Source organism: Rosa chinensis, chromosome 5, assembly GCF_002994745.2.
Source record: "Rosa chinensis cultivar Old Blush chromosome 5, RchiOBHm-V2, whole genome shotgun sequence".
NCBI classification, from domain to species: domain Eukaryota; kingdom Viridiplantae; phylum Streptophyta; class Magnoliopsida; order Rosales; family Rosaceae; genus Rosa; species Rosa chinensis.
Window position 1 is genome coordinate 15,159,777 of NC_037092.1, and position 112,231 is coordinate 15,272,007.

The following is a 112,231-nucleotide window of genomic DNA, read 5'->3' on the forward strand; positions in this document are numbered from 1 at the left end:
CTAGTAACTTTCCTTCATTCATAATGATCCCAAAAATACAGTGCTTGCAGCATTATCCAGCCCTAAAACAACGCTCTAATTTATCCAAAAAAAATAAAATTAGAGCATTACATCCTCAATCATTGTTCAGAAAACTAACATATCTCTTATCATCTTATCAAAAGATTAAAGATAGCAACCAAGTGACACAACACAAGGTTGCCCCAAACAAGAGGATGTCTAATTCATTTGCTGGGCAGGCTATCTAAATTTCCATTTCAACAACTAATTTCCACTTTCTTTACCTGAATTGTTCTTGATCCTTTGTGAAGACCTTGTTGGTGTTGCAGCCTTGTCTCTTGATGCCCTGGAAGGCTGTACAGGCCTTGAACTGATGCTGGTAGATGTAGCTTGTACAGGCCTTGGTCCTGTACTTGTAGTACTAGACTTTGGAGGCCTTCCTTTTGCAGGTTTGTTTGCATCAAGCCTTGCTGCCCTCAAGTTATCCATCTTTTTCTGGACACACATTCATTTAGAGGCATATGAGTCAAGATAGCCCAATACAGCAAAGATATACAAAACAATTACTCAATAAAGTGGAGTATTACCTTTTGATACTCAAACCTCTCCTTGACTTTTTGCCTCAGCTCATTTGCAGTCATGGGTGCTTTATTCCCTTTCTTTGACTACAACAAGCAACAATCATATAAATGACATAAATTTGATCAGCATAAATGTCAAAACACATTACAAAGCAGAATCTTAAATCTTACCATATTTTGGGAACTTTCTTCTCCATTAGTGTTAAGCCTCCTCTTCTTATCACTAGCAGCAGCAGTCTTCTTTCCCTTACTTGGCAAGTGCCTCTGGTAGGTTATCATATTGTGACATTCTTGGCCACAATTGCTACACTTAAGGGATCTTTGTATCCTTCTAATTTTGTTACCACCATTGATGACCACCTCTAAAGCATCCTTAATCCTTTTCGTCTTCGGCCTACCGGGCTACCTTGTATATTGTGGAGGTAGGATACTTGGACCTTCTCACTTGGACTACATGTCCATGCTATTAGCAGGCTGTATAGGGTTGCTGTAAATTCTCATAAATGTCTTCTTCAGATAGCAAGGTGCAACAAAGTCATCTGGTTCCTGCCTCATGCCATTATTGCACAAATGGGATGCTTGCATTGGATTCCAATTAGGTCCCATCTTCGGCAACTGCATGTCCTCAAACCAATGTCGACAACATTCTTCATGCCTTCTATATTCTCAACCTCAGCTTGGCTGACACCATTGAATATTGGGATGCAGTCCTCTGCTGCCTTCACTTTATTCTTCTCAATGATGTTCCTTATTTTGGGGCATAAATTTCCATGGTATGCCTCCATTTTATCCCTTCTCTTATGAATCCTCCTCATTAGCTTCAGCCTTATCTCTTTCAACATAGTCACAGGTGGCTTACACCTTGCATCTCAGATCAATCCATTGAAACTCTCACAACCATTGTTTATGAGCATGTCACAATCATAACCAGCAGGGAAATATGCCCTGGACCAATGTTTCGAGGGCCTCTCGGGCTCTGCAAAACAAAACAAAAATTCATATATTAAAAGTAAGAACCATGTAGTGAAAAAGTGAGAACCATTTAGTGAAAAAGTATTGTAAATGATTTACCTTTCAACCACTTATAAGCATCCTCATCAAGGGACTTCAGCTCCTCCATCTCCTTCTCAAAATAAGGCAAAGTTGTTGCCTTTGCACACTTCCATATCTGATCCTTCATGACTTTTCCAGGAAACTTCTTGGTGAAGTTAGTCCACAAATGCCTTGCACAAAACCTGATTTGTGCAGATGGAACAACCTCTTCTAATGCAGGTTTCAAACCTTTTTGCTTATCACTTATGAATATCTAGCCTCTACCATTATTCTCACAGCTCAAATCCTTGCACAAAAACTCCAAAAACCATATCCAAGAGTCCTTTGTCTCCAGCTCAACCATTGCATAAGCCACTATCCATGAAGTGTTATTAGCATCAATACCTACAACAGTTAGGAGTTGGCCACCAAAACAAGTCTTCAAATGAGCTCCATCCAATCCAATCAATGATCTACAGCCAGCCTTAAAACTATTCTTCAGAGCTCCCAAACAAATGTATAGCCTCTTGAAAACAGGTGCCTTGTCTGAGTTGTTGAACTCACATTTCATGTCAATAGTGGTTGCTGGATCAGCCCTTTGAAGTTCTCTTCCATAATCAGCCAGCCTTGCATATTGATCCTTCAACCTCTAACAAGGCAACTGTCTTTGCTCTATAGGCCATACTCTTTGAAACTCCTGCCCTAATGCTTGCCGACATCGTCTTAGCTAAATTCTCTACACAATCAAACAAGAAGAATCAGTTAAAAATGTGAAACATAAACAACACTTAAGAGGAAAAATAACTTCAGAATATATACTTGGTCTTACGTCTTCATTTAGGGCAATTTGATCCTTGAACTTGGCTGTTAAGTATCTCTGCCTCACCATGGCATTGTTAAACTTCCTTGTGCACTTATGCATGGGATTATACTTCTTTATCATCAAAGTGTCTTCATGTTGCATCTTCGAAGCAAACAACTCAAACGGACTGCTGTCTTCCTCGCAAACAACCCTCAACCTCGTCTTATCATTCTTGATGAAAAAAATACTCCCACCCTCCTTAGATTGCCTTCTCCCTCAATGCATCTCTCAAAATTTAGACATTTGCAAACTGCATCTTTAAACAGAAATTTGGCTGCTTCATATCTATGTTGGCGTTGAATTCTATACCAACATCTTCTAATTCCCTATATGAATTAATTGTATATTGCATCCTCTCTTCATCTGATTCATGATCCTTAAACATATCCTCATCATCATCATCACCCCCCATATCAGGTGCAGCTGACCCTAAATTGCTAGTTCCTACCCCTGAACCTTTTGCCTTTGTAGCTTCATCCAAATCAGCTTCCTCGAACCAGTCATCCTCATCAGTACCATAATGCTCATATTCTTCATCATCTAACTCCGGATCATAATCACCATCATCACTTGTATCCCCATCCTCACTCAACTTAGATCTGTGATCCCCAAATGTTTGAAGATAGTCCATCAAGTCTATCTCTTTCTCATAGTCTAATCCTTGCACACCACTAGCCTACACACCGTCCTCATGTTTCTCATAGTCTTCATCTACCACACCACTGCTAGGCCTTGAACCACTAGTGCCTACACCACTCCCAACTACTCCACTTGAACTACAGCCTACACCAAAACCAGGTTACTCCAACAACAACTATTTAAAACCTGAATCTTCTTCCAACAGTTTACTTTTGCCCTTCTCTTTTGCATCTCCTCTACCAGCACAGCTTCCTTGAGTAGCACACACATCCTCAATCTCTCTAATAATTATTCCCTTGCTTCTGCTTGGTATAGGCTCATCAGTCAATGCCTTGATGACACAAGTTGGCTGCTCTCTTTGCTCATCAGGGAGTTCCTCTATCACCACGCTACTGCTACCACCTTGACTGAACAAAAAATCTTGTAAATCTTCATACATGTAGATGTCGCCATCGTCTTCCTCAAAAACTGCTTTAACCTCCATATGGTCCAAGTATAGTGTAATAATCCTGAATTGGGGCACAGCTTTACACATTGTCATCACATCACGGTCTGTTTCCAGTTTGGTGAACCCATTCTGGTCATCACCCACCCTATACCAGTAGTCAATTCGCTGCTCTGCATAGCTTGGATTAAGCTGCATAACCATGTTATCCACTTCTACCAAGGACATCTTGTCCTTATCTACGTTATCGTAGAAATCAGTCTTCCCTCCCACATACTCTTTGTTCCTTATGCACCCTCCATGAACCACTTTCATGGTGAAATAATCTGGGTGTGCTGCACAAAAAGTAAATGATAATTATTAGTCGACCATGGTTAGAACCAGTAAACAGTAAACTTCTAAAGCATGCAACCAACCAACTTAGGATTCCAACTACTTATTTTACTTGCCCATAAAGAGGAAACTACCAAACAGACCCCTTTACAACCATATAATGATCACTAGCAAACAACTTAGGACCACAACAAACAATACCACTGTGAATGCATTATTAAAAGCCAAACAACAATCAACTTTCAACATTGACAACACTCACAATATTAAAATCCAACCAACCATATTGAAACCATAGTTATTCATTCTACATCTAAACTCCTTCGTACATACTCAATTTTCATACTTTAAATCACGAAACCACATACTCCGTAACCAATAAAGATATAAACCCCATTTCTTAAATCCAACCAACCCATTTCAATAACTATGGTTACACTTTTTGAAGCTAAAGTCATGGTTACAAAAAAAATTTTCAAACCCAAAAACCTAAACTCGAAACCCAGAAACCAATAAAAAAATAAACCCCAATTTTAAAATCGGCAAACCCTATAACTCGAAACCATAATCGACAGACCCTATAGCTCAAAACCCTAAAACTAATACCAAATCCTTTATCAAGAGCTCAGAGAAAAACCTAGAAACCCCGAAAAGTTTAAAAGCCCAAAAATTTTACCAAACCATAGAACTAGAAACAATCAAAAACTCGAAAATAGGAAGTAAACTAGTTCGAATCGAAATTATATGGTTCAAAACATAATTACAACTCACAATATTGTGGGATTTCATCCTTGCGGCCTTCTGTAACTCAAGGAACCCACAAATCATCGTCCACCATCCCAGCCACCGCCACCTCTATCTATTGGCCCCAACAACCTTCGATTAGACTCAAATTTTCACTATCGAACTCGATGATGATTGATTCAAGATACGAGGTATGAGATTATGGTAGTTGATTATCGGGATTAAGATGCAGCAGTGCTTTAGGACTGATTTTGAATTTTTAGGGTTTTTTTGGGAGGAAATGGTTTACGGGGTCGGGCAAAACGGGGTTGAATTCGAGTTGGGGCATTTTAGACATTTTACCGTCCAATTGGTTTACGTGGAGCTGAGGCCTGTCAAAACGTTTGCCATGTCTGCCAACAAATGGATCCGTCAGACGAAATGGACCTAAACTGTTTTTCATGTCAAAGTATGAGGAATAACAAGTATGTTCAGGTTTTGGAGTTGGGAATTATTGTCCATTCAGTGATTATTGGGGTATCCCTTGGTGCTTGTCAAAATCTACACACAATCAAGCCATTGGTGACAGCAGTGAGTTTCCATCAATTTTTTGAGGGCATAGGACTTGGTGGATGTATCTATCAGGTACTTGATTGATTAGTTTCTAACCAGCATTATCTGTTTGTAAAGCAGAGACAAAAAGACTATAGCAAAGAGTTATTTTCCTAACCCAACTCAATTCAATAGTCAAATTATTGGAAGTACCTAACAGTCAACTGGTATGCTACTTCTATAAATTTCGGCCAAATCTAATGGTTAATAGGTGAAGCGAACCAATATCAATGTTTCAGAGCATTATAGTTTCTACCTAGCTAGCTGTTCAAATTTCCAAATCTTTATAATAATGTTGGTATTGATTTGAAAAGACATTCGAACTTATTGATAATTTTTCTTTCACATAACGAAAATCTAATCACTTCTTTATTTTCTTACCTCTATACTAATTAGTAAATGCAAGGCTCTTTTGTTGTTAACAAGCTTCAATTATGTTAGTGCATGATTGCCGCTCTTTCGTAGCAATAGCTTTGACTGTCCTTGTTATACATCCTTTTGTTTGGGTGTACGTTGTTCTCTTTATCTTTATTATTGTTATTGTTCTTGTTCTTGTTTTCTACCAGAAGGTTTTGGTTTGGTCCCTCTTCTTGTGTTTGTATTTTCAATCTGTTATATCTATATACTTAAATGGAGAAACCGGTGATGGATTTTTCCCTTTCAGGGTTATAGTGTGCACTTGCGCCTCAAATTGGTCTTCACAGAGGAGTTAATATAGCCTAATTATTTATTTTCTTAAAAAAAGTTAAACCAATCTTATTATATCATAAGGTAGTTCTTCATGAGTCGAATTTAGGATATGAAACTTGACTCATGCCACTAAACAAGATGATTGCAGGCCTGAAACTAATTAAGCTAAGATATCTATAACTTGTGCATGCAGGCAAAGTTCAGCCATAAAACAATGGCAGTAATGGTGGGATTCTTTTCCATGACCAGCCCCTGTGGAATAGGTGTGGGCATAGCAATCTCCAACACATACAATGAGAACAGCCCCACTTCACTAGTTGTTGAAGGACTGCTCTTATCAGCATCTGCAGGGATTCTTATTTACATGGTACTTGTTGATCTTCTTGCTGCTGATTTCATAAACAATGCCAAATTGATAAGCAATCCCAAGCTCCAACTTGGGGCTAATTTTACTCTTCTTCTAGGAGCAGGGTTTATGTCACTCTTGGCCAAGTTGGGAGATTAGTCCTAATTCAGTATATAGTAAGTTTTGTACAATGACATGATTAGAATCAATGAATCAGTACTTCACTGGTTCATTCAATACATGGCCCATTTTCAAAGAGAGCTTCAAAGACAAACATTATATGAAATTTCTATTATACACACATGTATGACATACACATATGATCTGACGATGTGTAAGCCATAAGTTGACGGTGTGTAAGTCATAAGTAAATGAGAGAGAAATGCTACTTATGCCTCCTACACCATCAAATTGTGTGTGTCACGCAAACATGTATAAAAACCTTCCGACATTATATATCTATTGGATGATATGTGAACTAAATCGAAACAATTTTTTTCAGTTTTTTTTTTATGACATTTTTTTTTTCAGCTTTTGGGGTCGTAAGGGATCCTTATCTTCTCTTTTATCTTCATAGTATTGATTTAAATAGTTTAATTCTAATATGTCGTTTTACCATAAACAAAAGATCAAGACCAAACGTTTTAGCATATGATTTGTCGTTCGGAATTCTAATTACCACATCTTTATTAGATGACCAACCAAATCGGAGACTTTCTGTTTATATATTTCTTTGACTCCTTGTTTCATCGATATGTTTTGAATCTTTAGGCCCAAAAGAAATTCTCGATCCATTAATCGAGAATTATGGTCCTTGAAGAGTAACGTTTTGTAACATGTAGGACCACCAAGCAACCAATATTAGGAGAGTATTAGGGTCTCTTATTGTCTTTAATCTTTGATCAAAATGAAAAGAAAAAAAATTGTATTTAATCTGATTAACATTACTTTTTCAGGAGCTAGCATACCCCGTTCACCATAGTTGGCGCAACTGCACAATGCAAAAAGGTATACTTTTTAGCAACATTGATAGACAAAGGGTCCTGAATGGAAAACACTACTCCTTTACTTGTCATCGTAATTTCTATATATACCAGTCACAATCTATGTGGTTTTATGTTTCAATATCTATTTTCGGACACTGTCTAAGAACATAAAAAAATTTGATTTAAATATATGAAATGTTATTTGAAATTGGAAATCATGTGACAATTCATTGTATATTGGTGGTAAAAGTATTTACATTTCTAATTTAATTTTGAAAAATCAAAAGTAGAAGCAAAAGAGGAAGTTGCAGAGAAATTGGAAAATAAAAAAAAAATTTGAAGAGGCAAAAAGATTGTTCTATATTTCCTCCATCTTTCCCGATTAAATTTTCTTCTTCATAATTAGTGTATATCCCACGTATGACGGCACTTGACTCCTGAATCAATGGTCATAGGTTCCTTCTTAGAGCAAGTTCACCCGTTGAGTCACCAGGTCATCTACTATTCATTTCTTTTTAGTGTTTATTTCCATTCTCTAGGTTACGGACACAGTTTCCAATAAAACCTAGGTCACCGGCGTGACCCAGGGTGACACATGGAGACCCAGGACACGAAATATACTGTACTCATAACCCAAAGAATAAAAATACACATAAAAAATAGTGAATAGTAGATGACCTGATGACTCACAAGTGAACTTGCTCTTAGAAATTAAAGGATCCCCAAGCTTTGCACCGAGTTTCAGTTGCGTGTGGCTTGCCTCTCTAAACTGGGTTTTAGGCAGCCATGGCAGTTGCTACACGTGTCTCCCAGAGAACCCATTCCGCCATTAGTCCCACCTCCTTTTTGGCTCTGGCTTGCCATTTCTTGCTTCTGGTCTCTTCAGCCATCACTCCCTGTTTTGGGTTTTCTGGTAATTAATCAATGGCTCTTGCATGTAGATTTTGTAAAGGTTTTATCTTTTTTTGGTCTGAGTAAAATAAAGGTTCAATCTGTACATGGCATTGATTTGTTGTTGATGATGATGTGAATAGGTGTTGGTGGAGAAGATGAGGGAAACAGAGAAGGGGATTTGTATCCTGAAATTTTGAGGGATGAAGCTGTGTCAAGACTTCATCAGCTTGGAAAGGTCCCATTTTTTATTTCTGTATACAAATATTTCAGCTGTTGTCTATTTTCTGTATCAGCAATCCTTAGTAGCTCAAACTTTTATTGAAAAAAAAAGTAATTTATCTCCAATCTGCAAGACTGAATCCGATTTCTGAAAAGTATCAAGTATTGGATTTTAAATTAGTGATCATTTGGTTAGAAATATACTTCTAACTGGAGATTAGTCAAAGGAGTAATCTCTAGAAAACCGTTCTAGTCTAACTTGATTTGACTAATCTCCAGAAAACCGTTTTAGTCTAACTTGAATTCAAGTTAATACTGTATTGACACATTACTGTATGCTATTGTTATCATAGTTATTGTCTTGAATTTTGCTTCTTGTCTGAATCAATAGGTCAGTGATGGTGATGGTTATCTTGAGAGGATATTCATGAGCCCAGCAGCTGTGAGGGCTGGAAATCTTATCCGCGAATGGATGGAGGATGCTGGTTTGCGAACGTGAGCTTCAATCCTAATTTGTTTGCATCCAAACAGTAGTGTTTGAGGAATACTTGGCTCATGCTTGGTCTTGATTTCCAGGTGGGTTGATTGCTTGGGAAATGTACATGGTCGAGTTGAGGGTAGGAATGCTACTGCTCAGGCTCTAATACTTGGTTCTCATTTGGTACCGTTCTTTTCCCCTAAATTTCCTAACTGAATTTGTACTCTGGTACTACAAACAACAGGAGTAATTAACAGTTCCATCCCCTTATCTATATGTTATAACAGGATACTGTTGTTGACGCCGGGATATTTGATGGGTCTTTAGGCATCATTTCTGTGGTATCTGCATTGAAGGTTTTGAGTATCAATGGAAAATTGGGAGAACTAAAGCGGCATGTTGAGGTCAGTGTAAAATTGAGGTTTTGTGGAAATATGTCATTGGCTCATTGAAAAATGTCATAGACTACTTCACAAGAAACATTTCAGTAAATCTCTTCCAAAACTGTACGCAGAAATTACTCTTTGGTGGCGCTGCTAGAATTCTAACTACTAATATCATGTTGCTTTTGCTCAACATCTCTAGGTAATAGCATTTAGTGATGAAGAAGGAGTAAGGTTTCAGTCTACATTCATAGGAAGTGCTGCTATAGCTGGAATTTTACCAGTTTCAGCACTGCAAATAACTGATAAAAGGTTTCCTTGAATAAATCCCAATTTATATCTATTTGTAACACTATTTAGTATGTTTTTTATTTCAATTTTATTATTTTCCATCTTTATCAATAAATTTATGAGTATAGTCCTTGTTCAGTGGTGTGACAATTCAAGATGCTCTTAAGAGAAACTCCATAGAAGTTACAGAGGAGCACTTGCAGCAGCTCAGATATGACCCAAAGTCAGTTTGGGGTTATGTTGAGGTATAATGCCCTACGCTGGTTATGTTGATAATCTGTATTAGAATATGTGGAAACGGCAATAAAATGGATGCATGTTATAAGTTCTTCTAGTGTTCTGACTGCAAACTCTGCTGATTGTTTCATGTTGTAGATTCACATTGAACAAGGGCCTGTACTGGAATGGGTTGGTTTTCCTCTAGGAGTTGTTAAAGGCATAGCTGGACAGACAAGACTAAAGGTATCAAAAGTGTTTCAGCTTTTCATAGGTGCATGTGTAAATTATGTTTCATTTAATCATACAAACAAGAAAAATTTCAATAGTTGAGAATTGTACTATGCAACTACACATATATGTCTGGAACTCATGAGGATTCAAAAAGAGTCTAATATTTATTTTTAGGTCTGGAAAAAGTGGAACAATATCTTTATGAGAAACTACGCACGTCTCATTAGCTCCCTATAGGGGAAAATTGCTTTATAATTTCATGAGAGAACCAAGAATTTGAATACAAAAGCTCCTTATGTGTAATTATAGATTGTATTTCATCATACAGATGTTGATGTATAAAGCAGTAAACTAGAATAGCATTATATTAAACTTTTATTTTGGCTGAGCATCCAATATACATAAACATTGTAGGTTACAATGAGAGGTTCCCAGGGGCATGCTGGAACAGTTCCAATGTCCATGCGTCATGACCCTATGGCTGCTGCTGCGGAAGCCATTGTATTATTAGAAAGCCTATGTAAGCATCCTCAAGATTTTCTGTCTTTTGATGGTCAATGCAAAAGTTACTCATTAGAATCACTTTCAACTTCACTCGTTTGTACTGTTGGTGAGATATCGACTTGGCCAAGTGCAAGTAATGTTATTCCAGGACAGGCAAGAAGTTTATCTCTTGACATCGCTAAATTTGATATTAAATGCTAAATCTGGTAATAAAAATGATCTTCTTGATTTCAGGTAACATTCACGGTAGATTTACGCGCAATTGATGACATGGGACGTGAAGCTGTTGTATATGAATTATCTAGCCGATTGTATCAAATATGTGATAGGCGTTCAGTTTCATGCACAATTGATCGTAAGGTATGGAACTTTCATATCCTATTCAATCATTTGCAGGTAGCTTAGCAAGTAAGACAGTAACCTTACATGCTTTGAACCTTTTCAGCATGATGCAAATGCAGTCATTTGTGATTCTGAGCTGACCTCGAAGCTGAAGTCTGCAGCTTATCTTGGGCTCAAGAGAATGACAGGTTCTGTTCAGGATGAAGTATCTGTATTAATGAGTGGAGCAGGACATGATGCAATGGCTCTGTCTCATTTAACCAAGGTTTGTTATCTTTAATTTGCAAGATGAATCATGAACCATATGTTACTGTTTGTGTTATTTCCTCTGGTGTATAATTCTGCTCTCCAAAAATAAGAACAGGTGGCCATGCTTTTTGTCCGCTGTCGAGGAGGCATAAGTCACTCCCCTGAAGAACATGTATTGGATGATGATGTTTGGGCATCTGGTTTGGCAATCCTAGCATTCATAGAGACTCAGCTCTAGATTGGAACATTTGTTTCGACATTACTGTATATATAGGAGAAATCTCAATAATCTAGCATGTGACAATTGTACATAATCATGATTAATGTGACAATTCTTTTGTCAAGTACAAACCTAAATTAAGGGATCATATTTACTCTGCAATGTGAAGCCCCTGCATTACTGATTTGCAGTCACCATTTTGACTAGCCATACGAGTAATTTTTTTTTTTTTTTGAAAAATAAAAAAACATAATGTTTCTCATTTTACTAGTACTGTGACGTTTTCTATTCTTTATTCATATGAAACAGAAAAATTTACAAAACAAGAGAAGGACATTAGAACCTTACCTCTTCAAGGAAATTTCACAACTGTCTACCAAAAACAAAAGCTAAACTTGATAATACGGACTCCCTGACTGACCTTACAAGTGAAAAAAGAAAAGCATAGCAGCTAAATCATTGCTGCCGTTACCAAAATAACAACAGCAACATCTAATTAAACAACAAGGTTCATAAGGAAATGCACATCGTACATTACTGCATAGATAGAATAGATAAAAATCAGCAAGCATATTATATAATTACTACTTTCTTTTTGTTTTGTTTCCGATCACTGCCTTGCTTTCAAACGAGCTACTTTCAATGCAATCGCTAGTGCAGCAGTTCTACTTTCTCTCTGATGTGGTCAAAAAATTGAAAATAAGCATACCTCCATGACTTCTTCAATATCAATGTGCCACAAACACCCCAAAAGCCTATGATAAAGCCAAGCACTACGCTGGTATATAAACCAAGCTTTTCATCATCTGCTTCATGATCATTATTGTCTTCTGCATGAGGCTCATGCATCTTGTCTCTGTCTTCTGGGCATTTTGAAAGAGGAAATCCACAGAGTGAAGGATTGCCCTCATAAATAGATGAATCATCGAGCGTCTGAAGTTGGTTGCCTGAAGGAATTCTTCCGGTCAAGTTGTTGCGTGACAAGTTCAAGTGAGATAAGAAGGTCAGAGAAGCGAGACTATTTGGTATCTGTCCTGAAAGTTGGTTCTGAGAGAGGTCAAGTGTTTCGAGCAACTTCAAGTTTCCAATTTTTGAGGGGATATTTCCACTTAATCGATTTATGGACAGGTTTAATGTGCCTAATCCAACAAGACTGCTGATTTCTTCAGGAATTTCACCTTCTAAATCATTACTTGAAAAATCAATAATGGTTAGAAGTTCTGCATTGGATAAGAAGTATTCACTTGCTCTTCCTTTTATAGTCACAGTTGTCACCTCAGACTCACTACCGCCGCTCCAGCCACTATAATTACGATAGACTAAGGAAGTCAACTTATTCAAACACTTGGGAATAGTCCCTGAAAATCTGTTGTGACTAAGATCTAGGATCTGAAGGAAAGGAAGACTGCACAAATGATGAGGAATATGTCCACTTAAAGAGTTCGATTGCAATTGCAGCACTATGAATCCGGATACATTTGAATTTGATCCTATCCAAGAAGGTATGCTTCCAGTAAATTTGTTGCCTCCAAGATAAAGTCTCTCCAAACCAGAGCAATTTTGCAAGGCAGAAGGAATTTCTCCACTAAAATGATTGTTGTCTATCTTCAGTATTGAAAGAGAACTTGGAATGCCCATTAAGCTTGGAATATTACCAGACATATTGTTGTTTGAGACATCCAGAGTGTATATGCCGCTCCACAAACTCCATTCTTTAGGGAATTCTCCGGATAACTGGTTGTTGTTCAGAGCAAGGTAATACAGAGATTGAATGCTACAAATAGATGATGGAATAGTGTCATCAAATTGATTATGGCTCAAATCTATGGTATGCAGAATCGGAAAAGAGTTGAATCGGAACGGAAGCTTTCCACTTATTTGATTGTAAGATAAATCCAAAAATTTGATTTGGGAAGATATCTTAAAGAGCCATTCCTCTGGTATTGGACCCGAGATTCCAGCATTCGTAAGTAAGACATGAACGAGCTCAGTTTGAGATTGAAGCCATAGAGGGAAGCCAGCACCTACTCGGCAATTGTCCATGTAAATATCACGGAGCTTGAAAGGAGGAACCCATTCATAATCAGTCAAATTGAAAATGATGGGCACAAGTCGATCAGTGCTTACACTAAAAGACTTTAATCTTGTGAGATTTATGAGATGGGCTTCCGTTAAGCTGCCTTCCCATAAATTATCAAACAGATTAAGGCTAACCAGCTGAGTGAGTTTTCCCAAACTTTCGGGTATGGACCCATTCAAGGAATTGTCACTGAGTGAGAGATATTGCAGGCTTTTCAACATTCGCAGCGAACTAGGGAATTTGCCTACCAGCCCACAGCTAGATAAATCTAGTGACTCCATTCTATTAAATGAACAATTTGAAAAACCACTCAAAAACTGTTCAATCCCCCCATCAAAGTCGTTGGCTGGAAGATCTAATGACTTTAGCTTGCACAAATTTCCAAAGAATTTGGGAAATAATTGACCTTTGAGTCCAATACTCGATAAGTCAAGGTGTTCTAGAGATTTTAGTCTTACAAATTCATCAAGAGAGGGGCGAATGAAAGGATTACCCCCAAGATCAAGTTTTGTAAGACTAGTAAGATTAAACATCCATTTAGGAAACGAAGAATTAATATCGTTAAATGACATATCAAGGACCAAAAGTGATGTGAAGTTAATTGTGGGCAGCGAGAGTGGAAGCTGGTTTCCACTAATTTGGCAAGAAGACAAATGCAACTCCAAGAGTGAAGGAAGCATGTTGACATCATGTAGCCAACTTACTCCTATGCTGCTAAGGTCCACACCTCTAAGATTGAGGTAGTTTAGGGAAGAGAGATGAGAAAGCCAATTCAAGTTTTTGGAAGAGGGGCGAATGAAAGGATTATCCCCAAGATCAAGTTTTGTAAGACTAGTAAGATTAAACATCCATTTAGGAAACGAAGAATTAATATCGTTAAATGACATATCGAGGACCAAAAGTGATGTGAAGTTAATTGTGGGCAGCGAGAGTGGAAGCTGGTTTCCACTAATTTGGCAAGAAGACAAATGCAACTCCAAGAGTGAAGGAATCATGTTGACATCATGTAGCCAACTTACTCCTGTGCTGCTAAGGTCCACACCTCTAAGATTGAGGTACTTTAGGGAAGAGAGATGAGAAAGCCAATTCGAGTTTTTGGAAGAAGGATAAATAGAACTGAGGTCAAGATAGTTCAGGTTTGAGAGGTTACCAAGAGATGGGGGAACCTCTCCCCAAAATGAATTGTGCGAGAGATTGAGATACCTCAAACTTGTAAGCTGGCCAATGAAGTTGGGAATGTGAATCCCTTTGAAGTAATTGTTGCTCAAGTCTAAGTAACTCAAATGTTTCAAGTCAAGCAAAGAATGATTCAACTTACCCCCCAAACAACAAGATTCTTCAAATTTAGTGCTGTTCCAGTACCATGCGGAGGTCCACAGATCGATATACTCAATGCATGGATATGGATTTCGGAGGTCAATGATTGCAACATGACCAGTGCGGTTGTTGCATGAAATGCCTCTCCATCGACAACATTGATGACCCACCCAGGAAGAAAGCCTACCAGACGGATCAGTGAGATCTTGTTTGAAGCTGAGAAGCGCTTGTCTCTCTTCCTTCATGCATGATTTCACAATGCTGCTCGTGTTCAGGCATGACGATGCCAAAAACAACAGGAGCAGCAAGTGGAGAATGAGGCGAGAAATAGGGTTGAAGTAAACATAGATATCCATAATTAATTTGAGGCTTTGTTTGTTGCAGATGCATGAAATACGATGCTGAGCACAAGTGAATTTATAGCAAGGGGAGACTGCTATGCTACAACCGCGTGGTGAGGTGTCTAGTGTCTAGATACTTTCAAGTTGTCATTCTCAACCCATTTTACAGGCTTGGCTCGCAAGTCCTCACTCATTCGTCAGCTAAGATAGATTGGTATGACCGTATGAGTTGTGTTCGAGATTGGTATTCCAAGAAGTAAAGACTTTGAAGGGTCTCCAACCACGAGTGTCACTACGGATCCTTTCTTGGACTTTTCTCTAGTAGACTGACGACTAATTATAGTTGATATTTTCCAGCAATTACTGATCCTGAAATGAGTGCTTCTAGCCTTCTGCCTTGGGCTCGATAAAAAAAAGGACCTACTAATAGTCTGGAACGTATGTCACAATTTTCCAGCAGTTACTTATGTTACCATTTTTTTTTCCTTTTTTTGTTTCTGGTTCTCTGGTAGAGAGACGTCTACATGCAGCTAATTTCATATTTAATTTCTTTCAAGTACTTGCTCCCTTGGCATGATAAAGGTCTTCGGTCTAATACGGTACTATAAACAACAATAGGGGTTTCTTGATATCAGTAGGATTGGGTTGATTCGAGATCCTTATGTGCTTCTTCATTGCTATTCATGTTGTTCGAAAGTGTTAAAAGGCGTCTTTGAATTGGATAACTAAGCCAAAGTCTACTCTAGGACCAGCGCTGTTGTTCAGGCATCAAGTTGATTTTGAATCTTCACTAATCCGTGAGCAAGGACAAGATCCGTTCCCTACCATTGAGGTAATTTCTTTTTCTGTTCCCTATTATGTTTGCAAATTTATTGGCTTATTAATTAGCATTTTCTGTTACATGGTTGTGAAACCCTTGTTGATTTGAAACCTTGGCGCGTAATTACTTGGGAATCAATGAACCCAAACCTTTGTTTGATGAGATTGGAAATGCAGAATACAGAGGTCAATTCTCCACAAGATGCCCCGGAGCTACTGCAGAGGTCATTCCTGACGATGGAAAATCTCTAACTAGCTAAACAGCTGCATGATCTGCTCAAAATTTTTAAGCCAAAGATGTTATAAAAAATATGCACTACTAGAAAATTGGCTACTAGCCACCCCCTTATTAGACACACTTTTGTAACAGTATCATTTGACAGAGCAAATGACACCCTTTGTTATTTTCTGTTTCATTTGTCTAATGGATACACGTAACCGTAACAAATCAAAATATTGGGACTTATTAGATACTAAATATCAGTATGTATCTAAGAAAAGATAATAGTAAATGAAATAAAAATATATAAAATTAATAGACCACACCCTTATCTGTATGTTTTGTTTGCACACTGTTATTATAACGGTGACTTTCAATTTCTCCCACTGAAATCCGTATCAATATTTTTATCTAATATACATTTTTTTATTAGAAACATATTTATTATGCTGTTATTTACTTTAAATAGGTAAATATATTTTATTTGACCAAAAAAAGAAGAAGATAAATATATTCTATCTAAATCCAAAAGATATATATCAGAGACATTTTTGATCGTGTAAGTCCTTTGGTTGGCCCTTATACACTTTAAAAGCAGGGCATATATTGTTTACTTCGAAATGGTTTCAATCAACGGATGGTGTTCCCCTCTTTTAAGAATTTCAAATAATAGTTAGTTTTCCCTGATAAGTTTGGTACGAAAGTTTCCTGGCTTCATGGAGAGGAGCAACTACAGATTAATTTTTAGGTCTGATGAATTCTGGGCAATTGCCTCCTAAAAATCAATTCAGTTATGTTGTATATGTGGGCCATAGAAAGATATATGAAAGAATGAGCCGCATCTCATGCAATCATATATATATATATATATATAAGAAATATTTATCAAAGATATTTTCTGTATAAATGAAAAAAAGAAGAAGAGAGAGATGTATAATTGTTTTAGGTTTCTTACTCTAGATAAGGATAGTGGGTTTTTGGTTTCTCAACTCGAGATAAGGATATTGGGTTATTTAATCTCTTTCTTTTGCACGAATTTTCTCTCTACAATTAGGGTTCTTCTCTCAAGCACTCAATGAGCTATCTGTGATTACTCTTGAAGTTGAATTGGAAAGTCTAATTTGCTGCAATCTTCTTCATCACCAGGTATTAGAACCATTTTAATCCAATCTTGATTCTTTTGAGATATAAGCAATACTCCTAATTGATCTTGACCGAATTATTTTCTACAGATTAGACTGAGCTTTAGCAGCATCAGATCGGCATGTGTGGTCATCCATGGTTGATTGGCTTCTTTGTGATTATGATTTCCTACTTTCTTTTCTATTTCATACTTTGTGACCTTATGAGTTGGTCGACTTCTTTCTCATTTTGATCTTTTTCTATAGGCCATGACAATGGGTGGATAGTTGAGCAAGAAAATGGCTGGAAAAAGAGAAAGAGAGATGCAAACATAAATGGAGAAAGAAAGAATTGCCGGAAAAAGAGAGGATTTTGTCGCCGGAATCGGGCAGTTGAATATGACCATAATTAAGTAAAAAAGAAATAATTGACTTAAAAAAATAATAATAACATTAAGTAAAAAAGAAATAATTGACTTCGAAAGAAAGAAAAAAGAAATAAAAATTAATACTGTATAAATGAAAATATATAGATAATAAAAAAATATTTTATATTTTGATAAATATACAAATAAAAAAATAAAAACATTAAAAAAAAAAGTACAAATGAGGAGTGAAAAAAAAATTAACGCAAAATAATAAAATAGAAAAAAAAAGAGATACTGAAGTCCTAAGCGTGACTTTTGGTTAGTGGAACCTGCTATAGAGAATACTCATTTTCATTCCGTGGCTGCACCGTATCTAATGAGTTTTAGATACCCTTATTCGTATTATTTAAAGCAAAAGATACAGAAAAAATTCTGTATTCTATGAGGCCTTTTCTAGTAGTGATGAGACGGAATTTCTGTAAAATTAAAACACAAATAATATCATAATATCTTGGAAAATAAGAATAACACACAGAATTTCTATGAATCAGTGGAGTAGGGGATGATGCAATGACTCTGTTTTTTTTTTTTGGAAACCTTTGCAGAGGAATTTATTCAGGTTTGTTATCTTTAATTTGCAAGATGAATCATGAATCATGAACTATGTTATTGTCTTCATTAGTTCCTTGCAGTGGCGGATCCAGAAAAATTTCTCACATAGGGCAAGACTATTAAGTAGTAAGATCATTTTTCCTTTTTGAAGCAAAAAATTCTTAACTTTTAACTGATGTCAATTAAATTATCTCAAACATGTTTGTTTTTGTTTTTTCTTCTTCTTTTTGAAATTGAGATTTAGAACCCAACAAGTATAAATAAGTAGGAGCTGAACACTAAAACTGAAAATAGAATAGTGAAACTAGAATTAATACAACTTTAAATTGAATTTCAAAAAAGAAAAATATTTCATGAAATGATTAGAGGAGGCGTACTGTTGATAAGAGAGGCATGTAGTAGAGTTTGTGCTCTAGAGAAACTCTTAAGCTTTTAAATAAAATAAAATAAAAAGATAAACATCTTCTCTCAAATAAAATTTAAAGAAGAAAAGATAGAGGTATATGCCACTATCAATACTATGTCGTTTTGATAAGTTCAAGGAGACCAAGAATCAAGAGCAGTATCTCGTCATCTTCAACCTCTTGCCTCTCTTTCATAAAATTTTTTCTGTAAAACCTTCAAAGCACAAGAGCTTCCATGGCTTGGTAAAAGAATCGAGGTTGGGCAGCTGCCAAACCTCGCCACCCCCTGGATCCACCCCTGGTTCCTTGCCTCTAATTCTGGTCTCCAAAAATTTCAAGGGGAGGCATAAGTCGCTCCCCTATAGATTGGAACGTACACATTTTTATTGAGATTGTTGTACATATAGCAGAACATCAGGTGTGTCTTGCATGTAGCAATTTACTGTCAAGTAGAAACTTAAAGGATTAAATTCAATTTTCTCCTTCAAACTTTGGAGCAAACATCAGTTCGAACTCTCAAATTGAAGATTTCTTTTTCAATCCCTCAAACTTTGGATTGGAAAAGAAATATTCAGTTGCATGTAGTGGCGGATCTAGGTATAAGGGTGGGAGGACTCAAGCCCTCCCCAGACTTTTGGGTTGAAAAAAAACGCATATATATGATATATAATTTCTTGTTTGTATGTTTATTTGTTTGACGAAGCCCACTCGAACTCCCGAATTATCGAAGTCAAACTCCTCTCTGGCTCTCCCATTCTCTCCGTCCATCACAAACTCTCATTCTTCGTCTTCTTCTCACTACTACAAAAATTGAATCAGACGACGGCTAAAAACCGTCGTCTGATATGGAGGCAAACCGTCGTATATCGAGGCGCCGTCTGATGAAGGTCTATTATAAAGAACCGTCGTGTGAAGGGCTCGGCAGCATAGCGGCAGCATATCGGTAGCCTATCGACAGCATTAGCTATTGCGTGCCTATTCTTCAGATGACGGGCGACTTTAGAAACTGTTGTGTGATTGCAATTCAGATGTCGCTTTATTTTATGTCTGTTGTGTGATTTTCATTCAGACGACAGTTTTTCAAAATATCCATTATCTATTTTAAATTCAGACGACAGTTTTTATATTTGGGTCATTGTGAATATTGTGCACATACGACAGTTTTTTTGTGGTTATTGTTGTCATAATAGAATGATTCAATGCATTGTATATGCTGAAACTGAAATAAAAAATGATCAAATTAACAGTAGCTGATCAATATATAGAAGAAATTGTTATAATCCACATCATGCACCAAAATAGATTGTGCAAAGGTAATCTTTCATCTACAAAAGGAGTACATCTAATACTACTCTCCTAGCAATATACATCCAGAAATTTTCTTAACGAGTCTAGCTTTGCAAGCTTTGCTGCTTTCATGGCCTCATTGGAGTCTAGTTTTAGAAGCTTCTGTAGGAGCTTTTTGCTCTTTTTCTGTAGTTCCAGCTGCATATGGATCAATAGTTCACTGAGGGGTACACATGCCAAAACAGAAACACTGCAATTCAAGTATACCCTTTCTCACCAGTCAATGCTAGGATCATGTACCTGGGATTAGAAAAAAGGAAACAACATACTTACTCACATATGTGGTCAATGAAATACTGAATTTATACATGTTCTCATCATTTAGGAAAGGAAACAACAAAATGGACTATATCTAAAGCTTCTTTAAGTGCTCTATGTTTCACCAAATTCAAGGGAACAAATAGCCGTAATGCATGCATGTGGAAGCTAATATATGCAAAGCAACTGCTTTATCAAAAAGGGAGTCTAGTTTATTGTGTCAATAAAATCTTTGAAGTTTCAATATCTTTTCTTATGTGCATGCAAGTCACTGTCATTGAAATTTAAACTGCTACACAAATTTGCCTCCTTATAATGATAAATAGAAGCAGCCAACTTATTATTAAGGCTAATAGGTTTCAGAATGCATACCACATCAACAGGAGAACCAATAGAAACTGCAAAGACACCAGCACCCAGACCAGCTAGGAGATGAGTGAAAATATTGTTAGTGAACCCTGGGGTGAGGGGAGAGAGGGGGGTGGCTTAAGTTCTACATGAAAAGATCACATGAAACTATTTAAATAGAAAATCTTGTAATTTGGTGACTTTGACTACTCATAAAAAAATATCATTGCAGCATAATCCTATAAGAAATGGAGAAAGAATGTTACGCTATTTCAATGAGGCTGAAAACACGAGGATCTGTTGGAGACTGCAATTCTGACATGGAAACTTTACATAAGGACTTCACAAAAGCAACTATGGCTTCACTGTTCAAGCTTTGGCTATGAGCAAATACATGGTTCAACTCAAAATTCCCAATCTGATCCAGCAAATTCAAATTCGAAATAAAATTATTAATCTGTTCTGGAGATACCTTATATTTAGGTAAAGCTGATATATAAGGACAATCCAGTGAGTCTAACTGAGAGCCATACATTTAACATGAACAGAAAGTAATAAATAAAATTTAATGATATATTCCACCTGGAACGATCTAAGCACTCATAATCTCTTCAATATTATCAATACAAATACAATGAACATATTTTCCAAGAAAATCCATATATGCAAAAGATTTTGGAAAATACAAGTACAACATGATATACTAAATAACATACCTTCACAGCATCAACATTCTTTTGCCTCATATCTGCAGCATTATGTAGATAAGTAAACATTGCCATTGATGTGACAAAAGCATCTCTCTGGGTCTGCATTCCCATCAGAGTAGTAACATGAATCGCATGTCGGAAACCCAGTAAGCATTGAGCAGTAGCAAGCCTGTCATCACTTTGGTTCAGAGTCACACTGAATGCGGCCAACATAGGACCCTAGCAGGCCTCCACCATGAACCTCAATATGGCCACATCTGTCACAGAATGATAAACAGACCTGCAGTACCAAGCAATAATGAATTCCCAAATATTACAAGACTCGAGTAGGCAGACAATTGTTGTCCCAATTGATCTCTGATCTCAGGTCTCAAACCAAATCAACAAAGCCATAGGCTTGACTGGGATCAATTACTTCAATTTCCATCAAATTAGAAGCTCAGGCATTCAATTTAGCGTTTTCTTGAAGCTATTTTAGTTCATGATAGACTGTGCTTCTGCAATTTTACTTCATGTTTTCAAGGACAGACCAATATTCTACATAAGTTTTAGGCCTTACATACAAACCTTTTCTTCATCAGACAATGATTTGAGAAAGCTAAATTTCCAAGAATTTGGAAAGCTACTGCAGGAAAAGAAATTGTAGAGCAACAATGACAAATACTCATGTTGGCAAGATCAAAGTAAGGGATGTAGAAGCATGTATTTGTATATAGTGTAAGTTTCTACAGCAGGAAAACTCCAAAGTAAACACAACATTCCAAGCTAACTCCATAGTTCTACAACATAATCAAGAAGAAACTATTATTGATGCACAGCAAGTATGCAGCCAAATAGTTCAAAGGAAAACATACAAAGATGTATCTAGAGTGATGGTCTAGAATCTAGACCATCAAAAAATACCTTGATGTAAACATTTTCTGCAGCTCTTTCCTCTTCGCTCAGTATCTTTCCACTGCTTGACATCCTCTGAGAGAAAAACCTTGCAGCCAACCTTGATGCCATTGAAATCAATTATCCTACCTGGAAAGGATATTGTGGATTAGAAAAATTCTAAAGAAAACATATATATTGTAATTTGTTATATCAATTTTTTAACATAAATACAGCAACAGACCAAAAAACAGGGAAAAAGACTGTATTCGGAAAGCATAACAATCAACAATTCAACATAGAACCTCTTATTTAACCGAAACTTCCGTATTTCTTTTAACTAGTTGATTAATCAACAACAAATTCCAACGAAAGACCTTAAATCTATTGATAATAGCTTTTGTTTAATCATATTCAACATGCAACAATTTAATGCTTTTCTTGAAATGGTTGGTCCTGCACTGCCAAAACATCAGTGTCATAACGCAGTCTGAGCACGCTCAACCCCCAATAAAAAAAATCATAATAACTGCATTAATAATAATGCAGTGCAAAAGGAACAAAATGCCATGGCCTGCTTGATGCATAACAATTGGATTCGAATCTTGAAAATACACAGAAACCAGGATCAAAGTAGCTTAACAAGTATAAACTCTAACTCATAAAACAAGCAAGCTCACGAACTTTCACTACCTATAAATAGATTCACTTCACAGCCTCATCGTTCCAAGAAAATTTACAAATAAATTAAACACAAAAACTAAAATAAAATTGCAGAAGCATAGTCTATCATGAACTAAAATAGCTTCAAGAAAAAGCTAAATTGAATGCCTGAGCTTCTAATTTCATGCACATCGAAAGCCTGAACTAAAAGACAGATTTACGAGCAGTGAGCGTTTAGTACTGACTTTCAACCTACCACTCTCATGTTCCTTTGTATGAGACAAAGTATATACAAAACGGAGTTGAATTGCAACCCGACTCATATGAACAAAACAAGAAGCTGTCTCACATTATTGTATAATATTAAACTGAATCCAAGAAAGTATGATACTTGCCAAGAAAAGAAATTAGAAAGTAAGATACAAATTCAGCAAAAACAAACATCATTAGATATTATCATATAGCTAAACCAGTACTGCATTTTCTCACTTTTGCATGCTTGATCAGTCTACTAGTCTAGTAATAAGTCAAACACCCTGAGTAACAACTTAGAATCCATGAATATGGTTAAAACAGTTATCTCTAATAGTATTCATCTTAACTTACTCTGATTTCCCTGACTTCGCCTTAAATTGCTCTTGGATGTCCTTTATAAGAAGCCCATTTGCACCCAACGCTTTTTCTTCACTCTGCCTCCCAGTTACTAGAATCAGGATACCATCCAGGCCCAATAATTTGTTAAAGCTGTTTTCCTGCTTGCTCTGTGCCTCTGTGGTACAGAAGAGTCAGCCTCATCTTAATTTCATTTTTAATAATCTGATCATATAGTGCACCAAGATATTCCTCAGGTAGATCCTTGCCATCATCTATTCCTCAGTTGTTACGTATGAAATCAGCCTTGGTCATTTGGATAATCAGCCAATGCAGTATTAGCACACAGATTCGTTTTCTATTTAGGAATTTGAATTCTTTAAGAGAGAACAGAATGTACAAAGCAGGGTTAATGAATCAACTGAACTTCAAATATTTTAGCTGAAAAACCAAACAACAGCTCCCCTAACAAGAAACAAAGAAGGAAACAACATCTCCCCAATTTAAATTAGCAAAAATAAAAAAGTCTGCAAGCAGTGAAGGCACCGCACAAGAAGGTTTGCAAGAATGAGATCTCAGACCTGGGGCTGAGATCCGCCATGTTGGAAACTGAAAAGTTCTAGCAAGATTCAAGCCCTTGCGATACTCATAAAACTCAACAAGATGATCAGCCTAAAAAACAACAAAGCATAAAGGAATTACCTCAACACCAGTGACCCGGCCGTTGAATCGGGTTCAACGAGAGAGGAGACTGAATTGAGATACCAAAAAAAAAATCCCTGAACCCTCTGCACTTGCTTTCAAAGTTGTAACCACCGACGAAAGCAACAACCACCATCGCTGAAAGATCTGAAGAACCCTAGAGGCAACCCATTAGGTTTTCTTCCCTTTGCTATTTCCCAGATCGAATAATCTAGCTAGAGGGAGAGATGGTTTTGATCGGGGTTTGTCAAAGAGAAAGAGCTTTGGTTGAGGTTTGTCAAAGAAGAGAGAGGATTTGGGAGAGTGAGGTTTTGGCTGTAGGGAAAGAGGAGAGAGGTCTAGGTTTTGATCTGATAGATTTCTGATTTCAACACCTTGTAGAACAGAGATATGGTTGAAGTGAAGAGGCACTGATAGTTGTCGAGAGAGAGAGTGAGGCGCTGTTGAGAGATTGAGGAGCTGTGGGTATTTTTGTTATTCTTTGCTCAAGTGTTAGGGCTTCAAGCCCGGCTATATTAATTTGGACAAAGACTCACACAACAAAATTTTATAAAAATGTGGTCTGAATGCAGCCATTTTAAATTTGGGATTTGTCTTCAATCAATTTGACTTCCCTCTTTGGGGAGGAAGAGAAAAATAGTGGTGGGAAATCTCCCTCCTTCAGCCAAACATATTGATCAGACCACAGTTTTATTATTTTTCGTCGTATGATTAATAGATGTTGGGGGAAAAATTTGGGGTTTGAGATAGGGTTTGGCACCACTTACATGGTGGGAAACTTGCCGCTCAATTTTTTATGCATCACACAATGGTTTTGTCCTTAAACGCCTTCTGAACTAATTCATAAGCCGATATCAGACGACATATTTTATAAAAACGACGTCCGAAAAAATAAAAATTAATCAGACGACGGAAAAGTATGATGCGTCGTGTGAGAGGCGTCGTCTGATTCAATTTTTGTAGTAGTGTCTTCTTCCCAAAAAGGCCTACATTTTAGACTAAATTCAATTGTTGAACACTTGAACTCTCAGGTTCTTATCTCTCCGCTTCTGCATTCCCACACTTGTGCATAATTGTATTAAAAAAAAATTTTGGGCTTCACCTAAAGAGACACATGAATACGTAGCTCACCCCATTTTCGGATCTTAGATCCGCCACTGGTTGCATGGAAAAAAGGCTAGAAAATATGTGGGAATTAAGATGTCATTCATAGAAATTCCTTGTGACAAGAGACTTTAGGCTGTGGCCTTGTGCTTTTGGTCCCCTATTGTCGCCTAGTTTGATATTTCTCAAATCTCAACCCATTTTACAAGTTGGATCGCGAGTATTAATCATTTGAGAAAGTTGGGATATTGCATGGATAGAAGTCATCTTTATAATTGGGCGGTGAATAGGTGATGGATGAGTGAGTAAAGGAGGTGCCCTGCGTCTTAGATTTCTCAATCACATCACTAAAGACTTTGAAGAGTCCGTCTCTCAAACAAAACAAAAGAAGACTTTGAATAGTCATTTCGCGTATTAGCAACCATATTATGATGTTAGTGTGTTTATTATTTTTTTATTCAAAAAATAAAGGATTAATTTGAGTTTACCCCTCTGAAGTTTGGAGGTGTCATCATGTCACCCCCTCTATTTTCAATTTTGAATTTTTACCCCCCAAACTTTCCAAATTCAGTCAGCCGTGCCCAATTTATCAGATTCTGTCTAAATTGGTCGTTAACTTCGATAATGGGGCCCACTTTGAGGGCTAAAATGGTCATTTCAAGACAAAAAAAATCAAAACAAAAAAAACCCTCTTTAAGGGCTAATCCGACGTCGTGTCATCATGTCACCCTCTCTCTCTCTCTCTCTCTCTCTCTCTCTCCTTCTCTCTCTCTCCCCCTCTCTCTCCCCCCCTCTCTCTCTCCCCCCCTAACCATTTCCTCCTCTATTCTCTCTCTTTCTCACCACCACCATGCTCCCGACCAAGACGACGCCATGCTCCCCAAAGGCGACATCTCCTCCTCCTCCCAAGTCGACGTCGTTGACGAGGACGACGATAAATGTCATCTACTCCGCCTCTCCTTTCTCCATCTCCAATTCCCTCCCCATCGCCATAGTCACCGCTTCTTCCACCGTCACTATCGCGGTCCCTACTCCGCTCATCACCACTGCGCGGGCGACGACCACGACGGCGACAGTGGTTACTGTTATTCCTCCGCCAAAAAATGTTGCATCTCGAGGGCCAGCTCTTTTGGATCAGATCAGTTCAGAGCCTAGTTTGAGGGCTTTGTGATTCGTTACCGCTTTTTTGATTTCCAAGTTGGGGTGTTTTGTGTTTGGATTGGGAATCATGGATTCGAGTCGGAGAGCTATGGATTCGAGTGAGATGGTCGATGCAGCTGCGTCGGATGAAGACAATGTCGCTCCCATTTACGAATTGGAGGAGATTTGAGGCATTTGCCAGCTGCTCAGGTCCTTTCATGGCAGTATCGTCAAGGAGATGTCTGAGTTTGTATTGAAGCCTCTTTAAAAGCCCAATCGTTAAACAGAAAGTATCCAATTTCTTTGTGATGACCTGGATTTTCGTTATTTAATTTTGGTAATTAATAATGGACCAGTTGTACGAATAATTGTTATTGTGCTTTATTCGTAAGTTGTATGTGAAGTGGAATGGTTTTCGTAAGTATAATTATTCGAATTTCACAGTTTAGGGGGTCGTGTGAAGTTTGACTTTTTATACGTTGGGATTATCCAAAAACTTCCTTCACGAAAGTTGTAGAACGAGTTGATACGAGTTCGTGAACATGCGGAACGCATCAATCGGAGTTCGTATGAGGAAGTTATGGCTTTCGGAAAAAGTTTCCGTTTTAGTATAAATAGAGAAAATCAAAAAATATCTTCATAATTTTCATTTCCTTTTCCGGAAAGCATTTCTTCTCTCTCTCTCTTGTCTTTCGGCTGCACCTTCAGTGCCTAAGTTTTACGTCTGACCCGACCCGAATCCGGCTGACTCGACTCGGCTTTTCCGGCGAACTCCGGCGGTTTTCGGGGGTGAAACGCTTCAGATCAGATCGTCTCCTTACTCTGGTCGTCCCTCTGCCATCCTCTAGCGGCGATTCTCACCCACGGCGGTGCTAGAAGGCGGCGAACCTTGAGGTATTCGGACCCGACAGAAAAACGTAGCTCCGGTGACGGCACGGCTTCAAGTTTCCTTCTTTGGCTTCGTGGGAACCTTTTGGATCAATCTATGGTGTTTGTTTGGATCGATTTATATGGAAATCGGTTCAACTTGGATTAAGCAAATTCAAAACTTGTGAGGTAGTTTTCGATCCTTTATGCTTGTTTTCTTACTTCGAGCTAGTTATGAAAATTCACAAGCATGCTTAGATGAACAGCTTTAATGTTGGGAGTTTTGTGAAATATTGAGTTTTGACCGGCGGTGTTGTGCCACCGCCTGTGGTGGTAGTCTTGTGGCTTTCCGGCCATGTAGGGAACTGTTTTTGATATTATATATGTTCTACTCGTTGATACGAGCATTTTGATATATATTATGCAAATTTTGGAGTTCGTATGGATTTGTTATGATTTTTACCGTTTCATACCGCTGGATTTATTCAATCTTTGAGGATTCGAGTTTCCGATCGACTTGTGGTTTGGACATATCGATCGTGGAAGTATTCTGGAGACTTTGGGAGGTCTCGGATGTGGTTTTGTCTAGATTGGCGCCACTTTGGGGATTTTAGTTCAAAACAGGGGTTTCGGACTTAAATCAAATGTGAATCATTACTAAGTTGAACCGTATGTGATTAAATAATGGACGAAGTATTTTGGATGTTTATTTTGTGGATTGGCTGCTTTGTTCAATATTGAAGACGCAACGGGAGTTTTGAGGTGAGTAATCTCACAAGGTTCATTATGAACGGAATTACTATTATTGTTTTGGCGTTAATTATTTAACTGCAAACTATAGTTGATATGAGTAGGCATTCCTGAGCGAATGACTACGTTTATAAATATTTACATGAAATATATATATTCTTGTGGATGATGTGTGATGAATAATATGCATGATGGTGTTCATATTATTGTTGAATGCGACTTTTCATGGAAACAATATTGTGGAAAAAGATGTTTTCTATTGTTTGAAAAGTATTGAGTTTGATGTTACATTTTTTAGTCAAGCATGACTCATTTTAAATGTATTGGTCCTTGTACCAAGGGTCACAGATGGTGAGTAGAGATAGGAAAAGCCGAAACTAGATGTTTGTAACGTTTTTAGGTCAGGTGCGACTTACTTAACGTTTGATTTTGAGACCAGAATGGGTCTAAAGGTCATATGTCATAGATGGTGACCTTGATGTTTGATTTTATGACCAGATGGGGTCTGAAATCATATGTCACAGATGGTGAGCAAGGCAGGAAATAGGTAATCACGTCCTTGGCCGGACGAGCGGTTACGATTTCAGTAGAGCTCTAGTCTGTCTGCCATTATAGCTTATGGGGGTAACGGTCGAGGTTGCTGGAGACTCATAAGTATGTAGTTCAAAGGAGAGTTCCGAGAGTATTCTTCTTTTATTGTCTAGATGAGACTTGAATTGCTTCTTGATGGTTAAGTTAGCAAATAGAACATTGTCACAGCGGTGACTTATGTTGTTCTTTCGGTGGAAAGGATATGGAAGGTTAGAAGGAATCATGGTTGCATGGTTTCCTTAAGCTGATGTGTGTGAGTTGTTGATTGATGTTCATGAGTTACTCATACGAGCTTTCATAAGCTTACCAGGTTTGTTGTGTGGCAACCCGGTGCACTGTTCAATGGTGTAGGGGTTAATCCTGCAGGTCAGGGTAATCGTGGCTGAAGCTGAGGTAGCTTGTTGGTAGCAGAACAGGTATGAAGCAAATTTTGTTGGCTTTGTCATTGTTATGACTTCCGCTATGTAGTAAGCTCTGATGAGCATTTACGTTTTATTTTGTGATGACAATTTAATTCGTAAGTTTTGTGTAATATGTGACTCTGTGGAGCGAGTCAATATTGGAATTGTGGTTTCAGGGCATCAATATGTACTTGGTTTAAAGGGAAAATGTCTCCATGTATTTTGTATTGATGATTGAACGATCGCGCATGTATAATTATGAGATTATATATCGATTCTTATTGTGTTGAAAATCAGGGGCGTGACATTCTTCTTCTTGCTTTGCATGGCCTGATTATTATTTTGAGGTAGATTTTCAGGTCTGTGCTGGATTGATGGAAGCTGAGACAATTTTCACTGAGACAATTTTCACATTGGGTTTTTGTTTCACACAAACTAGGAATTTCATGTTTGAGTAATTGGCATTTGTGGGTTACTGGGATTAATCTAATGGGTCCATATGATGTGAAATCATGTTAAGGATTGAAAATTAGATGATACAAAAAATTTAGGCTGGTTGCATGTGACGTTTTAGCTGGATTTTTTTGTTGTGGCTTTAGAGAGAGAGAGAGAGAGAGAGAGAGTGAGAGAGAGAAGGAGCTGAGATGAGGATAATGGGGATGGTGGAGCAGAGGCCAAGAGGCCAAAACGACGTCAGATTAGCCCTTAAAGAGGTTTTTTTTTTTTGGTTTTTTTTGGTCTTGAAATGACCATTTTAGCCCTCAAAGTGAGCCCCATTATCAGAGTTAACGACCAATTTAGATGGAATCTGAGAAATTGGGCACGGCTGACCGAATTTGGAAAGTTTAGGGGTAAAAATTGAAAATTGAAAATTGAAAATAGAGGGGGTGACATGATAACACCCCCAAACTTTAAGGGGGTAAACTGAAAATAAATAATGCATACTAACATGTTAATGTGGATTATTTCCTTATATATAATTCTGAATGTACAGAATTTGGAACAGCTGGGTATGCTTTTTGGCCGTTGCAATAAGTAACTCCCCTGTTGATCATCTGGGCATCTGGTTTGGTAATCCTGGCAGGGTTTTTTGCACCAACAGTGTCTGAAGACTTGGGTGACTGACAATATGATACCCGAACTTACAAAGTTATCAAAGTAATACCCAGACTTAATTTTTCTTATCAACATAGTACCTACGGTCAATTTCCGTCTCATCGCCGTTAATCCTGACTACGTGTGATGCACGTGAGTAGCAAAATGAGGGCAAAAAAGACTTTTTCACTCCATCAAACCCTGAATAAATAAATTCAAAATTAAAAATAACTTGTTTTTCTCTCTCCTCCCGAAACTCCATGTTCATCATTTTTTTTTTTATCAACCATGTTCATCATCTTAAATGCAGCAAAAAAGCAACCAAAAAAAACAAAAAAAAATCCCAGCAAATGTTGATGTTCTTAAATGTTGGATCATAATTCATATACATATTTGTGCCCTAAAACATGGAAATTACTTATTCTAAAGTCCAATTTAATGTTGACTAATCTAATTCCATTATTTCCCTAATCTTGTACTTTTACTTAACCTTTGTGTTTATTTATATATATTTATATTGTTTTCCTTATCATGATAGAGAAGTATAGAAATGAACTAAAAAGTCAACCTCAACATATTTTCTTACTCCAACTAGGAGAAAGCAAGCACTATGCCAATAACCTCATCAGACGACAGAGCTCAGATGACAGACAGGTTGGTTTCTGTCATCTGATATAATTTAACGACAGACAATGTAAAAACTGTCGTCTGAATATAGCAACATACCATGATAAGTTAGTTTTGAGAATTAAGTTTATTTTCAAACAACAGTTATTTGTCGTCTCGTCAAAGGAGATAAATTGATTTTGTTTTGGGTCGTAGCTTCTTTTTTTTGTTTGTATTCAGACAACATATATCTGTCGTCTTCTCAAAGGAGTAAATTAGCTTTGGATTTTGTTGGAACTATTTTTTTTTGGCACAACATGAAGGAATTTAGTTCCAAACTTTTAATGATTTCTCTCTCCCCGACAAATTTATCAAACCAAAAAGAATGGTTTCGCGCTGCACATTTTTCAGATTCTCTCCTCACCCAATTTTCAGATTCCCTCCTCACCCATATCAAACTCCCTCTTAGCTTGCTTATTACAACAGAACAAAAAAAACAAATTGGTTTCCTCTCCTTTAACCCAAGCCCACTCAGATCTCGCCTCCTAATCTCACAGCTATGTCTAAAGCTCGCGTCTCCGTCAACATCAATGTCCTCCACCGCAAGGATTTTCGGGACTACCGAGTCCTTCATCATCCTATGGGGGTAAGTAAACCCTAATTCTCTAAACCCTAATCTAATATGATTCCTTGATTTTTTCAATCTGATTTTGGTTGTTTTGGTTTTCTAATCAAGGGATAAGGGTGAGTTGTTGTCAACTGGGGATGAAGGGGATTAGATGAGAAAGGAAAAAAGAAGAAGAAGAAGGAACAAGGACAACGAACAGAGGAGGAGAAAGGGAGAGAAGAAAAGAAGAAGAAGAAGATGGGAAGGGAGAAAGAGATAGAGATTTTGGGCTCGATGATGAGTCGGTCTTATGGAGAGTTTCTGTTCTAAAATAGGATTTTGGTCTAGGAGTTTCGGGTACTGCAACTAGGAAGATCTAGATGTGAGAATTTGATCTTATGATCATGGAATTTCACCATCCAAATTCCAGATGTTGAAGAATTGAAAGAAGTTGGTTGGGCAGAACTTCTAGAGCCTTGTTTTCATTCTAGTTCTGGTCCTGTTTAGGATTTGAGGTGAGTGACTTCTTTACTTTACAATTTTACTTGATTTCTATATTGCTCTATTGGTTTATGCTTTGATTTCTATAATGTTGGGTATTTATTGTCATGTGAAGAAAGCTTGTCAAAAATTCATACAGATTGAAACTTTCACATGAGGGTTTCTATACTAGTGTAGCTGCTAAAGTCTCCAGCTCCAATGGTGCTCAACCAAGCAAAGTAAAGCTCTTGAATTTTTAACCCTTGTTTTATTTTTCTTGTGGAAAATGCACTTGGTATTTTGTTTCATGGATTTTTAGCTATCGATTATGCTGAACTAGAAGTTAGTATTCTGTGACAGGGCACAGATTTTTGGATGGCCACAGAAGAATTTAGTTGCTTCGATTCCTCTAAGAAAGGATGATGATGTAGAAAGCCAGATTGGAGCAGGGTGTCTTAATGTGAAGGTCATATCAATGGTTCACCACACCCGAGGAGAGTTGAAATGATCTCCAACCTATTGTAGCTATGTGTAACTATTGTTGGCTTTGAAAAAAAATGTTCAGCCTCGTTATGATGGGTAATTTCTCTTCTAACTCACCGTTGTTCTTTCAACGTACAACCATAATTCTTTCCAATCTGTCTATCTCTTTACTATTTCTGGCATGATATTACTTTTTGGGATTGGAATCATGCATGTCAAAGAAGTAAAGGATAAGTGCTTAAGAAAAGAAGTTTTGCAAAGATATTTACCTCAACAATAAATTGTTAGCACATTAGTTTAATTTGAATATCGGAACTGGAAAGGAATGAAAAGAGTTGGGAGTTGCTTGTTGTCTTAGGACATTAGGGATCCAGGAATTTGAATCTGAGTAGCGTACGAAATATTAGGTTAGGATTAATCCAAACTTCCAACATTAATTTGATCTTTCTAGAGATGTCTTTGGTTCAAAAATGAGGAAAGACAATGACTAGACATGACAGTGACTGGGTACAAAGTTGCAAGTTCATTTGGTTGCAAAGTGCATTTAAGGTAAATTGTAAATCTTATATTTTCTGTAGTTATATTATCCTTAGATTATTGTGAATTGTTATTACACAAGTATTTTCTATTACTCACAGACTAATAATTATAATCATAGGCAACCAAATTCATCAAATGGGGCTACAAATATCAGGTACAAACTTTTCAATCCATACAGTTCAAGAGACCAGGTACCAATTCTTACTGTTTCTCATTCCAGCAAATACAGCATATTATGCTTGAACAAACAACCATAAAAAATGAACCCTACTAAATCTAAGCCAAGCCAATAGAGACTAGAGAAAGACAACATAGAATTGAATTCAAGAAAAAACAATAACTATATTGACAAAAATTTCAGCAATCCCTGTTCTTTCAATCTGTGTTTTTGTGTATTGATATATTGAATTCATTGTCAATAACCAACAACAATCTTCTGTTACTAAAGCTTTACTAAAAGCTTGGCCACTCAGTACTTTTGTTTACGAAAGTTTGATGTGAAGCTATCATAGTTTACTTAAGAGTTTTCTATTCGAATCTAATCACTTTTTAGTCTTTTTCACCTTGATTTCTTTTAAAAAATTTGATCTCAAACAGATAAAATTCCATTTGTTTCCACCCAAAATTTGTTTATAGGTCAGTTTGTGTTCGACCTTTCTTATTTCCAATTAAAGTAAATGAATTGCATAGAAGAGTTTGCATATTTAGTAAAGCTTCACTAAAATGTTTAGGAAGCTATCATAGTTTCCTTACAGTTTTGTTCTGCAACTACATTCACGTTAGTCATCAATCATCTGATATAATCTCATCGTTTTTACAGTTCCTTGTTTTAGTCTCATCATCTTCTCTTCCCTTTTCAAATCTCATCTCCTATATTTGATATAGAACTTGAAATTTTACTTCTTTCGTTTGTCCTAACATTAGCAAATGATTGATCAGATAATGATGGTTTGTACTTTAATGTGATCGACAATTGTTTGGTAGCTACTTTCCACCTAAATAACCTAAATATTTGTTTATCATTCTCCTATTGCTTCATTTGGTTTTTGCATAACGTGTTGAATTATATCAGATTTGCTATTCTTTCAATTGGAAAATGCTTTTTTCCCAATTGCTACTTCTCACAGCTTCTGTTTGTTCTGGTGTACACATACAGAGAGACTGAAAGCGAAAAAGAAGTGATTGCTCTGCATCTGAGTTTGAGTTTTTTTTGGTTTGGTTGGTGAAATTTGAAGTTTAGTGATCTTGTTGGAAAGCGGTCTGCAAGCAGAAGAGGTAATTGTTTGTAGTCACTGATTGCTACACATAAAATTCTTCTTCTTTCTTAATCTGCTGTTTGAGTTGGAATGTCGTAACTTCAAAATCATTAGCATTATCTATATTTCACTTATAGACTAAACATTAGTTTCTTAGTTACATCAATCATACATATTCACTCACTAATTCATCAACTTTGATTACTTTCTTCTCTTTTTTATGCTGATATTAATCATAGTACCTGCTTTCAGAAACAATTAATTCTTGGCATTTTCAGCCAGAACATATCAAACTCCAGTCCTGGGGGAAGATACGAAGTGCTTCTCTACAGAAGGTCCGAATGGTTTTGCATCCAATTTTGTTTTCATTGACTTCCAACATCCATTTCTTTTTGTCTTTGCCTCAAAATAAGGCTGAGGTATAGAGTACAGAAAGTTGTGACAAAAGGCTTTTGATGTGCCATGAAGTGAAGATCCAATCTAAGTCCCACAAGCAGAATTTGCAGAAACAATACAAGAAGCTTGCAACGAAGTTTAAGCAAAGGTAAACCACAATCCAGTGCAACATAAATCATATATCAACTCATGTAACGCATCACACTTTACGAAGTACTCTTTACGCCTGTAACTAATATGTATGTCAATCATGATATCTTTTCCTTCATATCATTCTTTAGATGAACATTACTTTCCTAAAGTCAACAGCGAATCCATCCAAATCACCCTATGATTGTCAAAACAGAAAATACTAACATTCATCGAGAGAATGATACGGAGGAAAAGATACAGCAATTGATGCATCTATGTTACATTCAGTAAATAAATCTAAGAAAACTCATTACTGTTTGCTTCCTTCTTCTTGTTTCCTGTTTCTCTTTTGCTCTCTTTTTCCTGTTTCTTTCTGCTTTCTTTTTCCTTTTTCCTGTTTCTTTTTTGCTTTCTTTTTCCTTTATTGAATCTATCTTCCTCATTAATTCTTTCTTTCGTTGCTTTACATCTGATCCTGAGGTGGACCAACTGAGCGCAACTCTATATTCTACAACTCCACCACCACGAAGAAACTGGTAACTATACATGACTTTTTCTTTCTTCATCCTCTGGTCCTCAAACGATCACTCATTAATTCTTTCTTTTGTTATTTTATATGTTATCCCGAGGTCAACCAACTGAAACCAACTCTCTCTTATCATCTTCAAAATTAATATCAACAAAAAGGTAAATATAAAATTGCTCTTATTCTGATTTACTTTCTTATTATCTTCTCCAATCATACTGATTCAATTACATTTTATGCTAGCACCAATCAACGGTTAGAAAAGAATGACAGCCTGTAATTCAGAAACACTTCTCAGGTATATCTATACCATGAACACAATTTAAGATAATTTTCCACTATTTTCAACTGTTAACTGTCTTTCAATTAAATCATTAGAAATATTCATGTATAATATAAACAATAATTGATACATTGCTGAGAATAATGATAACATTGATTTCTACCATGGTTTTTTGTTTTTAATGAGCACTAAGAACATCGGCTTTCAATCATTTTGCTCAATGCCTTTGCCAAAAAAAATTTGTGCCCTGTGACTTGTATTTCATGTGTTTAGCCCAATGGTAACTGAACTAATGTTGGTTGATGTTGTCATAGAAAAGTAATCCTCACTTAGGAAGCAGAGATCTAGCAGGGCAGAAATGGTTAGGAAGCAGAGACGATATATAGAGTTTGCAGAAGGCAAGCAGAAAACAAATAGTGAAGTCTTTGACCATTGCACAATAGATACACTACTGATTTCTCATGGGACAAGTACACTCTTCATGAAGGACCTTTTGAGGAGGTTGGAGCAACGAGCTGAAACTTTTATCAATGGGGTAGATTAGTTTATGCTACTGTTAACAAACCGTATTTCATGGTTTGAGTATGACTTTCATCACTGGGATATATGATGATACATTGGAAGTTATATGTCTTTTTAAATAATATCAAACAATAGAAAGTTACCAACAACTATGGTTTGAAATAAGTACACACAACAGAAAGATCAAAGATACTTCAAGCATCTACACATTCAAAGGACATTTAAATGTCCTTTTACAACAAGAGAGACAATAGATAACTAATAGTGGATGTTGTTTCAATAAAGTTCACACAACAGATTTGGCAAAGAAACATGGAAATTCTACACATTCAGACGACATTTTATTGTCATCTCTCATTAAAACACACAATAGATTATTTGTAAAGTATGTTTCTAGAGTTTGACAACAACAACATTTGACTGTCGTTCTATTTGATATCTAACCACATATACTTACAATTTGTGCATATTTAAGCACATTCAGACGACAGATTTTTTTTAGGTGTCTGTCGTCTGAGTGAACTTCTGACGTCGGGCTTTACCCGTCGTCTGAACGTCAATCAGATATCAGCTTAATAGACGATAGATTTTCTTCATATCAGACGATAGTCAATGTCTGTCGTCTGATGGGTTTGTTGGCATAGTGAAGCTAGACAAGGAAGGAAGATCGGCAGCCTGATCAAACGAACTCCAAATGAGTTGAAACTTTCCAGATCCATTCCAGACATCCTAAGGATCATTTATTATAAAGTGTAAAAGAGCTAATTCGAAGTGTAAGACCTTCAAAAATTGGACCGATCTTTCTGACTAAAAGATGAAAACGGTAAAGCCGGACCTGTACTGATTTCGGTAGCATTTCCACCCAAACCACAGTGAATTAAGCTCTGAAATTTTACCAGGATGATCTACACTTATCAAGAAACATTTGGTATGAAGAAGTCGAAGGCCAATTCCAAAGTCTCAGTGGAGATTCAATTGAAGGAAACTTCAGAAGCAGAAAACAAAGTCAAAACATGACAGTTTGACCTAGAACCTTCTTTGGACGGATTTCTTGTGCATTTTTGGAAGGTCTATCATGCTGAAATTATCAAGGAGAGCCCTAGAAGAATCCTACAAGACTATGACAAGATTAATCAATCATATTATCTTTTGGATAATAGGCATCCCTTGCACACTTTTTCTCCTATGCTTGTCACCTTGACTTTGGTGAGCCAAAGCCACTCTAACACCCTTCATTTTCATGCTTCCCATGCATAATAAAGAGAACTAGCTGCTCCTCTCTTCTCCCTTAGCCATATTTTTCTACTCTATTCTCTTCAATAGCTCATCATTACTTCCTCTTATCACTCCATCTCTTCCATACTCTTTTCCCCTTATTTTTAGGATCTATTACCACTCTCATACTCTACCTCTATGCTTCTTACAATGCTTGAGCTGCTCCCTTTTGCTTCCATTCATCATTTTACTCCTATCTCTCTCTTCTCTATATAAGCATCACTCCATCACACTCTTAAAGCATCACCCATTCCACCCCATTACATCTTCTTTCTCTCTTCATCTCCTTCACAAAACCACCATCTCCACCTCCCAAAATCCAAAACCCATAATATCCATACTCCTCAACCTCCATCACCATCACCATTAGTACTCCATCACTACCACTCAAAGTTGGCCAAAGGAGCATCATATCTTCATCACTATTCCATTCATCATCACCATCAAGAAGCTTATCATCCATCCATTCCACCATCAAGGAAGATTCAAGGAGCATTGAAGGAGGAAAACAAATGAGGAACTAGGCCATTGATTTGTCAAGTTCAACTAGTTCATTCTTTCCTTAACTCTTTGATTTACCTTGATGTACTTTATAGATTTGATGCCAATTTGTATGATTATGAGTGAGTAGTTACTTTGTTAGAGCTAGGGTTGAAAGCCCTAGCCAAACTTGTATGAATTGATGTTTTAATTGACATTTGATGTTATTTATGATTTTCATCTTCATATGCTAATTCAAGAAGCGAATGCATTCATTCAAACTTAACTATTTTGGATGTGTTGTGTTTGTCATCTCATGAAAAAGTGTTTAGGGAGTAGTTAACCTTAAGCATTGATAGCATGATAGCATCCTCTATGTGCATTGAAGGTTGTGAGTTAAAATCACCAAGATCTAGGATTGGTTTGCTTGCATGATTATCTAAACTCAAAGCTTTATGCATCTAGGAACAATGAATTGAGACTTAACCAGTAATAGGATTTGTTCTTAGGTAGTTAATTCTAGACTTATCCGGTTGGAATTGATACCATTAAAGGAGTTTAAGCCTTTGTAGTCTTATCCGGATGCAAAGAGGGAAATTGGGAAATTAGAATAGCATCACTTGTGTTTGAACTTCAATACTTGCAAGGGAGGTTAGTGGTAGACAATCCAACTCCTAACTTCATCCATTATATTACTAGTTTAGTTTACATTTGAGCATTTATTTTAATTTTGTTCACCACTCTATCCAACAAATAATTTAACTATCACCACAATGCACATACTCACCATGAGCCTAAATTTCCTTGTGAATTTAGGTTTGTGATTGTACATTTGCATATTCTAACTCTCCTTAGGTTAACACCCTAGCTAGTGAAAGAAATCCAATCCTCGTGGGTTCGATAACCTTTCTTAAATCCATATACTATTACTTGTACCTCTTATACTTGAGGGTGGCTATTTGGCTAACATTGAACCCATTCAAGTTCATCTTCTTAAACCCAGCAAACCATTATGATGCTATCTTTCTCTCTCTAGAGTTCCAATCAATTGATATAAACTTAAAAAACAACAAAAGAAGAAATGGTAGAGGAAGAAGATGAATTGGAAATGGTCTTCATGAATTTAGAGAAGAGAGATTCATGTTGGTAACACTTGAACCCAACAGTTCTTCATCTTCATGTTCTTGAACCCAGCAGAAAAAAATCTGGCCTCGACTTCAATCTTGGCCTTGACTTCTGAGGGCAAAGTTTGCTCAATTGATTCTTTTGATCTTATCTCCACATCCAACCCCAAGGACTTGAGGACACTAACAAATTCAGAGTCCAACACTTCCTTCAATTCCAAAACCTTCCCCTTTAGGCTATCATCCAAATTATCAAGGCTAGACACCCCCAGCATCAAGGTTAGACACAAAAACAAACATTCGAGATTCAAAGGAAGGACAAGAAAACAACTAGATTGCAACACTTGAACCCAGAAATTCATCATATTTATGTTCTTGAACCCGGCTAAAAAGCAAAAGAAGAAAATTTCAACAATCCTTGATTCATTCATGTTCTTGAACCCAGCACGAATTTCTAACACACGCCCTCCACCATTTTCTCTCTCAAGAGGTACCCGCAGCAGCCTTTGACTAGGTTTAGGTGGGGGTCCACCTCGTCGGCATCGTCAATAGCGAGATCGAGGATCGGGTAGTCATCGAGGTTGGATAATGGAATTCTAAGAGAGATGACTTGTTGGTGGGTGTTCTCGGAAATTCCGATGATGTTGTGAACTTTTCCAGGTTGTAAAAGCTCGCTTAAGCGATCCACGGTGTGTTTGACGATGGAGCCGGAGCCGAGGTGAAAGATCATGCCGGACTCGACGACCTTGTAGGCGGTGATTTTCTTCAACTCGTCTTGGGTCAGAATTGAAGAGCTGAAACCAGAAATTGGGAACGAGAGGAGGCAAGAAAAGGGTCTTACTAGTTTGATCCATTTGTGCATCACTAAAACTCTTGGTCAGATCAAAAGAAAAAGTTGAAGAGAGGAAGTTGAAGGGAGGGGGACTGCGCGAGAGTGCAGAGGAAGAAGACGAAAGGTGGAGAGGATAAAAAAAGAAGTAAATAGGTATATATTATTAATAACTAACAAGGCCCACCCACTATATGTGTGGAGAGAAGTTAAAGGTAGTGGAAAAAATTCTCGTATGACTACCACATTTTCTACTTTTTTTAATCCTTTTATTTTCTATTTTACAATTTACCATATTATCCTTATTGATTAATTATATTTCATAATTTTTTAATATATAAAGGTTAAATTAATAAAAAATTTCAGTTTTGGAGAGCAAGCTCTCTTCTCTTAATAATAGTATAGATAAGTAAAATGTCAAATAAAGGGTAAATCAGTCTTTTTGCCCTCATTTTGCGACTCACGTACGTCACACGTTGTAAAATTAACTGCTCCGTGACGGAAAATGGCTGCGGGTATGACAGAGATATGAAAAATTGAGTCTGGGTATTACTTTGATAACTTTGTAAGTTCGGGTATCATATTGTCAGTCACCTAAGTCTTTAGACACTGTTGGTGCAAAAAACTCATCCTAGCATCCATAAAGATTGGAACATATTTACTGCAGAACATCTCAATAATCATATAATTTTTTTTTTTTTTCAATTAGGAAGACTTTTTTTTAACAATTAGGAAGACTTAAGGTAAGCAAAGTTCTATAAACTGATATCTTCTTGACCATCAAGTATTATCAGCTAGATGTTTTTGTTTTGTTTGGCTACGGCTAGTTTGAGGCCTAAACAAGTAAACAAAATCAAGCGAACCATTTTATCATGATCGGTTTTGTACCTATATCAAAATGAACCGAAGTAAATTTATCCACCCCTACTCAGCCCAACCGCTTCTTTTGGGCCGTTTAAATTATCCCTTGATCTTATTTAGTTCAGGTTATGGCCCAACAAAGCTTAGATACGGATGGTGCTTTAGTCTTCAACAATGGACTGGACTCTGGATTGGTTGATGCTGTCCATTTTTACCCAATCTGAAGAGGCAAATTCACCAGAGAGATTTTTGAGTATTATCTACTTGTTCAAGTAAAACCCTAGTTTGTGTTTGGCCCAAACTCTAGGTTACTTGCTCTAGTGGTAATAGGGTTAAATTAGAAGGATTTAGATTCCTATTCAATGTACGATTACTTTCCTTGTATAATTGAGATTCTATGCATTGTAATCCTCTATATAAAGAGACCCCTATTATCAATGAGAATACACAGCAAATTCCTCTCAAATTCAGTTTCTCTACAACACGTTATCAGCACGAGCCCTAACCCGAGCCTTAAAAACAAAAAACTCGAAAACTCTTCTCACCAATACTGCCGCAAGCTCCTAGTCCTTGTTAGCCATGCCCTATGCTGCCCCTGCAGCCCTTGCGCACCGTGTGACGCCTACTGCCCTTGCAGCATTGCCACACGCTCATTTCTGTGCAGATCAGTCTGCTTTCACGTGCCGAAACATCTTGTTCGGAACCTCTAATCAAAATACTTTCTTCATCAAAGTTGTTCACGTCTATCTCTTCTATCTAACCTCCAAATTTAAGCCCTATTGGAGTCGTTTTGAGACCTGTACAATAATCAGAGTGGGACCTGTTCAAAAGCGAATTTGCTCCGAATTTCAACAAGTTTGATTCGCCTAGGACTGAAGCTCGTCTGCAATCCTACAACGAGGATCGAATACGCTATGCAATCCTAAAAGGTATGGTTTACTAAAAGTTTCCGTTTTTGAAGTTTTTTATTCTTTTTCGCTTCTTTTTCTCGAGGACTTGCAACCTCCCTTCTTCTACCCTCCTTTCTTTATCATAGGGGAGACCAAATTAAGCTGAACTGTGGGGGTTCGTGCTCACTCCAAGTTTGGAGCTTGTAGAGTTCTCCAAACTTAGAGTTTGTTGAGATAAAACGATCGACCTCAAACATCTTTCGATCTAATCCAACCCCTCTTGGAATCGAATTTCTTGGAAGCGACTACGCCCGGAAATTCCTAATTTCTTGGAAGCGACTACGCTTAGAAATTTTATTTGTTTTCTTGGTAGCCTTTTTTGCTCCGAAAGTAACCCTAATTTCTTGTTCACTTTCAGGATGAGTAGCCTGAACAAATTGGACTTTGCTCCATTGGGAACAGCTGGCTCTGAATATCACAAGTGGGTTCGTGATATCAGCCAGCATCTCAAGGCCGATGGAATCTTGGATACGATTCTCGAGCCTAGCCAGGATGTGCTAACTGTTGAGCAAGCTCAGGCTTTGGAAGCAAATAGAGCGGCCTTAGAGGCAAATAAGGCGGAAGCCACCATCCTAATGACTCGTCATATGGATGATTCGCTCAAGTACGAGTGTATGAATGAAGAAGACCCCAGAAGGCTGTGGGTCTCACTCGAAGATAGATTTGGCAACGTCCGTGACTCCCTGCTTCCTGACCTAGAAGTGAGATGGCATAGCCTCCGCTTCTGTGATTTCAAGTCAGTTCTTGACTACAACTCGGAAGCACTTTGCATTAAATCCTTAATGGAATTTTGTGGTAAAGAGATCACAAATGCGATGTTGATTGAGAAGACTCTCTCTACTTTCCCTGTCTCTGCATTGATGGTTGCTAAGAACTATCGAATCGATGTCACTGCTGCAAGATGAATTACAAGGGTTCATGCTCTCATTGGAGCTATGAATGTCGCTGAAAAGCATGACAACATCCTTGTGAAGAACTATAATTCGAGATCCGTGGGAACAGAGCATATTCCTAAATCCAATTATAGTCGCGCCCCAAAGAGAGGGTGCCAAGAGCGAAACCCTAATCTTAGGAATACATTTGGACGTTCTGGTCTATATAATCGCTCTACTTAGGAAGATAATCGCCAAAATAGGCGAACACGGAACCGAAGAGGTAAACATGAAAAGAGAGAGGGAGGCACCGCCTCTGGCCATGTTGGTGGCGCCACCAACACTAAGAGCCATCTAAATGACGCTTTCAAAGCACCTCAATTAATGGAGTTTGAGCAAACAGATGTATGTTCTCAATGTGGAGTGTCTGATCATTAGGCACACATTTGTAGAGCTCGTAGAGAAATTGTCACCACCTACAAAGCATATTGTAAAGCAAGAGAAGCTCACTATATGGAACAAGAAGATCAAGAAGATGATCTAGAGTGAAGGGTTAAAGACTATAAATCTGACTGGGATCAATAGATCGCCAAATCTTGTTTAAGTCTTTATTTTTCCAAGAGATGTAATAGGCAATTGCCATATATTTTTGTAGTAAATGCCAATGGTTTAGCTTTTCTTCAAAGTAGGCTCACTCAAAGTAAGTGTGATGTCTAGGAAGGTTATGAGATTAGTGGTACTTAAGCGAGCCTTGCTCCACCGACATCTCTCTACTCACCTGGTCATATTTATTTTTGAATTACTGAAAGAAGTTAGACGACTACCATTGTTTTGCATTAGCTATCATTTTGGATTAGATTTTGTTTAGTCAAAGAGACAAAGATGTAACTCCGTTGGCTTATGAATAAAATTTCGAGTTTTTTATGACTCCATTTTGATTCTAAGCATATGACTTTTGTGACTACGATGGCTGGGCCATTAGTATTAATTCAAGGACATGGAATAGCCCCAGTTCCACTTGCCAAATGACACCTTAATTACTGTCACAGAAACTCTCTACGCTTCTAGGACGAATCACACTATGAATAGTCGACGGATTCCATGTGAAAACGCATGTAGAGAACGAAAATGAGTTCCTTTGCTATACCTCTAATGATTGTGAATAAAGGCGCATCTTAGAGAAGTTTATGTGTCTCTCTAGTGGATTTTATGTCACTATTCGAGATATTAAATCCAATAAAGTTATGAGAGAAGATCTCTTGGATTTAGACACATATTGGCTTTGTCACGACATGATAGATCATCCTAGTCATGATATGATGATCCGTCTACTAAAGACTTCACATGGACATCATTCCTTTCGAGCGAAACGAAGCATGAATCAAAAGTTGATTTATGGACTAAGTGTGACCGACGCTGCTGCCTAGGGCACCGCCTCCGTCCACCACCAGCCTGGGCTGGCACAGTCCCTATCCATGACACCATGGATAGAATCCATCATGGTGATGGTGCCCCAGGTGATGCTGTAATCACCAACTTGCTTTAAATACCGTTTCAGACGCTCAGGCCTAACCAAAATTTTCATTGGTTACTTCTAAAGCCTCTCGCTCATTTTACAAAGCCCGTTCCTTAGGGAAATTAGGACTAAGACCGTCCTATGAAAAGGAAATGAACATACTCATTCTATTCTTACATAGAATCCATGGGGATTCTGTGGATTGATTCAACCAACTTGCGGACGCTTAAATATTTCATGATATTGGTTGACACGCAAACACGCTGGTCATGTGTTGTGACATTGTCCACCTATAAATGCTGCACTCCTAGCACATATCATATGACAACGGGCTCACTCTCCAGATCATCCTATTCAGTCAATTGGATTTGACTATGCTAGAGAGTTTACATCGAAAGACTTTCGATGGATATTGCAATGGGACTGATGTTGGACATCATATTCCCACGTACACACCCAAATGGTCTTACGGAAACGACTACGATGATAGTCCGGAGATTGGTAATGCGCACCAATCTCCTTATATCCGCTTGCGGTGATACAATATCGCATGCAGCTATGCTAATTCGTCTACGACCCACAGCCACTCAATGTACCTCTGCGTTACAGCTAGTGACTGGGTACAAGTATCGTACTTACGCATATTTGAGTGAGTCATTTATGTGCCAAATGCGCCACCACAGCGCTCTATGATGGGTCCTTACAAGACGAATGGGCAACTATGTTGGATTTGAGACTCCAACAATCGTCCGCTACTTAATGCCCTTGCAAGGCGATCTCATTACCACTAGATTTGCAGGTTGTCACTTTGATGAGACAATTTTCCCATCATTAGGGGGAGATAAGAACACGGATGTTCAGCAGGAACGACAGGGATTATCGTGGCATGTCCCCACTATGTCTCATCTCGATCCCTGTTAAAGTGACGAGATCACACAAATATGCTGCAAACAAACCTGCAAGGATGGACGTCCCTACAAGAGGACATAGCGCCACCCTACACGGAGGTGGGCATGGCGCCAACGCCAAAGAGAGTGGCACTCTAGCATTACAGGCCATGGCCCCAGCTAGGATGCGTTGGAGGCCCGTGAGTTCGAAGGATACTTTGGCACATTCCAATCCTTTGATCATCAAGACTCAAAATCAGTCTTATGAGAATCTTCCGGATTATGGTTATCATTAGGGACGCCTCAACGTCAGAACCTATTCCTGAGAATATAGAGCTCTAAAAAAATTACACTAGTGTACATGAGACGTGGGATAGAAACTCCATCATAATTGATGATGTAGTTGTGCATTTCGTTGCACATGAGTTTGTTGAGTCAGATGATATCAAACCACGCTCCGTTGATGAATGAATGCCAATGTAGAGAGATTTGGCCTAAATGGAAAGATGCGATCTAGGTTAAGATGGATTCTCTAATGAAGAGGAAGGTTTTCGAGCTAGAGATGCCAACACCTCCTAACATAAAACCTGTTGACTAATGGGTCTTCATTAGAAAGCGTAGTGAGAAAAAGAGATGGTAATCTCGCCTTATGGCGCAAGGCTTCTCATAAAACGCCCTGAAATCGACTACGATGAGACAGATTCTCTCGTATTGGATGTCATTGCACTCCACTACCCTATCAGTTTGGTAGTTTCCGAATAACTGAACATGCAGCTTACAAATGTGGTAACTACGTATCTCTATAGGGATCTAGATACGGAATATACATGAAGGTTCATGGTGAACTTCATTTATCCAAGTCAAATGGCTCTAGACCATGGAGCACGTTTACAAATAGGTTGAAACGCTCGCTAAAATGACTACTTGATTGGGAGGGGATATGCCCACGCGTTTCCAAAACAAGTTTCGGATTCCATCGCAGTTCATGTTGGACATGATCTTCATTAGAAGCCCTTAAAGAGTTAAGGGAAACCGCTGAACACTTGAAATCCGATTTTGAGATTAAGGATTATGGGAGAACACGATTATGTCTTAGTTTGGAACTTGAGCAACGTGTCGATAGATGCTTAGGCATTTTGACAAAGTCAAACCTTCAAGCACCCCCATGATCGTCCGTAGTCTTGATCCTGAAAATGATCCTGTTCGTCTAAAGGATGATGACAAAGATGTGCTAGAGATAGAAGTGCCTTACTTAAGTACAATAGGCGCATTATTGTACTTAGCTTAATGCACAATACCGGACATCTCATTTGCAGTGAACTTATTAGCTAAGGTATAGCTTTGCGCCAACGCGACGCCATTTTGATTAGTGTAAAATATGTCTTTCAGTACTTGAGATGTACGATTAATATGGGCTTATTCTATCCCTAGAGAGAGATGATGGATTCGGATCCATCACACACCAGAAACGCTGCCAACGCTGGCCTGCGTTCTCTATCCCCATCCCAAAACGATATAAGTGTTTTGGAAGTTTTGTTGATGCTGGGTACCTCTCTGACCCACACAAAGGTCGCTCCCAAACTGGTTAAGTGTTCACCATGGGAAAAGACCATGATATCTTGGAGATCTACAGAACAGACCGTCGCTATATCTTCGAACCATGCAGAGATTATTGCTCTTCACGAAGTAGGTTCGTGAATGTTTATGGATTGGATCCATAATCACGCATGTTCAAACAATTGTGTTTTGAAGTCTACCACAAGATGAGCCTACGAGCATTTAGGATAATGTTGTTAGTTTTGAACAAATGAAGCTAGGCTACATTAAAAACGACAACACCAATCATAATCAGCAACAACAGACTCTCCTCAAGATCAAAGTGAATTAGGTTCAATCTGAGGAAAATATGGCAGACTTGTTTACTAAGTCATTGCCCAAATCCCCGTTCGAGAAACATGTGGCAAGAATTGGCTTGCGGAAATTATCTGAACCCCCATGATCGTAGTCATCAGGGGGAGATGTCTCCATGTTCACCTCGAAACGTGAAGGGTGTGTTGTGCTCTTTTTCCCCTTCGACCGAGGTTATTTTTGTCCCACTGGGTTTTTGTTACTCGGCAAGGTTTTTAATGAGGCAACGAGAGAAGCACCGCGTTTGGGCAACACAAGGGGGAGTGTTCAAGTAAAACCCTAGTTTGTGTTTGGCACAAACTCTAAGTTACTTGCTCTAGTGGTAATGGGGTTAAATTAGAAGGATTTAGATTCCTATTCAATGTACGATTACTTTCCCTGTATGATTGAGATTCTATGCATTGTAATCCTCTATATAAAGAGGCCCCTATTATCAATGAGAATACACAGCAAATTCCTCTCAAATTCAGTTTCTCTACAACACTACTATATTTTCACTTCAATTTTCAATTTGGCCTCTTTTTCTCTCCCTCACTCACTCGCCAATGATTATTTGTCTGTGTCACCCCTAGAATATATGTACGAATGTATATATGAGCAGGGACACATTTCCACCATAGTTCATTTCTTCATTCTTTTCTATTCTATACAATGAAAATGTTCCAGTCTTATTACTGTTATTAGAACAACTTCTTCAGCAGCACTATCTTCTTTCTCATTCTTCTACCAATGTTAGTATCTTCAACCTGCACATTATTCAAAAGCAAGACGAATTGAAGATAGAAACCCATCCAAGCAACTGATCATATACAAACCAGCTGCAATATGTTTCAGTTCTGGTTTCTAGAGCACTAGGAGTCTGTCTTCCATTTCTGGGGAAGATCATTATACCATTTCGATTTTTCGAACAATATTTTCTTGGCTTGTGATCAGAACATGCAATTTCTTGTTGAAAATTTGAAACACGTACATACGAAAAGAAAGAAAAGTGAGCGAGTTATAATAACATCAAGTTAGCATCATGCTTTACTTGATTTGATTTATTGTCTACAAGTACATTACATTACAGTATTCAAAAGAAAGTACATTATACATTATGAGGTAGACTAAACAAGCATCATGCATATTGTGTTAGGATTGCGGCTCAATATCTAATTCCTTGTCTGTTTTGGATTCTTTACTTCTGAAGGCTTTGGGTAAGCAATTCTAGTGTATCTAGGATTTATGGAGTTTTTCCTTAGAAGTAAAGGTTTAGGATTGAAGATCCTATTGGGAGTCGGACTAATCATGAGCCTATAAATAGTCATTCAGGGTTATTGGTTTGGCGTGTGCTTTCGGAGATTGGAAGACACCATTTAGAGAAGATGTGAGTTGAAAGAGACTCATTCTAGGAGGTGCCGTTGTGGGTTGAAAGAGACTCATTCTGGAGGGTGCCATTGAGACATTGTTTAGAGAGATCCGTGTGTGGATCAATTGAGAGTTCTGATAATTTGAGAAATTTTAGAGAGTTGCAAGCTTTGAGAGATCGGGTGTATTTGGGAATTTTCTATTGAGAATTTGGGTTGTGAGGAGAGAGGTTATTTGAGTGGAAGAACCAAAACGTTCTTCAAAAAGTTTGTAATCTTCTTCTCGTTTAGTGGATCCACCATCATCATCACCCGGGGACGTAGGTCAACTGTTTGACCGAACCTCGTCAACAATCTTGTGTTTGCTTGCATAGTTTGTGATTACTGTCTTCATTCGGTTTCGGTCTTGGGTTAGGGAATTTGGAAGGTGACCCGAATTTCCTAACATATTGTATAACAATTTTTATTGTATCTTTACCGGATCAAAGCCTTCCTTGCAAACGAGCTACTTTCAATGCAATTTTCAGTGCGATTCTCTCCTTGATGTTGTCACAGAATCGAAAATAGGCATACCTCCATGCCCTCTTTAGGACCAAAGTGCCACAAACAGCCCAGAAGCTTATGACAAACCCGAGGACCATGCTGATATAGAAACCAAGCTTTCCGCTGTCATCTTCATATTCATTGTCTTCTCCAGGAAAAATTTGTTTTGTTGGTGTGTCATCTCCCTGACACTTGGATAAAAGAGGGAATCCACAGAGTAATGGATTCCCCACATAGGAGGAATTCTCCAGTGTTTGAAGTTGGGGGCCTGTAGGGATTCTGCCGGAGAGGTTGTTATGAGACAAGTTCAATTGAGACAAAAAGGTCAGAGAAGAAAAGCTTTGGGGAATTTGTCCTGAAAGGTCATTAAATGAGAGATCAAGTGTTTCCAACATGCTTAAGTTTCTGAAGTTGGATGGAATCTTTCCGGTTAACTGGTTTCTTGACAAGTTCAAGAAAACCAATCTGACGAGGGAACTTATTTCTTTAGGAATTTGGCCTTTTAAATTATTCGACGAAAGATCAATGCTCATTACTAAAGGCAGATTATCAGAATTGCTATATTGAAGTTCTCTTCCTTTCGAGATAATTGTTGTTTGCTCTTCGTAATAACCGTAGCCATACATAATGGGATGAGCAGACACTAGATTAGTCAAATTACTTAAGCAGTTGGGAATAGTCCCTGAAAAGTCATTATGACCTAGGTCTAGGATATGAAGTTCTCTGAGATTGCACAATTGTTGAGGAATACTTCCGCTCAGAAAGTTGAATCGCAATTGCAGAATTTGCAATCTAGATAGCTCTGACCCAATCCATAAAGGTAGGTTTCCAGTAAGTTTGTTGCCACTAAAATCAATATCTCTCAAGTCAGAGCAATTTTTCAATGAAGAAGGAAAACCGCCAAAATCATTGTCGTTCATCTTCAATACAAATAGAGAACTTCAGACGCCCACTGAACTCGGAATATTACCAGAGAGATTGTTGTTTCCCACATCCACAACACTTATATCTCCGCACAAACTCCAGGATAGGGGAAGCTCTCCGGATAACTGATTGTTTCCTAGAGAAAAAACTTCCATAAATTGCATTTTACATATAGAAGGTGGAATACTTCCTGTCAAATGATTATCATAGAGGTCCAAGTAGTGCAGAAGAGGAGCGTTAGTGGGAAATAGCTCGAGTGTGCCCTCAAATTGATTATGATGCAAATCCATTTCAGTTAGTTTTGGAAACTTGAATGGGAACAGAAGCTTTCCACTGATGTTATTTTTAGGTAAATACAAAGATTCAATTTGGGAAGATATCTTCAAGAGCCACTCGTCAGGTATTATACCCGAAATTCCAGTATTTTTAAGCTGAACATCAACTAATTGAGTTTGTGATTGAAGCCATACAGGAAAAGCGGGACCTACTCGGGTGTTTTCTATGCGCACTGTGTGGAGCTTAAATGGAGGAACCCAGTCATGAGCCACGTCAAAAATGAGGGACGAATTGGTTGCTGCTCTGTCTCTGCCTATTTGAAAAGCTTCTAATCTCGTGAGGTTTATGAAATGGGATTCAGTTAAAACTCCTTCCCATGAATTCCAAGACAGATCTAGGTCAACTAGCTGAGAGAGTTGTCCCAAACTTTGAGGATTAATGGAACCATTCATAAGATTAGAAGAGAGGTCCAGTGATTTCAAGGATGAAAAGTTTCCAAGAGATTCTAGAATTGAGCTAGAAAGAGAATTGGAACTGAGGTCAAGATATTGCAACTCACTTACCATCCCCAATTATCCGAACAGTTTGAGGAACCGCTCAAAAACTCTTGAAGGTCTCCATAGAAGTTGTTCCCCCAAAGATTTAGTATCTTCAACTTGCACAAATTTCTGATGACATGGGGAATTTGACCTTTGAGGGTCATCCCAGATAAATCTAGGTGTTCTAGGTTTTTGAGACTAGAAAATTCATCAAGAAAGGGACCATTGAAAGAAATCTCACTGAGATCAAGTTCTTTTAGGCTAGTGAGATTAGAAAACCAGCTGGGGAAAGAAGAATTGATAAGATCATTAAATGACATATCAAGGACCAAAATTGATATGAAGTTAATGGTGTCTAGAGACAGTGGAAGCTGGTTTACCTTAATATGACAATCAGACAAATGCAACTCTAAGAGTGAAGGAAGCATGTTAACATTATCTAGCCAACTCACTCCTGTGCTGCTAAGGTTCACTTCTCCAAGATTAAGGTATTTGAGGGAAGAGAGATGAGATAGCCAATTCAAGTTCTTGGAATTGACTTTACCATAAAAAGAACTGAGGTCAAGATAGTTCAAGTTTGAGAGGTTACCAAAAGAAAATGGAATCTCTCCTCCAAATGATGCAAATGAGAGATTGAGATACCTCAAAGCTGTCCAATGAACCTAGGGATGTGAATCCCTTGAAAATCGTTACGGCTTAGATCTAAGTGGTATAAATATTTCAAGCCAAGCAAGGAAGGATTTATCTTACCCATCAAACGATGATGTTTATACCGCATGACTTCCAACCTTTTTTCATAGTGGAGATCTCCATATGTATTCCGGAGGTCAATTCTTGCAACGTGGCCGGTTCGATTGGTGCAAGAAATCCCTCGCCATTGACAGCATGCATGACCCACCCAAGAGTCAAGCCTACCAGATGGATCGACAAGATCTTGTTTGAAGCTGAGAAGAGCTTGTCTCTCTTCCTCGAAGCATGAGGAGTTGACATTGCTTGGAAGTGCATTCCCCAAACACCAAGAAGCGAAAAATAGCAAGAGAAGAATGTGAAGAATGAGGTGAGATATAGGGTTGGACCGTTGGAGTTAAAATAGTCATTCATAATTTGATGTTGTGTTTGTTGCAGAGATGGTTGGGTACTTGCAGTGAGAACGATAAGTGAATTATATAGGACAGTAGAGCTGCGTAAGATCAATAATACCCCAAACAGTAAGATCCACCTTCATCAATATTGATTATTATTATTTTTTTTTTTTGAAAAGATCAATTGATTAATTAATTATTCCAAGGTTGGGTAATTAACCGTAATTTGCAATGCCGTCCCACTACTACAGTACTACGGCAGTGGAGCTGCTTTTCCTTTTTGACTTGGGTCGCCGAGCAATATATGAATTAATTAATGAAATACCCTTTACTCTGAATCTTGTATTCTATTCTTTTAATCTCTTGATTAACATTGCTTAAAATTTTAATATTTTAGACTACATAATTGATAACGTTTTTTTTTTAATCAAAGGAAGTAATTTTATAGATAGAAACTCAATAGAGCTTGGTTACAAGTGTTGGGAAAGTAAATATTGTGTATCATGTATAATAGGAAAGTAGTTTAGCTTAGTTATGCATAGTTATTTGCTACCTTATTTTCTCCTTAATTGTAGAGATTTGTTTCCTTGTAGAATAGGTACTCTCTTTCTTGTAATCTGTTTATTACCTTGATACGTGAATGAATGATAATCATCTAGCAAAATATCCTCTTTTCATGGTATCAGAGCAGGACTAGAATCCTGACTCCATAGCCGCTGCACCTTGTCTCTAGTGCAACTAATTTTATTCTCATTCCGTTGTACCCTATATCTCGTACAACAATCCTCGATCTCGTCTCCATGGGAAATCAAAATTTCAAATCATTTTTCATTGATCATTCTGATCATCCGGCCTTGGTGATAGTGTTCAATCAACATAATCGACCAAATCAATCTAATTGGCAATACGGTTCCTCCGGTTGCAATCCTCTCTCCAAACAACAACTTCAGCAAGTTTTGGCTATTTTGAATCACAAAGGATCTAATGATTCTTCTAGTCCTCAATCACATTCAGCTGCCATGGCTATTAGGAGCAACAAGCCCAATCAGTCCTATTCTTCAGGTTTATCTAAGATCGCTTCCCGCAGTTAGATCATTGACAGCGGGGCGACAGATCACATCTCTTCATCTCTTAAATTATTTTCGCATAAGAGTAAAAATTGTTCATTGCCTCCTGTGTTATTACCGAGCGGAGAGAAGGCTAATATTTTTGCAAAAGGATCATTGCCTCTGAATTCTGTGTATTACCTGCGTGATGTATTGTGTGTGCCTACATTCAAAGTTGATCTGTTATCGGTCAGTCATCTGACAAGGGGCTTGAATTGTTCCGTGACTTTTTTTCCATATTGGTGTATTTTGCAGGATCTGGTTTCGAAGAGAACGATTGGTTTGGGTAAGCAATGTGACGGTCTCTATTATTTGGTGGCATTAGCAACGGAGAAAACCACAACCAAACCACATCATTCATCACCCATTCAACCTGCCTGTCACCTCACCATGTCCTCTACCAACCTTTGGCATCGTCGTTTGGGCCATGTTTCGTCTCGTCCTCTCGATTATATTGCTAAATATTTCTTAAATATTTCTCTTAATTCGAATCATGCTTGCGATGTTTGTCCATTAGCAAAGCAAAGTCGTCTTTCTTTTGGTACTAGTTTTATCTCATCTGTTAAACCTTTTGATCTTATTCATTGTGATATTTGGGGTCCTTATAAACATTCTTCTCTTTCTGGTGCCCATTATTTTCTTACTATTGTGGATGATTATTCTCGTTTTACCTGGGTTTTTTTAATGCAACATAAACATGAAACTCAATCTTTAGTCAAACATTTTTTTGCTCTTGCATCTACTCAATTCTCATCTCAGATTAAAAGTTTTCGCAGTGATAATGGGGCTGAGTTCCTTTCTCTTCAAAAATTTTTCCAAGATAATGGAGTCCTTTTCCAGCATTCTTGTGTTTATACGCCCCAACAAAATGGGGTAGTGGAACGCAAGCATCGCCATATCCTCCAGGTTGCCCGCGCTTTTAAATTTCAGGCTAACCTTCCTCCAAAATTTTGGGGAGAATGTGTCCTTACTGCTGTGCATGTTATTAATCGTTTACCCACTCCACTGCTCTCTTTTAAAACACCTTTTGAGCGTCTTTATTCCAAACCTCCTTCTTTTCATCACCTTCGTGTTTTTGGTTGTCTAGCTTATGCTTTTTTTTTTTTTTTTTGGTCTGATTTGTCTAGCTTATGCTACTAATGTCCATATCACACATAAATTTGCTCCTAGAGCCGTCAAGTGCATCTTCACCGGTTATCCCATTGGTCAGAAGGCCTATAAACTTTACGATCTCTCTACTCACAAAATTTTTACCAGTCGTGATGTAGTTTTTCATGAACATATTTTTCCATATAGGTCTGATCCCGAGCCCCATTCCCTTCCAATTTGTCCTTTGGCCCAAATCACAGCTCCCTCATCAAACCCAACTCAGCCCACTGGCCCAATTCCTTCTCCAGCGTTAGATGTTGACCCGCCTTATCCTTCCCACTCACAGTCGCGTCAACCTCATCGCGTCGTCTCCCATTGACGCTGCTCTTCCTTCTTCCTTTCCAATCGATTTCGATCCTCCTTCTCCCTCTCCAGTTCCTTCGCCTCCGACCACCTCACTCGATCTAAGCCTTAGCCCAACATCTCTGAATCCCAGCTTCGCCTCGCTCGATCTGCGTCCTGACCCAATCCCATCCCCATCCAACGCTAGCTCGCCCTTCCCCTCATCCACTCCGATTATACCACCACCGCCGGTTCCCATCGCTCCACCAGTACCCATCGTTCCACCACCACCCGAGGCTCCTCTCCATCACTCCACTTGCACCACTGCTCCGCCCCCAAAACTTCGGGATTATGTTTGTTCTCAGGTCATGCTACCTACTTCCGATCCATCGTTCTCTTTGTTTCCTGGTCCAACCAAAGGTACCCGCTATCCCTTGTCCAATTATGTCACATATGATCGGTATACACCTGGGCATCGATCGTTTATTGCTCAGATTAGTCAAGCTTCTAAGCCCAGTTCCTATGCTGACGCCGCTCCCCATCCTGCGTGGCAAGAGGCTATGCGCTCAGAGTTAGAGGCTCTCCATGCTAATGGCACATGGACTCTCACACATCTTCCCGCCGGTAAGAAGCCCATTGGTTGTCTCTGGGTTTACAAGATCAAACACCATTCGGATGGTTCCGTTGAGCGTTATAAGGCTCGTTTGGTGGCCAAAGGTTTTACTCAGATGGAAGGTGTTGATTATCAGGACACTTTTTCTCCCACTGCAAAGATCATAACAGTTCGCTGCTTAATTGCTTTGGCTGCTGCCCGGCGATGGCCACTTTCCCAGTTAGACATCAACAATGCCTTCTTACATGGGGATCTTCACGAAGAAATTTACATGATGCCTCCTCCGGGTCTTCGGCGACAGGGGGTGGAACACTTGGTTTGTCGCCTTCACAAGTCTTTGTACGGACTGAAGCAAGCATCTCATCAGTGCTTCGCCAAGTTTTCGGTTGCTATGCAATCAGCTGGCTATGTTCAATCAAAAGCAGACTATTCTTTTACTGTTCACAAGGAAACAAGGCAATTCTTTTACTGTTCTTCTGATATATGTTGATGATATTGTAATTATTGGGAATGACTCTGCTAGTATTTCTGCACTTAAAAACTTTCTGCATAGTCAATTTCGTATTAAAGACCTTGGGAACTTGAAATATTTTCTTGGCATTGAAGTATCACCTTCTGCCAATGGGATCTTTATTTCCCAGCAGAAATACGCTCTAGAGATCATTAAAGATGCTGGATTGTTAAGTGCAGCTCCAATTGATACTCCCATGGAGCGTGGATTGAAATTGTCTGATAAAAGTGAGTTGCTCAAGGATCCATCTCGATACAAGAGGCTAGTTGGGAGGTTGATCTATCTTATGGTTTCGCAACCTGATATTACCTATCCAGTTCATGTTTTGAGCAGGTTCATGCATGAACCTAGAAAATGTCATATGGAAAGTGCTCTCCGCGTTGTGCGATATCTTAAGAATGCACCTGGTCAGGGTTTATTTTTCTCTTCAAAAAGTGATCTCAGGTTGCGACCTTATTGTGATTCTGATTGGGCAGGTTGCCCGATTACTAGAAGGTCTACTACAGGCTATTGTGTCTTTCTTGGACCCTCTTTGGTTTCATGGAGATCCAAGCAGCAAAAGACCGTCTCTCTCTCTTCAGCAGAGGCAGAGTATAGAGCAATGACGAGGGCTTGCTGTGAACTGACTTGGTTAGGATTTCTTCTCCAAGATTTGGGTGTATTGCAATCAAAACCTGCTCTACTATACTATGATGATAAGGCAGCACTGCATATTGCTGCTAATCCTGTTTTTCATGAAAGAACGAGACACATTGAAATGGATTGTCATTACATCAGAGATAAAATTCAAGATGGCTCTGTTGTTACAAAGTTTGTGAGTTCTCCACATCAGTTAGCTGATGTTCTTACTAAAGCATTGGGAAAAGAAGTCTTCATTCCTATGATTCGCAAGTTGGGAGTTCGCGACATCCACTCTCCAACTTGAGGGGGAGTGTTGGGAAAGTAAATATTGTGTATCATGTATAATAGGAAAGTAGTTTAGCTTAGTTATGCATAGTTATTTGCTACCTTATTTTCTCCTTAATTGTAGAGATTTGCTTCCTTGTAGAATAGGTACTCTCTTTCTTGTAATCTGTTTATAACCTTGATACGTGAATGAATGATAATCATCTAGCAAAATATCCTCTTTTCAACAAGCATATCATAACACATCCAGATAACAATCGTAGATTGTTAACAAATTACTAGAAATTTGTGTTAGCCTAAGGCCAGTGACCATTACATATCCTTCCGTTGCCATCTACAGACAGAACAAGAAGATGGGGATGTACCCACGGTGGTACATAGAGATAGGTCCACTCATTTGACGTTTCATGCTTCGCCATTATAGAATAACTTGAATCCTTCTTCAATACTACTCCAGACGATTCAATAGTACCACTTATGTCAACGTAAACATATTTGGTTGGATCAAAACCTCCAGGATCCCAAATACGAAACCCTAGCAGATTAGAGCTCATCAGTTTGGCCCACAAGAGAGCCCAATTCCAGCAAAACTTCACCCATTTAGGTCTCAAACCTCCATGGGGCCCCCAATCATATTTTACTTTGGGCACCCAGCATGGTTCGGGCACCCTATCAGAACCCGGCCTCCGATCTCTAGCAGCACAGCTGCTTCTCAACCCATCGACCAGCCGCGCCATTGCCATGCAATCATTCGAAGCAGACTCCACCGCCGCGCACGATGATCGATGCATGTGTCTCTTCATCCTCAGTCTGCATCCCCTTGAGTAATTAGGCTGCATCGCTCCCAGCCTCCCATCACAATCGAATGCAGACACTGCTCGCCTAATTTCGAAGACCTGCTGCAATGGCAGATCTGCAACCTGCCGCCGCCAGTCCAGCCCAAACGTCTCCCGCTCCCGTCCTTTATGCCAAACACTAGAAGCTCTTTTCCATCGATGATTAGCGATGTCAATCACCGCCATCTTTAGATCCAGATCATATAAATGGCTACCTCCCCATGGTTTCACCAAACAGGCTCCTCCAAACAAACCTAGGTCTATCTTGAGCCGAGCTCTACTTGGGCGAATTCGGGACAAACAATTTCGCACCCATCGAGCCTTGGGTCTCCCCGGATTAGACCACCAATCCATCTCATTCACATCATCCACTTCATTCCGGTGAGAGTCAAAAGAGGTAATGAAGGTTTGAGGGTTAGATTGGGTGGTTTCCACACGAGGTTGGCGTTGGAGGGCCATCAGCAGATGGCTTAGGACAGAGACCGTAGCCGGCCGCCATTGTTGGAACGCAAAGCCAAGGAGGCCAGGCTTTAGGAGGCTAGGGTTGAAGCGCAGAGCCATAGCGCTGAGGAAGAAGCATATAATTGATAACGTTGAGCTAAGCATCAACGCAGCAATTTTACAAAAAGAAAAAAGAAAAAGACAAAAGTCAGGTGCAAAGAACACGAAAGAACAAGGACGTACAAAACCTAGTCACATACACCTAGATGTGAATTTGAAATATTCCAAAAAAAAATACTAAACAATTAACAATGCTAATTATTTTTGTTTAACAAATTTTGGCTTTCATAATTTATTTAGTAGGGAAGTATTGAGTCAATTTTACACCTTTTTTTAAGTATGAATGATCCTTTATCTTTCGAGAAAAGTGGTCAGTTCCACAACTAAATCACAACTGTTAATTCTGATTGGATAAATTTCTATAGTGTGTGGGCAAAGAGACTCGTTAATGGTACATTTTGTTATCGTCAATATCAAAATTTATATGAAATTTCATTGTATAAAACAAAAGCTAGCTAGGACCTGTACTATGAACAAACAAACAAAATAGCTAGGCACCCAAATGGAAGTAACCAAACTTTTCAATAGAGCAACTCGTTACAAGTTAGAACATAACTAGCGATTATGAGGGAGATTTGTTGTGGTGAGATTCGACTATTTAAGTTTAAGACTTTAAGTCATATATTTTATGATTCTTGTGTTGAAACTAGGGCTGGGATCGGTTCTATTTTTCTGTTTTTTTTCAGGAACCGAAACCGGAACCGGTAGCATTTTCCGGTTCGGTTATTACACTTTTGCATACCTGGAACCGTGTTGGAGCCGAACCGATTTTCTCAGGTCGGTTCTGTACTGTTTTCGGTTCCTATACATAGAATCACAGATGAAGGAATGGTGGAGATCAGAAATGGGGTTCAAAGCACAGACCCACAGATGAACTGGGTTTTCTGGGTTTTGCAACTTTTCAAATAGAAGGAAGAAGGAAGCAGAGTTACCAGGATCGCTCACTTGTGTGGCGACCCGCGTTCCGGATCGCACGTACCGAAACGTGGTACATCAGCGATCCAGATCGTTAAACCTAGCGATCCAAACATCTCTGCCTTCTGCGTCATATCAGCAACTCAACATCTTTTTTTTTCGTCCTCTTCAAGGCGATGGGAAGCCTCTAGTCCTCGACAACCCAGTTTCTTCCTTATTCTCCTTCGCAGCTCATTCCTTTTTCTGTTTTGTTCGGCAGAAATCTTTTTTGTTTTACTGGGTTTGCAACGGTGGAGCTCTCAACGAAGACCTCATATTTGTTTAGGTTAATTTTTTAATACTAGCAGCCTAGGCCCATTTATCTATGATTAAGGGTTTTGTTATACTAGATCCAGTTATTGAATATATGGATAAGGCAAAAAATTCTTCTTTTTTTTTTTAATAGAAAAAATTAGTGTCTCTAATTTCATAAATTATTAAATATAATAATTTTAATATCCTAACGTACGGCACACCATAAACATAGCGTACCACGTACCCGTACCGCGTTCCCGTACCGAAACGACCCGCGATCCAGGTAACGAAGAACAATTATGAGGGTAGGGGATAGTGATTAGGGCTGTCGGCTGTCGGCTGCCGGCTGCCAGCTACGCTTGAGAAATTGGAGAAGATCTGAATTGAGAAGCTGGGCCTAATCCTCATTCCAAACACACTTTGCCTCCCAAATCTCACGGTATTCGGAACACAACCAAAGCTTAGAAATATAACTGAAAAACAAATCATGGTATCAAGTAGGACAACAACTTTCTCCCATAAACAAATCATGGTACCAGCTGAATAAAGAAATAAGAAGTAGAAAATTGGTTTTCAAAACTATCTCTGATAAAATCAAAACCAAACAAAAGAGCGAGAACTAAGACGAGAGGAGGAAGAAAGAGACGAGAAAGGAAGGGAACAACAAGACTAAAAGAAATAGAGGGGAGAAAGAGAGAGAACGGGAGAGAAGGTTTGAGAGAACTTGGAGAATATTATTTTAAAATTTTCTTTACTAAAGCAAAAGCACAAATAGGGGAGCATCTTCTGACCTTCGCACATGGGCACATCAGATTAAAAAAAAGTAGATGGGGTGGGTAGGTAGAGAGAATCTTAGGGTTAGGGAGAGTGGGAGACACCGAAAACAAACAAGAATTATACAATATTCTCTAAATCGCTTCGGTTCGGGTAAAGGCAAAAAATGAATATGGAAACCGACACCGAACCGTTACTATTGTACAAGAACCGAACCGAAAAAAAATGACTAAATTAAGAGTGAAAACCTAACCGAACCGATCGATTCGGGTCGATTTGGACTGGTTCCTCAGTTTTTCGGGTCTAAAATTCCAGCCCTAGTTGAAACACACTCTTCCTATTTGAAGTTACTCACGTAAAGCAAGGAATGGAAAAACGTAAACAAGGGGTGGAAAAGTTTAGGTTGTTATTGTATCAGCTGCGAAAATAGTAAATACGCACTAGTCGTTATTGATTTCCTTTGGAGACGATTGCTAGTGTTGTCGATGTTGATTTGAACTGGTCAAAGAATTAAAATAAAGCACGCTTCCATCTTCCATGCATGGTTTCGTTATGAATAATGTCTATGCATGCACCCTATAAGGCTTTTTATTTTATTTTTTTCCTGGTGAAATATATAAAGCTAATTAAACCTATGCTGCCACTATCATTTTTCGGGAGGAATAGGTGTGTCGAAACAAGAGAATCGCATAATGATCGATTAATACCGGATGCGTCTTCGAGGATCTGGGGTTGATTGCCTGAAGGAGTCGTTTAATTAAAGGTACAAATGGACGGCAAACCCAAACTGATCGAGCACTTTCTTTTCTCCAAGGGGGAGGCGGTTGAACTTTGAGACTTCTAAATCTACAACTAGTGTTTTTCATAGCAGCAAAGTGGAGGAGAGCAGTAGAAAGTGGTGTTTGCCGTACGTAAATTGGGATTGTATAGGCCTTTTAAATCAAACTACTACGCTTGTATGGTATGAATTTTCTACCACAATTAATCCGCTAGTCAAACACTCAAACTGGTAACTCAATCTTATTAATTAGTACTTGCAGTCTGGGGTAAATACTAGCCATGGCTTCTCTGAATCAATCGAAAGTAGGTCAATATAAACTCATTATCGTTGCATCTAAGAGCAAGTCCACGACATCATATGCTGACCCAGGTCACCAAAATCCAAAATTGTGATTTCCCACCTTCGACCGATGAAATGTAAGCCCAACACTAAATGTCCCAGGCCACGACCCAGGTTAGGAGTTTGACTCAGGTCATGACCCAGAGAGGCCGGGCTCCAACGTGGCCCAAGACTTTTATCCGCAAAGTGTCGTCGGTGGCGTTGTGCACCCAAAGCACCAAATCTTGACCAAAATCGAAAAGCATGGATACTAGCACGTAGATATGAAGAGTAGATGAATTTTCTCACCTCATGCACCTTCGATTTTGACCGGAGTTGCTGGAAAATGCAGAGAAAAGTTCAAAACTTTTGACCTTCAATTCTCCTTCCCCGCTCCACATATGGATGAACTGGGACCATAGAAGCGTCAACGATGAGAAGACTAACCGATCGCCACCGGTCCGCCGCCTTGAGGTGGCTGGATGGCAGAGTTCTAGTCGGGTCCAGTCACAGGTCATCGGGTCACAAAAACGGGTCTCGAGCTTATGGAGCAAACTGGATCGTCCGATCCAATCTGGGCTTATACATGGTCTCCCCTTAAATGAATCGACGGCTCTAATGAAGCAATGGTTATTTTGAACGGCTCAGATTGCACCGAGTGAATTTACTTTTTTCTCAAATATTTTCTAAATTTCTAAAACTTCAGAAAATCATTATAAATATGTTGGGTGTTCGAAAAATTCACTAAAAATTCTCACAAGCGCGTCGTGTACTTTATTATAGAGTCCAATCAGTCCATAAATCAAAATTTTTATCTTAAGAAAAATTCAAAAAAATAATCCTAAGCATTCAAATAAACATCAAGAAAAATAATTATTCAAACATTCTCACTTTAACTCGCTGAATTTTTTCGAGGCTCACAAATGCATGATGTGAGAGATCCAACAGTAGGTTCGTCGGTAAGTTTTCCAAAATATTCAACATTACTATTTATTTATCATATGTTTCTTATTATAATAAAAAATTAATAATAATATTGAATGAATAGTGTTCTGACCCAGTGGCCTGACCAAATGGGTGGAAACAAACATAGAAGAGCAGGGAACAGTGTTCTTACCCAGTGATCCTGACCTACGTACACATCATATGGAAGGTTTTACGGTATATTAATGTACTGATATATAAAGTAGACTTAATTCGATACAGAGGTAAACCAGTTCGAATGTAGAGTAGTCTCAAACCAGTAAAAACAATCTAACCACTACACCAATTTTTCAATCAGACGACAGTTTTTCACTGTCGTCTGATTATAGGCATTGCTGTTGTCTATCTCAATGCCGTCTGATACATAATCAGACAATACCAGAAAACTGTCGTCTGATAAAGTTTAGTACAACAGCAGCTACTATCATGTCTGTTGTCTGAATACCACGAAGAACAACAGCAGCTTATATACTTACTGTTGTCTAATAAAGTTTAGTACAACAGCAGCTACTATCATGTCTGTTGTCTGAATACCACGAAGAACAACAGCAGCTTATATACTTACTGTTGTCTGAAGGCTGTGCCAGACAACAGGGGCTTATATGCTTACTGTTGTCTGAAGGCTTGATCAGACAATATGTACTTGCAAATCCCATTGTCTATCTATTATTGATACTATAGATTTCTAAACAAAACCATTGTTTGTTGTTTTGCTGGACAATGGCTTTCTCGTTCTTTTAGTCCTTAAAGTATTATAGTTAGAGGACTCATACAACAGTTTTTGTTAGGCATTTTATGATGATCAATTATTGGACAATAGTTTTTAGCTGGAATAGAATGGTCCAAGAGACATTCAAAAGACCTACATTCTGCATATATGAGATCCAAATGAAAACCCAAAACACATTTATTTATGTAAAGATTCGATACATTCATCCATATATCCAACAAAGTCATTTTATCCTAACATTAACCCCCACAATACTTGTCCATAAATGTGATGCACATTAACCTTGCCTAAACCTCACAAATATGTGAAAACAATGCACTGGCAGCTTTAAGTACATCCTTTTGTTTACCCTCGGCTTGAAGGGCCTCCTTCAAAAGAGGCTTTGCATCCAGTACCTGGACATACAATGCGAGAATATTGTTGAGATTTGCAACATATACAAAGCAATGATAAAGAGCAATGATACAGAGCAACAATCTTGAAATCTTGTACCTTCAAATCTTGTCTGCAATTCAATGATACAGAGCAACATATTCAGTCAATGATACAGAGCAATGTATGAGAGCCTCAAAACAGAACAAGGTCCATGAGAGCCATAAAACATAACAAGGTCCATGAGAGCCTTAAAACAACATGAGATTCATAAAAATCCTAGATACCACCAACCAAGACTTCATAATACTACTCAGTTCATCAATAATGAACCTAATACAGTTCACAACAACAAAATGAAGGGCTTTATATATAGAGACAGAAGAGAGAGTCAAAATCTAGGACACTTGGGATTTTGATTTAAAAATGAGAAAGGGATGGCCTTTGGCATATTTCGAAAGACAATGAGCCAAGGACGCGAAAAGATCCCTACTGCCCCCAGCCAAAAGGCCATTATACATTATACATTATGCATGTATCGAAAAGCTCAAATTCCTAATGTGCAGCTTACCAAAAGAAAAAAAAATCTCCTATTTTGATCTCTCTCCCCTGCAGCTCAAAATGAGTACTTGACTCATACACAAGAGACAATCACTCAATTAACACAACTATTATAATGATGGCATATCAATTAACACTCAATTAACATAACTATTATTATAATGATGGCATATCAATTAACACGAGACACTCATATAGTAAAGTAGTAAACCCAGACAATCATATAGCTAATCATATATCAATTAACACAATCATATAGCTAATCATATATCAATTACCACAAGAGATAATCAGATAGCTACTCGGCCTCAATATAGTAGAAGTAGATCTTATATTTTGAACAGGGGATAAATTTAACCCACAACAAGCTATTACTTTCTTACTATTTCTGGATTCTTGTCCAGTTATTCTATTAAGAACAGGGGATAAATTTAACCCACCAAGATATTGTTGCCTCTCCTAACAGGTCCTGGCAGAGTCTTCACACACCCAAAAAAAATATTATTCACTCAATCAATTAATCAAACCACAATAAAGTAACCAAGATAAACTGCGGAAATGTTATTTACCCTTGCTTTGCTTCTGAGATCCATACCAGATCCACCAATCCTGTTTACAATTGGTTCTATAACATACTCTGACAGTCTCCTCATCACATAGATAAGCTCCTGCTACAATGGTGTCCTGGACATGACTCTCCACAGAATCCGAAGGGCACAGTACAGCACCAACACCACCTTTAGCATAATTTGTATTACTTTCATGAGGCTCAGCCTTGGTAATGACAACAACAGATCCATGTTTTGCCACTTCCAGGGCATAGCGGAGGCTAGCAACTCCACTACCAATAACAGTAAAATCGAAGAATTTAGTGGAACCATCTCGCAAACTTGATGAAGTGATGGTTCTTAAGGGCTTTGAGCTCTCATTAATTGGAGATTGGGAGGAGTTACATCTCTGAATTTGCAAGAACTTTGAAACCCCACACGACCTGGATGTGGATGGTTATACAATAAAGCATAATGATAAGTTAAGCTGTCTAAAATCCCACATTTTGCTATCAAAGAGGCAATCTCACTACTACCATTAAACACTTAAATGATGTTGGAGTTCATGAGAGAGTGAATGCATTTGGCATTGTATCATCAATATGCGTGCAATAAAAACTTCTACGCATAAAAAATGGTATCTGAGATGCTTCAATATGGCATTATATAAACCAAGGTGGTAAGGTCAAAGCACTGACTTTTAAATCTCCAGGTTCTCCATCAATTATGGGTTCATCATCCTCATAGAAAACCACCTCCTGCAACAAAGATTAAGCAAATAAAGTTACTACCTAAAAAAAAGCATATATTTCAGTAAATATGGAATGATACTTTTAAGTCTTAAATTAGGCATCGGCAGAATCAAATCACCAACATGCACATGAAACAAAACTAAATAAATGGAAACATAGGATTTGATTTTCTCTGTAAATGCACAAGGAAGAAGTACCCCTTGTTTACTGATATAACCAAATTCCAAATCTTGGAAGAAAATATGAAGAATGAAAGCTTACTTGTCCATCTTGCATCCCTTTCTCAATATCAACAGTGATGAAATATCCCTCCCTTTCATATTTAACATTGTTACATTGTTCGCAGACCTGAAAGAGCTCTTCACGAGTGTTCATTAAGGTTAATATAGTAGTATAATTGGTAAAAGTAAGTCACACACAAAATAAATTGTTCCATGCAGAAGAAGGGGCATGCTTGTGAAAACTCTTTACCAAGAATGGAAGAACGACTTCTTTATTCAGCTAAATATATGGTCGTTCTCTCCAAACTTTTTATTTTTTTAAATCATATAGTGACGGAAGAAATGTTTGTTCAAGCATATACCTGTTCCGTCATCTGTTGGAACATTCCCTGACCGATTTGCCTGTGATAGTCCTCATTTCTATAGTTACAACGTCTCTTTCCTGGTGTTGGCTTTATAACGTTCTTCTCCCTCCAAACCTGAGAAAGCCCAGATAAGAAGCCATGCACAAATAAAAAGATCAGACCATCGGCAAACTTAGTTTCTCCTTTCATGTTATAAGAATAGACGACAGAGATAAACAGTAACCAGATCCCCCACCCTACACACACACACATATACAGATACCATGTTGAAAGACGCAACCAATAGTGTGTACGGCTTCAGTAATTCTAAGCATGACGTGTTCAGACAAGGCTTTTACACATTTGATTCAAAGGCTTACAGACTTGGCTCTTATACACATTGTCATTCAGAGGCTTACAGGCTTGGCTCTTTTTTAGCTAGAATTAGCTTATGGCCCATGATTTGGACACTTCAAATGTAGCAAATAAACATATTTCCAAATTGTAGGTGAATGATTTCATGTCAAATTGTATTACAATGCTTAGTATGGAATTCAGATCCACATGTGCACAATTAATTTCAGAAAAATGTGGAATGCTGCATGACTAAGGCAGTGATAAGGTACCATGAAAGCTCACTAAATGTGACCCAAGAAGCCTTTCTACAACCTTGTGCGTTGAAGTCCCTTACTCTGAAATGCAGTTTACCAGTTCCAGCTGGTATACAAGTTGTCATTGCTCCTTCTGTAGGTTTACAAGAATGGGTGTAAAATTATATCAGCAGTTTCAACTAGGAATCAGAACCCTGTTGTGAACAAAATCCCCATCACAGAACTCTTATAAAGGAAAAAAGTAAACTGAACCTACCAAAGGAATGAGATCATATCTATGCACCTACACCCCTTTTCATTCATCAAGTTTCTTTCTTTTTCAACCCATTTCAATATATGATCCATTTCAATCAAAAAAGGTATCCCAATGATCGAAAAACCATACAGAACAATTCACATATCATTTCCACACAAAAACAAGGAACAATTGTATCCCAGAATCTATCAAAAACGAAACTTTGCCGCACCAACTAGTACAAAAGAACACCCACCAACTCCATTAAGGTAAAGTTTTAATCTTTGTCCATTCAAAAAATAAAATAAAAAGTTTTGATCTTTGCTGAGCAGAAGCAATCTTTAATCACGAGGAAAGCAGCCACCCACATCCAAATTACTACCCATTAAGTTACTTTCACCAAAAATGAGAGCTGATAAAAAGAAACTAAGAAACTGAACATATGAGCAAAACCACCCCATAACAAAACCCACTGGAACATTCTCAACGGAAACAAAACCACCACAAATTCAAAAACCTTCAGCGGTGCCGGTCTGAGTCCCAGAGAAAATAGTCACCCTAGTCTTGCCCGATGCAACCTCAAACTCATCTTCCTCCTCCTTAAGCGGCACCGCCAGCTGCTTCACCACCCGACTAGTCTTATCAGACGATCTCTGCCACAGCACCACCAGAAACCCAAATATCAACTCAATTGAAGTCGTCGCTATCACCACCGCCATGTCCGTCACCGAGCCTCCCAGCGAAACCCCAAGCGCCGACTCCAGCTTCCGCACCAATTCCAAATTCAAACTCACCGTCGGGAAATCCCCGACCTCGAATCCCTCGGTCTCTGTGAAATGAATCGGAGCCGCGGAGCTCTCGATTTTCTCGAGGTTGGTGAACTAGAAACTGAGAGAGAGAGAGAGAGAGAGAGAGAGAGAGAGAGAGAGAGAGAGAGATAGTAGGGTTTGGAAGGACAAGGAAGCGAGAGAGAAGGAGAAGAGAGAAAAGTGCTGGTCGGAGGCGGGGAAGGATGAAGAGGAGAGTTGGGAGAAAATGAGTTGTGCTCGGTTAGGGTTTGGGGAGTAAATGCAAGTGTGGGAAAATATATCCAAGTGTGGGAATTAAAATTTTTGTTCCCACCTTCAACTGTTTTAATTTTAAGTTCACCGCTCCGCGTTTTTGTGATTCCCGCAAAAATTTTAACAAAAGTTTTTTAGGAAGAGGGGGGGGGGGAATCTAACTTCAGACAACAGCATTTAGGGTGCATTGTCTGAAGATAATGTGACAACAGATGAATAAAAGCAGTTGTGTGAAATCAAATCAGACAATATCTTTTAGCAAGTATTGACTTAAAAGTTATTGCACAACAGACAATGAATAACAGTTGTGTGATTGAACAATCAGACAACATCAAAAATCAACCATTGTCTGAATAAACCTTGGACAACATTGAAATAATAACTGTTGTCTGAATTGATCCATTCAGACAACATAAAAAATCAACCATTGTTTGAATAAACCTTGGACAACATTGAAATAATAACTGTTGTCTGAATTGATCCATTCAGACAACATCTATTATATCAACCATTGTCTGAAAAGTAATTGCACAAGAGCCAAGTAATGACTGTCGTTGGATTCGAAAATTCAGACGACATATATTTTTTTGCGGTTGTCTGATTATTTCAAACGACAGTTAAAATGTTTGCTGTCGTCTGATATGTGTTGTCTGATTGAAAAATTGGTGTAGTGAACTCTGAATCAAACTAGTTTACATAACATTTATGTACATTAATGTATCTTGACGAATCTCAGAACATCTATCTATGTTTTTTTTTATTTTTTTATGAAACATTATGCTAGGCCTAGGCACGGGCCGAGACCGCATGTTAATTTGCTAGGCCCGGGACCAAGCTACTTTTTTTCTGGTCGGCCTCAAATAACGTTTTTTTTTCCCAGTTATAGAGACCATGAAGTAGGGCTAGCTTGTTTTGCCAACCTGCTGAAACAGGCTGAAAACAGGCTGAACTGGACCGGTTCAAGCAGAAACCGGACTTACCGGCTCCGCTCAACCGAACTGAGTGGATCAACCGGACTTGACACCGGTTCACGTAAACAAGAGGTTCGGCTCAAATAACGTTTTTTTTTTCCCAGTTATAGAGACCATGAAGTAGGGCTGGCTTGTTTTGCCAACCTGCTGAAACAGGCAGAAAACAGGCCGAACTGGACGGGTTGAAGCAGAAACCGGACTTACCGGCTCCGCTCAACCGAACTGAGTGGATCAACCGGGCTTGACACCGGTTCACGTAAACAAGAGGTTCGGTTAAAATCGAACTGGCCTAGTTGACTGATTATTCCAAAATAAATGAAATAATCCACCTTAGTGCAGTCCCAAGACTCAAACCTTGCACCAATTTGAGTATAAGCATGTGCCTTACCCACTATGCCACAAACTTACTTGTGATATTCCTTGACGCTTTGGTATTTAGAGCTTCAAAGATACATGTAAATATTTAAATCCAATTCTTTCTTCTCTCCTTTTTATTTTTGGTCAACTATCTTCTCTCTATTCTTCATCCACAAACTCTTGATCTTCTTGAACCTTTATCCGGTCAAAGAACTCTCTCTTCTTTCCTAGACCTCATTAAACTTTTCTCACCAACTCTCACTAACTCTCTCTTGATCATCACTTCTCTAGGATCCTCAACTCTGTTCTTGCTCCTCTGTTTTTTCTTCTTTTCTCTCTTCTTCCACCTTTGTCTCTTCCTTCTTTCTGTTTCTGCTTCCTCCTCCTCAAAACTGCAATCCTCATCTCCTTCGCTTGGCTTACAAATTTGATGTTTATAAACCTTGGGATCTATAGTTCTCAGGCTCGTGAACTTCTACATTAAAGAATTTACATATTTTAGAGCTAGATCATCGTCAAATTTTACTCTGCAATCCTCCAAATTCTGATGATCAGACTTTTTAAATACCAGCCAAAACTTACTGTTGAAATTGGTAAACCGAACTTCCGGTAACCTAAAGGTCCGGCACAGTTATGGCTACGAATTTGGCGAAATCGAAGACTTTCAGTTCTGTAGCGGTTGATGCCAAAAAATCCAGTAAATGTACCAAGGCCAGCCCTACCATGAAGGCCTGGATCGTAAATGAACGGCCCGGTCCTATCGGGTTTTCGGGTCCAAAAATTCAATTTTGTTTACCTTTATTTTCTTTACAATTTCATCATGTTTATGATTTTCTGGGTTTAGAAGAAGAAAATAACATCATACAAATCACAAACTAAGCTACAAAATGAAGAGAACAACATCCAAACTCCATAGCTTCTTCCAAGTTACAAAGTACAATCAAATGAAGTTTCAAAGTTTAAATTCAAACCATATGAATGAAGAACTGAAGAACTGAAGTTTCCAACTTCAAAAGTTCAAATACAACCAACTGAAAAACTGAAGTTCCACCATATTAAAGTTTCAAACATATCAAAGTCATCACCACCCTCAAACTGGCTGGAAGCCACCACCGCCCTCAGACTGGCTGGAAGCCACCACCATCTCGTCCCCACAAACTGCAGCTGCTTCGGATTCCATTGCCAAAGACCCAAAGTGATGAAGAGAGGCTTCGGGTTCCACCTTAGGATTGGGGTTTCAAAATGGAAAATTGAAGGAGATTGGGTTTCGAGTTAGTGATCGGAGAAGGCCAGAAGGGGATTGTTGCTAGGAATCGAAGAAATTAGGCTTACTTGTTCGAATTCGAAATCTGGAAAGCTAGAAAAGTAGAAATTGATTGAGGGTTTCGAGTGGGTTCGAGCTACAAAGGGAAACTGGAAAATCGAAGGGTTCTTGTTGCGAAGGAAATCGAAGAACTGAAGAAGGCTGCAGATAAATTTCCCAGACTCTGCGAGTTCAAGCTTCAAAGGGAAACTAGAAAATGGAAACCCCTCTAAAGTTCCGATCGCTCCAAGGAAATCAAAACCTGAAGTTGAGTGTTGACTAAGAAAGGGTCAAGGACTCGGGGTTCAGGTGTTGTGTTGAGTGTTGACGGATAAGGGTTAAATGTTGACTGAAAGTCTGAAAGAGTCTTAAGACAAAGACTCGTAGAACCATTTCCAAATGGGTATATTGAATCGGGCTTATCTTCAGGCTTTTGGGATTGTGGATACCAGGGCCCGGGACTGGCCCATTTAAATTCAAACAATCCGGGCTTTATTTTTTTTGTCTATTTTTTCTCTCAAAATCCGACCCGGACCTGACGGTCCAGATCAATCCGGTCCGAGTTTTCAGGCTAAAATGCCCAGGCCTACACTATGCTCTACTAATATATTGGATTGTCAGTAAACGGCTAGATGCAAATCAATGGAACGGTGGAAGTGTGGAACCACAGTGAGCAAAAATTAACTTGTTTTTGTTTTTATTTTTGTTCGGCTACGGGTTGTTTGAGACAACTTTGAGGCCTAAGCGAACCAATTTATCACAATCGGTTTTGTACCTGACAGCCCAACTACTTTATTTGGGACATTTAATTGTCCCTTCGATTTTCTATAGTTCGGCTCATATGGCCCAACAAAGCTTGGATACGGATGGCTTGGTTGATGGAGTTCCCAGCTTGAAGAGGCAAATTCATCGCAAATGTCTGTTTTGAGTTTTATTTACTCTATTTTCACTTCAACTTGCAGTGCATCGAATACCAAACATTTTGATGGAAACTAAAAGGATCACATTCCCTTGTAATTTGTTATCTCTTCTGATTTAGCAATGGGTGTTGCAGATACAGTGACACTTGCATATAACTCCAGTAATCAGTGCCCATAAGTTTGAATTTTGCTGAGGGGACTTGTTCAATTGGATAATGTATACATATATAGCATATAATATGTCTCCCTTGCTCATCTCAATTTGGCGTCTCTTTCTCTTCCTCATTCACTCACCAATTATTATTTGTCTCTGTCATCACTAAAATAGATCTACGTATGTGTATAAATGAGCAGGGACACATTTCCACCATAGTTCCTTTTCTTCATTCTTTTCTATTCCATACAATGAAAAGGTTCCAGTCTTATTCGAACAACTTCTTCAGCACTATCTTCTTTCTCATTCTTCTACCAATTTTAGTATCTTCGACCTGTACATGTATTTGAAAGCAAGACGAAGATCAAAACCAATCCAAGCAACTTATCACATACAAACTAGTTGCAATCTGTTTCAGTTCTGGTTTTCGGACCACTAGGAGTCTCTCTTCCATTTCCGGGGAAGTTCAACATACCACTTCGAAAAAATTTCTTGGCTTCTGATCCGAACATGCAATTTCTTATTGGAAATTTGAAACATGTATGTATGAAAAGATATTAACGGAACAACTTATAAAAGTTAAAATATCAAGTTGACATCGTACTGATTTGATTTATTGACTACAAATACATTGCATTACAATACATTATACATTACAAGATAGATTGAACATACATCATGCAAACTGTATTACAACTTTTATTGTTTCTTTTCTAAATCAAAACCTTCTTTGAAAATGAGCGACTTTCAATGCAATTGCCAGTGCTATTTTGTCTTTGATGTTGTCAAAGAATTGAAAATAAGCATACCTCCATGACTTCTTCAGAAGCAAAGTGCCACAAACGCCCCAAAAGCTTATGACAAACCCAAGGACCATGCTGATATAGAAACCAAGCTTCCCGTTGTCATCTTCATCTTCACCGTCCCCTCCGAGCAAAGTTTGTTGTGTAGGTGTGTCATACCCCTCGCACTTGGTTGAAAGAGGAAATCCACAGAGCGATGGATTCCCCACATATGATGAATTCTCTTGTGTTTGGAGTTGGGGGCCTGAAGGGATTCTTCCGGACAGGTTGTTATAAGACAAGTTCAAGTGTGACAAAAATGTCAAAGAAGACAAGCTTTGAGGAATCTGTCCCGAAAGATGGTTGTGTGAGAGATCAAGAGTTTCCAACCAACGCAAGTTTCCAATCTTGGTGGAAATATTTCCACTCAATTGATTCATCGACAAGTTTAGGGCTCCCAATCGAACGAGGCTGCTTATTTGTTCAGGAATTCCACCTTCTAAATTATTTGATGAAAGATCAATGCTCTTCACCAAGTACAAGTTGCTGATTGTATAGTCGAGTTCGCTTCCTTTCAGTGTCATCCTCGTTGATTCTCCTGTATATATGTAATCCGTTTGGTGGCTGTCACGGAATGTTAGGAAAGTCAAGTTATTCAAACACCTGGGAATAGTCCCTGAAAAGTTGTTGTCACCAAGGTCTAGGATATGCAGGTCGGTGAGATAGCACAACTGGTGGGGATGTGTCCGGCTAGAAAGTTGGACCTCAATCGAAGCATGGACAAACCGGTCATGTTGCCGATCCATAAAGGTATTTCTCTGGTAAATCTGTTGCCTCCAAGATCAACCCTCATAAAAGAACAATTTTTCAAGGAAGATGGAATGTTCCCTACAAAATTGTTGTGGTTCATGATCAACATAAGAAGAGATCTGGGTACACCCAAAGAAGTGGGGATATTACCGGAAAGACTGTTGTTCCCTACATCTACTATCAATATTTGTGGCCACAAACTCCAAGCTCGAGGGAACTCCCCAGATAAGTGATTGCTTCTTGCTGAAAAGATTGATAAGCTTTGGATGTTGCAAATAGAGGGTGGAATAGTACCATTGAATTGATTATCGGATAGATACAACTCCCTCATGTTGGGAAACAATTGATCAAAGTTCGAGGGTATTGGCCCGGAAAATGAATTGCTTTCAAGACCAAGGAGGCTGGCATTAGTAGACCAAAGTGGAAGTGAGCCCTCAAATTGATAATGACTCAAATATATAGCTCCTAGTTTTGGAAATTTCAGATGGAATGGAAGCTTTCCATGGATTTGGTTGTAAGATAAATCCAAATATTCAACTCGGGAAGATATCTTCAAAAACCATTCATTTGGTATGAAATCCAAAATTCTTATGAAGGGTGACATACTCTAGTTCAGTTTGGGATTGAAGCCATACGCCAAAAGAACCTACTTGACAGTCTCTAATTTGAATTGTTTGTAGCTTGAAAGGAGGAACCCACTCTTGACTTACATTAAAAATGAGGGACATGGGTCGGTCTGTGTCTAGTGCCACGTACTCTAAACTTGTTAGGTTTATCAAATGTGCTTCCCTTAAAATGCCTTCCCACGAATTCAAAGAAAGATCTAGGTGAACTAGTTTAGAGAGTTGTCCAAAACTTTCAGGTATCGACCCGTTCATTTGATTTGCAGAGAGATCTAGTGTTTCCAAAGAGGACAAGTTTCCAATAGATTCTGGAATAGAGCCCCAAAAAGAATTCAGGGTGAGGTGAAGATGTTGAAGGCTTTTTAACATTCCCAAGGAGGTAGGCAATTCACTCACCAACCTATTTAAAGACACATCTATTGACTCTATTGAATTACTTGTGCAATATGAGAAACCATTCAACAAATCCTCAAAACCCCCATCAAAATTATTTCCCGCAAGATTTAATGTCTTTAGCTTGCACAAGTTTCCAATGAGTTTCGGAATTCTACCTTCAAGTCCCATAGCAGACAAATCAAGGACTTCTAGAGATTTGAGTTGACCCGTGCGGTTGTTGCATGAAATACCACTCCATTGACAGCAGTCGTTGCCCACCCAAGACGAAAGGCTACCAGAAGGATCGATCAACGATATCCTCTTTAAAGCTAATGAGTGCTCGTCTTTCTTCATCTATGCATGACGAGTTCACACTGCTTGGGAGTTCATCACCCAAACAGATACATAGGTTGCTGGTGTGAAAATATGAAGAGGCCAAAAACAGGAGTAAGTAGTGAGTGTAGCCATCCATTTGCTCAAGAATTAAGATGGATGGCTCTAGTGATTATGTACTTGAGAATATACCGAAGGCTTGGGCCGCGTAATGTTAATAGAGGATTGAAATTAATTGTGTACAGATTCAAGGTCCTCGTAAATACACTTTGTTTTGTCGGAATACACTAATTACTTCTTACTTTCACATTATAGCTTTCCCAGTAATTTGGCTCTTTCTAACATCAAAAGTTAATCGTCAGGTTGAAAATGCTGAACTTTCACATTAAAGCTTTACTTGTCACCATTGAAAATGGAGGAGAGCCCGGGATGGGTTCACAAGTACTGGTTCTTTTTGTATGAGAGTCATGTTTGAACGTAAAGATTCAAAGACGCGTGTGCAACATTGAATAAACATCAAATCAGGCTCTAAATTAAGACGTTTCGATCGTTTTCTACTAGAAAATGTACGTAAGTTTTAATTAGTCATACAACGTTGAATAAAGTATTAAAGTAAATCAATATAAAGTCCTCTTACATTTATACATATATCTATTTTAAGTATGTATACACTGTTTCAGTGTTTTGAGTGCAAAAGTAGTTAAGGTTCAATGTGACTTCTTAGCTACACGACGAAGCTTAAAGAGTTGTGGTACGAATCCTCTCTTATGACAGTGCACTTGCACGCCTCGACTTGATAAGTTTTTCCTATATAAAATCTATATATTATATTATTTCCTTACTTCAATTTATTTTCTTATCTATATTATTATTGTCATTTTTCAATATATTACCATATTCTTTTGTGTTTTAATTGTACAAGAATTCCGTGATCTATTTTTTACAACCGAAGTTTGCATGGACCTTAACCCTAAATTCTGTGATCATGGCAACTCGTACCACCGTATATGTATTCCCAAAAAGAATAATCCTATATTGTTATTGCTTGCTTGCTTAGAAACTATGACATAGACGGGTTCAAAGGTAAATCTATAGTTTGGCAGTTTTTAATCTTTGATAGATATGAATCACAAGGAATACGGTTTTTTAAGTGAATGTGATATGTTCAAATCTCTACTACTATAAAGCCAGGCGTGGTGTTTGGTGTCAAAGGCTTCACCAATTTTATGAAGTCCCGAAATTGTCCATAATAAAGACAAAATAGATTGAAAGAAATACCACCTATAAGGGTTAATGCGGTAAACTACAAAAAAGAAAAGAAAAATAAAATCTAGAAAAAGATGTGAAAAACGTGGGAGAGCAGAAACTTAAGTGGAGTAGAGGGAGATGGCTTCATGCCTTGATCCACGTTTCAATTTTAACTGCCTATTGCGGTTTTGTACAAAAAAATGAGTGAAGGCTGCTAATGAAAATAGAAGAGCAATTGGGAAATTGATCAAAAACAGACTAAGTAGGTTTCTGCGAATTAAATTGAACTTTGTGGTTTTTTTTTTTCTTTCTCAATTTATGAACAAATCCTGACCTGTTTGGTGTAGTAATTAGTATGCAATTGATTTTCTATGAATGGGAGAAAATGATGGATTAATTTTCATGATTCATATCGTCTGTGTTTGCAGGGGTCATGACCGAAATAGAAACAGGAAGACTTGAGAAATTCAAAGGTAATTAAGGCATATGACTGTGCAGTCGTGCAGATTGCGGATTAAAGTTTGATTCTTACAACTGAAGGTTTAACAATTTTTCTTTTTTCTTTTTATAAGATTCGGAATTTATATAAGGGGTTCAAACCGGGTGAATCTTCTTTGGCCCGTATGTTTAGTTTAGTTTGGTTTCTTAGACAGGTTGTCAGAGTTGATGTAGAGAGAATGAATATGAATATATAAGGGGTTTCTTAGACAGGTTGTCAGGTTGTCAGAGTTGATGTAAAGAGAATGAATAGGTTAGTTTAATTACAAAGAGAAATTAGGTTAGTTTAATTTATCCACAAGTTAAGGAAATTGCCTCTGATGTCTTATAGATTTTCATTTCAATGGCTTCTTCATCCCACTCTCACACAACTAATGAAAATTAGGTAGATTTACATTAGGCTTTCCTTCCACCATTGTATAGAGTAAGAAAATTGTTGTTTTTGTTAACTGACTTATTACTTTTCAAATTCTACTTAGGATTGCATATTACGAATTGGTTACCTTTCAACTGTAGATAAGCTGTTGTTTTTAGTTGCACTGGGATTATATGGAGCTCAAATCAATCTTACTGTTGCTGTTTAACTCTCTCTACAATATTAAAATCTGATCTTAATTAACTTGGTGCTTTTAGTTATGCTTATTCGATTTTTTTCCTTTTCTTTTTTCAGTTACTGCAGATTTAGAATTTGGGAGGTCTTGGTGTGAAACTAGCTAGGAACATAATATTGCGAGAAGATGGTTCATGGTTGTTCTTTATATTTGAGAAGTGCAATTTTTTTTCCATGTAAATGTTGTTCATTGCTTTTTGATGACTGTTTTGGTCCTTATCAACAGATAACAATTTTTTTGTTTGTTTTTTTTTTTTTTTTTTTCCAGTTTTGTACATTATCTACTCTATAGTATTACAAATAGCACCTTTATGTGATAACCCCGGAAATTAACCAAATATGTCCTCATTTCTTGATTATTAGATGTGAGAGAGAAAGAAATAGAGAGAATTCGCACGCGCGAGCGCAGTTCTTCCGCACGCGCAAGGCGCATGCAGGAAGGCTAGTCATATTAATGTGTACCGTAAGAAATGACTTTGATAGAAATGGCTAAAAGTAAATGAAGAATGTCTCGATGATTTTAGTGCTTTCAGTTTTATTTTGGTGTTCATGTACATCCGTTGCATCATATTGGTTAAGTTGAGAATTGGATACGTAGGGTTATACACTTATACGTAGGGTTATACACTTATACGTAGGGTTATACACTTATACAAAAGTTGAGAATTGTCACTTCTTTAATTATGACTTTCTGTTGTGTGTTTTCCATTCTGTTTAGATCTTAAAGCACTGCATGCAAGTCAGTATACAATCTTTACCTAGCAACTGTACCTAACTAATTAATATCGAAAGAATCTGGCAATTTCACTAAGAAACCAATATAGAAATCGATATGAAAGTCAGAAACGTCCAGATTCCAAGTTTTCAAACCATGCACCTTCCATATTTAGCAAGTCTTTCTAACTCAGGTATGGTAGAATTGATATTAAATACTCTGGATTGGTTTTTCTATTCATTTGTTCTTTTGTTTTGGTCTTCACATTGAGGAAATATGCTTGTATATATGCTGGAAATTCGACTGAGGAAGATGGTAGTATTTAATATAAGGACAGTGGCTAGTCATGAGGGTTTACATAGCACCTTAACACGTACAGAATGAGAACTGAATTTGGCTGCAAATGGAAGCATGCATCCTGTCGGCTGCACAGGCGGTCGATCCTAAGCGGTGGCGTTAGCCGTTGATCCGGCATTGTCTTCATCCAAGATTGGGCTTGTGGGCTGGTCTTCTTCTCTTGGGGTAGGGGTGAGGTTCTTGGGCTCAATTTGAGGCCAATCACCCATTTGGGCTGGGCTTTAAGGGTGAGTGTTTTGGCACTCTTTTTTTCACTAAATGCTTGGTCTTTGAGCCTGCAAACACAGAATTTTTTTGTATAATTATGTAATCGAAGAATTTTTCAGCCGTGCCATTTACCAGAATTGAGTATATTGGCGGCGGAGGATATTTGTTTAGCTGATCAGAGACCTTTTTTTCTTTTTGTAGACTCACTTTAAATAAGTAAAGCTATATTTTTTTAATGATGGTATTGATTTTTCCTGACCTATTTGACCACTGATCTAGGGTACAATTATGGGTGTCTGTTGTTGGTGTCATTCTCATTTTGGAATTAACGAACTCTTTTTTTTCTTTTTTGTCAAAAAGAAAAAAAAAAGATATAGTTAGGTGACAATTACGCAAGAAATTCAAGGTTGATTCTACACAAAATTAGGTTGTTAGTATCAACTAAGGAGAGGGGCTCGTCCAAATTTGAAGAGGCAAATTCACCGAAGATGTTTGAGTTTTCATTACTCTCTGTTCAGTTCAACTTGGAGTGCATCGAATACCAGACATTTTGATAGAAACTAAGAGGATCAGATTCCCTTGTAGCATTGCTGTCTCTTCTGATTTAGCTTTGGAGGTTGCGGATGCAGTGACACTTGCATATAACTCCAATAACCGGTGCCCAAACTTGGAATTTTGCTAGAGGGCAGGAGCACCGACTTGTTCAATTCAATAATGTATGAGTCTCCCTGTTTGGCCGCTTTTTCTCTCTCACTCACCCGCCAATTATTATCTTTGTCTGTGTCACTCATCACTAGAAGGACCATATAACCTATGTATATGAGCTTGGACACATTTCCACAATAGTTCATATCTAATTCATTCTTTTCCATTCTATGCGATGAGTAAGTTCCAATCGAATTCAAGCAATTTCTTCAACACTAGCTTCTTTCTTATTCTTCTACCAGTTTTAGTATCTTCGACCTGCACTTGTATTCAAAAGCAAGACGAAGATCGAAACCAATCCAAGCAACTGATCATATACAAAATAGTTGCAATCGTTTCAGTTCTGGTTTCTGGTGCCCTAGGAGTCTGTCTTCCATTTCTGGTGAAGATTAACATACCATTTCTCCACCCGGATAATGACTTCTATCTCCTAATCAAGGCCTTTGCAGCAGGAGTGATCTTAGCGACTGGCTTTGTTCATGTGCTTCCTGATGCTCAGGAGAGTTTGGCAAGCCCTTGCCTCAGTCAAAAGCCATGGGGAAAGTTTCCGTTCACCGGTTTTGTTGCTATGGTTTCGGCCATTGGGACATTGATGATGGAAGCTTTGGCTACTGGGTACAAGAAGAGGTCTGCTCTTAGCAAACCTCAGCCATTAGATGGTGATGAAGAGGCACATCATGTTCATGGTTCTGCATTGGTGTTAGAATCATCAAATTCATCGGATAGGATCCGAAATCGTATCATATCTCAGGTAATTCACATTAATTTTTCTTTGGAATTGGTACAAGTGTCCCGCAGGAAACATATACATGAACTTGGTTTTGTGTTCAGGTTTTGGAGTTGGGAATTATTGTCCATTCAGTGATTATTGGGGTATCCCTTGGTGCTTGCCAAAATCTACACACAATCAAGCCTTTGGTGGCAGCATTGAGTTTCCATCAATTTTTTGAGGGCATAGGACTTGGTGGATGTATCTATCAGGTACTTGATTGATTGGTTTCTAACTAGCATCATCTGTTGTAAAGCAGAGACAAAAAGACTATAGCAAAGAGTTATTTTCCTAACCCAACTCAATTCAATAGTCAAATTATTGGAAGTACCTAACAGTCAACAGGTATGCTACTTCTATAAATTTCGGCCAAATCTAATGGTTAATAGGTGAAGCGAACCAATATCAATGTTTCAGAGCATTATATTTTGTACCTAGCTAGCTGTTCAAATTTCCAAATCTTTATAATAACGTTGGTATTGATTTGAAAATACATTCGAACTTATTGATAATTTTTCTTTCACATAACGAAAATCTAATCACTTCTTTATTTTCTTACCTCTACTAATTAGTAAATGCGAGGCTCTTTTGTTGTTAACAAGCTTCAATTATGTTAGTGCATGATTGCCGCTCTTTCGTATCAATAGCTTTGACTGTCCTTGTTATACATCCTTTTGTTTGGTGTTGTTCTCTTTATCTTTATTATTGTTATTGTTCTTGTTCTTGTTCTTGTTTTCTACCAGAAGGTTTTGGTTTGGTCCCTCTTCTTGTGTTTGTATTTTCAGTCTCTTATATCTATGTACTTAAATGGAGAAACTTTTGGTTTGGTCCCTCTTCTTGTGTTTGTATTTCCAATCTCTTATATCTATATACTTAAATGGAGAAACGGGCGATGGATTTCTTCCTTTCAGGGTTATAGTGGGCACTTGCGCCTCAAATCAGTCTTCACAGAGGAGTTAATATAGCCTAGTTATCTATTTACTTAAAAAAAAGTTAAACCAATCTTATTATAGCATAAGGTAGTTCTTCATGAGTCGAATTTAGGATATGAAACTTGACTCATGGCACTAAACAAGATGATTGCAGGCCTGAAACTAATTAAGCTAAGATATCTATAACTTGTGCATGCAGGCAAAGTTCAGCCATAAAACAATGGCAGTAATGGTGGGATTCTTTTCCATGACCAGCCCCTGTGGAATAGGTGTGGGCATGGCAATCTCCAACACATACAATGAGAATAGCCCCACTTCACTAGTTGTTGAAGGACTGCTATTATCAGCATCTGCAGGGATTCTCATTTACATGGCACTTGTTGATCTTCTTGCTGCTGATTTCATAAACAACGCCAAATTGATAAGCAATCCCAAGCTCCAACTTGGGGCAAATTTTACTCTTCTTCTAGGAGCAGGGTTTATGTCACTCTTGGCCAAGTTGGGAGATTAGTCCTAATTCAGTATATAGTAAGTTTTGTATAATGACATGATTTGAATCAATGAATCATCACTTCACTAGATCATTCAATACATGGCCCATTTTCAAAGAGAGCTTCAAAGGCAAGCATTATACGAAATTTCTACTATACAATCTATATGACATACACACATTATATAACTATGTGTAAGCCATAAGTGGATGAAAGAGATCAAAATGTTACTTATGATTCTTATATTGTCAAATTTTGTGTATGTCATGCATGCATGCATAGTAAAACTTTTCGACATTATATGATATGTGAACCAATTGAAGCAATTTTTTTTCAGCATTTGGGGTTGTAAGGGGATCCTTATCTTCCATTCAGCTTCTTAGTATTAATTAAAACAGTTTAATTCTAAAATGTTGTTTTACCGTAAACACAAGATCAACACCAAATTTGGAATTCTAATTATTGCAGGGCCACATCTTTAGTGGATGACCAACCAAATCGGAGACTTTCTGTTTATATATTTCTTTGGCTCCTTGTTTCATAGATATATTTTGAATCTTTAGGTCCAAAAGAAATTCTCTAATCGGGAATTATGTCCACGAAGAATAACGTTTTGTAAGAGCAAGTGCAGCGGTTTGCTCTTGACTGGTCATAGTCAAGAAAAATCCTATGTGGTGACCTTGAGAGCAATTTTCCTACTTGCACGGGTGGTTTTTTGCCCGGGCAAAACCAACTCTTTCTTGACTACAGCCAAGAAAATAGTCATACCCATGACTATTTTCATGACCCAGGCAACAAACAGGCCAGCTCGGGGAGAAGGAGACTCGCAAGGGAACATGGGCGACGTCAGCAAAACAGGGGAGAAGGAGATGCGCCAACTTGGGAACTGAGGGACAGCTGCTTGACGCGTGGCGCCGCAACTCTTGAACGACTGAAGCAACGCGCTTGTCGCGTAGCGACATGCATTAGGCCGGAAGTTGCAGAGCACGTGGAAGAGACCCGTTGGAGGGCTTTGAATTCTGATCCCAACGGTCATGAAATCTCAGCCCTTCATTTCAATTAAATATGCAATCCTACGGCATACAATTAACATGTATATATATGCTTTGAATTCTGATCCAACGGTCATGAAATCTCAGCCCTTCATTTCAATTAAATGGGCAATCCTACGGCTTACAATTAACATGTATATATATGTTTGTAACGTTAATAAACGGTAACTAAAAAAATTTAAAAAAATTCTAAACATTTCTCTATAAATACCTACCATTTATTTTACAACTCACACCAAAAAATTTATCTTTCATAGTAACCCAATTTTGTGCTTCCTCATCTTCATATAGCTCTCATCTTCCAAATTTATTTATATCCAATATGGCTGCAGAAAGGGGAAACACAGGTCCAATGGCCGGACAAGAGGGAGATCAAACTGAAGATGATAATATCCAAGACAAAAGGAGATGGACGGATGAGGAAGATGTTCAATTGGGCAAGTCTTGGAAAATTGTTGGGCAAGATCCGGCTGTGGGCACAAATCAGAAAAATAACGACTTATGGATGCGTGTGAGGCGACACTTTGTCGCAAATTGGCCCCAGAGCCGATCAGCTTCCTCTTTGCAAGGAAGGTGGAAAATTTTGAAGGTTGAACTCTATGAGTGGCATTGTGCATTAAGGCAAGCGAAAAATTGGTACAAGAGCGGTTCGAATGCGGTTGATGAGATATGTATTTTTTGATAAATCATTTAATTTGTTGATACATTAAATTAAAATATTACATGATAAATAATGTAGTTGATAAATAATGATGTAATTACAACGATGTTTATATTTGTACTAATTGATTTTTATTGTAAAACGGGATAGATACTTTTTTATTAAAATTATGACCTTTATATTTGTTGATAAATCTTATTGATACATTATAGTAAAATATGTCTTGATAAATAATATAGTAATTATAATATCGTTTTAATTGTAGTAATTGTTTTTCGTTATAATTAAAATATGTCTTCATTAAAATTATGACCTTTATATTTGTTGATAAATCTTATTGATACATTATAGTAAAATATATCTTGATAAATAATGTAGTAATTATAATATCATTTTAATTGTAGTAATTGTTTTTCGTTATAATTAAAATATGTCTTCATTAAAATTATGACCTTTATATTTGTTGATAAATCTTATTGATACATTATAGTAAAATATGTCTTGATAAATAATGTAGTAATTATAATATCGTTTTAATTGTAGTAATCGTTTTTCGTTATAATTAAAATATGTCTTCATAAAATTATGACCTTTATATTTGTTGATAAATCTTATTGATACATTATAGTAAAATATGTCTTGATAAATAATGTAGTAATTATAATATCGTTTTAATTGTAGTAATTGTTTTTCGTTATAATTAAAATATGTCTTCATTAAAATTAGGGTCCTTGACCCAAAGCACCAAAATACACTAAAACAATTTCACTTACCCCAGCAACAAAATTTTATTCCCACTAACACAATTAAAGGTAAATTGACAATTTTACCCTCTATCTAATTAATGAATTACAAATGCCCCTCTCTGCTATCTCTCTCTCTCTCCTCCCTCACCGACGATTTCTTCTACCTCCTCTCTCTCTCTCTCTCTCTCTCTCTCTCTCTCTCTCTCTCTCTCTCTCTCTCTCTCTCTCTCTCTCTCTCTCTCTCTCTCTCTCTCTCTCTCTCTCTCTCTCTCTCTCTCTCACACGCTTTCGGTCAGCGCACCGCCTTCACCTCAGGATGACGATGTCGTCGACAGCGGTGATACATCGGTGAAGGTGCAGATCCACGACTACCTCAAACACCGCATCATCATTTCGTAGCAAAACGAAGCAGAATCGCGGGGCGACGGCGGCCAGGAGTTTATGGTCGACAAGCTCCGTAAGCTCTGAGTTGAGGAGCTCATCGTCATCCGGAAGTGATACATCGGTGAAGGTGCAGATCCACGACGACCTCAAACACAGCATCGTCGTTTCGTAGCAAAACGAAACAGAATCGCGCTGCGACGGCGGCCAGGAGTTTATGGTCGACAAGCTCTGCAGGCTCCGAGTTGAGGAGCTCCGACGCGAGGTCCGCCGTTGCGACTTTTCGATTGTGTAAGAACTCGCCGTCCTTCTTTGGATTGAGATATGACTGTTCTTAAAGATCTGAGAGTGTGGGTTTGTATGTGTCTTTTGTGTGTTACAGGTCGTTGGAGCTGAAGGTGAAGAGGATGGAGGAGGAGGACAGAGACCGAAGCTTGAAGGTGGCAGAGGCGGAGCAGCCGGCTCAGGCCTCGTCTATTTTTCTACATGTGCATGGTTTACAGTTGCTAATTCGTTTCGTTTTGATTACCGAGTCTTCGATTGATTGATCTGTAGTACAAGCTGTGCTCGTGGATAGCAATCATCTTTTGTGCTCAGTCACCAGTGAATATGAAGAGCATTGAAAACAACCTCAAGCAGAAATTTAGCATCTATGGTCATGATGGTTTAGCATTTTCTACCTTTATTTGTGATTTAATGATAATTACTTCAGGTTGAATAATGAGAATGAAAGAAAAAAAGAGAAAAAAAAAATTATCGGGTGGCAATAGATGGCTATTGGGGGCAATAGTCGTCTATTGCAGGGCAATATATATTTTGAATTGATGTAATCTCCTCGTTTTTTTTCTTTAATCAAAGTTTTATTTGTGTAGTTTTAGGAAGATTAATTACCATTTCGGTAATCTAAACGTCTATTGGGGGGCAATAGACGTCTACTGGGGGGCAATAGACGTCTACTGGGGGGCAATACATGGCTGATAGTCGTCTATTGGGGGCCAATAGACGTCTATTAGGGGGCAATAGACTATTGGGGCAATAGACGTCTATTGGGGGCAATAGACGTCTATTGCCCCTCTATTAGGGGGCAATAGATGTCTATTGGGGGCAAAAAAACTTTCCGGTGAGATTTTCAGCAAGTTCCGGTGGGCGGCAGTCGGTGGCCGGATTCCGGCGGCCGGTGACCGGATTCCGGCGGCCGGTGACCGGATTCCGGCGGCCGGTGACGAGCTCCGGCGAAGTCTCCTATGGTTTCTCTCTCTTCCATTTTCTCTATCTCTCTCTCTAAGTAACAAAGGGATGAGGGGTAAAATGGTATTAAAAAAAATTAAAAACAAAAAAAAAATCTTAATGGGGTATTAGAGAAGACTCCCTTAGAGTGTATTGTGTAAGAGAGAGTTAAAAAAACTTAATGGGGTAAGTGGGAAAAAAATCCCTAGAAATGGAGTAAATGGACAAAACCCCTTAAAATTATGACCTTTATAATAGATGATCATTCATAATAGAGTTTATATTTGTAAAAATTGTAATTTTCCGCCACCTTTTTTTTAATTATTTTTTTATTTATTTCGTAGCGAGATGAAGCATATAAATTGTGGCATGCCGGGATGAAGAGAAAAAAGAAGCCAAAAAATCACAATTTTCAGAGTTTTGCTAGTTACGCTGTTGTGGAGGGCTTTGCACAATTTAAAGACATTCCGAGTCATACATCTAGAGGAACATTAAATGAAGGAAATCAACATACGCCTACACAACCAATTCCTGGAAATTCTCCCATCAACTTGGACATGGATGTAGATGAGGTAATTGCAGGTGAAACTGCAAATCCCAATGTGAGGCCTCAAGGAAGGAAGGCTGCCAAAGAAGCAATACAGAAAGGAAAGAAGGCAGCGAAAGATCAAAGTCCTTTGTCAAACAGTCTCGAGAGTATAGCGAACAACCAAATAGAGGCAACCAAGGGCAAGAAAAAACTCGATGACGAATTCGCTCGAAGTCTCCAAGAGGAAGAGAAAAGAGCATGTATCCTCTTGCAAATCGAAATACGAAAAGAGCAACTCCTATTTCAAGAAAGGCAAGATCGAATTAAAGAGAGGGAAGAGCGAAATAAAGAGAGGGAAGAGCGTATTATGGAGATTGATACAAGTAAAATGACGCCAAATAAAAAGCGTTATTGGTCAAGAAAACAAAATAAGATAGCGGAGAAAGAAGATCTTAATGAGCAGCCGCCACCTTCTATGGGTGGATACTATCCGCAACCAAATTTTGGTGGTGCATTCCCATAACCAAATTTTGGTGGTGCATACCCACAACCTCTTTACCCCGGTGCATACCCACAACCACCTTACCCCGGTGCATACCCACAACCACCTTGCCCCGATGTATTCCCACAACCTCCCTTAACCGGTGGATTCCCACCACCTCCCTTCACCGGTGGATTCCCACAACCCTCTGCTTCTATGGGTGGATATTATCCGCAACCACCTTACCCCTGGGGATATCCTACACAACCACAATTTTCACCTTTCTCTACTGATGATTCCACCAACCCTAACCCTAATGATGACCCTTCAAACGCAAATTGGATTCCTAGAGAAGATGAGGATTATGATTTAAATAATTAGCCCACAATCTGCATGTTTGTAATTGTATTGTACTTATTCCTAGTTTTTCATTTATTTAAGCGACAATTTAAGGAAATAAAAGTTGTATTTGGAAATTCCCCTTATTAAAGCACACACCTTATATTAAAAATCATAGCACATAATAAACATAATACAAGCCAAATTCAAATCACATTGACATAAAAAACATAGACATTGGCCAAATTAAAAGCACACCAACTTTCCAAAACATAATACAAACCAAATTCAAAGCACACAAACATAAAAACATAGATATTAGCCAATTATTCCAAAAAAATGCTCATTTATGATCTAGATCTCCATGTTGCCTTGAACGTTCCAGAAATGCTCTATCAGATCCCCTTGAAGGTTTGAGTGACTGTTTGCACTTCTAATGGCATCGTATCGATCCATGAATCCGTTGAAATTATAACCATCTCTACCAACAGGATCGAAGTCATCACCAGTCGGTCCTTCCCAAACCTGGGCCAACCTGGGCCTCATATTGTTATCCTCTTCTTCATCGGACTCCAAATCCTCATCGTTGTCATCTGGTCTTTCATCCTCGATTATCATGTTGTGTAATATAATACAAGTCAGCATGATGTATCGAAGGTCTTCTCTTTCCCAGCCACGAGCCGCTCCTCGAACAATACTAAAGCGCGACTGTAAAATGCCGAAACATCTTTCGACATCCTTCCCGTACCCCTCTTGAGCTTGGGAAAACTTCAGACCCTTAGGTCGTGTAGGCCTTAGAATTGATTTTACGAAAGTCGCCCATTGCGGATAGATACCATTAGCGAGATAGTACCCTAAATTGTGAATCCTGTTATTTGCTTGAAATTGGATCCGAGGGGCTCGACCAGCAGTGAGCTCGTCAAACAACGGGGACTTAGCAATGACGTTGAGGTCGTTGCATGATCCAGGCATTCCAAAGAAGGCATGCCATATCCATGTGTCATAAGAAGCAACTGCTTCGAGGATGATAGTGGGCACACGTTTTCGACCGCTGTATTCTCCAACCCAACCTGTTGGGCAATTCTTCCATTGCCAGTGCATGCAGTCGATGCTTCCAATCATCCCAGGAAAGCCCCTTCTCTTAGCTTTGGTGAGAAGTCTTCTGAGGTAGGCCGGATTAGGAGCCCAGAGGTATTCTGCCGAGTACAGATTAACGATTCCTCTTGTAAATCGTTTTTGAGCCACAATGGAGGTAGATTTCGTCATCCGACAATACTCAGCACATTGATCTGCCCCGGCACCATAAGCAAGCATTCTTAAGGAACATGTCAGCTTCTGCTGGGGAAGTAGTCCGACTTTGCCTGCAGCATCTGATTTCTGGACAAAGTACGGGTCATAGTGACAAAGATCACTGGAGATGCGGTTGAACACATTGTGACTCATCCTGTACCTTGTCCGAAATATCTCTTCACTGAAAACTGGACGCTCCACAAAGTAATCTTCCATCATGTTTTTCCCTCTTGATTCCCTACACCGCTCCTCATTCGGTGCACGCCCCGGTTGAGAACCCCGTTGTCGTGATCCGGAGGAAGCTTCAGCTTCAACGACTGCTGCTACCACAAGAGCATTAATCGTACACAGCTCTTCAAGATCTTCATCTCGAGATTGTCGATACTTAGCCCACAATCTCTTCATTAAAATAAGGGAAGGAGAGGAAATGTGTTGGATCTGGAGAATATGAAAACGAATGAGATTTGTGAATATCAGCTTGTGAGGAATGTTGTGCTGCCTCTTGCTCAATTTATTTACAATTTTCACATAAAACGTGATCAGACTTCGAGGACACGTGTCCACTCCTGGGTCGACGTAATCTGATCTGAAATTTTAGATAAGATTACATCAACAACCACCGTTAGATTGAATAGTATGCAAATGATCTGGTCCGTTCAAAAAGTGTCGGTTGTGCCTTCACTCATTTCAATGAAATTTGTCCGTTGTGCCTTCACTCATTTCAAGATAAATTGTCGGTGGCTCATAATTTGTCCGTGCTTTCACTCATTTCAAGATAAATTGTCGGTGGCTCATAATTTGTCGGTTGTGCTTTCACTCATTTCAATATAAAATGTCGGTGGCTCATAATTTGTCCACCTTAAAATATTTTTGAAAAAAGTAAATTGCATAATTATGACATTAATTATCCATAAATATTCATTATCAACAGCAAAAAAAAAATTTAAAAAAATGAACAGTGGATTTAAAACAGTGAAACCCACTGGTGAACAGTGAATTTTGGGTGAACAGTGTTGACCGGGTAAGAAAAACAACGGGTGTAAACCCATGTCCAGTGGCAGTGAATAGTAACTTGACCGGTCGAATTCTTGACTTCTCGACTTTATCTTTTCTTGACTACGGGTGGACTTGCTCTAACATGTAGGACCACCAAGCAAACAATATTAGGAGAGTAATAGGGTTTCTTATTGTCTTTAATCTTTGATCAAAATGAAAAAAAAAAAAAGTATTTAATCTGATTAACATTACTTTTTCAGGAGCCAGCTTAGCCCCTTCACTATAGTAGGCGCAACTGCACAATGCGAAAGGCATACATTTTAGCAACATTGACAGACAAGGGTCCTGAATGTATAAAAGTGAAAAGGGAGGGGGTTGGGAAAAAGTTTCGATACACAACGATTCAATGAACAAAATTACAAAAAGGATACCATGTTTTAGATGGCCAGGAGACGGGTCGTTTTTGTCATTATCATCTTGTATTTGTCTCTAAATCATAGTTCAATAGAATATGCAGGACCCCTCTAGATTTTTTATTTTTAAAACAAAATAAACTTTATTTATGTATTAAACATGGTGAGAGATGTGTAAAATAGAGCCTACATTCTCTCAATTGTTACACACATACTATTGATACATATGATTTTTTTTTTTAATAGAAGTTGATTGCATTAGTAATTAAACTATAAAAACATGTCAGAGTGTAACAGAACTTACATAAGAAAATCCGGAAAACCGAACAACCTATCTAAGCCAAACTAAACTCATTAAAGTCTAAAGGGACGTTCGCATGACGCAAGCCTAACTAAGCAAGACTAACGTCGATTCCTAAGGGAGATCATTCATCTAGTCTAATTTGCCGGCACGCAATTGTGGTACAAATCATAACTACAAATATCTTAGAAAAGCTTATAGAGTTTACCCCTACCTAAACAAGACTTGCATCCAATTGTCTAATAACATAAATTAAAATCTAGTAGCTAACAACCTTGGCAACAGGTTGGTCTTCTTGCTCTTCTTTGAAAACTGGTTACTCAAATTAGGCCTAGGCCCCAAGGCCCAAGCCCAAATTCGAGTTCTTGAAACAGAAGCCCAAAAATGTTGCTAGGTCGTCGCCGCTACCACCGACAACTGAACTTCCGGCTGTCGGCCTTTCCACCACTCCATCTCTCAGCCAAGATTCCAAAACCAGATAAGTCCGGTCAAAAAAACCCAACCGGATCCGGACACCCAACGATCAGAGCACCACCAGATAACCCAATCTGAGCAGGATTGTATTCGGCGCCAATCCGGTATGACCCCGACTTGCTCTTCGTTGACCTCGACTTGCACCGCCACCAACCTACCCCCGTCAACCATCGATGCTGCTCTGCAGATCAAAAAACATTAGCCTCATATTTGCTTCAATCAAAAACCACCAATCGATCTTCTCCGCACACAATCCCTCCTTGGAAGCCGATGGCACCCAAAGCCAAACCCATCGACCTCGAGTGCCAACAGTCAGAACTGTGTGCAAAACCGTCGTCAAAGCTATGGTTCACTCTTGCTCTCCCTCTAGGTTCATAAAACAATAAAGCCTTTGAAAACACATGACACATACATATTTTTCAAGAAAAAATGTATTGATACATATGATGTGTGTCAATATTATGTTTAACGTGTCATTATCTTCAGGAAAGAAACAAAAAATCTCTTCTTTTTTTTTTTTTTTAAAGAAATGGTGGTTCTTGTTGAACCTTCAAATTTGCTATTTGGATCTCCCACACTTAGTACACCTCTAATTTACTTTTTAGAATATTTGAAAAGCTAAGTAGACCTCTTTATTTTTACCAAAACACTCTTAAACATGAGATACAATAATATGTTAGGGCTAAATACAAATTACTACCCTGTGATTTAGGTCCAAAATCAATTCAGTCCCTGAACTTCTAATTTCATCAAAAACATCCCTGCACTTTCAATTTTGATCTAATAGGTCCAATTTGTTAGTTTTCCGACAATTGAGTTATTTAACTTGTTAATGTGGCTCATATATGGCTTATGCTTTATGATGTGGTGTCGAGGTGGTCTGCATAGTCAATTTAGGAGTGAGTGCCACTATTAAAAATAAATAGTTTTTCAACAAATAATCCAACTATAACTTGAACCCATAACAGAATATTAATGAATTGAACCTATTAGATCAAAATTGAAAGTGCATGGGTGTTTTTGATGAAATTAGAAGTTCAGGGACTGAATTGATTTTGGACCTAAACCACAGGGTACTAACTAGTATTTAGCCCAATATGTTACTCTACTTTTTATCCATATCTTCAACCATGAGAAGAAGAATGAATCAAAATCACATGATGATTGTTAAGGCATCCAAAACTGCAATTTACAATTATAGACACGAACTGTTCAAGTTGGACAGATTCGGTTCGTTCATTGATTTAATAGAGTTCAATACCTTAACGATCATCAATTTGGCTAAAAATTTGCATAAGTGATCTATACATTAGGACCTAAAAACTGAACTGTTAAGATGTGAATATGTGATCGAAAAGTTGTCAAAATATGAAAATTCATTCCTTAGCTAAGGTAAGGACATCCTTAGCATAGCAAGCCCATATATATATAGGGTCCTTCTAGTGAGGGATTCTTTTTTTTATCTTTTCTAGGGATATGACATTTGACCAACTTTTCGATCATATCTTCGCATCTCAACCGTTCAGTTTTTAGGTCCTAATGTGCAGATCATTTTTGCAAATTTTCAACCAAATTGATTATTGTTAAGGCATTCAAAATGGCGATTTAAGATTATAAGTATGAATGGTTCAAGTTTGACAGATTTGGTTCGTCCATTGATTTAATCTAATTTGATACCTTAACGATCACCATTTTGGCTAAAAATTTGCAAAAAAGATCTATACATTAGGACCTAAAAACTAAACAGTTGAGATGACGGAATGTGATCGAAAAATTGGTCTAATGCCCTATTCCTAGAAAATACCAAAAAAATGGATCCCTTAGTGGAAGGGTCCTCTCTCTGTCTCTCTCTCTCTCTCTCTCTCTCTCTCTCTATATATATATATATATATATATATATATATATTCATTTCTCTCTCTTTGTTCTTATTTGTCCTTAATTGAAAAAAGTTAGAGGTACAAATATCAAATTTAGAGCTCCTCTAAATTTGATATTTGGACCACCACCAACACAAATCATACATTGTAGTTCAAAAGTAATAATATCCAACCGAGACCCTCTCTCTCTAAACACTAGAGAGAGAAAGTACATCTGGAAAAAAAAAAAACCCCCCTCCCCCTTCTCTTTTGCTCAATTTTAATCCCTCTGGATCTAGATTGAAGGCTTAAGAGTTAGGGGGAGGTCCCTTCTCCTTCATCCCTTTCAGCGTCCTCAAGAATCTGCTGCTCTTGTCTCACCTTTGTGGTGTTCTTTTGCTCCCTTTGTGGTATTTTCTGGCTATGTCCAGTTCATTTCTGGCACTATCCAGATCAGGAGAACATTGTTCCTCACCTCTTTTTTTCTTTCTTTCTCAATGTCAATCAATCCCACATATTTTCATATCTTTGTTTACCCAACCCCAAAACAAGTCTTCTCATTTCACTCTCAACCTCCATGACAGCTACTATGGCTGCAATGATAAAGTGCAAGGCACTTACCTAGGGGAGTATGGGTGCTCACGCATGGGTTCGTCACCCCCCATTCTCCATGGTTCTGGTTCTCGGCTCTGGTTCTCCGTCCTCTTTCGGCAGCCACGACTCTTTCTTGGTTTGGGTCTTGATGGTGGAGTATAAGGTTGTTTTGAGGGATCTTCTTCCCTGGGTTGTTGGTTTTCATATGATTTGTGTTCTGGGTTTTGATTGGCATCGGTTATTCAACATGGAACTGCTTGGTGTATTGCTTCCGGTGACACATCGGCGATTCTACATGGTCGGCGGCACTAGGTGGTCTGCAGTAGCTAGGTTTTCTATTTTGGATTGGGCTTGTTCTTTGGGCCTATGCATTAGTTTTTTTACAAGGGTTAATTTCCTTACACTAGCTTTTCTAAGCCCAGTTGAATATTAAGTTTCCTTTTCCTTATTGTTTGTTTGGGCTTGTCCATCAGACTTACTAGTTGGTTTGATTTTCAGCCTTTTAGGCTAGCTTTGGGGCAGATTAATTGATCCCCATTACCAAAATAAAATAAAATTTAGAGGACCAACTAGAACCACCATTATAGAAATCTTATAATTTCTGTCCTATAGCTTATATCCACATGACACATGTAGTTATCTTCACAAAAATTATTCTTGGATAAAACTTTCGACTAATCTTCATCCGCCATTTGTTCTTATCTTCAACTTTTATTGCTACTTATGCTTCATCATTTACGCAGAGTCCTCATTTTACGATCTCCGTTGCTTTCAAAACCTCACTTTCCAATCAACCACTTTGCCACATTACTCGTCATTCCAATGAAAGATTTGAGCAAATGGTTGTTGCAGAGGGGCCATAAAAGAAAATTTAGAAGACCTTGAGCAGATTCTAGCAACAAACTTTCAAGTTGCCATGCACGATCGATAATGGCATAGTACATTTCTTCCGATCCACCTCAAGAATGCAGTTCACCATTAAGTGGTGCCCCAAACGTAAAAAGAAATGGGGAATCGCAGAACTGGTGTATAAATATCATATGAGTCAAACAGAATCAATGCAAAAAGAGTCATAATATGGTCATTGCAGAAGATGTTTGAGCTCATCTAGTGTCAACATATCTGATCCATGGCCCAATAAATGTTGTCTTTCTGGCTAGAATAAACTCAATAAAGGGTCTTCTTCTCATGTAATGCTGTCCCAACATGTAGATTCGATGCTTATATTACATCTTGTTCCAGAAACACTAGAAGTTATAACATTAACAGACTCAAAAAAATGTCGTAAGTAACTGCACATTGTCATCTTAGTCACTCATCAACCCCAAATTCCCTTTCAAACAAACAGACTTCTTTTTCATGTCGTCATATTTACTCTATATGACAACAAAATGTACTGGACTCCATTATAAATCACAACCCAGACCAGAGTCTATAGCACTCTTTACCACTCCTTTACTAGCTGGTACTCTCTCACTCTCTCTCTCTCTCTCCCCCCCACCCCCCCCCCCCCCCCCCCCCCCCACAACTCTTAAAACCATTACAAATGCTCCCTTTATCTTAGCACAATCTTCTTCTTTCCTATCTCTCAATCCCTCAATCAATCAATCTCTTGGTTTCGGCAGAAAGCACATGCTTAGGATCTTGAGAAAGCCCAAGTTCTCAAATTCAAGCCGGTTGCAATAGGTTCAATCTTTAGGGCTACTGCCTTTATAAGCATCGAACTTATTGCAACTAGCTTTGATTTTTGAGTTTGATCACATAAGTTGAGGGTAAGTAGGGCGTTCGGTAGGTTCAAAAAATTATTTATTTTCAACAACATTGCATTCAAAGTTTCCGGCCAATGTAGATTGAATTCTAGACCTTACAAGGCCATGACCAATAAAATCCAAAATTCAATCCAATCGGACCAAATAACAATTATTGTTGTACTGAGTTCTTAGAGTATTTTTAAGGGGAAATGATCATTTACCTAATTTTAGCTTAAAAACTGCCCACTTGCTCCACTAACAGTTTTTTAACCTCATTTACCCAAAACACTCTAAGGGATTATTTTTCTATTACCCAATTAATTCTTTTTTTATTTTTTTTTATTTATTTATTTTTTTTTTTTAGACTTTTTGGCCCTCTCCTTCTTTCTCACTTAGAGAGAGAAGTCATCCTCCACCTTGCTGTGCTCCGGTGACCAGTGGCTGGCCGCGGTCTTCGGCGACCGGAATCCGGCAACCGATGACCTGAATCAGGCGACCGGCCACCGGAATCCGGCTACTGGACTGGTGATCGGATTCCGACGTCTGAATTTATTGCCCCCAAATAATACCCAGTAATCATATTATTGCTCCCCAGTAACCATATTATTGCCTCCCAATAATCATATTATTGCCTCCATTAATCATATTATTGCCTCCATTAATCATATTATTGCCCTCCAGTGAATTGCATAAACTCCCAAAACCATAATGAATACACTACAGTCACAATTGATCAATTTATATGCATATTATTGCCCCTCAATACTCATATTATTGCCTCATAATAGACATGTATAACTACTCAATGAAGTTTTTTTTTCATTCTTCTTTCTTCTTTCCTTATATCCTTCTGCCAAATTTACCAAAAAAAAAAAAACAGCCCAGAAACTATCTTGATGACATCAGCCCAACACCAAGCCATATCGGAGAAGAAAACGCATTCCGAACCGAATCCGACATAGCAACTATCCAAGCCATATCAGAAGAAGAGGAACCACAGATCGGAGAAGAAGAGGAACCACCGGTGGCTGAAGAAGACGACGTAGCCACGACCCGATCCGAATCCGGTGAACGAAACGCAATCGGTCCAACCGAGCAGTCGTTGTCGATGGCGGGTCTGGTATGAGTCAAATGGCAGATGATTATTGGTTTTCGATGGTGGGTCCGGTCTGGGTCGAATGGCAGATGATTCGCTGCTGCTGGGATGCAATCGACCGGCTCGGGTCGGTGGTTGAACGCAGGAGAGGGAGTCGTCAGCGTCTGGGAGGTCGAGGTCAGCTTGTACAGGTGAGATCGAGGTCGTCTCTGGCGGCGGTGTGCAGGTGGACTCGTCGCCAATGCTAGGAGATGATTAGGTGGAGTCTTCGCCGGTGGGCTGGAATCGTCGTTGAGGCCACTGAGATCGTTGGTCGGGCTGGAGTCGTCGTCCTTGTCCTTGTCGGCATCGAGATGGCCGAAGTTAGATGAACTGATGGAGTCTGGGTCAAATCTGGTGTATGGGTATGGATATGTGTATGGCGGAGAGAGAGAGTCTGATAGGAGGAGGAGAGAGAGAGAGGTGTTTGTAGTTTATTAATTAGATTGGGGGTAAAAATGTCACTTGGGTTTAAACTGGCTAAGTGGGAGTAAAAAACTCTCAGTGGAGTAAGTGGTCACGACCACTATTTTTAACAATATTATTCATTTTTTAGTTAAATTTTAGCTAAAATATATAAAAAGTCATTTTAGTAAGTTAATTTTAAAATATGTATGCATCAGTTTTATCTACTTTCGTTAGTTCTGAATTTCTATTTTTTTTTTAAATAAATAAAATAGTTTAAATGTATGTATAAGTTAGACAAAATAACTTTAAAAAATTATTTAAAATAACAAAAAATAATAGAAGAGTTTTAACTCGCTTTCTATATTTATTAGCCAAATAGATAAAAGTTAAAATGAGAAGAAGAAAAAATATGCTCTTTAAAATAATTAAGGAGCCAAAATAAAAATTTGATAAAGATGTCCTAAGTTTGCTTAGTTTTATAGCAAAAATGTGTCAGACCCTTTCTCGCATACCTAGCGCCAGCAACGGTGCTTCACAACCATGGAAGCCCTTGAGGCTTTCTCAACACTGAGCGCTCAAGCACTTGTTTCTAGTGGAGTCCACCGTGACCTCGATAAGGTGCAGCCCACTGCCCTCAACCCCTCAATCCCAAATCGGATCAGATGGATCTGCTTCTATTCTCCGGGACCAAGCGATGGGTGATCGCTGCTTAGGCCGGCGAAGCTGCTCATGGATTCCGATACGGATTTGGGATCTGGGCACTATGTGGTGGTTTCGATGCTTCTTTGCAGATCTGACATTGATGGTGCTGACCGGGATGTTCTGGTTTTCCTCGACATTGGAGGTTGGCGGCGTGATGCTGGCTGCAGTAGTGCGGGGTGGTGCAGTCGCTGCCGGACTTGGCTGCGAAGGATGGCGGTGAGGTGGAGAGGCGACGCAACAAGTCGGGGTTGGCTCCCGGTTTTGGTACATTATGGTGGCACCGGCGGGCAAACGACGCGACGTAGTGCTGGGCTTTGGGTGCCCATAGTGGTTGAGAGGCCCACGGTCATGGGTGTGGACTCTTGGGTGCAGTCATGGCCCATTCTTTTTTCTCAAGCTATTGGGTTTGGGACCCGGGTGGAATGGATGAGGGTATGGGCTTCCTAGACTTCTGGAGGCTTTACCTAATGTCCAGTATTTTAAGTAAGGAGACTGCTGTTATCATGCGCTCGATTGATGTCGCAGATAGGCCAAGTTTTCCATTAGTTTTTAGTTTACTTTTCTTTCCTTGCAGATCAATGGAGAAAATTCTCAATGACTTCAAGGAGTCTTACTTGGGCTACTATACTGTAAACACCTCAATTGCGAGCATTGGCGAGCAGCATAGCCGGTTTTTAATGGACGAGGATAATCTACATCACTTTGTAGTTGCTTTGTTTTCTTATTTCTAGAAAGTGAGCTTCAACTTTGTAATCGAACAACCATTCCAACGAAATATGGTCTGTTCTGCCTTACATCAATATAACCTTAGTAGGTCAATTTATGCTCCTGTGAATGTTCAGGATGCCCCTATAAACGATTGTAACCATCGTTGAGAATCAATATAAGTTTTATTTTATTCAAACAAAAAGTTTGCTTAGTTTTAAAAATTAAAATAAATATTCAATGAATATGCACCGAATTATTACATAATTTTTTTTTATAACATTTCGCTGAAGTTTTTAAATTCTTTAATACCATTGGACCAAAATAACCTAAACAACAAGTTTGGGATTCGAAAATTTGATGAAGACCAACAAGTTCCACCGAGTTGAGTGAGTTTTGAATGGTCTTACGTTCTAGTGCCAATCATATCATTGAAATTATTTTAATCACAAAGTCAAAAATATGATCAAACAATGAAAGAAAATTAAGTCTACGATGTAATTTGGACCTTCCATCATGAATTATATGTAAACCGGCCCCCCTAAAAGTTGTCAGGTCACAATGGGTGGAGGTTCTGCACGGCATTGAAGTCCAAGTTCCTGATCTCTCCTTTCTAGTCTAAAGTGGCCAGAATATAGCATAAGAATAACAGGAAAACTCATATTTTGGGAAAGGAAAAGAAAGTCTAATTTAATTGAAAGAAATGTTTAGAGATGTCTGCTCCGTCCAATGGCTTTGTGTATTTGTGTTATAGGCCTTTTTGGGTAGACTAAAGATCTTCCCATATCAACTTTCTCAGTATGTATAATAACCATTTAGGTTAGAATAGTGTTGCAAGAACTAGTATAGGATGTGATGCTTTCATTTGCTAGTATTTTTGACGCAACTTCTAACTTTTTTTTTTAGTTTTGTATATTGAAGAATAAATCTTGTTTTCTGATAATAGATTTTGAAATGCCACAAGCTAGTATGCACTGATATTATTTTCTATTGTTTGGTCTAAAATAAATATGGGCCTATATTCTAGTGATTATTCTTAGTAGTTCTATGATTATTAGACAACATTATTCCTTAAACTCGAAAGCAAGACATTGTGTTATTGAGAGCGTACTGAAGTTTCTTTTAAGACATTTTGTTGGACGCACTATTTCTACCCTAAAGAAGAGCAAAATGGATAAAGTTGGGGGCACCGTGGCTCAAAGAGAAACACATTGATACAGTGTCGAACTCTATTTCTGTTTCAAACGTATATTGACACAACCAAAGCTCATTATCTTTATGATTAGTTAAATTATTAATATAATAAGACAATGATTGTGAAAATTTTGTATTGCATTCTTTACAGTTTTGTTGATGCGGAACATAGAAAAAGGTAGTGGGCGATTAAACTCCTCGCCTGTGAAATAGAATCTTTTCCTAAAATTAACAAACCCCAAGCTTTGCATTTGAATTCTAGTATGTTTCATGTCTCTCAAATACAATTTCATTGTTCTCATATTTTTCGAGAAGGAAGTCAAGTTACAGATGCTCTGACAAATGTCAGTTTAAATTCTTCAAATTTGGGTTATTGGGATTCAGTCCCCCATTTTTTTGTGGACCTTTTTTCATCAAGATCAACTTGGCTTACCTTATTTTCATTTTCTTCACTAAGTTTTATTCATTCAATGCTACACGCCTCCAAAGCTCCTTATTGTTATGCAGGTCGTTTGTTTTTTTATTTGCTGACACTTTATTTAGAGATCAAAAAATGTTGTACTAAAGTTTCGATCAGTTAATAACATGGTACTTGCCCCTGCCAATACCCAAAGTGATGATAAGATCATAAGAGTAGGAATACTGTCACACTAGAATGGACCACACAAATAGGAATTCCTTTTCCAACTTTGCTATTATAAATTCTTTATGTGGGTCATTTGTTTTTTATTTGGTGACACTTTGTTTAGGGATCCCCAAAAAAAAAAAAAAAAACGCCACCAAAGCTCCTTATTCTAGTGACACTCTCTCTTTCTAATAAATGGAGGTCTGCTCCTTTTGATTAAATTTTTTTTTTTTTAGCTCATGCATGCGCCAATCCAAGATGGGTTGCCAATTAGTGCCTCAACTTCCTTTTTCTCCTACAACAATAAGTACTTTAGTTCCAAGTAGATCCTAGTCATTGTTCGATCATTAAGATTTTAAAGCCTAATTAAATCCCTAACCTTTTTAGTAACACACAATGTCGTCATTTGGCTTCATTAACCACACACTTGGCTATCCCACTTCACCTTTCTAACAATGGAATTCAATTCCATGTCGCCATTTTTACACCAAACCCTTTGCTTTCCCAAACCCTCCTACATATACGTAGTAAGCAATAGACCATTTCATCAAACACCTTCTTTACTGAAAGCCATGAGAAAGCTTACTCTATCTTCCACTCTTCTTCTTCTTTTGCTGTTCGTCCCCATCTTGGTTTCTGCAGAATGTACCCGCAGTGATGAATCCCAAGGCCGCGACAAGGGGGAGGCTCTCAAGTTCAAGCTAGTTGCAATAAGTTCAATCCTCATAGCCAGTGCTATTGGTGTCTGTCTCCCAATGTTGGGCAAGAAAATCCCAACTTTGCGTCCTGAAAATGATATTTTCTTCATGATCAAAGCCTTTGCAGCCGGTGTGATACTAGCCACCGGGTTCATCCATGTCTTGCCGGATGCATTTGAAAGCTTAACAAGCCCCTGCCTCAGCCAAAGGCCATGGGGGGATTTCCCGTTCACCGGCTTCATTGCAATGCTTTCGGCTATAGGGACGATGATGATCGACACCTTTGCTACTAGCTATTATAGAAGATCACATTTCAATAAAGCACTGCCAGTGAAAGATGACCAAGAAATGAATGGCGTGCATGATGGTCATGTTCATGTTCATACTCATGCCACACATGGCCACGCCCATGGATCGGACGCGATAGTCTTGGAGGATTCATCGTCTTCTTTCGAGCTCGTCAGGCGACGAATAATATCACAGGTAGAATTGCTTAGCAATTTAGTTGGCTATATTCAATATTTTGGAGGTATATTTTGTTGGGTAGGTTCAATCTGTTCTTTCCTGTTTCCTCTGTTTCTATTAGTATTTATCTGATTCAAGAAACAGAAGCCTACTGACTCCATGAAAAAGGATTCCAGAACTTCTGCTCTATTCTCTTTGGTTTTCATGTTTTATATGATGATGACCAATCTTCATTGGTTATGAACTAAATTCCATTCATTTCTCATATTGTTTATGTGTGCTAATTTCATTTTCTTGGTCTTTTTGTAGGTCCTGGAGCTTGGGATTGTGGTTCATTCTGTAATCATTGGAGTATCTTTAGGTGCCTCTCAGAGTCCCAAGACAATCAAGCCTCTAGTTGCAGCGCTGACATTCCATCAATTTTTTGAAGGCATGGGCCTTGGCGGTTGCATCTGCCAGGTATTTTCAATCTCCTCCGAAGATGATTTATCCAATAATTATCCTATCATTTTAAACATATCATCATCCTTCATATGTGATATGCAAGATTATGATGCAAGAAATCTTTTCTATGCTTACCAACCGTAAGTGTTCTTAGTTCTTACCAATGCACATAGAAATTTTTAGTGCTCAAAAGTGCAGAGACCTTATAGGCTCAACATATTTTGGCCAATATTCGTATGTCTTGCTTATCTTTGTAGGGTCCAATTGTATTTCATGGTACTGTACCCACCTCACTTCAGTCTACAGAGTCTCACATCAGTGATCAGTGCACCATTTGTTGAAAGTCAAAACATTAGTCTCAGTGCAGTGGATGTCGTTTCATTCAGTCTGATCCTATGTTTGTATTTCTTAGGTTATTATTGTGTTTAACTGTTTATGTCCACAGTTACGTTGTTAAATGCTCAATTTTAATTGTTCGTGCAGGCTAACTTCAAGTCGAAGGCCATTGCAACTATGGTACTTTTCTTCTCCCTCACCACCCCAATTGGAATAGCTGTTGGAATGGGGGTGTCAAGTTTTTACAAGGAGAATAGCAGTGCTGCTCTGATTGTGGAAGGAGCATTCAACTCTGCTTCAGCTGGGATCCTAATCTACATGGCTCTGGTTGACCTTCTAGCAGCTGACTTTATGAATCCTAGAATGCAGAGTAACCTTAGGATCCAGCTTGGGGCTAATCTTTCACTTGTTTTAGGGTCAGGATGTATGTCTCTCTTGGCCAAATGGGCATGAATGCTTAAATGCAATTAGGGCTAGATGCCTAGATGGATGGTACATGGATTGAAGGGAATATGTCCCCTCTTAGGCTTCTCTATGAATTCTCATTTTGAAATCTTGTGGGGAACTTGGCATTTGCCCATTATGTCACTGAATCAACCCAATGCTTTCACTCGTGTCAAAGTTTAAAGACTTAAAGGCATATAACAGCTATTTTAATTCAATAACATAGGAAAATGTATAGCTTAATCTAGTTTAAAATGATAGAGTTGCACACTTGCACATGTTTAGGGAGAAAAGGTTTTAAAATAGGATTCTCCACACTCACAATAAATATATATAAGCACCGAAATTATAATTTAATAAAAATGTGAAGAATATGCGTTCACATCTCATTAAAATGCTCCCAACCGACAATTTATGAGGTCATCATCCAATTATGTCAATATCATTTGTAAAGTAATATTTTTGAAGATTTTATAACTATAAAGTATAAATTCTATAGATTGTCACATATCACTTCAAATTTCAATCCTCCCACGTTTTGTTTTGTGTCAACATAAATCCACTCATAACTTCTAAAATGAATTGTTAGCAAATTCCTTACAATGGACATACCTAACAAATTTTCAGGATGTTTTAGCTTCCTTCAATATCTTATTGAATTTACAAATTATTCTTTATCAATTTTTTCATAAATTTTTTACTTATGGCCACTAGAAAATAATAACATTTTAAAGGAGAAGTCACATATGGCGAACTATATGTATTCAAAATCACACAGTATATATTATTCAAAAATAAATAAATCACACAGTATATATAAAAACGTAGCTGAGTTAATATGTCACACTAGTATGTGACAAGAAAGATGGGATTGGTTGGGTTAAGATTAACTCGGATGGTGCTTGGAAGCATGAGAAGGGTGTTGGAGGTTTTGATGCTATTTTTCATGACTTCAAAGGTCGTGTTCTTGGTGCTTTTGCTCTCAACACTGACATTCCTAGTTCTATAGCAGTGGAGGTTAATTATGGCAGTTATAACGGCTATTGAACTTACTTGGGTAAATTATTGGAAACACATTTGGTTAGATGTTGACTCGTCACTTGTGCTAGACTACCTATGTTCTTCTTTGCTTATACATTGGCAACTTCGTGTTCATTGGCTTAATTGTTTAAGTTGCATCTTAAATAGGACATTTCGGTCTTCTCATATTTTCTGAAAAAAAAATAATAATAACAGATGCTTTGACTAATTACGGTACGTTATTAACTTAACTAATTTGGTGGGATGTGCCTCCTCTTGTTTTATTATATTGTAATAGTGATCTTTTGAGGAAGACTCACTTTCGATTTTTCTAGTTTGGTCACCCTCACTTGTTATTCTCTTTTTCTTTGGTTAGTCAATCTAGTGTAGGTGTTAGGGAGGTTTTTTTGGATAACGAAAGTCATTCATTAAGGGACAAGGCCCAAGGAGCCCAGGAATAACTGAAAGGGAGAATAACTCGTCCACGCCGGACATACAAACAGGAAAGTCTTTCTGGGTTTCTAGACAATTACCCATCGCTCCATTGGAGGAGGGCAAGGTAATCCATCAATCCTCAACACACCAGTCAAAGATGGTGGTGGCTGGTTAGCCCATCGCAGAGGAACCACCGAATGGCAAGCGAAGCTGCATTGTGAGCAGCTCCATTCGCTTCACGGGGAACCCAGTCCCAAGAGGAACAATCAAAGAAGGTGCAGCGCCTCCTTATCTGAGAGCAAAGCTTCGGATTCAGCTATTGCCGCCGAAGAGCAAGTAGCTGGGATAGCAGAGCTACCAAGGGAGGATCCCAAATGGTCTCTAATGATGACTCCCAGTCCAGCCGAATTCGGGGCTACCCAAGCTGCATCACAGTTAACCTTTGTAAAATTGCTCCTCTGTTTCACTCCTCTTTCAGGGGAAAAAAAAAGGAAAAAAAAAGATGGGATTGGTCGGTAGTTGGTTGACTTGACCTGGTTCATACAAACATCGAAGTATCGAACCCACCAATTTGAGGTTCGATGGTTGACTTTGCTCTTTCTCAGGTTGACAATCTCAACGTTCTCTGGGACTTGCTCCAAAGGCCCTTCTTCATTCCAAACAAAAACTACCCATTTTCTCTATCACCTTGATCACACTTTCTCAGTTTGTCAGTTCTCAGAGTCGCAATACCATATTCTAGTCGCCGAGTCCATTAACCTGGTGAGTTTCTTGATCACTGTCTCACTTTGTTTCTGACTTTCTCTTAGCGTTTTATGAGTTGGGGATTGGATTGTCTATATGCTTCCTGTTATCTGCTGAATCTGTTGAAATACGAGTTTGTGAAATTTGTCCAAGTTTGCTGAGGAATTGGTGATGAATATTACTAATATCAATGAACTTCCTTACGTTTTATTGGGTGAAATCATTTCTCGACTTGCTTGCTATAAATTAATTTTTCAATGCAAGTGTGTGTCCAAGCGTTGGTGTACTTTCATCTCCGAACCTTATTTCATTGGCCGTTTTCTCCGTGTCCAAATTGATAAACAAATCCCAACAATGGCCACTCTGATAAACATTAGAGGGGAGGAATTACATGACAGAATGTCTTCCTTGTCATCCTCGATGCGGCTAACTCAGTTGTTGAAAAGACTCGTGAGTTTCCACGGTTTCAAAGTAGAGCCAATTGTTGTAGCCACTTATAATGACTTAGTTCTGTGCTGTGCACCTCTTAATAATCAAAGTAATTACTACATCTGCAATCCGTACACCATGCAATGGGTGGCTCTGCCTCCCCCACCTACTCAGTTTCCGGTTACAGCAAAAGTAGTGGGAATCATCTGTGATACTCCGTATTATAACTACTATAAGGAAGACGCAGGGAAGAGGCAGATCATACAGCTTAATGCGGACTACAAGTGCAAAGTTATCAGACTTCTTAGCTCTTATGAGTATCCTAAGAACTACAAGTGCAAGGTGGAGATCTTCTCTTCCGAGACCGGTGAATGGAGCGAGACAGTTATAATTTCCCCTAAACCTTGGTATCATATCTATAGCAGTATTGCTCACAATGGAGTGTTGTATCACTTGTGTCAATCAACTGATTCTAGGACCTGTCTTGCTGGGTTGGATCCTTTCATGATAATGAACAAAATCACGAACAGTACTACTGGCAATGGTGTTGATCATTATAAATGTTGTCATGTAGAAATGGATACAACCGTGGTAGGCGGCTTCAGTGGAGATTACTGTGTTGTCAGTGAACGGTCTCTGCGGATTTCCTACTTTGACTGGGATACATTCAGTGTATATGTTTGGGACTTAAAAGAAGCAGAAGAAGAAGAATGTCACGCTGAGGTGGTCATAGAAGGAACTGGAAAACTGTGTTGGAAACACACGGGGGTTTTTTCACTAGACCGAGATATAGCTCCAGATGAATCATCAGTATCAGTGTTTGAGCTGATAGCTATCGATCCAAATAATGATGATATATTGTATCTAAATATTAATGGAGACCTTGTGATGAGCAATATTCAAACAAGAAAGTGGTCCGTACTAGTTAGAGAGAGTCAAATCATCGATTCTCACTTCTTCCAGTTACAGCTCCCACTGTGGCCAACACCAATTCCTAAACTACCACAGCATGCCAATGGTGGAGGAACTAGCAGCTAGCTAACTAGCGAAAATATTACAACAATTGAAGTACTATATATCTAATTAAACTTCGTATTATCAAAATTATATGGATGATGATAGATGTTGATCAACAGTGATTTAAGTGTTTCTTATTGTTGTTTGTTGTGTATGTGAGGAGCACTTCCAAGTTTGAATTATTATATATGCAATCACCGGATATTTATTCATGTGCTCAATTTATTTACTTCGTCATGAATTGGTATGCCACGATCATTACGTGCTTTGACCCTAATAAATCTGCTAGGTTTCACATGTAAATAACGTACTTCAATTCATCCCAAAATCTTTTTCAGCAGCTAGTAAATTGTACAGCGATAATAAGCTTACCCCGGCGCCCTAAGCTACTTATAGTCAAGATGATCTATATCCATAAGCGCTTAGGTCTAGGTTCCATAGGTAGGGTATTATGACGCAGTCGGAAAGTAACCCTAGGTTTACAAGTAATAAACCTAAAACAAGGATTCTGGAGTCCACCAGAAATAAATGAGAAAACTTTCAATTTGATTGATAATATGATAAGAGATAGGTTCTGCAGCCGTTTAAGGTTGCTTATATATGAGAAAAGGAACTCGGACTAACAATGAAACCCTAAAGCCCACGGGTAAAAACAAAACAAATCCAAAACAAACTAGAAAACCGAAAATTTTGAAAAATAGTAAATTGCAGTGTTGAGGCCCTAAACGACCCCGAAAGCCTGAAAAAGACCACACATCGTGGCAAAGCAACGAGTTTTGTTCCTGGCGTTGTTCCCTTTCCGGAAAGGTATAGCAATTACTATTCGGACATCGAATGTCAAAGTTGCAGCAAACCGGGTTTTCCTCCTTTTCCATGATCGAGTTGTTCTTCAATTCTTATCGCCATTCGCTCTACATTAGTCTCCTCCACCTCCGAAAAACTCGACCCCGAGCTCTCTTCAGGATAAAGAACATCATCTTCACGAAACTCATGCAGATCAGCAACATTAAAGGTGTTAGAAATGCCCATGGAATCAGGAAGTGCAACAACATAAACATTGTCGTACGTTGATCTTCTTCAACACCTTAAAAGGTCCATATTTTCTTGGCTTCAATCAGACAACCACTACACCAAAATAGCTTTATTGAATTATGGAGAAGCTAATATATATTTGTACTCAAAAACTCTAGTGGGTCACGGGACCCACTAGGCCCCTAGGTGGCTCCGCCCCTGGACTGATACCCCTTCACTTCTAATCCAGAAGTGACTTCTTCCATGAGGAATTGTTTTCTGATACAGATGTGACCACCAAGAGGACAAGGTTTGATATCGATGAAATTGCTTAAATGTAAGTTGACGTTTTCATTGGTGCATATATGCCTGAATTTTGGCAGTGGCGAAGCCAGAAATTTTAGTTTGCTGGGGCACAAAAAAAAATATTTAAAAAAAAATTGTATATGTAATCTATATATTACAACGGTACGTAATTTTCTTCGACGAGATTTCATTGGTGTGCAAACCACATGAAAAGTATAGAAAAGAGAGCTAGAAGAAGCCTATAGTACGTATATTAGTATTGTATTGTATGGAGATTTTATAGGTATTATATATTAGTATTGTATTGTATGGAGATTTGTATATTGTCCCTTTTATATACAAAAAAAAAAAAAAAGTACGTATATTAGTATTGTCTTGTATGGAGATTTCATAGGTATTATACATTAGTATTGTATTGTATGGAGATTTGTATATTATCCCTTTTATATACAAAAACAAAAAACAAAAAGAAGAAGAAAAACAAAGTAAAATATACAGCAAGAGTCGAACCAGGGACCTGGTGTCCACAAACAAAGCTGCTAGGCCACTCTGCCAAATTGACCAATAGTAATCTATGTAATCTAAGTTGTATTTGTATCAATCTCAGTGGGGCACGAGACCCACTAGGCCCCTATGTGGCTCCGCCTTTGTACGTTGGGGCGTCGGAATTGTTGTGACTTATGAGAAACAACACAGGAGAAGTTCGATCAGATAGTTAGAGTTGTTCCTTACTATAGCTCGTATTTCTTCTCTCTTAGCTAGTCATGTAGATCTTGCGATCTTATTCGGGCTGCAATTAGCTATTTGGAGTGTGATTTCCCTTTATGTTGGTTGCATTGTTTGAGTATTAGATAAACTATAATAGTGTTATCGAGTGAACCTAACATCATACGAAATCATGAGTTTTTATAACTTTAAACATATAATTAAGGACCTCATGAATGCATACTTGAAATCATGTATGTACCAGCTAGCTCATACATGCATATATAAGAATGGTTTACATACAGACCGGCTGGAGTTGTGTGTGAAGATCAACGATTTCAACATAAAAATTTGTATATCAAATTAGAGACACAACAACATATAGAATATAAGTTGGTGATTTAAAGTAGTACCGAAGTTTTTTAAGATAAAACTCTACACTTGTTTATTGTAGATAAAATTATACACTGATCTATAAGTTAAATGGGAATGAATTATTTCATAACGTTTTGAAAACGTATGAACAACATATGCTAAAGAAAATTCATACAAGCATGTAATGTTTGAACAAAGACAATTCCGATCCATAGCATGATAGTCTAGCAATCCAATTGAATGATAATCGTACCTTTTCATCCAAAAATAAAAAAATAAAACAATAATAGCGTAGTGATGATATGGGCCCTATATAACCTCATACTGATGATACATTGGTGTGCATGTGTGCTTGTATATACGTTCACATGGCCTTTTATTTTTTATTTATTTTTTTATTTTTTTATTTTATTGAGAAATATGTTCACATAGCCTGAACAAGGAACGATCCCTAAAACAAGTAACATGCATTCATGCAAAAACCGCAAAACGGTTCTGTAAAATTGAAGACTATGCCTCCTTACGAAAGTGATCTAATTTGTCGTTTTGAATTTGCTTCTCCATGCAGGAACATTTTTGTTGGATAATACATTAGTACATTATCTAAATTGTTGTATTATATATCCAACAATAATGCGGATACATAACAGCATGTTTAAGGAAATAGGATGTGAGAGATTGTAGAGAGAACTGTGTGTTCCACTATTGATAATAGGAGCCCTATATATAGGAATTACAAAGTACATATATATTTTAATGATACAAGGAAAACTATTCAGAATATGACTCATATATATTCTAATGATACAAGGAAAACTATTCAGAATAGGACTAGGAATTCTAGAATTTTATCTCCTATTACAATCATAGAACTACTCCTAGTTTGATTACGCACACAAATGTCAATATTTTTCAACACTCCCCCTTATGCCGCTCAAACTTGGTGGTGACGCTTCATCCGTTGCCTCATTAAAAACCTTGCTTGAGTGAAAAACCCTGTGAGACAAAAACAAGCTCGAGGAGGAGAAAAAGAGTGCAACACGTCCTTCACTCTTTGAGATCGAATATGTAGACATCATACCTCCCCCTGATGTCGATATCTCCCCCTGATTGCTACAATCATGGGAGTTTGGATAACTTTCTCAATCTGATGCTCTTTACATGCTTCTCGAAAGTGGATTTAGGTAACAACTTAGTGAATAAGTCCGCTACATTATCCTCTAATCGGATTTGATTCACTTCAATCTTTTAGGAGTGATTATTGCTGCTAATTATAAAAGAAGTTAGTGATATATGCTTGGTGTTGTCGCCCTTAATGAAACTTAACTTCATTTGTTTAATACAAGTTGCATTATCCTCATAAATGCATGGAGGTTCATCCATGGTAGACTTCAAACCACAAGTTCCTCGAATATGTCTAATTACAGACCTTAGCCATATGCATTCACGCACGGCTTCATGTAGAGCAATAATCTATGCATGCATGATTTAAGGAAGTAGCAACAAGGGTCTGTTTTGTAGACCTCCAAGATATCGTAGTGCTTCCCATGGTAAAGACATAACTCGTTTGGGAGCGACTTTTGTGAGGGTCAGATAGATATCCTACATCAGCAAAACCCATCAAAACATCATAGTCATTTTGATAGAGGGGAGGAGGAGAACGTCGACCACCATAAACGGTGGCAGTGTCGGCGGCAGCTACATGGCCTACAGCCATTCCATGGACGGCGCCACTTTGGCTAATGAGGTCCGAGCTCATTCTTCAATCATTCCTTTTCTCTCTGTAGGGATTAAACAAGCTATATCTATCGTACCTTTTAATTATCGAAAGATTGTCTTTACACCAATTCAATTGCGTTTGGCGCAGAGCTACATCTAGCCAACAAGTTCATAACAAATGAAGTGTCTGGTCTTGTATTGTGTTAAGTACAATAATGCGCCCATTGTACTTAAATATGGCACTTCGGCCTCTAACACGTCTTCGTCATCATCCCTGGGACAAAACGTATCCCTTTTTAGGGTCAAGACTACGAACGGCCATGGGAGTGCATCTTGACTTTATCAAAATACCAAAGCATTCATTGACACAGTATACAAGTTCAAAATCTAAACAAAACCATGTTCTCCCAAGGTCTTTAATCTCAAACTCAGATTTCAAGTGTTCAGCGGTTTTCCTTAACTCTCATGGGTTCCAATTATTTTTATCAACATAAACCACAACAATTGCAAATCCAGAACTTGTAATCGAAACGTGCAGGCATAGTTCATCATATCCATTCCCAATCAAGTAGTCACTTTAGTGAGCGTTTCAACCTCATTGCAAACGCACTCCGTGGTCTAGAGCCACTTGACTTGGGTAAATGAAGTTCACAAGAACCTTCATTATCTTTCGTAACTAGAACCCCAAAAAGATATGTAGTGACCACATTTGTAAGCTGCATGTTCAGTTATTCGGAAACTACCAAATTGACAAGGTAGTGGAGTGCAATGACATCCATTATGAGAGAATATGTCTTCTCGTAGTTGATTCCAGGGCGTTTTATGAGAAGCCTAACGCCATAAGGCGAGCCATCTCTTTTTCTCATCACGCTATCTAACGAAGACCTATTAATGTCAACAGGTTTTATGTTAGGAGGTGTTGGCATCTCAGGCCTGAAATCCTTCCTCTTCGTTAGTAAATCAAATTCAACCTGAATCGTTTCTTTCCATTTAGGCCAATCCGCTCTTCGTTGATATTTTTGAACAGAGCAAGGTTCGATGTCATTGATCTAAAAAATCTCACGTCCTCATGTACACTAGTGTAGTTTATAGAGATCTCTATATTCTTAGGAATTGGTCATAACATTGAGGCGTCCCCAACAATGTCTCTTGGACATAACCACAATTCAGAATATTCTCATGAGACGGATTTTGAGTATCAATGATCAATGGATCAATTTGTGCCAAACTCGCTCTCTTCCTAGGGTGAGAATCCATCGAATCTATGGGTTTCCAACACTCTCTAGCGAAACCCACGGCCTGTGATGCCACTATGCCACCATCCATGGTGGTGGTGCCGTGCCTATCTCCTCTAGGTGGCGCCATGTCCTGTTGTGAGAACATCAATCCTTGCAAACATGTTTGCAGTAGGTATATATGATGTCGTCACTTTTAGGGGATCGAGATGAGACATAGTGGGGACAGACCACTATAATTCATGTCGTTCCTATTGAACGTTGACGTTCTAATCTCTCCCTAATGACAGGAAGACTGTCTCATCAAAGTGACAATCCGCAAATCTAGCGGAAAAGAGATCGCCTGTCAAGGGTTCTACATAGCGGACTTATAGATGGAGATTTATATCCGACACAAATATGTATGCATTCGTTGCTAACGACCTATTTTGATGCGCTGTGGCAGCACGATTGGCACATAAATCGCACACTAAAATATGTGTAAGTACGAGATATTAGACTCGTACCCAGTCACCAGCTGTAACGCAAAAAGTTGAGTGGAGATGGGTCGTAGACGAATTAGCATAGCTGCATGCGATATTGCATAACCCCAATCAGAAATATTGGTGCGCATTTACCAATGTCCGGGCTACCATTATAGTTGTTTAATGGTGGCTTTTCCGCGAGACCATTAGGGTGTGTACATGGGAATATGATTTCTAATATCAATCCCCAATTATATGCATTAGTCATCGAAAATTTTTGATGTAAACTCTCTAACATTATCAAGTCGAACTGACTGAATGAGATGATCCGGGTAGTGAGCCCGTAGCCATATGATCTGGGCTAGGAATTTATCATAAGTAGCATTATGAGTGAACGATAGCGCGACACATGACCAGCGTGTCCGCACATCAACCAACACCATAAAACATCTAAGCAGTCCGCAAGTTGGTTGAATCGATCCACAAAATCCGCTTGGATTCTATGTAAGAATGGAATTACTTCTTTAGTGTCCTTTGCATAGGATGGTCTCGATCCTAAAGAGCAGACTTTACAGAATGAAAGACGGGCTTTAGAAGCGACCAATGAGGATTTTGGTTAAGCCATGAAGTCACAATTGACTTTAGAAATAGAAAGAGGAGTTGAATTAGGGTTCTTGGCTTCAAAGCCAACTGATGGCTGCAGGGGGTAGGCAGCGCCGGCCATTGTGGCCGGTCCAGCATGGTGGCGGCGTTGTGGAGCGTAGGGGTGTGCCATGCTTCTCCTCGAATAAATTTTTGATTCTTACTTCTCTTCGTTCTAAAGAATGGATGTCCGTGTGAAGTTTTTAGTATTACAGATCATATCATGACCTGGGTGTCCCAAAAAATCATGTCAAAGCGTATATGTGTCGATATCTCAAAGGTCATCTCTTATGACGTCATTGGACATAATTACTTGAATAGTGGTTACATATAACCTACTAGAGTGACACATAAGTTTCTCTAAGACTCGTCTATGTCCGTAGTCATTAGAGGTGATGAAAATGAACTCTTGTCCATTCTCACAATGTGTTTCCACATGAAAACCATTGGCTCTTATATCTTTGAAATAATAAAGTTCGAATTTAAGATATGTCCAAGACATGAAATAGAATAATCGATACTTTATTAATAATAGACAATGATTGCATCAAAGTTTCTGGACAAAAATCTAATCCAAAATAAAGATCAAACTGTAGACAAATCGTAGTCACTCAATCCTTTCGGTAACTCCAGTTAAACATGACCAGGATAGTAAGAAGAGATGTCGTGGAGCAAAGCTCGCTTAAGTATCACTAATCTCAACTAGTTTCCTAGACATCATACTTAATTGGGTGAGCCTGGTGAAAAAGAGTTAAGACAATTGTCATTTATTGATTTAAGGCATAATTGCCATTACATAATTCTTGGAAAATAAAAGACTATACGAAAAATCTGCGACATTTTATCTTCATCGCCAGATTTAAAGTCCTCCATAACTCGATGTTTTGATCACCATTGATCAGATACTCCATAAAACATAATGTGGAGGATACTCTCTTGATTAGGCGTATTGACACAATATACATGGTCGCTAGGACCATTGGCATTAGAATAGTGTTACCATGGCCAAAAGTGGCGCCATGTGGTCCAACCTCTATACCCTCAAAGTCATGACTCATTTGGTCATGTATTCGCCAATTTTGGCGATTACCTTCTTGAGCATGTTGATCATATGGATCATATTGTCCATGGCGACTTCTTCTACCCATTGAACAGTGCTCATGGTAGCCATCTTGAGGCCTACCATATTCTCTATTCACAAATTCGTGGTTGTGCCTTTCAACACAAGCCATTGCTCCAATTAGCTGATGGAGATTTGTGATCTGTTCTTCGTTTGATTAAGATTTGATAGAATTCAGAGAATCTTAATTCACTGACGGGGAAGGTAGTTAGGGTTTTCTCAATCAATTATTCTTCTGTGATAGTTTTTCCACAGGCATGCATCAATCTGATGAGGAGAGCTTCCGAACAATATTCCATAACTATTTAGAGAAGCGGAGATTATTCCGTCGTGCTTCTAAGTTTGGAAGATGGTGAATGTTTACTAAAATGTTCACAAAGCGCTACCCAAAGGTTTTTAATGCTATCCTCATTCATGTACTCAAACTGGAGTGTCATCTCTATGTGGTGCTTCATCAGGTAAGTACCCTAGAATTATCTATCTCAGTTTGAGAGTCTTGAGCGGTTCCTTTAGAACATGGCTCTTGGATTGTAGGCAATAAATCAAGGGTAATTAGGTGGAGCTCAACATTATGAGCCCACATGAAATATCCCGTGCCAGTAGAATCCAATGGAGTAAAATCGAGCTCGTTCAAGTTTGACATCCTGAAAAGGAGAAACAAGAACAGATTAGTTTCGGAGTCAATGCTTCCACGAAAACTAATATTAAGATTTCCGAGCCTTAATGCTACCAAGAAATCGATTTCCAAGAAATTTGGATTAGACCGAAACAATGATATTTGTATGGTCAAAATCGATGCTTACGAACACTCTTAGTCCGAAGTCTACGAATGCTCTTAGTTTGTATAAATCAATGCTTACGAACGCTCTTAATCATAAGTCTACGAACGCTC

General features: G+C 38.4%; 10 protein-coding genes and 1 non-coding gene across 12 annotated transcripts; 4 read left to right on the plus strand and 7 right to left on the minus strand.

Moving 5' to 3' along the window:
* Positions 1-7,986: 7,986 nt before the first annotated feature.
* Positions 7,987-11,473, plus strand: LOC112165690 (allantoate deiminase 2). The gene is made up of 12 exons (XM_024302298.2): positions 7,987-8,162; positions 8,284-8,378; positions 8,754-8,857; positions 8,939-9,023; positions 9,128-9,244; positions 9,426-9,535; positions 9,654-9,759; positions 9,890-9,976; positions 10,379-10,621; positions 10,703-10,828; positions 10,914-11,075; positions 11,175-11,473. The coding sequence occupies exons 1-12, from the start codon at positions 8,036-8,038 to the stop codon at positions 11,295-11,297; spliced, it is 1,485 nt and encodes a 494-aa protein (XP_024158066.1). The 5' UTR covers positions 7,987-8,035; the 3' UTR covers positions 11,298-11,473.
* Positions 11,474-11,930: 457 nt separating this feature from the next.
* On the minus strand, positions 11,931-15,032 carry LOC112203232 (receptor-like protein EIX2). The gene has a single exon (XM_024344225.1). The coding sequence runs from the start codon at positions 15,030-15,032 to the stop codon at positions 11,931-11,933; it is 3,102 nt and encodes a 1,033-aa protein (XP_024199993.1).
* Positions 15,033-26,007: 10,975 nt separating this feature from the next.
* LOC112203233 (mucin-7-like) lies at positions 26,008-26,328 on the plus strand. The gene has a single exon (XM_024344227.1). The coding sequence runs from the start codon at positions 26,008-26,010 to the stop codon at positions 26,326-26,328; it is 321 nt and encodes a 106-aa protein (XP_024199995.1).
* A 12,397-nt stretch (positions 26,329-38,725) lies between these two features.
* LOC112203234 (probable ribose-5-phosphate isomerase 1) lies at positions 38,726-39,573 on the minus strand. Its single transcript, XM_024344228.1, has 2 exons — positions 39,206-39,573; positions 38,726-38,969 (listed from the first exon to the last, which is right to left on the minus strand). The coding sequence occupies exons 1-2, from the start codon at positions 39,571-39,573 to the stop codon at positions 38,726-38,728; spliced, it is 612 nt and encodes a 203-aa protein (XP_024199996.1).
* An 8,789-nt stretch (positions 39,574-48,362) lies between these two features.
* LOC112203235 (receptor-like protein EIX2) lies at positions 48,363-49,343 on the minus strand. Its single transcript, XM_024344229.1, has one exon. It carries the CDS (start codon positions 49,341-49,343, stop codon positions 48,363-48,365), a length of 981 nt encoding a protein of 326 aa, XP_024199997.1.
* A 21-nt stretch (positions 49,344-49,364) lies between these two features.
* On the minus strand, positions 49,365-54,058 carry LOC112203236 (receptor-like protein EIX2). Its single transcript, XM_024344230.1, has 3 exons — positions 53,784-54,058; positions 50,187-50,444; positions 49,365-50,139 (listed from the first exon to the last, which is right to left on the minus strand). The coding sequence occupies exons 1-3, from the start codon at positions 54,056-54,058 to the stop codon at positions 49,365-49,367; spliced, it is 1,308 nt and encodes a 435-aa protein (XP_024199998.1).
* A 10,125-nt stretch (positions 54,059-64,183) lies between these two features.
* On the minus strand, positions 64,184-64,877 carry LOC112166353. The gene is made up of 3 exons (XR_002923214.2): positions 64,821-64,877; positions 64,499-64,585; positions 64,184-64,243 (listed from the first exon to the last, which is right to left on the minus strand). It is a non-coding gene; the product is annotated as an uncharacterized LOC112166353 (transcript).
* A 6,255-nt stretch (positions 64,878-71,132) lies between these two features.
* Positions 71,133-71,780, minus strand: LOC112203237 (receptor-like protein EIX2). Its single transcript, XM_024344231.1, has one exon. The coding sequence runs from the start codon at positions 71,778-71,780 to the stop codon at positions 71,133-71,135; it is 648 nt and encodes a 215-aa protein (XP_024199999.1).
* A 5,812-nt stretch (positions 71,781-77,592) lies between these two features.
* LOC112167577 (zinc transporter 1) lies at positions 77,593-79,969 on the plus strand. 2 transcript variants are annotated; one of them, XM_040506840.1, is made up of 3 exons: positions 77,593-78,428; positions 78,509-78,658; positions 79,569-79,969. In XM_040506840.1, the coding sequence occupies exons 1-3, from the start codon at positions 77,853-77,855 to the stop codon at positions 79,887-79,889; spliced, it is 1,047 nt and encodes a 348-aa protein (XP_040362774.1). In that variant the 5' UTR covers positions 77,593-77,852; the 3' UTR covers positions 79,890-79,969. The 2 variants fall into 2 exon arrangements, with proteins under 2 accessions (XP_040362774.1, XP_024160384.1); XM_024304616.2 differs by having other exon boundaries at positions 77,600-78,428; positions 79,578-79,969.
* A 5,670-nt stretch (positions 79,970-85,639) lies between these two features.
* LOC112203238 lies at positions 85,640-86,980 on the minus strand. Its single transcript, XM_024344232.1, has one exon. It carries the CDS (start codon positions 86,978-86,980, stop codon positions 85,640-85,642), a length of 1,341 nt encoding a protein of 446 aa, XP_024200000.1.
* Positions 86,981-98,242: 11,262 nt separating this feature from the next.
* LOC112167576 (zinc transporter 1) lies at positions 98,243-100,226 on the plus strand. Its single transcript, XM_024304615.2, has 3 exons — positions 98,243-98,911; positions 99,203-99,352; positions 99,821-100,226. Exons 1-3 carry the CDS (start codon positions 98,303-98,305, stop codon positions 100,124-100,126), a joined length of 1,065 nt encoding a protein of 354 aa, XP_024160383.1. The 5' UTR covers positions 98,243-98,302; the 3' UTR covers positions 100,127-100,226.
* Positions 100,227-112,231: the final 12,005 nt, after the last annotated feature.

Excerpts from the sequence above, each read along its gene's own strand:
- LOC112167576 (XM_024304615.2), top strand. The coding sequence starts at position 98,303 with ATGAGAAAGCTTACTCTATCTTCCACTCTTCTTCTTCTTTTGCTGTTC. Across the intron at positions 98,912-99,202 it reads GGCGACGAATAATATCACAG|GTCCTGGAGCTTGGGATTGT; the intron begins GTAGAATTGCTT and ends GTCTTTTTGTAG. Across the intron at positions 99,353-99,820 it reads TTGGCGGTTGCATCTGCCAG|GCTAACTTCAAGTCGAAGGC; the intron begins GTATTTTCAATC and ends TTGTTCGTGCAG.
- LOC112203237 (XM_024344231.1), bottom strand. The coding sequence starts at position 71,780 with ATGACACTGAAAGGAAGCGAACTCGACTATACAATCAGCAACTTGTAC.
- LOC112203233 (XM_024344227.1), top strand. The coding sequence starts at position 26,008 with ATGCTCCCGACCAAGACGACGCCATGCTCCCCAAAGGCGACATCTCCT.
- LOC112203236 (XM_024344230.1), bottom strand. The coding sequence starts at position 54,058 with ATGGGTACTGGTGGAGCGATGGGAACCGGCGGTGGTGGTATAATCGGA. Across the intron at positions 50,445-53,783 it reads GCGATGAGGTTGACGCGACT|CTGGTTTTCTAATCTCACTA; the intron begins GTGAGTGGGAAG and ends TTCTTTCCCCAG. Across the intron at positions 50,140-50,186 it reads TGTTCGGATAATTGGGGATG|CTCAATTCTAGAATCTCTTG; the intron begins GTAAGTGAGTTG and ends TTCTCTTTCTAG.
- LOC112167577 (XM_040506840.1), top strand. The coding sequence starts at position 77,853 with ATGAGTAAGTTCCAATCGAATTCAAGCAATTTCTTCAACACTAGCTTC. Across the intron at positions 78,429-78,508 it reads GAAATCGTATCATATCTCAG|GTTTTGGAGTTGGGAATTAT; the intron begins GTAATTCACATT and ends TTTTGTGTTCAG. Across the intron at positions 78,659-79,568 it reads TTGGTGGATGTATCTATCAG|TGCATGCAGGCAAAGTTCAG; the intron begins GTACTTGATTGA and ends ATCTATAACTTG.
- LOC112203234 (XM_024344228.1), bottom strand. The coding sequence starts at position 39,573 with ATGCACAAATGGATCAAACTAGTAAGACCCTTTTCTTGCCTCCTCTCG. Across the intron at positions 38,970-39,205 it reads CTAGTCAAAGGCTGCTGCGG|CCTTGATAATTTGGATGATA; the intron begins GTACCTCTTGAG and ends GGGGGTGTCTAG.
- LOC112203235 (XM_024344229.1), bottom strand. The coding sequence starts at position 49,343 with ATGAACGACAATGATTTTGGCGGTTTTCCTTCTTCATTGAAAAATTGC.
- LOC112165690 (XM_024302298.2), top strand. The coding sequence starts at position 8,036 with ATGGCAGTTGCTACACGTGTCTCCCAGAGAACCCATTCCGCCATTAGT. Across the intron at positions 8,858-8,938 it reads GAGGATGCTGGTTTGCGAAC|GTGGGTTGATTGCTTGGGAA; the intron begins GTGAGCTTCAAT and ends CTTGATTTCCAG. Across the intron at positions 11,076-11,174 it reads CTCTGTCTCATTTAACCAAG|GTGGCCATGCTTTTTGTCCG; the intron begins GTTTGTTATCTT and ends AAATAAGAACAG.
- LOC112203232 (XM_024344225.1), bottom strand. The coding sequence starts at position 15,032 with ATGGATATCTATGTTTACTTCAACCCTATTTCTCGCCTCATTCTCCAC.
- LOC112203238 (XM_024344232.1), bottom strand. The coding sequence starts at position 86,980 with ATGAAGAGATTGTGGGCTAAGTATCGACAATCTCGAGATGAAGATCTT.